The 144,179-nt window shown below is 39.8% G+C and overlaps 1 protein-coding gene across 1 annotated transcript; it reads left to right on the forward strand.

Moving 5' to 3' along the window:
* Positions 1 to 4,664: 4,664 nt before the first annotated feature.
* Positions 4,665 to 101,130, forward strand: LOC311291147 (uncharacterized protein; the record flags this gene model as incomplete). Its single annotated transcript, XM_084410020.1, has 32 exons — positions 4,665 to 4,712; positions 5,601 to 5,662; positions 7,215 to 7,385; positions 7,563 to 7,730; positions 8,235 to 8,405; positions 8,555 to 8,728; positions 13,126 to 13,296; positions 13,506 to 13,679; positions 14,059 to 14,232; positions 25,090 to 25,263; positions 25,410 to 25,580; positions 26,590 to 26,760; positions 27,044 to 27,211; positions 28,449 to 28,619; positions 45,731 to 45,904; positions 46,129 to 46,299; positions 46,632 to 46,805; positions 46,953 to 47,117; positions 49,418 to 49,585; positions 51,981 to 52,172; positions 52,307 to 52,477; positions 52,683 to 52,856; positions 52,933 to 53,103; positions 68,675 to 68,848; positions 69,151 to 69,327; positions 69,475 to 69,645; positions 70,896 to 71,069; positions 75,337 to 75,415; positions 76,075 to 76,270; positions 76,352 to 78,179; positions 82,169 to 82,339; positions 100,953 to 101,130. The coding sequence occupies 32 exons, from the start codon at positions 4,665 to 4,667 to the stop codon at positions 101,128 to 101,130; spliced, it is 6,876 nt and encodes a 2,291-aa protein (XP_084266146.1).
* Between the last annotated feature and the right edge of the window lie 43,049 nt (positions 101,131 to 144,179).

The following is a 144,179-nucleotide window of genomic DNA, read 5'->3' on the forward strand; positions in this document are numbered from 1 at the left end:
AACATTCCCTGTCTCTCGATCCACGTCTCTTCCTCTTTTTAAAAGACGCGCAGTCCCATCTTGACCAACCATGGGGCACGTTACCGACACGTTCAATTAGGGCGGTGCAATCTGCGAGAGTGAGAGAGAAAAAGAGAGGGAGAGAGAGAGAGAGAGACACCATACACATGTCTCATCATAACAAAAGGGATACACACAAAAAACAGTACGTTTTTGGTCACCCCCCAAAAGAGGCAATTTTACATGCTTTTAAAAATTATCTGTTGGGTATTTTGAGCTAAAACTTCACATACACACTCCGGGGACATCAGAGACTTATTTGACATCTTATAAAAAGGGGCAAAATAAGTGACCTTTAAGAGAATAGGGACAACCTTTTTAGACCATGCACCAGACGCGCCAACCATTTTTCCTGCCATTAAACTAGCAAATGTGGATTCAGACATGCCGTAAGTGCACTTGCGCTGTGCGCTTTAGACCATGAGCTTAGATCGTTAAAATAGGGCTCAGAGAATGTTTCCTGTGGTGAACTTATAATGTTAGTTTGGTTTTTACATTGAAAACTGTAATAATTTAGAAATAAATGGCCATATTCTACCCTGATTTTAGCCCTCTGACTTAAATTTAAATTTAATTTTGGCAAAATGCCAAAGTGTCATGTTTTGCTGTGCTTTGCCAGAGTGCTCTTATGCAAATTTTTTATTTTGTGTAAATAGGCACGCATGCAACTACTTTTACTTTTGGCTAATTTGGTTGTTTAAAAGACCAAAACTTCAGCAAAACCTTGCTGTTTGACCCAGAGGAACTAAGTTAATGTGTTTCCTTGATGAATCAATGCTGCAGAACTTGTTGATGCAACCACGCTCACTACCGAGCCCCTGACTGTCCAACGAGACAAATGTGATACCACTGAAGATCTGAGAATCTCCCCTTCACTGGACTTTTTAAATCATATAGATCAGATTAGCGTTTCATAGGTTAGCTCCAGGTAGTTTGTTAAGAGCTAATCAATTTTCAGAGGGATCTCCTGACTATAGGTCTCCTCAAGTCATTCCACAAGTTGTAGATCTGATATAGGTCTGGGCCCTGACTGGACCAAAATGTTGTTCAACTTTTTCTTCTTCTTGAAGCATTCTTTGTTGATTTAAATTTGTGTTTGGTGTTATTAACACATTCAAAATGAAATTCTACTTCATCTTTAGGTTTGTGATTTTGTTCCAAAAATAGAGTTGTATAGAGCAGAATCCTCCATAATGTCACTCGCTGTGCATCAAGCGCTTCTGGCAGGTCTAGAATTTGGGATCGGAATGTTTGTTACTTAATTATTAATTAAAATATTTCAGAATGGAAAAAAAGAACAAGAACACTATACCCGGTTTCTCAGATGAGGCTTAAACCTAGTCTCAGACTTAAATGCATGTTTGAGCTGTTTTAACTGAAAGCAACTTGCGCTGACATATCTTAAAATGTCAGTACCATTGTTTTGTCTCAAGATGCACACCAGTAATGTAGTAGCCGGCGATGCATACAAGATGTGATGTCAGTAGCTACCTCGATTTTTATTATTTTTTACAGCTACTTCAGGAGCTATGGAAAATTTGCCTGAATGAGGCACTTTGGGAAACCGTGCGATGCCCCATGTCAAGTACAGATGCACTGATGAGCTACTGTCCCGTGTGTACAATTTTACAGCAATGCTTTGGCCGTGTTTCTAATTCTTTACCCCACATGCTTGTGGCTTTACACTCCTCTCTAAGCGAAGCTTCGTCTAACCCGTTAGGCAAGGCAAGGCAAGTTTATTTATATAGCACATTTCATACACAATGGCAATTCAAAGTGCTTTACATAGAAGAAATTAAAATAATAAAAAGAAATAAGAATAGTTAAAACAGTTTAGAAGAATACAAAATAAAATACAGTACAAACAGTCGGACGAACATTGGCACAGTGCTCATTCAGTAAATGCATAGTTAAACAGATGTGTTTTGAGTCTGGATTTGAATGTGACTACAGTAGGAGCACATCTGATCTCCTCTGGAAGCTGGTTCCAGCTGCGGCTGGCATAATAGCTAAAAGCGGACTCGCCATGCTTAGAGTGAACCCTTGGTATTTCTAGCTGATATGATCCTAATGATCTGAGTGATCTGTTGGGTTTATATTCAGTGAGCATATCTGCAATATATTGAGGTCCTAGGCCATTGAATGATTTATATCCCAGTAATAATACTTTAAAATCAATCCTAAATTTAACTGGGAGCCAGTGTAAAGACCTGAGGACTGGTGTGATATGTTCATATTTTCTGGTTCTGCTCAGAATCCTGGCGGCAGCGTTCTGTATGAGCTGCAACTGTCTTATGGTCTTTTTGGGAAGGCCAGTGAGGAGTCCATTACAATAATCCACCCTGCTGGTGATGAAAGCATGAACAAGTTTCTCTAAGTCTTGTCTGGAAACAAAGCATCTTATTCTTGCTATATTTGGTGAGCTCTGTGTGCAGGGCTCAGCTGAGATTGTGTCCGTGAGCAGAGGTTGTTGTGGCGGAGTGGTGTTATCATGTCCATTTTGCTGCTGAAGTGAAGTCCCGTGGTCATTCATACTGTGTCCAGGTGTGTGTGTGCCATTCAGATTGAGTGGATTGGCACAAACTGCAGAAGGATGATTGAGGGAGAAGTAGATATTGTCCTTTAACACTCTTGAACCAAGTTTGTTTGGGTGATGGCCATCCCGATGAAACAGTTGTCTCTGACTCCAGAAAAGATTGAAATTGTCAATGAAGTTCACTGCTTTTATATTGCAGGTTTTTTGCAGCCATGTATTAAGCCCAAGCAACCGTGAAAACCTGTTTGTTCCTCTTGCTGGTAGTGGTCCACTGATGAATGTTTGAACTTTCAGTCTTTTAAGTGTTTCAAAAAGTTCATTGAAATCCTTCTTAAGGAGTTCTGACTGCTCTTTATGAATATCATTCTTCCCCACATGTATGATGAGTCGATTTGCAGTCTTATGTTTCATCAGAATGTTCTGAAGTTCCCTGTTTATATCAGAAGTTGTTGCTTGTGGAAGGCAGCACGTAGTTGTATCCCTGCTGCTAATGTTTCTGATTATGGAGTCCCCCACTATCAGAGTCCTGGGCTCGGCTGCGCTCTGAGCTGAGTGCCGCTGTCTGCTCGACCTTGAGCGCCAGTTAGCATCAGTGTTAGCTACTGGCCTATTCAGTCTGTGTTCGATCACATTCATCACATTTGTGGATTCCTCATTTACATTCATTAGTACTTCAAATCTGTTCTCAAGATGTATAGGCGGTGGTAGGAGGCCAGTGTTTGCAATCCTTGTCAGAGCTGTATCTGGGGTAGAGGATGCTACTGCGGTAATATGTGATGCTCGTGACAATCTGATGTCTCGAGTGCCTTTGGGTTTAGCTCCCTGTTTGTGCCATCGATTAGTAAGTCGATCGGCTTGTTTCTCTACCTGTCGAGGAGCACTAGTTTCATGGGACTCACCGGCTGTATGCTGAGGGTGTCCATGACGAAGCTCTGTTGTGTGCTCCGTCTGGTTTGGTGGTCCCGTAAATAACTTTGTTTCTAGAACTGCAATCCTTTGTAAAAGTCTGTGGCAGTTGGTGCAGCAAGTAGATTCCAGAAGAGGCATTTTCTCTTATCCTTGTAGGCAGTTGTGTTTTCCTTTCCCGGTATGTAAGCTGGTCGGGTAAAAGAATTCTCAGTTTTTGTAGTAATCCAAACTTTGTCGTATGAGCACTGTGCTGATTTGCTGAAGTTAAAATTAGGTGATAAAAGGAAATAAAATAAAGGAAATCAAATATAGAAAAAATAGGAGATAAAATGTAAAAGCGATAGAGCAAAGCGCGGAGCAGTAAGCAAGAGCGTCCGAACAGTAGCTGAGCAGGAAGTAGCTGAGTAGTTAGTGATGGAACTAACTGAGCAGGACAAGGCATGTGCATTCTTGACAACCTCTATGGCATAGTTTAGGCTTGTGCAAGCTTGATTGCAGGTTTAGTTGGCTCAGCCTTCTTTGGCAGAGGTATGTCGGGAAAATTTGCGATGGGTACCATTGGTACCTGGTTGAATTATTTTACCAGCTGCACAGGAAGACTACCTTAAACTCATTCTCATCATGTTGGGGACAGGCTCAGGATCCAGGTCACCTCCAAAAGCCTCTAGTGTCTTGACACAATTGAACACACACTGGTGTTTTTAGTAAGCCAAACCATTTAAATATAATAATAATAATAATAATAATAATAATAAACACAGAAGTATGTTACTATTTTAATACATTTGCACTGTAAAATAAAAAATATATATAAATGGTTTACAGTACAGTAGTAAAATTGCTAATCTCTTGATTTCTTCACTTGCAAGAGCTAAACTGTCAAGCTTTTAATTTTAGCGTGTAGATCTTTATATTCTCTTTAAAGTTTACAAACATGTTACAAATACTTCCTTCTGCAAATGTAGTGAAATGCTGTAAACTTTTACAGTTACATTTTTACTCATTGCTGCAAACAATTACTCATATCTAGGTGTTCAGATATAGTGTGATTTTTGTCATATTTTGCGATTTCAGACTATTGTTTCATAATTAAAGCTGCAGTCGGCAAGTCTGGTAGATTGCGTCGACTTAGCCAAAATTTTGAATGTTTACAACTCCCATGCCCCTCCCCCACTACCAGCGAGCACCTCCCATCGAGGTCGTGCTCGTCAGTGTGTGTGTACCTGATTTTCTGTGAACGCGTCTGTCTCTTCAGCATCGATACACCATGGACTCGGAGGTAGGCTGCCCTGGCTAATCTATCCATAGATAGCAATAACCGAGGAATTGGAAGCTTGTTAGTAGATTTTCTCTTCGCCATCACGCTTCGTCCAATCTTCAGGCGAACATCAGGCGTGTCGTGTCAAGTCAAGTCAAGTATATTTGTATAGCGCTTTTCACAATACAAATTGTATCAAAGCAGCTTCACAGTATTAAATTAAAATAATACAACAAGGTTTGTTTCTAGTGGAATTTATTGATTGATAAAAATAAATTAATATTCCCAAAATATCCCCAACTGAGCAAGCCGAACGCAACAGTGGCAAGGAACCGAAAAACTTCAAGTGACCTGACGGTGACCTAAAACTCCATCAGGTGACCTAAGGTCCTCAGGTCGTGTGCATGTGATATTGTAACGTGTGCGAGCCGCGAGGGAGGGGGGATCTGTGGCGTGTGCACGAACTGTGATTGACAGTCAGATCTCACACCCCCCTGCGCTGATTGGACCCGATGATCCGGGAGCGGTGGATTTTTGCAAAACAAATAACACGCTCCAGGTGGAGTTAGAAGCTCAGGTTTTTTTCTAAAACCACCTTATTTATGTTGTTCTGTCGGATTATAGTGTCGATTTCACTGATTATGAGGACAAAATTTTTGCAGACGGCAGCTTTAATAAATCATAACTACTGTACAAAGTAAAATTTAATATGGAATTTTATTTTTCTGTAGACTTTCAGATTGCAGTATCACAGAAGAAGGTTATAAAGCTCTGGCTTCAGCTCTGAGATCTTCACACCTGATAGAGCTGGATCTCAGAGGAAATGATCCTGGACAGTCAGGAGTGAAAGAGCTCAGTGATTTACTACAGGATCAGAAGTGTCAACTCAAGACACTGAGGTGAGTACTATTAAAACAACACTCAATAGTCTTAATATAGTTTTTGCCAAAAGAGAATTCAACTGTCAAAAACACATTTATTAACTAGATTTTGAAAAGACTAAAGGCCCTTTCACAATCTTGAAACCCTAGGGCAGTGGTTCTCAACCTCTCCTGCAGGGACCCCCTGACAGGCCATGTTTCTGTTTTAACCCTGAAATGGCACACCTGATTCAATTAATTAAAGGCTTAATGAGTAGTTGACTAATTGATTAATTGACTAATTCCTACTCTTCCTACTCTAATAAATACTCATTAATTGAATCAGGTGTGCCATTTCAGGGTTAAAACAGAAACATGGCCTGTCAGGGGGTCCCTTCAGGAGAGGTTGAGAACCACTGCCCTAGGGTTAGTGATGGCCAGATCGAGGCCTCGTGAAGCAATGAAACAGTTGAACCAAATGTGCCATATTGTTTCGAGGCTTCGAATCAATCCGACACCCGTCTCAACGGTGACACCTAGTGGTCACTTGCAGGTGTTGATCTGAAACAACCTTGACGAGCCATTAAAAAAATTTGTTGTTTTTTTATTATTATAATTTTCTAATATGTGAAGATTGTAACCTATAGGCTCCTCACTGTGCATAATGTTATTTTGGTCTTGCAAAATGAATATTAATAAAAGAAATCAAGCCACAATGTCTCACTTTTTTAGAGATTTTTATTCAAAAATATTAATTTCTCTGCTGTGGAAGGACTTAGACTACTTCTTTTTTTACAGATAATTTCTCCAGCCTTTGAAAAAATCCTCTCACAAGGGACACTTGTTGCTGGCATGCAAAGAGATATATATATATATATATATATATATATATATATTGTTTTGGTGATTTTCCTGTTATTGTGACAGGACAGTAGAGAGATGACAAAAAAACGAGGCGGGAAAGGTCCACGAGCCGGGATTTGAACTCGGGACGCCCGAGTGCAAAGACGCTACATGTCGGCGCACTGACCACGAGGCCATTGACGCCGACGGCAGAGATATTTTTTTTAGCTAGGACATACAAATGAGGAAAGATTACTGCTATCTCTTTCCAGTTCATTTAAATTCCAGTTAAATTTAAATGCAAGTCTAAATAGCCTATAACTAATCAAATCGCACTATGTCACTATATCACCAAAAATCCGCTATCTCAAAATCAAACTCCTCTCACAAAAACCCACGAGGTCAATATGCGTTGATTTCACTTTTATACAGATGTGCGACTGTGTGGCCTGTTCCCGACCGTGTCAATCAAACGCTGATTCGGCGGACCACACCTGATGAAACACTTCGAGGCTTTGTTTGGCCATAGTCACGTGACATAGGTGTTTTGAATCACGCTTCGGATCAGTGTTTCGAAACATCTGCGCTTCGGGATCTCGCAAAGCTTCGGAACGACTGTTTCGCGTCAGCCATCCTTACCTAGGGTGAACCCTACAGAGCTCACAAGCACTAATCTTCAGTGATCACTAAATGTTGGCATCAAGTATTTTGTGTTTGTAAATTCTCCCTCTTCTGTTCATCATTTTAGGCTGCGTAAGTGTGGTCTAACAGAGGAAAGCTGTTCAGCTCTCGCTACAGTCCTGAGATCAAACTCCAGTCTGAAAGAGCTTGACATCAGCAACAATAATCTGCAGGATTCAGGAGTGAAGAAACTCCAGACCGGATTAGAAAATACAAACTGTACACTGGAGAGACTCAGGTGAGTTCAATGAACCATTATTTTATTTTACTAATCACATTTTTAATTTATTTTTTTATTTATTCTCTGATTTAAAAAAAAATACAATAAATAAAGTGCATTTGACCATTTTTCATGTAAAAAAATTTTCATTTTTTTTTTTTTTTTTTTGAGTGGTTATAAATGTCTTTGTTCTAGACTTTCAGACTGCAGTATCACAGAAGAAGGTTATAAAGCTCTGGCTTCAGCTCTGAGATCTTCACACCTGATAGAGCTGGATCTCACAGGAAATGATCCTGGACAATCAGGAGTGAAGGAGCTCAGTGATTTACTACAGGATCAGAAGTGTCAACTCAAGACACTGAGGTGAGTACTATTAAAACAACACTCAATAGTCTTAATATCGTTTTTGCCAAAAGAGAATTCAACTGTCAAAAACACATTTATAAATTAGATTTTGTAAAGACTAAAGGCCCTTTCACAAGAATATGAAGATACCAAAATGAAATGCCATGTAATGTACTTATTACTCTGTTTCCAGGTTTTTGAGTCCTGCTGCAGATGAAGCCTGTCAGTATGTGAGAGGAATTGTGGGTGAAAACCCGTTACTCCTGAGAGAGCTGAATCTGAGTGAACATGAACTAGGAGAGACACGAGTGAATCAGATCGCTGCTCTACTGCAGGATAAACACTGTAAACTCAACACACTGATGTGAGTTGAACTTTTCTAACATTTTTATTGGACATTTAAATTATCTTAAATCGGGTGAACCCTACAGAGCTCACAAGCACTAATCTTCAGTGATCATTAAAAGTTGGCATCAAGTACTTTGTGTTTGTAAATTCTCCCTCTTCTGTTCATCATTTTAGGCTGCGTAAGTGTGGTCTAACAGAGGAAAGCTGTTCAGCTCTCGCTACAGTCCTGAGATCAAACTCCAGTCTGAAAGAGCTTGACATCAGCAACAATAATCTGCAGGATTCAGGAGTGACGAAACTCCAGAACGGATTAGAAAATACAAACTGCACACTGGAGACACTCAGGTGAGTTCAATGAACCATTATTTTATTTTACTAATCACATTTTTTATTCTCTGATTTAAAGAAAATACAATAAATAAAGTGCATTTGACGGTTTTTCATGTAAATATATATATATTTTTTTTGAGTGGTTATAAATGTCTTTTCTCTAGACTTTCAGACTGCAGTATCACAGAAGAAGGTTATAAAGCTCTGGCTTCAGCTCTGAGATCAAACCCTTCACACCTGATAGAGCTGGATCTCAGAGGAAATGATCCTGGACAATCAGGAGTGAAGGAGCTCGATGATTTACTACAGGATCAGAAGTGTCAACTCAAGACACTGAGGTGAGACATGATGAAAAATAAATGAAAATAACGTACAGACTACTAGGCTGCACCCTAGTAGCCTAGTCAACGAGAAGAGTCTTAGTTGACCAAAATTGTATTAGTTAGTAAATCGCAGAAGAAAAAAAAACTCCACAGGAAGTGGCAAGTCACGCAGTCCACAACAGATAGATGATTATTGGCTGGTCCTTGTGGTAATTACTGTACCAGACCTGCCAACGCATTTTGCGTAGCGGATACGCATTTTGACCTCAAAATACGCTGGTGCGATTTTTCACTCTATGCAAAAACCTGGTGACGCCTCTGTGCATGCGGAGTCCTCAAATAAAGCAACAGCAAAAGAAGAAGAGTTTGACCAATCATAGCGCTGGGTTCATTTCCCAAATAGCAAGCGGTGATGATTGACAGATTCGTAAGGCCTATCATTAAAAAGAGACTGAAAATCGACAGCAGTAAAGAATTCTGCTAGATCCCCCTTCCACTCCCACGGCCCTCCGTCTGACTGATTTAAAAGGACAGTACAGTAGTCAAGGTACTTCTGAGTCCTGAAGGTAAACGGCCTGGGGGTGGATGTGGAAAGTTGAAATATTGTACTGAGTTATCTTAATCTGGATTCAATTATCAATTATCATGATTACTCACATAAGAGGAAGACATCATCAGCCATACAAATTATAAAATGCTCAAGTAACCCTGAACAATAAATCTAAATAAAATTGAAATCGCTATGGCTTAGTGATTATGAAAGTGCTGTAATTTGTTTGTTGATGACTGATAAGTGCAAATCTCGAGAAACAGGTGTTTATTTATTCATTCTCAGTGTTGAGAAACGTAGCCTGCATGTTACGTTATTGTGTTAATAATAACTAAATACCTATTTATGTTACATATTTATTTTGTATGAAAACTAGCGCGTTAGTTAGTTATGGATTTAAAAGTAGGCTACCGTTGTCTCAGTGCTGCGCTCTCTCTCTCTCACAAACACGGACACGCGCACACAGAGAGAGAAGATAATTGTAAAATGAAAATTGACGGGCTAAGTTTAAATTTTGTTCTTGCTTGTGTGTCAAAATGTCAGAAAGCATTTTGTATTATCCATTCGTGTTTTTAAAATTCGTTAAATGACGGACGCTTTACCGTTAACACATCCCTCATATGTCGTATTCATCTTATTCGAACTTATAGGCTACTTGATATTCTTTTTAGAATAAGTGATTCGTTTTGCTATTATTGGGTCATGTGACAGGACTCCTGCCTATTCATTGTCAACTGTTTTCTATAAATACGTTTGTATTGGCTAACGTTTATTCAGCTAATGCGTGTCCTGTTTAAAATGTGCAATGCTCAAATGTAAAGTCAGCACGTCACAAATAGAAAATCCCCTTTTCCCTGTGGGATTTAGTATCATATTTGGATATTGGAATAATAAATTAAGTAGCCAATTTAAAATAAATCACATGTACACACAACGTTCCTGTTTTTTTTTTTTTTTTTACTGTTTTCTAGGGGTTTCTAAATTTTAAACTAGTTGACCAGGATTATATGCAATGCAATATCTTCATGAATAAAAATTGGTGTTGAGCAGTATTGAAACTTTGAATTCAAAACTAGAATTATGAAGATAGGCATGTGTTTGTGTGCGTCTCGCATTCTCAAAATAATGACAAAAATATATGAGGTTTCTCACTAATGGGTGGGCAACGGTGGAGCGTACATTGGCGGTGGGCTGTCGTGTGCGCTGGGGGGGGGGGATTTCTTCAGGGCAAGTCTGCTGTACAGTTGGGCAGGAAATCCAAATGCTCGCCTATCATTTACTGTCCTCATATGTCTCATCACATTTTTATCACATTAAGTATTAGCAGCTTGATAGTACAGCTCGCTCAAATTCTAAATAGAAAAACGTGTGATTATTATTTGGTGCATATTCATATGTTTGTGCAGAGTGTGGAAGTTGAATAGTAGTGTGCTGCATGACAGTTAAAGGGATAGTTCACTTTAAAATTAAAATTCTGTCATCATATACTCACCCTCAAGTTGTGCTGAACACAAAGGAAGATATTTTGAAGAATGTCAGTAACCAAACAGTTAACTGGAACCATTGACTGAAAAAAATATATACTATGGAAGTCAATGGTTCCAGTTACCTGTCTGGTTACTGACATTCTTCAAAATATCTTCCTTTGTGTTCAGCAGAAGAAAGAAATTCATACAGGTTTGAAACAACTTGAGGGTGGGTGAGTAAATGATGACAGAATTTTTATTTTAATGTCGTTATAATTTTTGTTCAAACTGCTACTATTAAAGTGTATAATACTAAAGGCACCCTTCATATTAATACATTTAAATTGCTCGTCAGTGTAGTAATCACAATCATTAATTATATTATTAAACAAATGCTTATCCGGATCTATGTCACAGCCAAACTCATTTGCTCTATAATTTATATCATCGTACAGAAAAATGTCTTCACTACCATGTATAAATTCTACGTCATTGTTATCAATATCCACTTCACTTAATTCATCCTCACTGTCATACATTTGTTTTTAGTTTTGTCATACCTACACCTTCCCACCAAAAGTACATAACGTTGGACAACCCAACCACAAGACCATTCACGCTCATGGAGCACACATTTATGCACACGTACGCAGGACACACACACAGACAGCGTACAGATCCAGTTTTATACCCGGACAACACACTGATAATTACACACACGCACACACACAACACACAATCAGACGCACACATAAAACTACAGTCCATTTGGAAATGTCCCGTACAATTCACAGTCCTCCCAAATCCAAAGCCCAAAGTCCGAGTGTTCGAAATATTGATATCCACTTGTCGACTCCACTGAATACCATAGGAACAACCACTAATAGGAAAGAGACTCACTGTCATTATATCCCTTGAAAAAAATGTCCCAAAACTTAAATCCTCCATCCAACGCCAGACGAACACACTCTGTCCATTTGCAGCATTATAGTATATCCTCAGTCCAACAAAAAAATATCCATTAATCCATTGTCTACTTCGTGTTAAATTATTCATCCAGGAAACATCCGCTGCGTAACTAAAAATAATAATGAGGCAAGATATCACCTGTGAGCATCCATGTCCTCCCATCTGGACAGAATTGTCTTTCCCATAAACACTAGAGCTGGTCTTCTCTCGAGTTGTATCAAGAATAATACTCAGTGGCATTATCAACATTATTTAAATTGGTCAAGGTCTTTCATTTCTCTTACCAATATGACTTTAGCTTGTTCTGGAGTGCGCCCATTTAGCTGGATAAATATCTTACAGTTCCTCGTCCATGTCGCTTTGATCTTCCCATTTTTTTTCAGGATACGCGCTTCTCTGGCAATTCCTGTCGCTTTCTTTGTGAGATGATCATTCAGATACACTGATGTTCCTTTTAACTTCTTCCCTTGACGCATGAGTTCTGTCTTATGTTTGCGATTTGCAAAGCGCAAGATGATAGCTGGATTAGCCTTGTCCTTCCGCGGCAAAGTATGGCATGCCGAGATGGCGTTCGGATCCAGGTAAACATCCTTCTCTGCCAGAAAGTTCACAACTTGCTCTTCCAGCGTTTGCAAATCCTCGACATGTGCATCCTCACTTATATTTCTGCCTTCCATAGCTGCTCTAGCATAAGAGCGCGGCTTGGTGGTAAGACCTGTAATTATTACATCTTCCATTCTGGTGTACTGCTCTAGGTTGTCGATTCTTTTCTCAAGCTCCTCGATGGTTTTGTCTCTTTCTCTTACAATATTTTTAAGTTGTTTCACTTCTTCAAAAAGCTCCGCTAGCTTCATCAGCTGTTGCGTCACTTTCGGTAACTCCCCAGACATATAATTTAGGGACTCGCGGATTTCCTCCAAGTCATTCTCCATCTTTGCCTCCGCTGCTGATTTCTTCGGGCCCATCGTAAACTTTTCCTGTGCTCCTTTTTTTTTGTGTGTGTGTGTTTGCTTCTACTCACACTTTAGGCAAGAAAAAGAAACGTATATTTGATGCTTAAGCCTACCACACTTCACAGAGCGCAGCCATCTTCAAACCTAATCAAACACACCTGTCTTTAATTTTCAAGTGATCCTGAAGACCTTAATTGATTGCTACAGGTGTGTTTGATTAGGGTTGGAAATGAACTGTGCAGGACAGTCAATGGCAGGAGCAGGATTGGGCACCCCTGCCCTAATTGAACTAACTAGATGATTAGAAAATTCTTTAGTCGAGGGCATCCCTAGTGCAGATGAATTATTAATATAAATATTACTTGACTAAATGATCTGTTGCATCAAAGTAAATTCAAGACAATCAGATGCTATTTTCATGAGATCAAGTTTAGTTTTGAACTGAATTGAATTCTGCTTCATCTTCCCTTTCAGGTTTTTGAGTCCTGCTGCAGATAAAGCCTGTCAGTATGTGAGAGGAATTGTGGGTAAAAACCCGTTACTCCTGAGAGAACTGAATCTGAGTGAACATGAACTAAGAGACACAGGAGTGAATCAGATCGCTGCTCTACTGCAGGATAAACACTGTAAACTCAACACACTGATGTGAGTATTGTACATTTTACTGTCATTGCTGTTCTTTAAAGGGTTTGCAGAATAAGAACCATTATTCTTTTTTATTATTGTTGTGGTGGCAGAAAATAATAAATCATATTTTCAGTACCTTGTTTTCGATTAAAATTATCATTGTTTTCCATTAAAAAAGGTTTTGAGTGAAACTGAAGAATGTGTCCTGACTTTTTCTTTCTCTTTAGGCTGAATAATAACAGCATTACAGCAGAAGGTTGTGCTGCTCTGACTTCAGCGTTTAATTCAAACCCTTCAAACCTGATAGAGCTGGATCTGAGTGAGAATAAACTAGGAAACTCTGGAATGAAGAAGATCTGTGTTCTGTTGGAAAATACACAATGCAGTCTGGAAAAGCTGAAGTGTGTATTTATATCATTGCACATTTCTATATACATTTATGTTTGATTAGATAACATGATGAAAATGAAGGCTATAATTTGACTCTTTTCAACTCAGTTTTACTGTGACACCCTAATGTCCTGCCTAACATCTCCTTTTGTGTGTAACTGAAGAAAATCATTTTGATTGAATAAGTCAGTTATTTTGGACAGTTGATTCAATTAATACATTTATTATCAAGGTTTTGGTAATGTATATACAGTATAGATCATTTTGGAGAAAAGCACACAAGTTTAGCATACATTTTTGTTAGTTTGTCAGAATTATTTGTAAAGCTCAGTACTTGTATGATAAATTATCTCTCAACAAAGAATTCATAATATTATTTTGTTTTTTCAGACTTTCAGACTGTAGTATCACAGAAGAAGGTTATAAAGCTCTGGCTTCAGCTCTGAGATCAAACCCTTCACACCTGATAGAGCTGGATCTCACAGGAAATGATCCTGGACAATCAGGAGTGAAGGAGCTTGATGATTTACTACAGGATGTGCACTCTAGATTGAAAACCATCAGGTGAAGAAATATCATTGTACTTTAACTTTCTGCAACCATAATGCAATGCTAAATCAGTTGGGAAGACATGTCTTCTTTTGATTTATTGTTTATTTAATCACATCACAAAATATGGAAGGTTATGATTGTCTGGAACATTGCATTACATTGTCTTAACAGAACACAAAGATGTAATTCTTGTGTTTTTCTGAGAAGTGATTCCCACATGAATTCCAAATTGACTTTAAACTGTTACTGAACAATCTGCAAAATGCTGCATTTTTAAATGGGCTACATTTATTTTGTGTTTAGATTACTTCCGACACCACTTCACAAGCTAATGTTGCCATCTAGCGGCTGCGTGTGGAACAAACTTAGCAAACTCAGCTTTATGGTCCACCAATGACCGATGCAAGCCGTACACAGTTTTAATGTTTCCTTAAAGTGTTTGAACTGGTAGTTGTTGTGTGAACTTTAGTATGGTTTAAGTCAAGTCACCTTCATTTAGTCAAGTCGCCTTTCTTTATCTAGCACTTTTTACAATACAGATTGTTTCAAAGCAGCTTTACAGAGATAACAGGAAAATAATGCAGCAAAGTTTGTTTCCAGAAGAAAATAGCGTCACAGTCCAGCTTAAGTAAGCTCAGTGAAGATTCATTTTTGTTGTAAAAAAACGAAAAGAAAAGAAACAAAAAGTTATTAATTTAGTTCATTTATATATGTGTGTGTGTGTGTGTGTGTGTGTGTATGTGTATATATAAATATAGCCACTCTGGAGAAAACCGTCATGTCATCGTCAAGCTCAGTTCATTCAGTTCTGATATTATGGTGTCAATGCAGGCAGATCAATAATATTTTTGAATAATAAATTAAATGTCCCCAACTAAGCAAGCCAAAAACCAATGGCAACAAAGGCGAAGAAAGGCGAAAAAGGCGACAGTGGCAAGGAACTAAAAACTCCATCAGGTGACAGAATGGAGAAAAAAACCTTGGGAGAAACCAGGCTCAGTCGGGAGGCCAGTTCTCCTCTGGCCAACGAACGAACAGTGTATGATTATGATTCAGGCAGCATTACAGGTCAGAAGTCAGATTCGAACATTCAGAATATTATCCAGTTCCATCTGGTTGAAGATCGGTGTAATCTTGCGCGTATAGAGACGAGTTTGTTGAGGATCAGTGCCGATGGCTGTCGTGTCAATGAGGCCTTCACAGGGGACAGTCTAGTTGACAACCTCTGCTGACACTTCAGGGATGCGTTGTGGTCGTGTCTAGGCGAGGTTCCACCATCTGATCTAGATACGGCCCGGTTCCAGCTGATTACAGTTAACCTCAAAATAGACTAACATTAGCGAAGATGGCATTCTTTTTATAATGTAGCGATAACATCAGGTGTTATAAGAAGTGTTCCAGGTTCTGGCTGACCTAATCTATGCAGCCTAATAATCATTTAACTGATTTTAATAATAGGAATGTATAGTGTTGTTTGTGTATGCCAGGTTGAAGAGATGTGTTTTTAATCTAGATTTAAACTGACAGAGTTTGTCTGCTTCCCGGACAATGTTAGGAAGACTGTTCTAAAGTTTAGGTGCTAAATAGGAAAAGGATCTACAGCCAGCAGTCGATTTTGATTATCAACTGGCCAGAATTTTGAGATCACAATAGACGTGAAGGACTATAATGCATTAAGAGCTCACTTAAGTACTGGGGAGCTAAACCATTTAGTGCTTTGAAAGTAATTAGCAATATTGAAAAATTTATACCATGTTTAATAGGGAGCCAATGCAGTGTTGACAGAACCGATCAGCTATGCATTGTGTTAATTTTTTTAATTGGTGTGTTTCGTCGGGGTGCAAAGATATATATATAGAGCTGAGGATCATCAGCATAACAGTGAAAACTAATCCCATGCTTCCTAATGATATCTCCCAAGGGTAGCATGTACAGAGTGAACAACAATGGTCCTAGTACTGAGCCTTGTGGTACTCCATTCTGAACGTGTGATCAAAATGACATATCTTCGTTTACTACTACAAACTGATAATGGTCAGATAAATATGATTTAAAGCAATTCCACTAATGCTAACATAATTTTCGAGTCTATTCAAAAGAATGTTGTGGTCGACAGTGTCAAATGCAGCACTAATAGCGAGATACAACCACGATCAGATGATAAGAGCAAATCATTTGTCATTTGATAATCATTTGATAAGAGCAAATCATTACACTAATGAGAGCGGTCTCAGCAATATGATACGATCTAAATACTTACTGGAAATTCTCGCAGATATCATTTCTTTCTAAAAAGGAGCATAGTTGAGAGGATACTGCCTTTTCTAGTATTTTTGACAAAAAGGGTAGACTCGAGATTGGTTCAATAAGAGTTTTTTTTGTTTTTTTAATAAGAGGCTTAATAATAGCCAGCTTAAAAGTTTTCGGTACATACCCTAGTGACAAAGATGAATTAATGATATTAAGGAGAGGATCTATGACCTATGGAAGCATCTATTTCAGTAGCTTAATCGGTATAGGGCCTAACATGCATGTTGTCGATTTAGATCAGTGGTTCTCAACCTTTTTTGGGCCAGCGCCCCCTATCCAATATCCAGGTCCCCACCCAAACTAATGAGCGCCCAGGAACGAGTGAGTGTTAACAGATGAAATAAGTGCAAAATTGTCATTTATTAATACAACTGAACTATACTCCACAGCGATTAATCCAGCGGGGGGGTTCGGGGGCATGCCGCCCCATACCATTCCCCCCCCCCAAAAAAAATTTGTGCATTGTAATGTTAAATTCATCAATCTGGAGCACTTTGAGAGTTCAAAATGTAAAGCACCAACCCATATTCAGTGTGAAAATTAAACAAAGAAAAATTCAAACCTCTTTTAGTTGTGTCCGTCTACATTACACTACTACATAATAATAGTTATAATATTAATCCCATGACAGTAATAGCCATATATTGTAAAACAAATGCACTGAAAAATAAAGGACGGTCATTAAAGCGGTAATGTTTGCACTTAGGTTTTATAACGCATTTTAGGAGAGTATTGCAAGAAGCTTGCTTACATTAACCTTACTTTCGAAAAATAAATAAATACAATCCATGATTTTTCATGAAAAATTATGTTAGAATTGTAGGCCTAAAATACCTTGGTATCAGCTTGTTTTCATCAATAGTATAATTAATACAATTACAATTAATTTGGTTTGTCATGATTAATTTGTAAAAAAAGTTAAAAAAAAAAAGTAAAAAGTAAAAAAAAAGAAATCTTCTAACAAGATTAAACACATTGACCAATTAAATTATTATTGTATTATTAATTATTTTTATATCTTGAAACTACCCAAGCAGCGTTTCGCGCTCAGATGTGATGGCGGAATGAATACATTACCAAAATGTGATTGCAGAATATATTTAAATTATCCATCAAATTGTCATTTTCTCCTTACTGTCTTGCGAGTTAACAATAATGCCTGACCAGTAAATTACTTGGTGAACAAAGAAAACATTTTGGCATTAGGGATTGGAACTAGTTAATGCCTACACATGTAAAAGTTTTACATAAATAGATTTTAGTTTAATTAACTTTAAAATTCGTCGCCAGAGTGAATGGGAACATGATTTATTGAAAATATTTGAAAAAATTTAAGTGTTTCTTAAGTCAATACTTTTTAATGGCTTGTCAACTTTCCATTCCTCCGCTGCATGATTCTAGGCACCACTAGATTGTTGTCAGCGCGAAACACATTTTTGAGCACATGAATGCTGATTCTTCTCAGCGCTGGATTGTAGTCGGTGCTTGAGCGCTGGTCTATGACTGGAAAAATAATCGTTGCAAAAGTAACAATAGGCTACATGTTGCATTAAACTGGAAGATTTTAGAATGTTAGGCATTCTAAACTTTTGAATAAGAAATATTATCAAGTCGTCAAAATACAACTCGTCAAAACTCCGAATCACAACAAGCGTATCGGTGAGAACACTCACAGCACACACAACCGAACTTGACTGCACATCATATTTTTGACATTATTGATACTGCTTTCAATCGTACTGCAATAAAAATGAACACAAAAAAACTTGCCTAGTGCCTACCTACAACACTGACGGTGGACTTGCGGTCAGGAGTGGAGCGGGTGCGGACGAATTTTTTATTTTTATGTTTTTTTTTTTTGAGAGCTGCTGAGGTATTCTTTCACGCGCAGCATAGACGCGCGTGCGCACACAATATGATATCACACTCTGTCTGCGCATATGTTTTACAACATAATTTAACAAAAAATTAGCCCACTTAAAGTGTTTATTACAACTAAATTACTAAATGCTTAAAATGAATAAAAGTAAATGAACAAAAATTTGCGTTATACATTTAAACTCGTGAACGCCCCCCAATAACACCTGAATGCCCCCCTTTCAAAAATCTTGCTTCCAACGCCCCCCCGTTGTTCTCTGAACGCCCCCTGGGGGATGGTACCGCCCCCTTTGAGAACCACTAATTTAGATGATTTAACGAGTTTAGACTATTCTTCCTCTCCTATTGCAACGAATGAATTACATTTTTCCTCAGGGACATTATATGATATGTCAGATCTGCCTGATGCGATACTGTAGTAGGCGGTTGCATAGTTATCATTTTCTCTCTAATATTATCAGTCTTGTAAGTAAAGAAGTTCATAAAGTCATTACTGCTATGCTCTTTGGAAACTTCAGAAGTAGAAGCTTTATTTCTTGTTAATTTTGCCACTGTATCAGATAAATACCTAGGGTTGTGTTTTTATTCTAAGAGAGTCGAAAAATAAGCACATCTAGCAGTTTTTTAAGGCCTTTCTGTACGAAATCATTAGCCTGGATGCCAACCAGAGCATGTGAGCGGAGTGGAGCGGGAGCGAGCGGGGAGCGCGAGCGGGCGGATCTTGGACAGAGCGCAGAGCGGCAATTTCAAAAGGACGGAGCGTCGCATTTCCCGCTCCAATTTCGCTCCGCTCCGCTCACACCACGAGTCTGAAGCATGCTCAGTCAAGCCTGACCCTGAATCCATTTGTCTTGCACAGTCATCAACAGTAGACTATTTTCAGGCAAAACTCGGCTCAATAATGGAGTTCAAAAAGTAAAATGAGAATTCATACAGGTGTAGCCTATCAATATAAGTCGCTCCGGAGTAGCCTATAAGGCGCATCAGTCAAAAAATGCGCCATGAAGAAGAAAAAACATAGGCCTAGCCTCGCACTGGACTATAAGTCACATTTATTTAGAAATTTATACAAAAAAAAAAAAAATGTTATGGACGGGACAGTTCTCCATTACGGACGTGAGCGCTCTGAAAGCGGCATAAGACTGCTTTAAACCTTTCACTCAGACCTCAGACAGAAAGCACAAAGCCTGTCTTTAAAATTAATTTCGTTTTGTATTAATTGTATCTTAATTTTAATCAAGGTTTCATCAACCATTGTCTGGATTTAATAAGAAGTAAATATATTAGAAAATAGATAACCACGATACGAAGGCGCCGGCGTGAACCTGGAGTTTGTCTCATGAATGAACCAGCGTATAGCCTACTTGCCTCACACACCTGAGACATATATATAAAGCTTGAAATGTCTACTTTTAAACAGAACAATTCAAAACGAAAGAAAACAGACTGCTCTCCCGTATGAAATGTGCATTTCTCTCAGGCGCGTTCACTACTGCGAAGATCACGAGTCAGCATCTTTCCAGCCGACAGACATAAAAAAAATTAAAATGTCTTCTGCTATATTTTACATATTCATAATCATTTTGCCGGTTCGTTGTGACAGCTTTTAGGTGCCCTTACATGTTACGTGAACGCATCAGCACTGAAAACATAGAGATTTTTTTTCTTTTGGGGGCATTTTGTTTGTTTTCAGACTTTCTCATTTGCCTGCGCGATGTTAGAGGACGCTGTTAATAAAGTTGCGAGTAAGCCTACACATTGGATTCACGTTTATTATTATAGGCTATTTAAAAAAATACCCCAGTTTTTATGCCAGTCGTATCATTTTAATCATTTTTGTTGTATTTATCCGCCACACACCTTGAAGACCGGTCCGTGTCTGATATTGTCTGATTTTAAACCGGTCCGTGGCGCAAAAAAGGTTGGGGACCGCTACAAGTGATATACATGTAGATTTTTTTTCCTTTTTTGGAGCGAGCGGGGGGTGATTTGAGTGGAGCGCGAAGCAAACTGCGTTGAGCGCTGAGCGAAAATGAGCGGAGCGGCCTGATGTAGCTTTGAGCGGGGGAGCGGAGGGGTGAACAGTTCAGTGAGCGATGAGCGGAGATTCTCACCGCTCCACTCCGCTCACATGCTCTGATGCCAACAGTAACAGTAAAGCAAATCTCTATTTGTGTTTGTTTGTCTGACGGCCGGTTGAGGGCGAAGAGAGTGAGTGCTTCACTGGTACAGGCTGCACTATCCCTGTGAGTGTTGCCGTGATTATTCCCCTGTGTGCCCTGGCACTGGTGAGAGCATTTATTTCCTGAAAGAACCACACGGGTGCATTTGCGTCATTTTCAAGATGTCATTCAGCCCGTGGGTTTCTGGATGCGGTTGTTCCCTGTCCCCCTGTGACGGTCACAATTGTTGCATCACGTGTTTGGGCTCACAGCATGCTGAAGCAGCTTTTGTGGATAGTTTGGGTTCTCATTGCGGTAACATGACTGTCTCTGTGTTGAGATCTAGGAGTCCCCATTTCTACACCCCACCCTCGGGTGCCGTGTTATTTGGGTGATCGTAGGATAGTGATGGAGATTCTGCCCGTAACCATTCCCTGTGGACTCCTCCTTGGATGATTGGTTTCTCGGGGCAGGCCGTGCTGGTTCTCAGCCTGGTTGATATGGCGGATGCGGACAAGGTTCGGATCCTGGACTCCCCAATCTGCCAGGTTGGGTTGTTCTGCGATGCGGTGAAGAACTGCGCCCAACAGTTGTATGCTGCTCAGGAGCAGATGGAGGAGGTCCGACACATCGTGCCCCAATGGCCCGCTGCTACCATCAGCCCGCCGCTGGTGGTAGTTCCTCCACCTGCATGTCGCCGAGGTCGCCACCGCTCAAGCTCCCGCTGGGCCACCGCAGCAGCCTTCACTCAGGCCTCATCGGAGAGCTAGCCACAGACAGGCCGCCCAGCCTGTATCAGACGCTGCCAAACCAGGTGGCAAGAGCAAGACTAAGCGTCCCTGATACAGGCCACCCAGGGATGGGGGTAGGGATTTTTCAGATAGTTTCTGTTCCACCGCCAGATTCTCCGGAGTCCAGTGGTTCCTGAATTGTCAGAAGAACAAATTCCTCTATTCCTGGGTTCCAAGAGGGTCAGATTGATGGTGTGCGACCCTGTAAAGCCTTGCAACCATCGATCCTCTCTTGCGTCGCCAGCTGGCAGACGGGTACGGTTCGAGGATCCGATTACACATTCTCCCGTACCCAATGCCGATCAGTGGAAACAGGTCAGTGCTGCATTGCACACTCAGACCCCGCTCTGGACCGCCCCCGGGCCCTCCGAGCCCGGTCCCTGCTCTCCACTTCGCTGCCCTACACTGGTTCATCTGTTGTTTTTCTGGTTCCCCTGGAGCGGTTTTTGGAAGCCTGGAAAGTGCTTTCCAATCCGTCCAGCTGGATTCTCCGCACCTTCAGACTCGGCTACACGATTCAGTTCAGCCGGCGTCCGCCCATGTTCAGAGACATTCGTTTCACTTCGGTGTTGAGCTAAAGAGCCCCTGTCATGCGTGCGGAAATTGCAGTTCTGGCAAAGGATGCAATAGAGCCGGTTCTACTAGCCGAAATGAAGTACGGCTTCTACAGCCCCTACTTCATTGTTCCCAAGAAAGGTGGTTGGTTAAGACCAATCTTGGACCTGCGTGTCTTGAATCGGGCACTTTACAAGATTTCGTTCAAGATGCTAATGCAGAAATGCATTTTCGAAAGCATTTGTCCTGGAGATTGTTTCGCAGCGATCGACCTCAAGGATGCTAACTTTCATGTCTCCATCCTGTCGCGACACAGGCTATTCCTGCGTTTCTCGTTCGAGGGTCGAGTGTATCAGTACAAGGTCCTACCCTTCGAGCTGTCCCTGTCACCCCGCGTCTTTACAAACTTTTTCTGAGGCTCCTGGGGCATATGGCAGCCGCAGTAACGCCACTCGGCTTGATTCATATGAGACCACTTCAGCACTGGCTGAGGGTGACAATCACTCGAGCCTGCCGCCGATCCTTCAGCCCGTGGTCGGACCCTTCGTTTCTCCGGGCCGGAGTACCCCTAGAACAAGTGTCTAGGCACTCTGTGGTCTTCACAGATGCCTCCATCACTGGCTGGGGGGCCACGTACAATGGACATGCAGTAGCTGGGTTCTGGACAGGCCCCCATCTGCATTGGCATATTAATTGCTTTGAGTTGTTGGCAGTACACCTTGCTTTGAGACGTCTCAAAACACGGCTGCTCGGCAAGCATGTACTGGTCTGTACGGACAACACTGCGACGTACACAACCACCTCCTTTTATGGAGTCAGAAGCATCTGAGGACGCTTCGTGCCACTCGCCCCGGCCTACTCAATTGTGCCGCCGACAAGCTCTCACGACAGCATGTGGCCCCCGGAGAGTGGAGACATCACCCTCAGGTGGTTCAGCTGATCTGGGACCACTTCGGAGCTGCACAGATCGATCTGTTTGCCTCTCCGGACTCGTCCCATTGCCAGTTGTTTTATTCCCTGACCGAGAGCACTCTCGGCACGGATGCACTGGCACACAGCTGGCCCCGTGGCTTTCGCGAATGTGTTTACTCCAATGAGCCTTCTTGCACAGACACTGTGCAAGGTCAGGGAGGAAGAGGAGCAGGTCTTGCTAGTTGCCCCTTATTGTCCTAACCGGACCTGGTTCCCCGAACTTGTGCTCCCCTCGTCAGCCCCTCCCTGGCCCATTCCTCCGAGGGAGGACCTTCTCTCTCAGGGATGGGGCACCATATGGCACCCGCACCCAGACCTCTGGAAACTTCATGTCTGGTCCCTGGACGGGACGCAGAGGTTCTAGGTGAGCTACCACAATCAGTCATAGACACCATCACTTCTGCGAGAGCTCCCTCTACCAGGCAGGCTTACGCCTTGAGGTGGAACCTGTTTGTTGATTGGTCGATTGAACCCCGAAGATGTTCGATCGGGACCGTGCTCTCTTTCCTGCAAGAGGGGTTGGAGCGAAGGTTGTCTCCCTCCACCCTTAAAGTGTATGTTGCCTCTATTGCCGCACATCTCGATGCAGTGGATGGGAAATCCGTAGGAAGGCACGATCTGGTCATCAGGTACCTTAGTGGAGCGAGGAGATTGAATCCGCCTCTTCTCACCTCCATACCCTCTTGGGACTTACCTCAGGTGCTGACCGCACTTCAGAGACCTCCCTTTGTGCCTCTGCAGTCAGTTGAGTTAAAAACTCTGTCGTTTCAGACAGTTCTCCTGGTTGCATTGGCCTCCATCAAGAGGGTAGGGGACTGGCATGCTTTTTCGGTCGACGAATCGTGCCTGGAATTTGGGCGTCTAACTTTCACGTTATCCTGAGACCCCGACCAGGATATGTGCCCAAGGTTCCTACCACTCCCTTTCAGGACCAGGTGGTGAACCTGCAAGCGCTGCCCCTGGAGGAGGCAGACCCAGCCCTGGCTTTTCTCTGTCCCGTCCGTTCCTTGCGGATATTTGTGGACAGAACGCTAAGCCTCAGAACCTCAGATCAGCTCTTCATCTGTTAGGGAGGTCATCAGAAGGGAAAGGCTGTCTCCAAGCATAGGTTTGCCCACTGGATAGTCGATGCTATCATCTTGGCGTATGAATCCCAAGATGCACCTTGCCCCCCGGGACTGAGAGCTCACTCCACAAGAAGTGTAGCCGCTTCCTGGGCATTGGCCCAGGGTGCCTCGCTGACAGATGTATGTAGAGCTGCAGGCTGGGCAACACCTAACACGTTCGCTAGATTCTATAGCCTAAGTGTCGAGCCAATTGCTTCCCGTGTGCTTTCTTCGCATAGAAGCCAGTTAGCACAGTAAACACGCTCGATATGTCGGCTTGCTGCGCTATTCCCCTCCTTGAACCGGATGTGTGGGCCATTCTTGCTCCAGTTGAATTCTTATTAAAAACCTGTGAGTTCCTCCACAACCCTTAAAGTTGGCATTGGACGTGACGGAGCGTCTGATGCTAGGCCTACCACTTGTAAGCTAGTGGAACTTGTGCTGTAGTGGGTTCCATAGTGTCCCTCCTTCCTTCGATAGGGCACGCTTTCCCAGTGTTATCCAAGTCTACTGAATGTATTGTTTTTTTGGAACAGCAGTGACTTCATGGTCTAAAGCCCTTTCCTTTCCGTCCCAAAAAGCTGCAGAAGGATTAGGTGTTTTTTTTTCTAGGCACTGGAAGGTGGCAGCATTAGTGGCGACTTAGTAGGATCCCAATCAGTCGACACGTCAACTTCCCCGACTGAAAGGGAAAGTCTTGGTTACGTAAGTAACCCTCGTTCCCTGAAGCAGGGAACAGAGACGTAGTCCCCTAGCCACTTTTGCTGTACCACTTCTGACCGTGTTATTATAAAATGCTTGCAGTTTGTATTTCACACAGCACAGTGTGAAACGTTTTGGGCTGTTCTGAAGCCAAATACACAGTTACAGTGATTTGCTGAAATCTGGACTCGAGTCACTATTGTCTGGGTTTTCTCTGCTTTAGCTCTGTTTTGGACTGACTGTTTGAATGCTTTCACTTAGTTGATTCTTGGACTAAAAAATCTCCAGGAGTTTACTGGTTTAAAATGAACTGATTGCAAACAAAGCAGCAGAAACAAAACAATGTCCTTTGTCCAAAAATTTGTCCAATAAATTCTCTTCTACTTCCTGTAGGTTTTTGAAAAGTGCAGCTGCACAGGAAGCGTGTGACTATCTCACTGAAGTTCTGGGTAAAAGTCCATTATTACTGACAGAACTGGATCTGAGTGAAGATAAATTAGGAGATCTGGATGGAGGGAAGCTCTCTGCTCTTTTGATGGATTTTCATATCAAAGTGGAGATAATCAAGTGAGTCAATGTGATTTTATATTATAACTTCTCTGTTAATTGATTGTAAATGACTGTCAGTCATGTGTCAGCAGATATGAAGAGCTGTTGGTATGGTGTGTGATGAATATGTGCGGAATAATAAATTATGGTGTTTCTGTGTTTAGGCTGAATAATTGTGAGCTGACAGAGAAAATCTGTTCAGTTCTAGCTACTGTTCTCTCCTCTAAAACCATCCTGAAAGAGCTGAACCTGAACAACAGCCGTCTGCTGGACTCAGGAGTCAAAGAGATCTGTGAGGGACTGAAGAATCCTGTGTGTGAGCTGAAGATACTCAAGTGAGTACATTTCACCATCAGTTACACTCAACACCACAGGAATATGGCACCGGGGATTCTGGTCCCCGTCTTTTCTGTTTGGTCAAAAATTTTTTTTACAAAAGCCTGTATTCAACTTTGAGATTTGATTTAATTTACTATTATAAATACAAATATTTGTATTTAAAAATATAAATATAAAATCTGCCAGATGTACAAATGTCAGTGTTATTTGCTGGATTTAATTTACAATGCATTATTGTTGTCCACAGAAAGGTGGTAAACAGAGGTTTATGTAAAAGAGATGCTTGTGTACCTTTTCTAGTAAGGCCTAAAGAAAAAGTTATGGACAACTTGCTCAAGTACTTCCATGTTCTGCTCATTAAAGGCTCAAGCATTTCCTTTCAGTGCACTTATGTTACAGTCACTCATGAGGACAGATTTTTTTACAGCGAATAATGTTTTGACTTTATCAAGAATCATCGCCACCTTTCTTCCCTCTAGCGACAGCCCTGCCCTGAGTTGAAATATTATCGAATGTTTACAAGCCACTGCTTTCTCAAATCAGCTTGGACTAAATTAAAACATGTTCCATTGTGCTGGGACAATTGTGTACTCCATAAATAACTCTCCTATCTCTAAAAAATTCAGATATTTATGTGGCATTTAATGAACTAGGTAACCACAGCACATGAAAAATATCACATCACTGGAAATGACTGAGACACATTATTTGAAAACAAAAATATGTAACAGCTCACTGTAAATAGTTAATTAATTGAATTATGGAAAAGATATACATGTAACAGTTTATAAGGCAGATTTGAGTATCCAGATCACCTTGTGTGGATCTGTATCTTAACTCTGAATTTACTGCATGGTGGCTGTGTGTAAAACAGTGATTCTGTTGATGCTATAAGTGCATAATCATTTCAGGATTTTAGCATCTGATTTATTTGTTTAGGGCTGGAACACCATACATTTTGGTCAACTTCTCATGGTAGTCTCATTGTTCAATTATTATTATCAGGCTCAGCAAGTGTGATCTAACAGAAGAAAGCTGTTCAGCTCTGGCTTCAGTTCTCAGTTCAGACTCCAGCATTCTGAAGGATCTTGACCTGAGTAATAATAATCTGCAGGATTCAGGAGTGAAGCTGCTCTCTGATGGACTGAGAAATAACTGTAAACTGGAGAAACTCAGGTGAGATGATGTGCAACACTGGGCCTTTAGTTTGTTTACATATTTAGTCATCAGTTTTTGACTGAAACTAAGTTTAGTTTGCATATTATTTGTACAAATAACAAAATACAGTGTAAAGTGCTTTTTGAAAAAAGTAACTCTGATAGTTTGCTTTGAATTTAAAAAGTAAAACATTATTTTATTCATTGCATGAAAAAAAGTAATCTGACTTACAAGTAAACTATCTTTTCTTGAAATTCTATAATAATAAATTAATCACGTTACATTTTCATTCCTGTTCTAGACTTTCAAACTGCAGTATCACAGAAGAAGGTTATAAAGCTCTGGCTTCAGCTCTGAGATCTTCACACCTGATAGAGCTGGATCTCACAGGAAATGATCCTGGACAATCAGGAGTGAAGGAGCTCGATGATATATTACAGGACCAGAACTGTCAACTCAAGACACTGAGGTGAGACATGATGAAATAATACAAAATAAATGACATACAGGTGAATTAAGAGAAATGTATGCCTCTTTTCCACCATCTAGCCAATCCATTATCCTAGCCTTAACCGTTCTATTCCGTGCCGATCTGGCCCAGCTTGTACGAATGTGATTTAATTTTCCATTGTGGGGCTGATAGCAGAGCTCTTTCGAATGTAATACAACTGCAGTAGTTATTTCCTTGGTAATGCAAGAGTTTACAAATGACATTAGATGTAAATAGGGATCACTTTATGGAGGATGGAGGATTTTAATTTGATTATTTACTTGTTTACTTAAATCAAATAGCGCGCCTTGCCAACCACAGAGAAACTGGTAGCCATGCGACAGACAAGTGTCCAATTCACCCTTCGCCGGGAGTTTGATTGACAGGCTATCTGACCAATCATAATCATAATCCACTGAATCCGCCATTTTGTCCGCCAAAAAAGCAGTCAGGAGAGTTAATAGATTAACGTCTGTGGATTCGAACTTGAAAAATGGTGTGTACTGACGGCTTTCCGCAGTTGAAACAACATTCCTTCTGATGGTCATTCATGTTTATTTGATGCTATAAAATAACTAGAAGGAAAAGATGATCGGTTCACGAGCAGCTTTAACTGAGGCGCTACTGCTATCTGTCACGAAAGATTAAAGAGCCATAAAATGGTATTTATTGTTTAAATTTCTTTAAAAATTACTAAATTTGAAAGATGAGACTTTGTTTTATATAGAAAGTAACCTGGTCTCACCTGTCTTGTTGGTATGTTTTCAGTGTCCTCTCTGCTCCGTGATGTATTTTTCACTGCTTGAGAACATAATGTGTGGCGTAAGAGTGGCATGGCTTGTCGGATATAGCAACAGTAACTAAAGGGGGCGGGTCTTTGTGAATCGTTAATTCTGAGTGCTGACGTCACTACCCACATTCTACCTGCATGGTTCAGCACAGTTAGCCAATCGTGCTGAGAATTCTGGCCTGAGAACAGTTTCTCTGCTGTGCCACACCAGGATCAATTGGAAATATTACTGGAACGGTTTCTTATTGTTTTTAGAACAGTTTGGCCCAAAAGTAGAAAAGTGGCTGTAAATTCAGAAATGCAGTAAACTGCATAACTTTTTGTTGTTGTCAAAGTTAACAAGGATTAACATTAGAATAACAACAAAAAAAATACGATGGTTTGTTAAAAACTGAATTAATTCCTGCTTCATCTTCCCTTCTACAGGTTACTGAGTCATGACGCAGATGAAGCCTGTCAGTATGTGAGAGGAATTGTGGGTGAAAACCCGTTACTTCTGAGAGAACTGAATCTGACTAAACGTGAACTAGGAGACACACGAGTGAATCAGATCGCTGCTCTACTGCAGGATAAACACTGTAAACTCAACACACTGATGTGAGTATTTTACATTGTTTTATACTTAACAAAGCATCTTTAAAACAATATACTATTTAAAATTACATTTTCAAAATATTGACATTGTAGATTAATCTAAGATTAACTGAGTCATCATAAAGTGATGACTCAGCCGCTTGCATAAAGTGCTTAGACTAGCTTTACAAATTGGTCATCTCATTTTTTTCTTTAAGACTGATCATCTCTTTAAGCCAGTTACATAAAAAGGCAGATTGGTCTAATTCTGAAAATTAAGACTGATTAGCCATAGCTAATTGCTGGATGACCAGACTTGTTTTTAAGACACAGTTTGAACTTAGCAGCTATTTTCATGCAACTGGCCACAGGGCCACAACAAAAGCACTTTCATCGGGCCCTATTTTAATGATCTAAGAGCATGGTCTAAAGCAGGGGTTCTCAACTTTTTGCCGCGTCGCATCACGCAGCACTACGTCTTTAAAATTGAGCACATTATTCTCTATGAGTGTACACACACCGGCAGCACCATCCGCCAACTGTCAGCGGCGCCCAGCTACGGTGAAGGACCTTGTTCAAAATCCTGTTGCACCACAGAGCGCCATTTACGTAGTTTTAGATTACATTATATTTGTCTCAAATCGTCGTTAATGTATACTGACTTCACCCTGTGCTGCAAGATACATTTAGTTTTACATTCATTTACAGAAATCAGCTGCGTGGATGAAAATGATCGGATTTTCAGGTGCGATTCTCAATTAATTCAGTTAATGTACGTCCTGAGGTAAAGTTTTCAGACTGCAGACTCAGCAACGATTGTATTTAGTTTGCACAGTACAATCATAACAGTACAGACATTATCTTAATTTCATAATGTCCTTAAACATAACAATATTGCTGGCCATAAACTGAGAAAGTGCGCGTCTGGTGTGCGATACCTCGAGTTGTCCCAGACATAACACGATGCTGCGCTTCTCGTCCAGTGTGCAACCCCCTATACTCTCAGTACCGCCCTTATAAAAACAAATTTAATGTATTCAGCGTCGTAATTTCTCACCACACACTTCTAAACTTTTGCTTGCATAGGTCTGTCTCCCACATCTGCTTTTCTTTTCACAAAACAATCCATATTATAGTAACGTAATTTGCTACTGCATCTGATCGAACAAATGTTCAGCGTTGTGACATGATTGGTGTTGCGATATTTAAACATAAATTTGCTTTTGAATAATGCATCTTGACTTCAGTTTTTTTGATCATATCATAAGAACAATTAGATAATTAGAAAATAACAAGATTTGTCAATTAGAAAATAAAAAAATTATTATTTTGGGGTAGTCTACCGCTGCCTACACGGCCCACCAGACGGCGCTCCTAGGCTCACTAGGTTGAGAATCACTGGTCTAAAGCGCACGACGCAAGTGCACTTAGGGCATGTCCGAATCCACTTTTGCTAGTTTAACGATGGGAAAAATGGTCGGCGCGCCCAGCGCATGGTCTAAAAGGGTTGTCCCTAGTCTATTAATGAGTAATGGGTGTGTGTTGGGCGTAAAGTGCAAAAAAAACAATCAGAGTGCAATTTCCCATTCCCTTTAAAAGCCAGTTGCGCTCGCATCATGGCGGATGCGCTATTTAAATGGCGGAATTTGCAAGCGGAAAGACTGAATGCGTCTCCAGAGAGCAAACGGATCTGCTCGTGTATGAGGTTAAAGCACGCAAGCAGACCATCTACGGGACAAGTCAGATTCCACCATATCTTTATGTACACAATATTAATATTTTACATTGTAATCCTTTTATTTTTTATATTTGGCATGTTAGTGTGCTGTTGCTGTTTGTGTGCCCTGTGTGTGTAATAAGCAGAGTGTACGCGCGTTGTGGACCCGCCTATAGGCGCACATTACTAACGCGCTCTTTGAATAAGAAAAAAATACTGTGCGCTGTATGTCTGAATGAATCACCAGTTTGAATGAATCGATTGAATTGCAATGTATCACTCATTAACAGTTCACAATTTAAAGTCTTTTTTTTTTCTTTTTTTTTTTTTTTTTACAATTTCAAATATCAGTATTCAGCATTTTATGTTTAAAACATCAAAATATTATTCATGAATTTGTAGCTGCAGGTTAAATGTATTCATGTACCACTGAGTTGCATTAAATAGTCTGTGTAAATGCATCTAAATGACACTTCAGATGCAGCTTCTGTTTCCTCTGCATTGCAAAGATGAATTTTGTTGATACTGATTTAATTTGCTTGATAACAGCCATTTTGTCTTATTTTTCTAATTGACTTCAGTGATTAAATGTAAGAATTTAATGCAAAAAATGATGCACACATTTAATAAGATTAGAAAAAATGCTTCATAAAGCTAAAATGCCCATAAAAGTTGGAAAAGTAATATCTGTCACTGCTATCCATAAAATCCCATAAAATATCGAGATTGACCATTTTTTTGTCAATATCACACACCCTGAGCGACAAACTTCAATCCATAAAGATTTTTATTTATTTTTTATATCACTCTAAGTAAGTGTATCTGCAGAGCGCAGGGTTAATTCAAGTTATTAACATGTCATGAGCTATAAAGAATAGTAAATAAGAAAATAGTAAAACATGATTAATAAGTTATTAAAAGTGCAATAAACTGTAAATGAGAACTACATTCTGTACTCATAAGCTTACAGGTGGCCCCCTGTGTGCACACACATGAAGCATGACAGCATGCAGGCACCCAATTCAGTTCCCCTGCATTGCCCATAGCACTTGACTGCATAGCCCATAGCACTTGACTACAGTTCCCCTGCATTGCCCATAGCACTTGACTGCATAGCCCATAGCACTTGACTACAGTTCCCCTGCATAGCCCATAGCACTTGACACTTGAAAGTTGAGAAAATCATGTTTTTATTTAATCATGCAAATGAAGTGAAAGTAAGTCGTAGACATTCAAAATAATCATATTCATTAAAAGTAAAGAAACTAAATGATCTTACCAGTGCTGTTTCTGCACTCTCTCTTATTACAGTGTTCGATTTTGAAATTAGCTGATGATCAATAAAATGCAGCTCATATTTGTTGTTTTTGGTGACTTAAACTCCATTAAATCTGCATATAGTGCGGGAATAGAAGATCAGATTTATATCCATTTGGCGGACGCTCATTTATGTGACCAATTGTAAATGGAATCGTTTTGATAAATCAGATATCCGATCAGTAAAAACACAAGAACTGACCAGGTGTAAACAGGCCCTAAGATTACATCTGGATCAGATTAAGAATGATGATCAAAACATAGATTCCCAAAATCCATCATTAACATTCAGTACACACTTACAATACAATAGTACTGTATAGTTTTACAATACACACTGTTTGTCTAAATGCATGACTTGGTAATCCAGGTAAACCTAGTCAGTTATGTCTTAAGTGAGCGTAAACAGTTGTAAAATCAGATGTAAATCAATATATTGAATCTGTGCATTAGATGACAACTTAATATGTAATAGTCACCTATTTCTGCCTTTATGTACAGCTTTTTGAGGTGATGATAAACATGCTTTGTTGTATTGTTTTTTTTTCTTCACATGAAAAAAAGCTAACTGTTGTATCAGATGCCTGTGGTGTAATCACGGACTATTATATGGACTTTTATTTGTTTTTGTTTTGTCCTCGCGTCATTGTTATGTCACGCAATATGGTTTTAAGGAGAAGTGGAAGTGACGTCGGGAGGGGACTCCGGAGTTCAAACGGGGAAGCGGTCTGAGTTTAGCGGGCTCTGTGTAATAGTTGCACGAAGAATTCATTAAAGGGATTAATACCCTGGTGTTTTGTGGATTACATGTCAATTGTCTTCTGGATTACCACAGCTTCCCATCGGCTAAACAGACTGTGACGAGATTGCGTAAGTCCACGGGGAATATATTGACTGCGGCTTCTCGCCACGCTTCGCCTTATATTTTTGTTTTGGGTCTTTTCCTTCCCGCGGACGCGGAGGACATTGTAGTTCCGTACGGACAATTTTGAATATTCAGTCTGCTGGCCAGGACATTGGGACATTGGGGTTCTGAGGGTTAAATCTGTGTGGATAATTGTAGAATGTTTGGTTGCTGTGTCGGAGTGCGGCCGTGCCTCCAGCTGTGAAATAAGCACATGTTGCTGCCCGTTGGGGTATTATAATGTATATATCTTTCAATACACTGGGTTGAACTTGTGTTTCATTGTTTTTTCGTTAAAATATAATTAATTCAAGTCTACATATATGTAGATCTTATTTTATATATATTTCTTTAGTGTTTATTTAACGAAAGTAAGCTAGCTGTTACTGGCTTTATTTATATCAGTAGGTATCAGATCCGCCCGTTTCCTTATGTTTTGCGTGCAGTACTTTTCTCTTGCTTTGATAGTGTAAGGGAAATTGTTACAGAGTGGTGGCCCGTACAGGGAACTTGGATGATTTTGTTTTTGGTATTGTTGTGAATGTATACCCGTTTTTTCCTACTGTAAAATATTGCTAAGTTGTTTACTCTGGGTTTTCATTACAAATACTTTAGATACATGCTGCGGGAAAAGGGGAAAATAATAATAGCAAAGAATCACACACGGGTTTTTGAGACTTTTTATTTTCTGTTGAGTTAAATGGTGTAGGCAGTGTAAAAAGGAGAAATAGCCTATATAGTAGCTTACTAAGGTTATCTCAGTCAATATATATATCTATATATATATGTGTATATATATAGGCCTATACGTATTTTTGCACAGTCTTTGCACATTCACTCAAGGCACGTTAATTATTTGGCATTATTGCTACATTGCATTATTTACACACCCTTGTTGACTTAATTGTTCACGCCATTAATGGCTGCCCCAAGCCAGCAGGGGACCAATGTGGTAAATTATGGGCCCCAAGATGATGCTGCCTCTCTTATAGATTGGGATCCTGAACCCATCCCTTCTGAGGAAGCTGACCCATATCGCCACATTACCACTAGACACAACCGAAGTGGTGTCACAGAAATAACCACCTTGTTGGACTCTCTGTATCTAGATCCACCGGCAGAAGAACAACCACCGCTGGATGAGGATGTGGATGCTGAAGGAGTCTCGATGGGGGAACAAATCCAGGAACTTCAGTTAAAGATGGAGACCTTGGAAAACCGTCTCAAAGACTCAAATGACAGCACACTCAACAGGGAGGAGGGCCTCAGAGCATCTATTGAGACAATGCTTAAGGAGGCCAAAGAGTATGTTGACATTAAGTTGCAGAGATTTGATCAGGTGTTGGTGGACTGCTTAAAGCGAAGAGATAAGCAGTGGGGTGAAGAATTGGAAACAAAGTTTCGCAACAGAAAACGTTCCTCTTGGAGGCCAGCGAGTTTCTCCACACCTACGGGCTTTTCATCTGCTGATCAGGGTATGTCTAAAGGGGATGTCACCCTTCCACCATCTGGTGCAGCTACAGCTAAACCCCCTATTAGAATGGAGTTTCCCCAGTTCGGGGAGTCGAGGGAGTCTACTGATGTCACTGATTTCATTGAGCAGTGTGAGAACTTTCTCACCCTCAGGCCACTGAGTGACTTTGAGTTGGTAGGCACACTCAATGCTGTTCTTAAAGGGCCTGCACGGAGTTGGTGGTTGGCTTCCCGCGGCAAGATTACCAACTGGGAAGAATTTAAAAGTGCTTTCCTTGAGGCTTTCCTGCCCACTGATTACCAGACAGAGATTGAGGATCAGCTCCGATCACAGGTGCAGTCACCCTCCCAGTGCATTCGGGATTTTGCCTACGATCATCGGGCACTCTGTCTGAAGTGGAGACCAGATATGGAGGAAGACGAGATTGTGCGGCGCATCCTTAGTGCATGTAACCCAAGTCTGGCCAGTGGTCTGCGGGGTATCGTGTCTACCGTGGAACAGGTGGTCAAGGTGGGATCGCTTATTGAGAAGGATTGGAGTAACTCTAAGGATTATTGGAGTCGTGTACAACAATCCCACCCTTCAGACCGCTCTTCTAAAAAACCTAGCAAAAAACCTGAACACGGACAGGGCCGGGGTCATAGTGCGGATGTGGCCACCGTTTTCGGTATTCCAACCCTCCTGGTGGTGCCAATAGCCATCCGAGGCTCCAGTGGTGATGCTGTCCTTGATTCAGGGTGCACGTACTCTTTAATGAGTAAAACTCTGTGGAACAACATAAAAAAGGCAGGTGAGACACTGAGTGCAAGTGAAATTCCAAGGTTCATTATGGCAAATGGCCAAGAGAGTAAAGCTATAGGGACAACCACCTTACTCCTCTCCCTTCATGATGCCCATATCACCGTCAGTATACATGTACTCAGTGATGATCAACTTTGCATGCCCTTACTGCTGGGTTTAGATTTCATGTGCGCCAGCCAAATTGTTCTGAAGCCCCACCTGAGGAAATATGTGATGCCAGGCGGCAAAGAGTATCGGTTCTTGCCTAAGGGTCGTGAGGCCCTGTGGTGGAGACATGCAGAGCCTACAATTAATTTTTACATGGCAGTGATGGATGAGGTCGGTAACAAACTTCCTCCAGTTCCGCTGTTTGATGCACAGCCTGAGCTGGTTAGACCACTGCTGCAGAAGTGGCCTACAGTTTGGACAGATTCCACCGGTGCCACCGACGTCATAAAACATAAGATCTTGACTACTGACGAGCTGCCAATACGGAGGAGAGCTTATAGAGTGTCACCACAAAAGCAAGCGGTTATTGAGGAACAGATGAAGAAAATGCTCAAAAATGGTGTCATAGAGCCTTCCACTTCTGCTTGGGCCTCCCCAGTGGTTTTGACACCTAAGAAGGATGGAACGCTCCGTTTCTGTGTGGACTTCAGAGGACTTAATGCCAAAACACACCATGATGCTTACCCAATGCCACTGATTCATGAGATCTTAGAGTCCATGCACGGAGCACAATATTTTAGCTCGCTTGACCTTCAGAGTGGGTACTGGCAGGTGGCCATGGATGAGGAAAGCAAACAAAAAACAGCTATGATCACACACCTAGGCCTATTCCAATTTAAGGTCATGCCTTTTGGGCTGAGAAATGCTGGCGCCACCTTTCAACGTTTGATGGAGAATGTTCTGGGGGAGTTGAAGGGCCGAATCTGTTTCGTCTACATAGATGACATTATTGTCTTCTCCAAGACTCATGAGCAGCACCTGGGTGACTTGGAGGCAGTGTTTAAAAAACTTCATCAGGCCCACCTAACTCTGAATGTTGCAAAATGCCACCTCATGCAAACTCAACTTACCTTTCTAGGACATGTGGTCTCAGGTAAAGGCGTGGAGATGGAAACGGCAAAGGTGGAGGCCATTACAGCTTACCCAGCCCCAACAGATCTGAAAAGTCTCCAGAGATTCCTGGGGTTGGTGGGCTGGTACCATAAGTTCATTCCTCGGCTGTCAGACATTGTTGCTCCTCTTAATAACCTCAAGAAAAAAGGAGTCAAGTGGGAGTGGAATGAGCAGTGTCAGGTTGCTTTTGAACGGCTTAAAGGGTTGCTGCAGTCCCCACCAGTGCTGGCTCAGCCAGAGCCACAGTCTGGTTTTCAGGTGCACTGTGATTCCAGTGATGTGGGTTTGGGGGCTGTTTTGATGCAGACAATTGAAGGTGAAGACAGAGCCATTGCATTTGCCTCAAGAGCCCTCCATGGCGCTGAGCTGAGATACCCCACCTCAGAAAAAGAGTGCTTGGCTGTTGTATGGGCGGTGGAAAAGTGGCGTCATTACCTTGAAGGAGAGGCATTTGATGTGTATACAGACCACAGCGCACTGGCCTGGGCATTCAACTGTCCCAAGACGTCATCACGGCTTACAAGATGGACTTTGCGTCTACAGGCATTCACCTTCCGAGTGCACTATAAAAAAGGCTGCTGTAATGTAGTTCCTGATGCTCTGTCCCGAGTTCCTCTTCCACAGGATGGGAGGGTATGTGTGGCAGTTGCAAAATCTTACTGGTCTGACCTACCTAAGTCACTTCAGGATATCGGAAAAGCTCAGCAGGCAGACCCCTTATGCCAAGAGCTTGGTCACACTATTGGTCAGCACTCACCTGATCGCCTCCATTACCAGCAGCAGCAGGGAGTGTTATACCGGGGTGTACCGTCTAAGTATGGCGGCTTTAATTACCAGCTGGTTGTTCCCGCTAACCTAGTTACGGAGTTTCTGTCTTACTTTCACGACAGTCCGTTGGGAGGTCACCTAGGAAGGATGAAGACCCTCCTGAAGATCCTGGAGGTGGCCTGGTGGCCCACAGTTCGCAAGGATGTTTGGACCCATGTCCGAGCTTGCCATATCTGTCAACAGTACAAGGGTTCGAATGAAAAGCCAGCTGGTTTTCTCCAATCAACAGAAGTCAAAGTACCAGGGGAGATGATAGGAGTGGACTTTATGGGGCCATTCCCTCTCAGTAAAGCCCGGAATTCAGTTTTAATGGTGGTGGTCGACTATTTTAGTAAGTGGGTGGAACTGTTTGCATTGAAGGATGCCAAGACACCAAAGGTCTGCCAGATCTTGAAGAATGACATCTTTACACGCTGGGGGGTACCTGCCTTCCTTGTGTCTGACCGGGGGCCTCAATTCACTAGTCACTTATTATCCAGCCTGTGTGAATCATGGGGTGTTACCCAAAAGCTCACGACAGCATACCATCCCCAGACGAACCTTACGGAGAGGGTCAACAGGACCCTTAAGACCATGATGGCCTCTTTTGTAGGCGAACATCATCAGGACTGGGATCGGTGGCTGCCTGAGTTCCGGTTGGCTATCAACACTGCCGTGCATGAGACCACTGGTGTGTCCCCTGCTGTGCTGGCTTTGGGGCGTAGCCTTAAAGGCCCGTTAGAACGCCTTATTCACAAGTCTCCTGCACCCAATACATCTACATACCACACAGTACACTCACATACATTATTACTGAAGGAGGTCGAACGACATGTGGGAATGGCAAAGGCCAGACAAGCCAGATACTATAATGCACGACGCAAAGATGTACACTTTGTTGTTGGGGATCTGGTCTGGGTTAGGTCACATCCTCTGTCTAAAGCCTCAGCTAAATTCTCTGCCAAGTTTGCACCCAAATGGTCAGGGCCTGTTAGGGTAGAGAAAAAACTAGGTCCGGTAAACTACCGTGTTCGTTGGTTAACTGATAAACTGAAGGTGGATAACGTAAATGTGGTCGACTTGAAACCATTCTATGGTCCCAATAAGCCGCTGGCTGGGGGGGGGGGGGGGGATGTAATAGTCACCTATTTCTGCCTTTATGTACAGCTTTTTGAGGTGATGATAAACATGCTTTGTTGTATTGTTTTTTTTTCTTCACATGAAAAAAAGCTAACTGTTGTATCAGATGCCTGTGGTGTAATCACGGACTATTATATGGACTTTTATTTGTTTTTGTTTTGTCCTCGCGTCATTGTTATGTCACGCAATATGGTTTTAAGGAGAAGTGGAAGTGACGTCGGGAGGGGACTCCGGAGTTCAAACGGGGAAGCGGTCTGAGTTTAGCGGGCTCTGTGTAATAGTTGCACGAAGAATTCATTAAAGGGATTAATACCCTGGTGTTTTGTGGATTACATGTCAATTGTCTTCTGGATTACCACAGCTTCCCATCGGCTAAACAGACTGTGACGAGATTGCGTAAGTCCACGGGGAATATATTGACTGCGGCTTCTCGCCACGCTTCGCCTTATATTTTTGTTTTGGGTCTTTTCCTTCCCGCGGACGCGGAGGACATTGTAGTTCCGTACGGACAATTTTGAATATTCAGTCTGCTGGCCAGGACATTGGGACATTGGGGTTCTGAGGGTTAAATCTGTGTGGATAATTGTAGAATGTTTGGTTGCTGTGTCGGAGTGCGGCCGTGCCTCCAGCTGTGAAATAAGCACATGTTGCTGCCCGTTGGGGTATTATAATGTATATATCTTTCAATACACTGGGTTGAACTTGTGTTTCATTGTTTTTTCGTTAAAATATAATTAATTCAAGTCTACATATATGTAGATCTTATTTTATATATATTTCTTTAGTGTTTATTTAACGAAAGTAAGCTAGCTGTTACTGGCTTTATTTATATCAGTAGGTATCAGATCCGCCCGTTTCCTTATGTTTTGCGTGCAGTACTTTTCTCTTGCTTTGATAGTGTAAGGGAAATTGTTACAAATATACCTGTAAATGTACACTTTCCCATATGGCCACGGAGGAGAATCAGAGGGTCACATTCAGCAGACAGACGCCAACACACTGTTTTTTTTTATATTTATTTTTTTGTATTTAGCAAAAAAATGTTAGGTCTGTCTCTTTTTTTTTTTCCTGTGCCACCTCTCCAGATGAATACTACTTTCTACGGAGCCCTTAAAGAGACATGGTGTTAAAAAAAAAAAAAAAGAGATGGGAGAAAAAAATTTACAAGTCAGTGCTTTTGTGTTCTCTCGCAAATGTTGGTTTCCATGGCAAAACCTTTGCGTTTACCAGAGAAACTTGCGTTCAAAGTTAGAATTGCGTGAAATAAATTCACAATTGCATCTTATAAAGTCAGAATTGTGAGATATAAACTCGCAATTGCTGTGCTATAAAGACAGATTTGCGGAATAAGACAGAATTGAGTTTATGGGCCCTGTTTTAACGATCTGAAACGCAAGTATCAAGCGCGAAACGCAAGTAACTTTGTGGGCGGGTCTCACATCTAAAATGTGTTGGTCTGAAGTAGCTTCATTACTTATAGGTGTGGTTTTGACACTGCATTTGACACTGTCGATCATAACATACTTCTTGACAGGCTGGAAAACTGGGTGGGGCTTTCTGGGATAGTCCTAAAATGGTTCAGGTCATACTTAGATGGGAGAGGTTATTATGTGAGTATAGGAGACCATAAGTCTGAGTGGACATCCATGACATGTGGAGTCCCTCAAGGCTCAATTCTTGCGCCACTCCTGTTCAACCTGTATATGCTCCCAATGAGCCAAATAATGAGAAAGAACCACTGATCTATATAGAATGACTGGATAGCTCATGACGTCATAAACAGTGAAGCCTCCGCACCGCCATATTGGTATTCCCTAGTCAGCTCACGCGTTCTATTGAATCAATAGGAAATTTTATGATTTGACTGAAAAAACATTGCCTAACCAGACACAGTTTTTAAATCTAAAGTCTCCCTGTACATTCTCACAACGCAAACATCCTAAGCATTTAAATGGGTATTTGTTTAAAGTCGGAAATTTTTCCTGCTTATTAAAAAACGGCAATTTCTTTGCAAAAGGAATAACAAGCTGTACGAGAACACTAGTCGGCCTTCACTGAAAAGCTATCTTCACAGGTAAGAAAAACAGTTTGATACTATTAATTAAATAGTGAAAGGTAAAGACCTATATTTTTGTGAATTTGTGAATATTGAGGTGAATATTGTTTCGTAGCCACGAATTAATGATAATACCTCAGCACGTTATACTAATTTGTTCCCTCGTTTTATTATATTGTAGCCACGTTGTAATTCGTTAAATCAAAATGAGGGAGGGAATTAGTTCATCGTTCAAGTCGTCGTAACAACGAATTATTTAGATCAGTGTGGACAGGGCGCATAAGAACAAGCAGAGAGCGAGAGCCCCGGTCGTGCGCGCGCACTCTCATCGCCTTCAAACAACATGAGCGCGTATTGCTCTCTCCCTCGCACATATCAACATCAATTGACAATACAGTAAAAGGTCGGTAGACCGATTGTGTTTTATAGATTAGTAGTTTGTTCATATAAAGTGTTTGATTAGCAAGTACATGTTCAGGAAATGCATAATACAAATTGTATGGGTTAGCTAACGGTAAACGGACTCAGCACTCAGCACTGTCAAATGGTGTCGCTGTTGGACACTTGTGATTATTGCTGCTCTGAGGTTTCTTATAGGCTACTGTTGACTGTTTTATCGTTGTTTTTTTGAAGAAGCGGCAGCTCTTGCCTCGGAGAAAACAACACGGGCATAGCGACAATTTTGCATATAAATTACTACTTATAGGGCTTGAATTACAACCTGTGGGCAGTTTTTCCTACATCCTTTTGTGAACGTCGTTTTACACTTGTATGCTGCACAGCGGGTCATCTTAAAAGTGCCGTCGGAGCTACCAATCTCTGTATAACGGGCATTGGAGCCCTCTGCTGGTAGGGAATCGTAAGATGGCCGCTCGAACACTTCCGGTGGCTTCACTGCCTAGTGGCAGTTTAGAACGTCATGAGCTATCCAGTCATTATATAGATCAGTGGAAAGAACCAAATTGCTTACCACAGCTATGCAGACGACACACAGATTTACTGAGCCCTATCGCCTAACGATTACAGCCCCATTGACTCCCTGTGCCAATGCATTGATGAAGTAAACAGTTGGATGTGTCAAAACTTTCTTCAATTAAACAAAGACAAAACTGAAGTCATTGCGTTTGGAAACAAAGATGAAGTTCTCAAGGTGAACGCATACCTTCACTCTAGGGGTCAAACAACTAAACATCAAGTCAGGAATCTTGGTGTGTCACTAGAGTCAGACCTTAGTTTCAGTAGTCATGTCAAAGCAATAACTAAATCAGCATACTATCATCTGAAAAATATTGCAAGAATTAGATGCTTTGTTTCCAGACAAGACTTAGAGAAACTGGTTCATGCTTTCATCACCAGCAGGGTGGATTATCAGTGTTGGGTAAGTTACTTAAAAAAAGTAATTAGTTATAGTTACTAGTTACTTCTCACAAAAAGTAACTGCGTTAGTAACTGAATTACATAATTACAAAAGTAACTAATTACCAGGGAAAGTAACTATTGCGTTACTTAAAATTTTTTTTTTTTTTTTAAGGTTTAAATGTAAGAAATTTAGAAAATTACTTATAAGAAAGATACCCCCAATATGATATGTTAAATGAATGAAATGGACACTAAATAGAACATCTTATTATTATAAAACATTGTACACTAATCTACACTATTTTAATGTTGCTGTGGGACAATGTGAGAGACAACTATTAAATTAAATATTAATCCCCTGGGGTCGGCTATCGCGCCGGCGCGATAGGCTCATTTTTTTCCGTATGAGTTCAAAAAAAAAAAAAAAAAATTACATTTTTATCTTATATGCTTGTGTTATACATCAATCGATCCTGTTTAGTGTGTATTTTTTTGTGTATGCTCATAATAAAAACAAAGTGTTGTGCTTTTCGCCAAATAAAGAAAAATAAACATGATGCGAGTTCTGCCTACTCTCTGTCAGTGAAGTCAATTCTGAAACGCGTCCGAAAATGAACTGTAACTCAGCGAATACTTAGTCAAACAGGCATATAGTCACACAGGCATGAAGCTTGAATTCTCTTCTTTTAAATGAAGTATTTTTTATAAAAAACAAATATTCACAGTTTATATAATATGTATGTAAAGAGAGAGATGTCAGTCGTTCTCATCTCAGCTAATTAAGTTTTAATGTGACTCCGCCTACGGAGACCGTGCTATACAAACGCTATTTTTATTTCGGCTCCCATGTTAACAGTTTAGAGTTTGCACACTGCCTGTGTGAGACGCCGCGTGGAAAACGTGTGCATGCTAGAAATAGAACCGACGCCTATTTTTCACGCGACACGCAAGCGTCTTGGAAGCGTTTCCATGCAAAATTGAATAGGAAAATCTGTTTATTTGTCATTTTGACACGAATACATATTAATAAATGTCCTTTTGATGTTTAAAAGTGTCTAGGTTTTGACATAAATGCAAATATAAATGTAATTTTACAAAATATGATCGATTTTCAAATACTGCTGTATTGAATGAACAGCTTTTAGCAAACTCTATTGCTATACTGAGATGAGGAATATATACTGTATGTGTTTTGTCAAAAATAAAGTCATCAACTAACTAATGAATCCTTTACTTTGAAATACGTATGATAAAATGTATACTTTAGTTTTGAAAGACGTTGACTAGTTTTGAAAAGATTATTATGTATGTGCATGCATATATATATATATATATATATATATATATATATATATATATATATATATATATGTATGTGTATATATATATATATATATATATATATATATATATATATATATATATATATATATATGTGTGTGTATATATGAAGAGTTCAGATGCAAAAGCCTCTAAATGCCATCTGAAATTTTCTCCTAGAATGATCATTTTTATGAAGCTTGTATATTTAAGTTAGCTATAGGTGACACACCTGAATGAATGGCTCATTAAGTATGCAGGGGCATTGTCTCACCAGGTGTGAACTACTAAATATGCATGATGCTGTTGGAGCGTTTACGCCCCATCCGCATATTGGCTTTCCAAACTAAAAGTGTTTCACAAAACTAAAATCAATGTATCGTTTTATGTGAATGATTAGGCAGGATGATTTTCACATCATTTTGAAGAAAAAACTCTAGGCGATTAGTCCATTAGTCAAAAGTCTTATTGCCACATATTTAGTATGTGTTTTGTGGCCTTATTTCAGAAACTTTAGTTTTTAGTTTTTTCGATAACCATGCATAAACATTATTCTCTCAAAAATGAAAACATGTAACATGTGGCTCACATATTATGGTAGTCCTGTTTGTGCTAAATAGAGTGAATTTACACCTTTGCCATTAATATGTTTATAAGCAACTGAAAAAAGCACAAATGTCAGGGCATGTCAGAACATCTCAAGGACCCCAAAAACACCCCAGACCCCAGAGGGTTAATACTGAACAATGTATCAACATAAATAATAATATAATATTTTGGGGGTTTATTTTTATAACCTACAGAGAACGTCATCATCAGAGGTTATTTATTTTAGCCAAATTCTAGTCATGTTTGCCGCACGTGTTCACAACCGTCAAACAAATATGTTTGAACGTTCCCTGCAGGTTATTTTGGAGTTTTATGTTATATAAACTAATTAAAACATTGCTTATGATATGATACCGATATGCTACAGATATTATTCTAATGCTGAAATGTGTAATTTATTTATAAATAAAGTATTTATGCTCGGACACATTCGGTCTCTGTCGCGCACTGTCGAGCGCGTTCTCGGACACACTCGGTCTCTCTTGCGCACTGTCGAGCGCGCTCGCGGCATTCGCCTCGCTTTTGTCCAGTCCGCCGCCTCATAAACACACACACACCAGAGAAAAAACTTTGCAGGTCCTATGGCTGAGAGAGAGCCTACTCGGATGAAAACCGCTTCAGTGAGCTCATTTATAGTAACGCCGCATTTTTATTGACAGTAACGGTAACGGCGTTGTTATGGAGGAAGCAGTAATTAGTTTGATTACTCGTTACTGAAAAAAATAACGCCGTTAGTAACGCCGTTTATTTATAACGCCGTTATTCCCATCACTGATTGTAATGGACTCCTCACTGGCCTTCCCAAAAAGACCATAAGACAGTTGCAGCTCATACAGAACGCTGCCGCCAGGATTCTGAGCAGAACCAGAAAATATGAACATATCACACCAGTCCTCAGGTCTTTACACTGGCTCCCAGTTAGATTTAGGATTGATTTTAAAGTATTATTACTGGTATATAAATCATTCAATGGCCTAGGACCTCAATATATTGCAGATATGCTCACTGAATATAAACCCAACAGATCACTCAGATCATTAGGATCATATCAGCTTGAAATACCAAGGGTTCACTCTAAACATGGCGAGTCTGCTTTTAGCTATTATGCCAGCCGCAGCTGGAACCAGCTTCCAGAGGAGATCAGATGTGCTCCTACTGTAGTCACATTCAAATCCAGACTCAAAACACATCTGTTTAGCTATGCATTTACTGAATGAGCACTGTGCCGCTGTTCGTCCGACTGTTTGTACTGTACTGTATTTTATTTTTTTATTTTTAACTGTTTTAAATTTTTTATTATTTTAATTTCTTCTATGTAAAGCACTTTGAATTGCCTATGTGTATGAAATGTGCTATATAAATAAACTTGCCTTGCCTTGCCTTGGTTTGGGCGTAATGTGAAATAAACCAATCAGAGCGTCATCTCACATTCCCTTTAAGAGCAGACGCTCTTGTTCCATGGCGGGTTGCTATTATAACGGCGGATTTGCCAGGAGCGGTTCACAGCCGAGGAGACCGACGTTCTCGTCAGGGCCGTAAAACACAGAGAAGTGACATTGGGGATGGAGAAACACACCCAAATTAGCTTCGGTTCAACAGGCGTATGATAATTTGGGTAAATGTGTAAGCTAGATGTATGCTTTTATAATAAACTATCTATCTATCTATCTATGAGAGAATCAAAATGTATGCGCGTTGTGCACACGCTACATTGATTATGGCCAAGCATGCGCCCTTAAAATAGCATATAATAACATGCGCAACGCGCCACTGACTTTAAACTACAGTAGTTTTTTTTCGGTCAGTGGTGGAATTGTTTTCTAAACCTGCAAAATAGCATGAGGGAACGTTTGCGCCAGAACACGCCTCCTCTTTGCGCTGAACCGCCCAGGGAGCGCAAGTGTATTTCTTAGTTAACCGACGTGCGTCTGTGGAGGGAAAAGTCCACTGTGCGCGGGTGCAAAATAGGAATGATACATGCGTCGGTGTACAAAGTCAATTGTGCTGGGTGCAAGATAGGGCCCCACATCTCACAATTCTGACTTTATAACACAATTGTGACTTTAAATCATGCAATTCTGACTCTATATCTCACAATTCTCAGTGTCCTTAATGTTAACCAAACTATATTTAAAAAATCACTCACTGAAAAACTTTTGTAGCAATATTTAATTCATGCAGACTGTTTTTTTAATTTTATGATTTGATTAAATTTTTGTAGTATTTATTTACCTTATTTTTTACATGTAGTATTTCCTACCTGAAAAAAATTTCTCTGTTCTGTTGTGTTTGTCTCATTGGTCATGATTTGCTTAGATTTTTCACTGATTGTTTATTTTATTGCTTTACTTTATTGTTTACTATTTTAGTAAAATTTTGCTAGTTTTGCTTTATTGAAATGCATGTTCTTTAAGAAAGTGGTCCCACTCTCTTCAACTTTGAAAACCCTTCCGTTACTCTAGACGTGTGTTTTGGCAGAAAAAAACCCTGAAGAGACCTTCCTGTCTTTTTCTTTATTCTCTCTCTTCAGGCTGGATAATAACTGTATTACAGCAGAAGGTTGTGCTGCTCTGACTTCAGCGTTTAATTCAAACCCTTCAAACCTGATAGAGCTGGATCTGAGTCGAAATAAACTCGGAAACTCTGGAATAAAGAAGATCTGTGTTCTGTTGGAAAATACACAATGCAGATTAGAGAAACTGAAGTGCGTATTAATTTATCCTCATTTCTGCATGATAACAGATTTATAAATGTCTATTTGATTAGATTAACTAAAAAAATATGTTTCAGTTATTAATTTCAATTACAGTTTGAAAACTTTAAAATATTTTATGAAACATTTAGAAATGCAAATGAAGCAGGTGTTGTCAGTAAGGCATTGGTTGCAGTACTTAACATGTATGTTTTTGTATGTATGTATATGTATAGTCTTTCAGGCTGCAGTATCACTGAAGAAGGATATAAAACTTTGATCTCATCTCTGAAATCAAACTCAAACCTGATAGAGCTGGATCTCAGAGGAAATGATCCTGGACGATCAGGAGTGAAGGAGCTCAAAGATTTACTGCGGCTTGAAAGCTGTAAATTAAAGAACATCAGGTGAGAAAAGCATTTGATTTTTCAAAATAAGCCACAGACATAGAGTCAGAGGTGTGCAGCTAAATAGATGTGACAAATGACCAATGCAGAGTTAGAATGGCATGAAAAGGAATTTACAATTTACCAAAACTATGAATTTAACACATTCTACACGTTGCCATATTTTATTGCTTTATTGGATCCATAAGGAGGATGGGAGCTGCAAAAGGCATGACATTCTAACAACATTATTTAAATATATATTTTATACTATCTAAATTAGCTTTTGTCTTTTATCCTTTTTTTAAAAAATTTTTTTTAATTATCAAATCTAAATTTTCTATTTCCTGTAGGTTTTTGAAAAGTGCTGCTGCACAGGAAGCGTGTGACTATCTCACTGAAGTTCTGGGTAAAAGTCCAATAAAACTGACAGAACTGGATCTGAGTGCAGATAAATTAAAAAATCTGGATTGGGAGAAGATCTCTACTTTTTTGATGGACTCTCATAGTAAAGTGGAGAAAATGAAGTGAGGGAACATAATTTATACATTATAACTTCTGTTTATTCATTATTAAAGACTGTCAGTCACTTGTGTGAGCAGATATGAAGAGCTGTTGATCTGATGTGTGGTGAATATGTGCTGAATAATAAATAATGCTGTTTCTGTGTTCAGGCTGAATAATTGTGAGCTGACAAAGAAAAGCTGTTCAGTTCTAGCTACTGTTCTCTCCTCTAAAACCATCCTGAAAGAGCTGAACCTGAACAACAGCCGTCTGCTGGACTCTGGAGTTAAAGAGATCTGTGAGGGACTGAAGAAATCAACACTGAAGATTCTTAAGTGAGTACTTTTCACCATCAGATACACTCAACACCACAGCAATCACAGGGATATTATATATTTACTGAATCAGCTTGCCTCCTGAAGTGCAAAAAATGGAAGAATACAAATTTTTTGGTCACACAGTTTAGAGTCCAATTCTCACTATTAACTATTAGCTACAAGTTTTGCCTCAATAAACTCCTAATTACTTCTTATTAATAGTTATTAAGGTAGTTGTAGTAGCATTTAAATTTAGAAATGGGTAGGATTATGGGATGTAGTTGAGATCATGCAGAATATGTGCTTTATAAGTACTATTAAACAGCCAATATCCTAGTAATATGCAACTAGTAATTAGCTATTAGTTAATAATGAGAATTGGATACTAAACTACCCTGAACTAAGTGTTACCATTTTTTTTTCTTCCCGTAACAGTGGTGTTATCTCTAACAAAAACTAAAATGAAAACTTAAAGGATTTTTGTTACTGGTAAGAAAATATTACACAATTGGGAAAAAACAAAAATAACTGATTTAAACTGAAAAATATTTTATGACTTTAAAAGTAGACACAAAAACAGCACAAATTAAGTTTAAAGTTAAGTCAAATTGTGTATGGTTTAATTTTATAAACAATATATTATATCAAACATGAATACACAAAAGTGTGTTTAAAGGTACAATATGTAAGAATTTTAAGTATCTAAATATCCAAAAACCACTTGCACAGTGTTATATATTTCTTTCAATTGTGTGCTTACATTATCCTAAATGTTTCCAAGAATTTGTAAATTCAGAGATATTCACAATTTTAAATAGTGCCCGTCCCTTGTAGCTCGTCGCCTGACAATGACGTAATACCCGTGTTATCCCTGGTTTCCGCTCGTACTGCCATAGTAAGTAACCATGGCGACAGACGTGCACAACTGCGTTACATCTTGCGGCACTCTCACGCTGTTGTTGTTTAGTTCGAACATTATTGACCATGGCAAGCAGACTTTGGGACAAAAGCAGAAATAAAACGGAAATCAATATCGATGTGGCGTTTTCGAGATGCCGAGAGCTCCACGTCCACGACTAACTTAGACTTGACAGAGCTTCACGAGTCACGACTTGACAGGGACGATAATGGTCTATAATTTTTATGGTAGGTTTATTTTAACGTATAGAGACAAAATATCAACCAAAATATCCAGAAAAAACACATTATATAAAGGTTATAAATTGATTTGCATTTCAGTAAGTGAAATAAGTATTTGATCCCCAAGCAAAACATGCCTTAGTACTTGGTGGAGAAACCTTTGTTGGCAAGCACAGAGGTAAGACATTTCTTGTAGTTGGTCATCAAGATACAGATTCTGTGGACAGGTGTCCACTGTGTTAGTAGTACTTTCTTAAAGTGACAGGACTAATCTGTGTTTCACATTGGCACATAACCAATTTGTGGGAGGCAGAATTCTTGCTGGTTGGTAGGGGATCAAATACTTATTTCACTCGAACAAATGCTAATCAATTTACAACCTTTATTTATTTATGTGTTTTTCTGAATTTTTTGGTTGATATTCTGTCTCTATCCGTTAAAATAAACCTACCATAAAAATTATAGACCCTTCATTTCTTTGTAAGTGGGGGAACTTACAAAATCAGCAGGGGATCAAATAAATATTTCCCCCACTGTAAACGTGTTAACTGTGTTACATGTAACAGCCTTAATAAAATGTCATTATCTGTTAATATATTAACCATAAAGTGCAAAAACAAAATGTACTGGGAAGTGGGAAGTAGATGTGCAAGTGTACGGTAATGAACATGCACATAATTGTTGTTGTAGGCTCTTCAAAATGTTTGCAACTTTTTTAAAGAGAGTTTCTGTATTATCAATTTAGATTTTTTTAATTTCCTGGTTAAAATTTGCTGCATTAAAGAGGCATCACTCTGATGTAAACAACCCCAACATGGAGGAGAAGCATAAATTAATGAAGAAGATGGGCTGAATGAATAAGCAAATTCACTCTCTGACAGGATTGCGCTGGTGGAACAGCATCTCTGTAAACAAAACTCTGGTTTTTTTTTTACATCTTCCTGACACAGAGAAGGAAGGCAAACAGTATTTAAATTTTTTTATTTTGATACTGTCACATGTCTACTGGGAATAAAACTTCAAAACACAAAAAAAAAAAAAAAAAGACAGTTTGTAAATATTGTATTTGATGAACATTTCTACGTGCACTGATCATTGTGATTCAGTTTAAGTTATAATTCATCTGATAATTTAATTTAACACAATGTTACATTTAATTAAAGTTTCATGTTTTGTAGACTTTCAAACTGCAGTATCACAGAAGAAGGTTATAAAGCTCTGGCTTCAGCTCTGAGATCTTCACACCTGATAGAGCTGGATCTCAGAGGAAATGATCCTGGACAATCAGGAGTGAAGGAGCTCTATGATGTACAACAGAGTTTGTGGAATCACCTGGAAAGACTGAGGTGAGTGTTATTAAGACAATAAAATGCAATAGTTTTTAGCTGGAAGAGAATTAAACAGTCAAAAAGAAATTCATAAAAGCTTTGAAATGACTAAAGGACCTTTAAAATACTATGATATTACCTGCCGTATAAAGATTTCTTTCAGTGTACTTCCTCTATCTTCAGCAGTGGTGTAGTCGGGGCCATACGCACATATACGATATATACTTACTTTTTTCCAAGGACTGTTTTCGTATTACAACTTCTAAGGATTAATATTTGCATATACCCACTTGTTTTGTTCCTTCAAAAGTCCATAAGTGGTTGTCATTTTAGCTGCCCCTTTAACTGTGTGTCCAAAACTGTTGCGTGAACTCACGATTGTTTGTTGTAATTGGTACATTGGCACTTCTGCCATTCTGCCTGTTCCCGCCCATCGTCGACTCACAAGAGAACTCTGCCTAATGAAAATTAACCATGGTTTTACTACAAAAACAAACAAAAACATGTTATTGTAGTTAATCCATGGTAACCACAAATTAACCATGGTTTTGCTACAAAAACTATAGTTTAACTATGGTATTGTTGTGGTTATACAAATGGTAATCAATACCCCAAAAAACAGTTAATTTTCATAAGGGAAACTGTCTCAGACTCCCGTCAGTTCCACTCGATGCTTTGAGTGCACCTCTCTCTCTGCATTAAAAACGACATAAGGAAATATGGTGGTGAGTGAAGACACTCTGATGCATTGCCAGGTAAAAATGAATAAAAAAATAAAAATGTATTAGGAAAAGCAGAATAAAAAGCACACCCCAAGTGGTACTGCAGCCATGATGCAAAACGTCTCTGATACGTATGTTACCCTCGCTCCCTGAAGGAGGGAACGGAAGCATCACTTTGGTGACCAACGAATAGGAATCTCACTAGAGAGGCCAATCTACATCGAGTGTAACTAAAACGAGCCTATGCACATTGGCATGCAATAATTGAAATCAGCTGCTCTGCCTCACAGCGGGGGTATATAATGAACAGCGGGGGTATATAATGAGCAACAGGTGCATCGCATCTTCAGCTTTACGCTGAGGAGCCGAGCCGGTGACCCGGCCGTGCAGTGGGGTACAGCAGTTGTGGCGATGTGACGTCTCCGTTCCCTCCTTCAAGGAAAGAGGGTTACATACGTAACCAAGATGTTCCCTTTCAGACGTATAGGAATCCCTACCAAATCGCCACGACTGCTGCCCCCTTCCAGTGACCTGTGTAAGCCTCCTGAGCTCTCTCCCCTAATAGTATGATGGGACAGGGCTTACACAGAGAATGTCATTCACAGTTGTTCCGCATAAACTACTGGATAACACTGGGAAAGCGTGCCCTTTCCACTGGAAAAGGAACGCTGCGGAAGCCACATCCTTTCCCGAAGGAGTTATGTGGAGATATACATATGGACTAACCCTGTAGGGTTGTACTACATATGGAAGTTACTAGGGTGACTACAACCTTGTAAGAGATGGGTTCTCCCAAGGGAAAGACACAGGCTTCCGTTTGGGAGCAACCGTGGAAAAGTACACATATGGGATCCCCTTAGGGTCACACATATGGCACCCAGCCTTGACCCGGTTCTCAAGTTTACAGCGGAATATAGGCCTGGTGCCGGACACTCTGCACGTCCGGCTGCCATGGGTGACGGGACTCAACAGGGTCTGCCCGTAAATACTCTCTGGAGCAATTTTGGTGCAGCAGGACAACATTGAGCCGGGCCTCTTGGTACTTCTACCCGTTTGAGGTGAGAACACAGGAGGATACCGGCTCTGTTGAGTGTCGCCCAGCCCGCAGCACTACAAATATCTGTCAGTGAGGCACCACGTGCCAGCGCCCAGGAGGATTCAACACTTCTTGTAGAGTAAACTCGCATCCTAAGGGAGCAAGGCACGCCTTGTGCTTGGTAAGCCAAGGTGATGGCATCATCTACTATCCAGTGGGCCATCCTCTGCTTGGAGACAGCCTTTCCCTTCTGCTGGCCAGACCAAGAGCTGGTCTGAGGTCCGAAGGCTTTATGTTCTGTCCCCGTACAGGGCTCGGTCTGTCTCCTCCAGGAGTCGTGATTTTCAGAAATAGACGCTACCCACTGGTTGAGAATCACTGATATAGTGTATTTTCACACTTAATGTAAATCTAAAGCAACATTTTAATTATAGTCATATAGAACTCTAATGCAGACAACAAACCTAATGCGAAACTACTTCAGCCATGCAGTAGGCTACTTGAGAAATAATCTGTCGACCAATTTTTAGAATGCACTGTATTTATTTTTTATTTATTTTTATTAAACATATGTTACCAGTGAATAACAACATGAAAACACTTTTTTAATGGTGGTTGAGGCAGGGTACAGAATAGTAAACCACTTTTTTGTCAGGACTACAAGACTGGTCTTCAAGTTTTTGGGTTCTGCTGCAGAGGAAGCCTGTCAGTATGTGAGTGGAATAGTGGGTGAAAACCCGTTACTCCTGAGAGAGCTGAATCTGAGTGAACGTGAACTAGAAGACACACGAGTGAATCAGATCGCAGATCTACTGCAGGATAAACACTGTAAACTCAACACACTGATGTGAGTATTGTACATTTAGTGTTGTAGATTTAAATTATGTTAAAGACATCTTGTGACAAAAACACAATTCTCAGTTATGTTGGAATCAAGTACTTTGTGTTTGTAAATTCTCTCTCTTCTGTTCATCATTTTAGGCTGCGTAAGTGTGGTCTAACAGAGGAAAGCTGTTCAGCTCTCGCTACAGTCCTGAGATCAAACTCCAGTCTGAAAGAGCTTGACATCAGCAACAATAATCTGCAGGATTCAGGAGTGAAGAAACTCCAGAACGGATTAGAAAATACAAACTGTACACTGGAGAGACTCAGGTGAGTTTAATGAACCATTGTTTGTTTTAAATATTAAACTTAAGTTACTGTAGTGAATTAAAGTAACAGGAAAAAACATGCCTCTGTCAAATTATTTTCTTTACTTACAAGAGAAAAGGCATTTGATGATTTTTATGATATAATTTTTTTAAGTGATATTAATTGTATTGCATAACTTTTTATATTTTAAATCTCTTTTCTCTAGACTTTCAGACTGCAGTATCACAGAAGAAGGTTATAAAGCTCTGGCTTCAGCTCTGAGATCAAACCCTTCACACCTGATAGAGCTGGATCTCACAGGAAATGATCCTGGACAATCAGGAGTGAAGGAGCTCGATGACTTACTGCAGGATCAGAAGTGTCAACTCAAGACACTGAGGTGAGACGTGATGAAATAATACCAAAAATGTATATGAATAATTAACAGAAATGCTATTTCATTAATGGCTTTATAGGTTTTTGAGTCCTGCTGCAGAAGAAGCCTGTCATTATGTAAGAAGAATTGTGGGTAAAAACCTGTTACTCCTGAGAGAACTGAATCTGAGTGAACGTGAACTAGGAGACACACGAGTGAATCAGATCGTTGCTCTACTGAAGGACAAACACTGTAAACTCAACACACTGATGTGAGTATTTCCCTTGGTTTAATACTTAACATGTTAAATATATTTAACTGGTATGGATTAAAACTATCTGTCACGGTTGCTGCTAGTAGGAAGTGCACGTGGATGAAGATTCAAACAAAATAGCCTTTAATCCAAATATAAACCACAGGAGAACGTCTCTGTTACATATGATAATCCTCGTTCCCTGAAGGAGGGAACAGAATCGTACGTCATGACAGACGAACAGGAATCTCACTAGAGAGGCCAATCTACTTTGAGTTTAACTAAACGAGCCAATGAACATTGGCATGCAATGATTTGAAGCAGCTGCTCTGCCTCACAGAGGGTGACCATATGTAACTGAGACGTTCCCTATCAGTCGGTCACTCTCGGCGTACGTCGTGACCGATGAATAGGAATCCCTTCCAAAGCGCCACAGCTGCTGCCCCCTTCTAGTGCCTTGTGCAAGCCTCCTGTCCCTTCTTGCCTGGAAGGACGATAGGAGAGGTCTTACACAGAGAGTGTCTGTAACTGTTGTTCCATGGTAACCCATACAGTGAGATTATTGGATAACACTGGGAAAGCGTGCTCTTTCCATTAGGAAGGAGAATGCTGCGGAAGCCACATTCTTCCCCGAAGGAGTTTTGTGGAGATATACATATGGATTTTTTTTGTGATATTAATTTCTTCATGTCTTAAAATAGCTTGAATGTAATTATACACCCTTGCCTCATTTACTATACATGGATTCATGAATATGCTAATCAGTCCCGCTTCCACTGTGTGACACAAGCTCAGACCTTCCTGATTCACTTGGTCAACTTTACAGTAGTAAATGTGACACAATGGCAAGTGGAAATACTGGTTTAAATAATCCATATACATTTTATCCAGAAACTGATTCAGAAGAAAAGGAAGACCAAATTACATAGGGTCATCTACTAGTTGAGTAGTATTAGTATCAGTGGTAGTTTCAGAATGGTAATGTGTTTTATGTATCGCTCTCTGCAATGTCGGTCACATAACAGAAATTGCTATGCTTAGGCTTTGGCTTGAATACGTTATCAAACAGCTAATAATGTGTTGTTAATGTTACAAAAAACATGTTCCTGTTCACCATCTCAGAGTCAGACAGCTTCCTTCTTAAAATCAGCATCATAACAAACGCTTTGAATACCATTAAAAGTCAGTGGAGAAAGGCATGAAGTTCATCATAACATCTTAATATACATAATTCATCCGATATATGTTACCGATGTTTCTTATCAACAGAAAAATACAGTGGGATAAACTGGATTCTCTTGAAACCTCCTGCCCCGCAGCATAGTTAATGATATGCTAAAGCTCCCCGTACACTGACAGGATTGGTTACAGCATGTTTCTGACATAGAGAACAAGGGCGGTTTCAAACCTCGTTTTTGTTTTTGGTAAACTGTAGTTTTAAAGGGAAAACACTCAGTGGTGTCAAAGCATATTAAAAACACCACACTGAAATATAAATATTAAAAACTTGATTTTCACCACAAGGGGTCTTTAGGTTACTTTTTGAAGTTCCCACAAACTTACTTAACCTGGAGGGAAACAGCTTTCACTATAAATTGCTGTAGGCCATTTATGTTTAAATGATTTAACTGTGTGTGGACATTGCTTATTTTAAATGCATATGTGTACATAGGCCTGTAGCACAGAGCCAGTTTCTAAATCTATACAGGTTAACTTTGAGGATAGTTCAAGCAAACTCTGTCTGTTTTTTTTTCTCAAGAAGGTGGAATGTTTTATAGTGGTTTTCTGCTGTGTTCAGACCAATGTTTCCTCTTAGCCGCGCACAGAAGAAAAAATAAAACGCGCGCAGAGAACAGACGCACAAGGTGTGGGGAAATTATTGCAGTGCTCTGGTTAACCGCCATAGAGTTTGTGTCGCTATAGAGTTAGAACCGATGAATGCGGTTTACAGGTTCAGTAGAAAAAGAATGATGTGGTTGTGTGTGAGCGGCAGAGATCCGATCATCCGAATCAGTCTCTTTAGGCATACCTTCATATTTTCAGACCAAGTAGCTCAATATGAGAGGCAACGTAAAATCCAAAGACATGTGAAATAAAACGTCATCATGTTTTAAAGAAGAGTGGCTTGATTGTTGGAAATAACGTATGATGAGCACAGCAAAGTAACAAAACTTAGAGAATTTACAATTACACATGCACCACAGTTGTAGTAGTGTGCAAACTCAAAATACATCAGGTACATACCTCAGAATTTTTAGTGGGTTTCAAAGAAGTGCTGTCAATCGATTAAAAAAATTAACTAGATTAATCACAATTTTTTTCTTCTGTGATTAATCGCGATTAATCACAATTAAAAACACGTTTTTATATGTTTTTAATATATTTTATAATGTAATAATTTCACAGTTAATCTCCAAATTAATGTAGAAGCAACATAAAGACACTATATTTTAAATTAAGTTTAATGGCATATTTTTATGAATGAAGGCCAGTATTACTGATTCTAATACTGCTACTGATGTCTTGATGATGTCTCCCCCAATTTAAAACATTAATTATATCCATTCTGTTACATTCGGGAGCGTGACAACGAAGTTGTGGACCCCACTTGCAGGCTTTATTAACAAGAAGAGCGTGGTCGAACAGGCAGTAGGCCAATCACCAGGAAACAGGTGTGAGTGTGTGATTAGCACCTAGATGGGGAATAGTGGGAAATTGTGGGAGTCTATAAGACGACATTGATGAACACAGGATGGGACGGTATGGAAATTTTATTTCACGATAATAGTGACCAAAATGATCGTGATTATCAATATTATCACGGTTTTGTTAAAACGAGATGAAAGTGTTCAAAAATAACTGATGCTCACACTGAACATTTCAACAAGTTTTATATTTGAAAATCAACAAACAACAAATAAAACAACCAGCTCTATGCACTTTTTTAAGCAAGATTATATTCTGTGGCATTTCCTTCCTTGTAATGACCGTCGTCAATAACAACGCATTATAACACAGCGCACATCCATGTGTGACAACGGACGCCCGCTCTCTCGTTTCATCCAAATACAACTTACCGTCTTGCGTCTCCATTTTTGATTGTATTGAAAATGAAATCAGAGCTGATTTATTGTTTACAGAGTTTGATAATATTGTTGTGATCATCTTGTCTGGACGATTGTTTTGTAAATTAATTTACAAACAGGTAAGATTTAAACATTAATCTCAATTCATGTCCCTGTAATTATGTGGTAAAAAAAAAAATCGGTGTAATAAAACAATCGGCCTTTTTCCACCTTAGAAACATTGCTAAGCTACGTAATATGCTATCAGTTTCTGATGCAGAAAAGTTAGTTCATGCGTTCATGACCTCGAGACTAGATTACTGTAATGCTTTATTAGCCGGTTGTCCTGCATCCTCAATAAACAAGCTACAGTTAGTCCAAAATGCAGCTGCTAGAGTTCTTACTAGATCAAGAAAATATGATCATATAACACCAATTTTATCATCACTAAATTGGTTACCTATAAAGTTCCGTATTAATTACAAGGTATTGCTACTGACTTATAAAGCCCTAAACGGCTTAGCTCCAGTCTATTTAACGGATCTTCTATCGCCCTATAATCCATCGCGCTCTTTAAGATCACTAAATTCGAGGCTTTTGGTCATACCTAGGATATCCAGATCCACCAAAGGAGGGAGAACATTTTCACATTTAGCTCCTGTTGTGGCAAAAATATTCATTAAACAATCAATCACTGCGTAAGAGACACTCTGAAATTCAAATGATCATTAAAAAGTAGTTTATTCTTGCAAGAAGGCCCAGTTGCCACACAGAAGTCAAAAGTACAGTCTGTGAAACAAGTGCGACGAGGAAGGGAGGGCAGAGGAGTCTTTATACTGCTTTCAAGGTCTTCTGCTTACAGGCCCTTATCTAAACAAGGGAAGGTTTCTCTGCTAGTGATCTAATCCTGCTGAGTTTATTCTTACAAACTCACAAGTTCTAAATTGGACGGCCTCTGACCCTAGGGGACATAGGCACCTTTTCAATCTGCCTCCTCCTGACGTCTCACCCGTTTCCCAGTGTTTAAACGAAAAAACACACACACACATTAGTCATATGTTGGCAGACCATGTACAGTCCAACAAAGAGTCATTTCAATGTCTTACTGAAAGTAAATGAAAATCAATACTGTAAATCAATGAAAACTTAAAAATTGCCATAACATTTCCCCCTTTTTATCATTTATTGATAACTGATCAATCAATAATAAAAATAATAATACTAATACTGCAACTCTCTGATTTTCATATGACTGATCACTCTTCTTTAAACTTGTAGGAAAAGAAAGGATTAAAAATGAAATAAGCTTAGGCTGTTCTGTAAGGATAGGCCCTTAATTTTATAGCAAGCAAGTAAAGGTTTATATAAAGCCGGGCTAGGTGGATAAGCACTGTTATCGCACCCCCAACACAAGGTCGGACCCTCAGTCACCTCAATATAAACAAGAAATAGTATAGATTATATTTAGAAAGAAAAACATCATTAGGAAAAGATAAAAGTAAAATAAAAGTCCCTCATTTCAAACTCTGTCCTTGTACGCCACCTCGTGACACGGATGGCTACTGTTTTTAACCCTCTTTACACATTATCATCGTCCTTAGAAAGAAAGAATTTAGAAAGTCAGAAAATAAGAAATTGAAAAACACCCCCCAATTTACCACATGTTACTGTAGCTTCTGTTACTTGTATCATCTGCCTAATTTTTGTTCATCCTTTGGATAGGCTGTCATTTTCGCCAATTGAACAGACTCATATTCACCCATGAATAACAAAATTATCAGAATAACACATACAATCATTAGATTTATCTCAATACTAAGCCCTAGTTTGATTCAACCAAATAAAATCATCAACAACCGTCACAAAACAAATTATTCTGCTAAACCTAAACCATTAGTTGATCCACATCCTCCTCCAGGTGTGTTGACCATCTCGTTGCCCCATGGACGTTCCGTCTTCACAAGATCTTTCCTTAGATCCCGACCACACCTCCACTGGAATGAACCATTTCCTGCCCGCTGTCACCTGTGAATGCAGACCCTAGCTATTTTGTTATTGACCGCTTGTCTAGCCTGTCGTCCCTTTTGGTGTGACCTGTGGAATCAACTTTGCTCATGTCAACAAAACAAAACAAATTATTTATACATTTGGAACAGAATCAGTTCTGTTCGACACAATCCATCCTGACATTCTGCAAAGGGAAAATTTTAAGTTATGTGCTGCACAAGGTGTGGCACTGTTACTTTCTGCCACACTAATAACCCAGGCCAGAATAGTTAGCCAAATTCATCCATAGCCATTATGGGCACATTCTGCCCTGTATCAAAAGTCTGCATGCTCTGTAAAGAAAAACAAATGTCAAGGTTATTGTCAGATAGTAAAGTACGTAGTTTCTTTTGTCTGCTGTGCTGCCGCGGCCTTCGCTGCCGCATCTGCCCTGGCGTTCCCTGTTGAAACAGTCCTTGTTTTTTGCACACTTACAGACAGCAATTTTGTTAGGGAGAAGAACGACTTCTTGCAGGGCTTTTACCCAGTTAAACCCAGTGTCCTCCCAACATTTATCGTCCCACCTGTTTGATTGCATTCAGCAAATTTGAACCCCTTGGTATGGCAATTGTTACCATCCCCCTTTTTGATGCATGATGCACAACTCGTGCATCAATTTAACAATGGTGTTTGGGTAAACTAACCCAAACGTTGTCCTTCAGCCAAATTTCCCCCCAGACATCTTTCCTCTGAAACAAAACATTACGTAAGCCACAATCAGTTCTTCTTATCTAATTATTTGAAGGGCACTGGCCCTGAGTCTCACTGCTTTTCAGGCCTGTTTTTTGGTCTCTTAAGTCAGTCATCAACAAACATTTTCCAATGTCAAAGTCATCAATTGTTTGTATCAGGTCAGGTCGTGGTGTACAGACTTGGTCAGTATCAGTCAAACAACATTCTCCTCCTTTGTTCACAATAATCATAAATGTTAGGAGCTATCTGGAAAATTTGATATTGACTTAGCCAATGTGTCACTTTGTTGTTGCCATCAAATCTATAACATTTTCGTTTATATCAACCCACGATGGACGACGATCTACAACGATTCCAATTTACATAAATACTTAAACTGATCCAGAAAGTAATTCAAATCAACACCACAAATGACAAAATTAATTACTGCCAGACAGAGCTTGATGGCTAATCAACTTAAAACTTGCCCCGTGTTCTGTATTATCTTTTCATCAGATTTTCTTTAAATTTTGTAATTTGCCTTAACCCATCTGTAATGATAGAACACTCATTCCAGAGGTTAATGACACCATATACACACTATTCAGATGGAATAGCTGCTCTAAACTAACACATACCAAACATCAATTAACTCTCACAAAACATACAATGCTGTCACCATCAAACACACACATACCTGTACATGCATACCTGACTATGAACCGCTCATATTCTCATATTCATATATTTGGTGTTTTCTCTAAACATATTTAAATTTTAAGTAAGATTTTAAACTTCTCATTTTCCTGTAGCTTTTATCTAATTTTACATGGTCTCTTTACCAGTTTCAAAGCACGTTTGTTCATTATTCATTTTCTCTTAGAAAAGTCAGCTGGGTTGTTTTGGTTCATTATCATTATTTTGCTTCAGCTTGCTTTAGCAGGCCGATAACAGAAAGACAGACAGAGTACCCTTCCTCCACGTTCAGTCTCTCTCACTATTCACAAATAATCTTTTCAACAGCCTCCTAAGACTGTAATTTAGACAAAACATAATAATAAATTCATTACAATAACCTTTGACCATTAACTTTTATCCAGACTTTTTCTTGAATCTACAAAAGCTGTCTTCATCTTTAACCACCAACATGTCTAATGACCTTCAGGAGTTAAAACCATCTTACAACTCTAGCCCAGCGTAAGGCATCTTTGCCAGAAATTACATGCGTTTTCAAATAAACATAATTTTTATATTTGTCTTTTGCCCACATCATGGAATTTAGACATTACAAATTTCCACTCAGATCGTGTCTCTGTCGCACTGGCCGTTTCAGCCAATCACAAGCTTATCTTTTGAAAGCAAAACATCAGCTCCTAGTTCTTTCATGGTCAACTATTCCTCCACGTTCAAAACATTAACAAGCTGTTTGTTTAATCAGATGCCTTTCTACACATTTTACATTTAGCAACTATTAATCCAGTAATACTGCTTTTACTTATTTGATCACATTTCATCTCAATTTTAGTTGTCAAGTTCCCGTTGTAGGATTCACACTAACTTTGAGGAGGCTAGCACTCTCCGCTTGTGATGCATCTTTTGCAGTTATCATTGTAAATCATTTATGAGACTAGTCTCTCAATATAATCTAAACCCTTTTAAAGTGTTCCATTAAAACACAATCATCCCTTTAGTTACCGGTACTTTTAAAATATTTTGCAACTCATTTGTTGGAGTCATCTGTAATTTTACATCAACCTGTATTCATCAATTCACTAGCTCTTTCCTTCAAAAGGATTCCCTTACAACTATCTACCCACATTAATACCAGAAATTTCACGTTATCACTTTCTTTTCTGAGTGTCCATTTACAATTACGGGCTAAATGGCCCTGCTGACCATAATTAAAACACTCTCTTTGCCTATAGTTTGATCATTGAGCTTTCAAACGGCTCCAACTTACTGCACACCCTTGCAGCAGTGTGTCCCAATCAGGAATGTAAACAGAGCCACTGATAAGCAGTTCTCTGTATTCTTTTACAGTCCACCAGTGGCAGATTCAATCACAATAGCCAAATCATAATCTTCATCATTATCATTGGCAGCACATTCATTTTCATAAGCTGCACAGAAAATCACTCAACATATTCTAAGGGGTTTTCACAATGTTTCTGTTTAACTTGAATCACATTTGTCAAAGGAAATGATCCCTGACCCATAATTACATTTACTTGATAATTTCTGCACATTTCTTTGAAGTCAAAGCTTCAGAGCACAGCTGCTTACAGCGTTTGCTCTCTTCTGTTTCACTGTTTGTTTCAGGACTCCTCATAAAGTATAAAATTTGTACTAAATGCCATCAATTTCATTAGCACTGGTTGGAAACAGTATTCCACTATCAAATGGTTCAACTTAATGTTATCATTATTTTCTCAGTCCCACTTATCTCTGCTGTTTCACAAAAAACAAAATATCATTACTTATATCTCAATTTCTAAATCGCACAGACAGCCATTATAGCTGCTTGCTCCTTCAACTCTTGTTATGAAAATTCTCTAGACATCACTATTTTACCAGTAAAATATAATTGTTCCCCATTCTGCTTAATAAAAACTTCATTCCTTATTTTACATCACTTAATTTGACTTAACAGGCGTTCATAAATAGTTCCATAAATTCTATCAGAAATTTTATTTTATACCATACATTTTGCATACATTTCTTCTCAACTTTCCCTACATGCCAGTTCCTTCTGCATCATTTTCCCTTCTTTTCGCTCTACCTCATCTAACCAGTACACGATTGTTTGCTTACAATCCACACGTCTCTCACACAACAACCTTTTGTTTTTCACTTCCCTCTTCCATCGAGTCTCTCACCGCTGTCAGCCTAGTGACACTTAACATTCCCTCCCTGGGAAAATCATGGTACTTAATCAACTTTCGCATAATTTTTCTTCATTTGACTGTAAACCGGTGTACAAAACCGGTCGCATTTACTGTTAGATGACCCCATTTTTGGCTGAATTTCCCTTCTGGATTTTACTCTTTCGACACGTGTCTTAGTATCTGTCAAACGTCTTCAACAGACCCGATTTTATCTCACCCAAAACCGGTCGGGTTTCGGCAAATATGCCGTGCTTTTGTAATTATGTTTTACTCAAAATCTTCTCATGAGCACCTTCCAGCGCTCGATTGATTCTGATTCACCTAATTAATCTGGCGTGGCTCTTCCGTCCACCTTTGCAAGATTTCTTTGGGTTACAGAGACTTTGAGCAAAACTAATTAACCAGCACCTGTGATTCTCCTGAATCTGTGATTCCCCTGTATCACCTGTGGCCCTTCCGTCCACCAACGAGCTAAGTGAGGTAGAAACTGATCCGAATTCCTCAGCCCTTACCCCAAAAAAATTGTGATTCCCCTGAATCACCTCTCGCTCGTACCCAAAGCAAATTCAGCCAGACATGGTTCACGTTCACTCATCATTTTTGAACCCCCAAAAAGAAAATAATTTAGCTGTCTCTTACCAGAGATGTTTTGTTGCCACGGTTCGTTTTCTTAATTCCAGTGGTTGCTTCCTCCGGACCCCGGCGGAACGGCCCCTCATCCCTCAAAACTGTTCGGGGTAGGGCTGTGACTCTGAGTCCAGGAGGCCAATTCACCGTCCGCTCTCGGGTCCGAAGGGCACATCCAAGGAATCCCACTGTTCTGACACCAATTGTTGTGGCAAAAATATTCATTAAACAATCAATCACTGCGTAAGAGACACTCTGAAATTCAAATGATCATTAAAAAGTAGTTTATTCTTGCAAGAAGGCCCAGTTGCCACACAGAAGTCAAAAGTACAGTCTGTGAAACAAGTGCGACGAGGAAGGGAGGGCAGAGGAGTCTTTATACTGCTTTCAAGGTCTTCTGCTTACAGGCCCTTATCTAAACAAGGGAAGGTTTCTCTGCTAGTGATCTAATCCTGCTGAGTTTATTCTTACAAACTCACAAGTTCTAAATTGGACGGCCTCTGACCCTAGGGGACATAGGCACCTTTTCAATCTGCCTCCTCCTGACGTCTCACCCGTTTCCCAGTGTTTAAACGAAAAAACACACACACACATTAGTCATATGTTGGCAGACCATGTACAGTCCAACAAAGAGTCATTTCAATGTCTTACTGAAAGTAAATGAAAATCAATACTGTAAATCAATGAAAACTTAAAAATTGCCATAACACTCCAAAACTCTGGAATAGTCTTCCTGATACTGTTCGTTGCTCAGACTCGCTCTCCCAGTTTAAAACTAGATTAAAGACGCATCTCTTCAGCCAGGCATTCGTATAATACTTTCAATCTTACAGTTAAATCCGGCCTCTAGTTCATAAACGCCAGAGGAGAACTGGGCCCTGACTGAGCCTGGGTTCTCCCAAGGTTTTTTTTTCTCCATTGGGTCACCTGATGGAGTTTTAGGTCACCATTAGGTCACTTGATGGAGTTTTTCGGTTCCTTGCCACTGTTGCCTTTGGCTTGCTCAGTTGGGGATATTTTGGGGATATTTAATTTAATTTTATCAATCAATAAATTCCACTTGAAACAAACCTTGTTGTATTATTTTAATTTAATACTGTGAAGCTGCTTTGATACAATCTGTATTGTGAAAAGCGCTATACAAATATACTTGACTTGACTTGTAATAAGTGTACAATATACATAATTATCCCTTAAATGTCACTCTTAATAGTCTTGTTTGAACTTGATAGTATGTTTTTGGCTCAAAGCCACTTGCTGCGAACTTTTATTCGCGGAAGCTTCACGTTTATTTCAAGTGAGTGAGATTAAATATTTCAACTCAAAACAACATTTTGTGCCCAATTATTTCCCAGACGTAGTTTTGGTAAGTTATTGAGGTCAAAGTTAACTTGACGTTCGCTATACAACAGTGGGTGATGGTCACACAAGAGGACTCGGCAGATTTGAAGTGTTTCCCCCCTATATTGCAGTGACGTTTTTTGTGCAAGTTCTGCTGACAGGGTGACCATCATCGATTAAGTTTCCCTCAGGACTTTTGTAAAAGCCAAAATATGACCACACCTCAGATTTGGTCCTCATAAAAGGCTGAAAAATCTCCCGAGCACGGCCACTGCCTTCCGCCATTCCTTCTCGAATAAAACAACAACAACATTGCGTGCTGCGCCTGCATCAGCCTGTTACTGGCTGGACAGGATTTACAGTGAGTTATTAAAATCACGATAATCAAACACGGTTTAAATGATAATTCAATTTTAAACGATATTACTAACCGTCAGTACATTTTATCGTGGTTTATAGTGAAACTGGTAATCGTCCCATCCCTAACACAGACCCAGGACACATGTTACACATTCAACATTAAAGTGTATTGAAAGCTCTCTATTTTTTTAAACATTTATTAGGCTTCAAAATATATAACAACTTTTAATTTAAGTGAACTTAAAACAATCATTACATAAACCCATAATAAATATCATATTTACCTGTGCCCTGTGAAATATACAGAAATTGAATAAAGTTATCTAGTCTGCACTGCATAAATAATAAATTAAAAAGATTAATCCTTATTAAAGCTACAAAAGTGTTTTTAATCAAGAGCAGTGAGTAATTTTCACTGTTACCTTTGTTCTTTGATTAACTTTAATAACACACAGCATTAGTGGCTGCTGTCACTTTAAGATCTGCAGATGCGCCTCATTCTCTTACAACCTTTATGTTCATTGAAGACTTTATTTAACTAATTTAAGACTGCTTTTATATAAATTAATTAGAATTAAAATAAATTAAAGGGAACATTGGTTCAGACTTAAGTTTTGTTTGATGATTGCTACATTCAGAAAGTGTATTTTCTTGGAGTAGATAAACCAAAAAGGGAGTTAATATATCTGACTGCTTGTATTCATTGCCAAAAATGTAGCCATGTGCAGTAATATTGAAAATTGAGGACGCAGCGCATCGTGATATTGAATCGAATCGAATGGTTGACATGATAATCATAATCGATTCGAATCATGAGACCAGTGAAGATTCACACCTCTATTTATAATACACTTGTGTTTATATTGTGTAATAACTGTATTCAAGTTTATGTCTTTTCTGTAGACTCTCAGACTGCAGTATCACAGAAGAAGGCTATAAAGCTCTGGCTTCAGCTCTGAGATCAAACCCTTCACACCTGATAGTCTAGAGCTGGATCTCAGAGGAAATGATCCTGGACAATCAGGAGTGAAGGAAAATTATTAATAAAACATATAAATATCAGTTGAGTCTATATTTACTTTCTTCACTGACACAGATGAAAATGAAAAGACTATCAGTCAAAGTTCAGCTTTAGGAGAGGAAGAAATAGGGCAGGGTAAGAAGACTGAGAGAAAAAGAAAGATGAAGATGAGGAGAGAGCAGGTATTGACAAATAATCTAATGCCCAATGACATGGTTTTAAAGCTATTTCTTATCCATTTTGTGGCCTTCAAAAGTCTTAAATTGCACATATGTAGGTCAGAGAAATCCACATTTTCTGAGGGGAGCATGCTCCCGAGCCCCCCTAACTTTTTACGTTTGAATTTACATTGTGAAAAACATGCTTGTGTTCCATATTGTGGTGTTCAGCAATTTTAATATAGTATCGTTATCATATCAGTGTAGATGTAGATGGACCAAAATAAAACCATTCAAATATCATGTAAATAAGTTTGGCTCTATCCCTTCCTGTCTTTGTCATCGTTGTGCAGCTATATGCATATCTGCCAATGCAGGGCTTCTTTTATTACTCATCAGCACATGAATAGAACTTATATTGTCTGTTTCTCCATTACCCTGTGCAACTGTGTAGGGTAAAACATTGCTTTATAATGTATAGCAACAGTCTTCTTTTCAGCTGTTGCACAACAGCTTTATTGGCATTGGGTGCACAACCTGTAAATGATCAGTTTGTGTTGAAGAGTGCTCTGCTATTTTCTCTTGTCTCCTGCTTTGTTGGGGGATTAATTCATGTATGTTACAGTGCAGCATGTCTTACATGCTCACAGCAGTGTCTGTGAAGGTATTTGCAGTAGCAAGTCTCGATACTTGCTCTGCAGCAGCAGCAGCGTAGCAGATCTGTTCCGCCAAGACCAAATACATTAACATTGCCATATCCATTACCATGTCAATCTCTATTACCATTAGGGATGCAACGATTATAGATTTTGTTGGTACGATTATAGTCTGAGGAATAATCACGGTTTCACGATTATCACGATTATTATGCATTCATTCATTTCACAGCAATGTACAAAATCACATGAACACATTAGATTTTAAAGTGTTATTTATTGCTGCCTTTTGAAATAGTACAGCACAAAATAATAATAAGTCCATCTCTCTCTTTGGAATTATAGAAAGTTGACCTCTGCTCTGTAAACTTCCATGTCAATATTAGGGGAATAAACTGAACTGTTATTGTCATCAACTATCATTAACTATTATTACGTATTCATTTTAATACAATTTTTAATAATTAATCTAATTTTTCATGTGGGATGTGGCCTGAGAAAATCATGTCTATTATATTTTGGTTTGTTTGTTTGTTTGTTTGAAGTTTTAGTAAAAATTATAGAAAGAGATTGAGAACATCTCTCATGCAGGGCTGGCGCCACAAAGGCATTGCCCCTCTCACTTTGCCCCCTCCTGTCACAGAACACACACGGGAAAATAGATCCAATAGCAGTATTTATTATTTAAGGGTAATCCAAATCGTAAGTCATCCAGGCAGGGGTCCAAGTAAGCAATCCAATAAACGAGAAACAAAACAAGAACAAGCTAGGAAACAGACCTCAGAAGTGGTGTGACGAATAACAAGGACTCCGTGACAAACACTAACCAGACAGGGTATATATACACAGAAACTAACAATGTGATAGGGAACAGCTGAGTGCAATGATCAGTGATCAGTCCAGACAGGGATTGTGGGAAATGCAGTTCAAGAAGTAAATGACACCGTGAGGGAAAGAGGACCTCTAGTGGTTACCAGGAAAACACAAACCAGACACTGTGACACCTCCACCCCCGAAACGCGATTGATTTGAACCCATTGATGCATACAATATCACAAAATTTTCAACGAGTCACTGATAAATTCAAACATGCTTTCGTGCGTTGGTTGGCACTGAGCCAGAGACGGACGCTCTCATGCTTTTCATATATCGCAACTATTCAGTGTTTTCAAAAACATAATGTTTATTTGAGGTTTCAGAGATTTACATAGACATTTAAATTAAGTACTATAGGCCTATATAAAAAAGACATTTCTAGTTTTCACACTGATGTCTAGTTATGACACTGAAATTCGAGCATGTCTTTGCGTCATTTTGTCACATTTGTCCACATAAAGAAGAGTCTCGGCTAGTAGGCTATGAGTGTCAAGATGTTGGAGGTGGAGATTTATAGCCTTTTCTCACAGCACTTGATATAATTAAACTTGTCAATTTGATGGCGGATCCAGAAAGGTTCAAACGACAATCACCAGTGACAACTGGAGATTTACCCATTGTAAAACACGAAAGACTTCAGAGAAAAAAAGAGACTGCAACCGGCCCATGCGAAAACAAGGATAAATATCGGAAGGGCATTAAATGTAGTCATGCAATGCTGATGTTGTTAACATTAACAATTTGAGAACAAAGTATAATTTGCACGGTTTGACGTGATATGATAATCCTTAGATTTAATCGGCGCAATATACTGCAATGCTTTTTTTCCCTTAGTTGGTCAGAACAAAAGTGGATGTTACTTGTTCAGACGACATTTCACAATTCTTATGTTGGTCATACTTCCAAAAAGTAGAATCTGTGATTTCGAATGCCAGGATCTACACCGGCGACGACTGACAGCCACACATTCTCCTCAAAACATTGGATTCATCCGTGCTGTGCCGTGCCGAGGCACAACCCACGTAAAGCTGTTAATTCCGCAAATAATGGGACTGACAAAGGACATTATGTTCTATACAGTGCACACAAAATACAAACCTTAACAAGATTTTTAGACAAACATTTTCTAAATTTGCCAAAAATGTTCTTTCTTTTGTTGACCTTATACAGTAAGTTATTTTTAAGAATGTGGGAAACCAAACTGTTGCTGGTCCCTGGTGAGTTCAGTAGTAGGGAGGAAAATACTATGGAAGCCAGTGGGTTCCAACAAAAAACAAACTACTTGATTGCTTTTGCATCCTGAAGTTCGACACCCAATCATTCTCTTACCATTGCTGATGTTGCTCTCTCTCTTTCTTATTGAGGTTTTGGTTTTAAAGGTAGCTGATGATAAATAAAATGCAGCACATTTCTGTTGCTTTTAGGAATGTGAACTCCACAGAATATCCATGAGGCACAAGAATTAACTTCCAGGGCACATTTTGTGAATGGAACATGAAAGCTATTAAGATAACAGTCTTGATTGCTTGAGACGCATGAATAGATTGAGTGTAAATTTCATCCATCTATAGAATAATTAGTTTTTCTACATGCAGAAAATGCATATTATCGGTTTCTCTAGATAACTAATAAAAACCAAATTTATATTTATATATATTTTTTCCTACATTTATGATTACATTTTGGAGTCTTTCTGACCAATAATTAATTCTAATTCATTAATCAATCCACACATTAATAAAGTCAGAAGTGGCTTAGCTGTGCATCTAATAAAGTATTCAGCTCTAATGTGATCTCTCATATTTTGTATTCAGAGTATTGTGCAGTAATGAAGTAACCTAAACCATAATGTGAAATTAATTTATAGTTTTATTTTCTGTAGACTTTCAGACTGCAGTATCACAGAAGAAGGTTATAAAGCTCTGGCTTCAGCTCTGAGATCAAACCCTTCACACCTGATAGAGCTGGATCTCAGAGGAAATGATCCTGGACAATCAGGAGTGAAGGAGCTCGATGATTTACTACAGGATCAGAACTGTCAACTCAAGACACTGAGGTGAGTGTTATTAAAATAATAAAGTGTAATTTTAGCTGGAAAATAATTAATCTGTTATAGTGCCGTTGCACTTCGAGCGTTCTTAGTTGGAGTCATGACTGGTGGACCTTTCCCGATCCCGTCCTCCCATCTCTCCCACTTTACTTCTTGTCCATTCTATACTGTGCTATCTTTACAAAAAAAAAATTGAACCGTCAAAAAGACATTTATGAAAGCTCTGAAGTGTCTAAAGCCCTTTCACAACATTGTGAGCATAAATCACTATATAGCAGGTAATGTCAGCGTACTTCTCCTTTGTCCAGGTTGTTACAGAGTCCTGATGCAGATGAAGCCTGTAAATATCTGACTGAAGATTTTTACATTAAAAACCCGTTACTCCAGAGAGAGCTGAATCTGAGTGGACGTGAACTAGGAGACACACGAGTGAATCAGATCGCTGCTCTACTGCAGGATAAACACTGTCAACTCAACACACTGATGTGAGTATTGTGTTCATATGTTATTGTAGATGTTAAGTATGTTATCGAAATCAGGTGACCAAAACACTGTAACTCTCAGTGATCATTTAATGTGGGAATCAAGTACTTTGTGTTTGTAAATTCTCTCTCTTCTGTTCATCATTTTAGCCTGCGTAAGTGTGGTCTAACAGAGGAAAGCTGTTCAGCTCTCGCTACAGTCCTGAGATCAAACTCCAGTCTGAAAGAGCTTGACATCAGCAACAATAATCTGCAGGATTCAGGAGTGAAGAAACTCCAGAACGGATTAGAAAATACAAACTGCACACTGGAGAAACTCAGGTGAGTTCAATGAACTATTGTTTGATTCCACTTAACTTGAATGTTTTTCATAGTAGTTTATGTTTTAACAGTGTTGGGGAAGCTACTCTGAATCTGTAGTTTGACAAGCTACAAGCTGCTCAAAAGTTAAAGTAAAGTTAAAGTAAAGTTACATTCAAGCTTGTAGCTACTCTACAAGTTTCTATTAAAAAGTAGCTAGCTACATTGAACCTTCTTTTTTACAATGACATTGTTACAAATAACTGAATATTTGTTAATGAAGAATATTATAAGTAAAATATTTGGGGGGTTTAAAACAAAATGTTGTAATGCAATTATGGTTTCAATGAGTAGGGTGAATTCAGGTTGACTGGGACAATTTTTCCAGTCATTTCAATGGCAAAAAGTGTCCCAATTTTTTGATTTTGTAAACTATCCAAAACACACAAAAAATATAGCCCTAACTTACTGTCAAAGTGCAACATTTTTACAAATGTAACATCAATACAAGAACAAAATGTATGCTAACTCAAACTGGATACACAGGAGTAATCAGAAATGCAGGTTAAACTCACAGCACATGCGATAGGCTATTTACTGAAAAGAGCCGCTCTGAGACGCAAATCATGAGCTGTTCGCTTTGCTTGAAATCCCACCACAACCATCCTTTGCCAAGTAATAAGCGCTCTACTATATTGCAATTTTATTTCAGTTCGATTAGTGATCTTTTACATTACAATTACAAAACTAACGGGACAGATTAATCTATGGTGGTTCATTATTGTGATTTAGAGTTCAATAAAGCAGGATAAGTAGTACATTTAAAAAGCTATTATTCACCTTCCATATGCGCTTTAAGTCTTTAAAGTAGACTGCATTTTAATCTTTGGTTTGCATAAATTACAGCCGATTCACGTGAAATAGATGGTGGTAATGAACCAATGTAGTTTGTTATCTAGTAAGAAGAAGACGCTGCGTTGCTTCAATGCATTACAGGCTCATGATTCATCAGAATGCAAAATGGAGTGTAGCTTTCAGTCGCGCTACACGGCTACTTGGAAAAAGTAGCTAGCTACTGGAAAAGCTACAGTGTTTTAAAGTAGCTGAGCTACTGTCCAGATACAAAAAAATGTAGTTATGTTAGTGGTATCGTGACTTGTACTGTAGCTAGCTACTCCCCAACACTGTTGAACAGTATGAAATATGTTTAAATATATTAACCGTAAAATAACAATAACTTGATGAATTTTATAAATTCTCTTTTTTTCTAGACTTTCAGACTGCAGTATCACAGAAGAAGGTTATAAAGCTCTGGCTTCAGCTCTGAGATCAAACCCTTCACACCTGATAGAGCTGGATCTCAGAGGAAATGATCCTGGACAATCAGGAGTGAAGGAGCTCAGTGATTTACTACAGGATCAGAAGTGTTCACTGAAAACACTGAGGTGAGACGTGATGAAATAACACAAAATAAATATGCATGCTAAATATTCATACAAAATATTCTTTCAGTAATACAATAAGCTCCACAAGTTTTGTAGTGGGGGTTACTGAGTTTTGTTTAGATACAATTGCAACCCTCTACGCACACGTTGGCAATAGAATCGCAATTGACTAGTCAATTTTTTTGTTTACTCACCAGACTGAGATATATATATATATATATATATACAGTGGTTATGGAAAGTATTCAGACCCCCTTAAATTTTTCACTCTTTGTTATATTGCAGCCATTTGCTAAAATCATTTAAGTTCTTTTTTTCTCTCATTATTGTACACACAGCACCCCATATTGACAGAAAAACACAGAATTGTTGACATTTTTGCACATTTATTAAAAAAGAAAAACTGAAATATCACATGGTCCTAAGTATTCAGACCCTTTGCTCAGTATTTAGTAGAAGCACCCTTTTGATCTAATACAGCCATGAGTCTTTTTGGGAAAGATGCAACAAGTTTTTCACACCTGGATTTGGGTATCCTCTGCCATTCCTCCTTGCAGATCCTCTCCAGTTCTGTCAGGTTGGATGGTAAACGTTGGTGGACAGCCATTTTCAGGTCTCTCCAGAGATGCTCAATTGGGTTTAAGTCAGGGCTCTGGCTGGGCCATTCAAGAACAGTCACGGAGTTGTTGTGAAGCCACTCCTTCGTTATTTTAGCTGTGTGCTTAGGGTCATTGTCTTGTTGGAAGGTGAACCTTCGGCCCAGTCTGAGGTCCAGAGCACTCTGGAGAAGGTTTTCGTCCAGGATATCCCTGTACTTGGCCGCATTCATCTTTCCCTCGATTGCAACCAGTCGTCCTGTCCCTGCAGCTGAAAAACACCCCCACATAAAAGTAAAAGCAAATAAAAGCAGCCTTTAAAGGGGACCTATTATGCCCCTTTTCACAAGATGTAAAATAAGTCTCTGATGTCCCCAGAGTGTGTATGTGAAGTTTTAGCTCAAAATACCCAACAGATCATTTTTTTACAGCATGTTTAAATTGTCACTTTTTGGTGCTCAGAAAAACGCGCTGTTTTAGTGTGTGCCCTTTAATGCAAATAAGCTGCTGCTGCACGCACAGGGGGCGGAGCTTCATGAGCTCGCACTCAGTCTCAGGACAATTTCATCTCACGGAATGATGATAATATCAGAAACTCTCAGTAATGGTGTTCATTTCGACCCGGAGTCGGACAATAATGCCTACAGAGTCAGAGTGCTGTATGGAGATGGAACAGGTATAGTTTAGTTTAATTACGGTTATAACGTATTTGTCATCTGCTTGTATGTATCCACTATTAATAGCATACAAGTCTGCTGTTTCGGACCAGGTCCGAATGATGATCAAAAATATACTGATGAGTTTAATAAAGTTTATTGTACATCACACAAAAGATGGAGCGTCAGTTTTACTTCAGAAAATCACCGTAAGAGCTGAGTAAACACTGTATAAGAAGCAAGTACATAAACAAATTTCGTTTTTTCGAGTTGAGGGAGCATTTTCTTTGAAAACAAAATAATTCCACCTCGTCTTCAGCGGCTGCCTCAGATTTTGGGAGTAAATAGAGAGAGAGCTATGTGGATTAATACATCCAGCCACACAACACCTACAACGCTTGGGAGACATTCTCGTCAGTGCAGCAATAGCGGATGAGTACAACTCGCTGTGAACTCGATCAGGGCGGGTCTATGTTAAAACGGCAGTGTCTGTCAACACTCGTGGGCGGGGCCTGTGGCTTTAGTGACGTCACTAAAACAGCATTCTGAAAACAGGTCGTTGGAAGACACTGCTTATGATTTATGGGGATTAATAAAAAAGGAGTGAGTGGATTTTTATCACTATTGGGTGGTTGTGTATACACACTGCCAACACACATTTATGTCCAAACAGCATGCAAAAGTGAATTTTGCATAATAGGTCCCCTTTAAGTGCCTCTTTCAGAGCGGTCATGTCCGTAACAGAGAACTGTCACGTCCGTAACATTGTATTTTCCTCATAAATGCGACCACGAAAAATAAAATAAATGGAATATTTCATGTTCTGTGGAGAGCCAACCCTTCTTCATCCGGTGGGTAGTATTATTTTTGGTTTGCGCAGTGTAGGCTAATTCACAGAATTGCTAAAAATTATTTTTGCCACCTAAAAGTTAAAGATGTTTTGTGTCACGTCCGTTACAAGCATGTGTTCCCTCATATTAAATATAAAAGCATGTGTAGACTGATATTTTTGTCTGGACTCCTTTGGATATATAAACAAACATTTCAATATATTGGTATTAAATGCGGTTTCTGAGAATTTATATTTCCAGTTTTGACTGCAAATGTCACGTCCATAACGCTGGAATTGACCAATAGTAATTTAAAGATGTGGTAGCATTGGATCTGGACGGGAAGGATAACTCTGGGAGTTGGAAGAGGTGTGTGGCGATTCTGCTTTCTCACACCGCGATTTCGCGTATCGTTACAGCCCTAATGTACAGTATGTATGTACCAAGAGCCTCTGTTAAACCACAACAAATTCCTTGTGTGTTTGCGCACTCTCTGCAAATAAAAGCTCATTCTGATTCTGATTCATATACTGAAAATGAGTTTATTAGCAATTTTGTGGATTTATTTTTGTTTATAAAAACTTAACTTAAAAAAGCAGTAAGCTAACAGAACTGTATAGCAGATGTAGAAATCAGTTACAGTGGGACCTCCTGCAATAAATCAATTCTCTTTGCTCTTTGTGTATTAGGGAAAGATAACCCAAAGGATAGTTCACCCAAAAATGAAAATTCTATCATCATTTACTCACCCTCAAGTTACTGAACAAAAAAGTTTCTATACTGAACAAAAAAAAAAGATATATTTTGAATAATGATGAAAACCAAACAGTTGTTTAGCCCCACTGACTTCCATAGGAGGTCTTCAATGTTTGGATGATTGATAAGGATAAGGTCCACCCATGCAATGGATAAATTAACAGCTTAAGCATGTAAAGGCAACTTCACTACTTTAATATTAATGAAAAATAAATTGACTCTTACAATAAATCTCCTTGTTTGTTTCTATATGAGTGTAAACAATTCAGCAGCAAGTCAAAATCAATTCAAACAAAGCCCAGCCAGGATGCGAATTTCCAAAAACGTTTACTCCAATTTCAATTTAATAAGAAACAACTGAAATCACATAACTCACTATTTACGCTACTTGCTCTGGCCAGCGTAGCGCAAATCGCTCTGAATCTGAAGGGCTACATTTTATTTCTCCATTTAATAAACAAACTATTCCGTCAGATAAATATTTGTTGTGAAATAAATATAGTTAAATTTTCAAGCATTTTATCCAAAATTTAAGCACTTTTCAAACCAAGTTAAACACATCAAAATTAAAACACTTTCAAGGATTTCAAGCACCCGTACCAACCAGCACATTACTCACTATTTACACTACTCACTATTATTACACTGCTTACATCACATTACTCGCTTAATACACTGCTTACTTATACTGAAATTTTGCTCTTCTCTCTTTCAAAGTAGCAAAGTGATCAAAAATGTAATGACACGATAGAACACTCTGGGCGATTCTCAGCCATAGTGAAATCGCCCAAAAAGAGGCGGTACTCCACAGAATGTGACATGACGCTGATTGGACTATATCCAGAGGCAGAACATACAGTGACGGCTAGCGTAACTCTGTGGTTGAATGAGATTGTGAATGTGATTGAAAAAGTCCCTTTCACACTTTGGTGGTGCGTCGCCCAATCGCCCTAATGAAGAAACCGCCCCTGGTTATGAACATTCTTCAAAATATCTTATCTTGTGTTGAGGACAACAAAGAAATGTATACATGTTTAGAACAACTTAAGGATGAGTAAACGTTGACAAAATTTTCATTTCTGGGTGAATTATCACTTTAAAAAGACAATGTTTATGTTGTGTGATAATATTCTCTTTGGCTATTGGACTGTGAAATTTATGTCTTCAGTCAGTTTTTACGGAGATTAATCACTAAGGATGCTTGCATATACCTTCATGTAATAAATAAAAAATACCCAATAAGAAATAAAAACGGAAAACACTGGTCATACTGATTTTGAGAATGAAAAAGTTTTTTTTATCAACATACTGTAAATTTGTTTGCAAAAAAAAAAAAATGCTGTTTCCAGTTCTAGTTTTGTCTAAAATTGCACATGCTGTATTTTATTAGATATACTATAAACAATGACCACATTTATTTTGCTAACAGGATTCAGTACGAGAAAAAAACTGACTTTCAGAGTTACCGCTTCAAGAAGTTCAGAGAAAATCTCATCTGGGTCTTTCAGGTATGGAAAAATATTGTTTTGTATTTATTGTTTACATTTTATATTATAATAAACAAATGGACTTTTCGACAAATGTAAAACAGTGTATTTTTATTTAAAAAAAGACAACTTAATTAATGTATTTAGCATCTCCCCTAGCATTTTAGTTGTGTACACATCCACATGTCAACAATGCTAGACTCCTATATTTTCATGTTGGTAGACAAGCAGCTTCATTAAACTTGCAATTATATGTAAACAATATTAAGCAACTCTACAATTCTGTATGATTTGTAATTTATGTATGATTTGGGGCACAGTCATATTGACATTCTGTAATGGTAATATTTGCCTACCTTAATTCTGGTATGTGTGTTACATTTACTGCCTTTGTCTAAGAAGTTAACAGCATAATCCAGCAGTTAACACTTGTTTGTCATTTGACTAGGTACTTTCACTAATTTTACCTAAAATGTTTGCATAAATAGTTTGCTCAAGCTAACTGGTGTTCTGGAGTTTTCATTTTTATTTTATATGCTATTTGTAGTTTCACATTATCACAGCTTCATTAATGCTTTTACTTCTGATGTCTGTAATTTGTTTAACCATATGTTTCATATATGGATGTGGAATTTGGTTACATTTTGTTGTTGTACCCATCTTTGTTTTTATGCTTTTAGGACCTTGAGCACAAAATAAATGTATTCCTAAAGAATGAGCTGGAAAAGTTTCAGAAAATACTAAAAAAGGAGAACACCCAATACTTTGTGCAGGACTATTTAGATGACATGAGTAGCATCAAAGAAGCAGCTCTTGATATCACACTGCACTTCCTAAAAAGTATGAAGCAAGATGAACTTGCAGATATTCTTAAAGGTAAGAGGCTCATAACCATCTGTCATGTTGTCACTTAAAGTCAGGAGAGAAAAGTATTTTTATTTCTGTTTGTGTGTTTAGATGAGCTTGTCTTTATTCATCAACGACAACTTAAATTGGACCTGAAGAAGAAGTATCAATGTGTGTTTGAAGGAATTGCAAAGCAAGGTGACTCCACACTTCTGAATGACATCTACACAGATCTCTATATCACTCAGAGTGGCAGTAAACAGGTCAATACTGAACATGAGGTGAGACAGATTGAGATTTCCAGCCGTGCTGAATCACAAGAGATACAGATTGAATGCACAAATTTGTTTGAATCACCTGAACAAGGCAAGAAGATCAGAACTGTACTGACAAAAGGAGTTGCTGGCATCGGTAAATCCATCTCGGTGCAAAAGTTTATTCTGGATTGGGCCGAAGGAAAAGAAAATCAAGATATCAGCTTCATATTTCCTCTTCCATTCAGAGAGATGAACTTAAAGGAGAAAGAAAAACAAAGCTTGATGAACCTTGTTAGTCAGTTTTTCCCAGAGATAAAAGGACTGAACCTTACAAGAGATGATAAATACAAAGTCCTGTTCATTCTTGATGGATTGAATGAATGTCGCCTTCCTTTAAACTTTAAGGACAATGAGACGTGGCGTGATGTATCGTCACCAGCCTCTCTGGATGTTCTCCTAACGAACCTCATCAAGGGAAATCTTCTTCCTTCTGCTCTCATCTGGATCACCACCAGACCAGCGGCTGCCACTAAGATTCCTCCTGTCTGCATCGACCGCATGACAGAGGTCAGAGGGTTCAATGATGCACAAAAGGAAGAGTACTTCAGAAAAAGATTCACTGATGAGAAAATGGCCAACAGAATCATTGATCACGTTAAACAATCAAAGAGTCTCTTCATCATGTGCCGTATCCCAGTCTTCTGCTGGATTTCAGCCACTGTTCTCCAGAACATTCTGGAGGAGAAAATAAATAATACAAAAAGTCAGACTGATGACGCCTCTATAACGCTGCAGAAATCAAATACTGAAGACATTCCCAAGACTCTGACACAAATGTACACACACTTTCTCCGCTTTCAGATCCAGCAGAGCAGACAAAAGTATGATGGAGAATACAGACCAGATGTTTCCTGGGATAAAGATGCCATCCTTTCACTGGGGAAACTGGCATTTCATCAGCTGGAAAAAAACAACCTGATCTTCTATGACACAGACCTGATGGACTGTGGTATTGATGCCTCTAAAGCATCAGTGTATTCAGGCATGTGTACACAGATCTTTAAGGAGGAAACGGGAATCATCATTGGTACCATGTACTGCTTTGTTCACATGAGCATTCAAGAGTTTATTGCAGCCCTTTATGCACATCTTTTTCTAGACATCAGCAAGAAAAGTGTGTTTGTTCAAGAGTCTACAGAGCAGGAAAACAAAAATGAAGCCATGATTGATATGCTGAAAACTGCAGTGGACAAGGCGCTCGCAAGTGACACTGGACATCTGGATCTTTTCCTTCGATTCCTTCTTGGTCTATCACTTCAGTCTAATTATCCACTCTTACGAGGTCTGTTGACACAGCAAGACAGCAATGACCAGAGCAACAAGGTCATAGTTCAGTACATCCAGCAAAAGTTTGAAGAAAATTTATCTCCAGAAAGGTCCATCAATCTGTTCTACTGTCTGAATGAACTGAATGACCAAACTCTGGTTAAAGACATTCAAACACAACTCAGAGAAGGAAGTCTCTCATCTGCTGACCTTTCACCTGCCCAGTGGTCTGCTGTGGCCTTTGTGTTGTTGACATCAGAGGAGGAGCTGGAAGTCTTTGAGCTTGAGAAATTTAAGAAATCAGACGAGTGTGTAATTAGACTATCAGCGGTCATCAAAACCTCCAAAAGAGCTCTGTAAGTCTTTTACTTTTTGTTTTTATCTGCATTAATTATTAATTGTATACCATCTATAAATGTATACCATCTATATAGTTAATTTATATCAGTAGGTTTTTTTATTGATATTTTTTCTCTAATGAATACAGTGGAAATAAAGTCTAATTTTACTATTTTATTAGAATTTTAGTATATAAGTATTTTGTAGAAAAATGTAATCTGTAATTCTTTGGTAGGCTATCAGGGTTTCTCAAACTCGGTCCTGGAGGGCCACTGTCCTGCACAGTTTAGCTCCAACCCTGATCAAACACACCTAGCTGAGTTTCGTGTGATCCTGAAGACATTGATTAGCTTGCTCAGGTGTGTTTGATCAGGGTTGGAGCTAAACTGTGCAGGACAGTGGCCCTCCAGGACCGAGTTTGAGAAACCCTGGGCTAAATGACTGTAACTTGACACAAAAGCTCGGCTCTGTTCGGCTCTGGCTGCAGTTCTTGGATCAGATTCCAATCTGAGAGAGTTGAACATGAACAATAATAATCTGCAGGATATAGGAGTGAATCTGCTCTTCACTGGACGGGAGAGTTTAAAGTGTAAATTGGAGACACTTTAAGTTATTTGATGTAACAATTAGAACAAAGGGAAATACTGTTAATTAATTGTGGTACATTTTTTAAATATTTTAAATACTATTAAAAATGAACTGATATATAGCGAAGGTAATATCTGAGTTGACTAATCTGTTCATCCAATGAACATTCAGTATAATCAAGGTCAAGGTGTCTTTTATTAGTACTCAAGGGTAAATTTGTTGTGCAGACAGGAGATTGAGCAATCCATTTTTTTTTTTTTTTTAAATCCATAAAACATTAAAACATACAGTAAAACATAAATCATTTGTAATAATGTCCAAAAGTATAAAAACTCTTAAGAAAAAGGTCATGACAATGTGCCTCTACACACACACTCACCCACCCCCTAAATAGCATAAAGTGAGGCAAAACAGACGCTGATGTTGCTTTTAACATACAGTTTTACAGTTCTTTTCGAAATTCAATTTAGAATCTATGACTGTCCCAAGATATTTGTAGCCAATGGTCATAGTGTCATAACATGAAGCATGAGTTCTAAAATCTATAATCGTGTCCTTTCATCACACCAGGTGACAAACTCCTCAATAATAGGGCCATGTCCAGACTCATTTTCATGTAGCAGAATCTTTTTCTCAGACAATTACTGTATCATCTGCAAATTTCAATATAGTCCTACAGTATTTGTGTACATTGGCACATATAAGTGTATAGAATATAAAGTAAGGGTGAGAGAAAACAGCACTGCGGTGAGCCAGAGGATGAATATAATAAATCTGATAAAATGCCATTTACTTTCACCGTTTGTGTTTTGTTTGTCAAAAAATCCAATATCCAACCCACCAATTGTGGCTCAACTTAAAATGCTCTATCAGTCTCATGGCTAAAATGTGAGGTTGGATAGTATTAAAATCTGAAGAAGTGTCAATTAACAACAGACTAGCATGAGTCCCTTCTAAGTGCATAAAAGATTGAGTATGTTTTTTGTTTTTTTTATCAGCCTATTTTTATTTTACAATAACGGTTTACAAATAGGCCCCCCCGTGTATCATTCGTTACTTATTATTTATTCGGGTATAACACACTGATAAATAATATGTATTAGCCTACCTGATAAAAAATATTTGCACTAAATGCTGCACAAAACTCTTCCACTACTTGAGAAAAGCCGTAGCCGCGCGGCGATTTCACCGCCGCATACTGTGTGAAACGCGCATAAGGAATCATGCGGCGCGGGATTCAGTTTTAAAATATAAAGACGGTAGCGGTCGGAACTCTGGTGTACTTTGGACGGAGCGGGCGGTCTGACTGACAATAGTCCACTCCCAAAATCTTTTGACAGCGTATCCGCACTTCATTCTGACCACCTGTAGGCTACACCTCTGAGGGGCTGTTTGGTACTGAAACCATTGTCAGTCAACAACATTCTTTTTTTGCAAGGATGTTTGAAATAGTTCGACAGAAAATAGCCTACTTCATTTGTCAGTAGGGCAATATGGTTTTCGTTTATGTTGCTTAGAAATTTGAGTGATAGGCTTTGTCCTATTTAATTTGTTATTTATATTTCATTAATTTTTTCTGTGACATTTTTTTCTCTGCTGACAGTAGCCTAAGCCTACAATGTAAAAATAATATTTTATATTGACATGAACACAATTTTTGTATAGCATTTATAATTGTTATAGGCTACTTAATCTCTCTCTTTCTGTTAGAGACATTTGAATGTGAGATTCTGGAAACGAGATCAAAATTTTGCGAACCCGTCAGGTCGGGAAATAAAGCAGGTGAACACAGAGTGTATTTTAAGTGGTTGCTGAATAGAACCTTGTGGGAGCAAAAAAAAAAAAAAAAAAAAAAACAGTCCCGCGCAGACCTCCTTAAACCATAGTATGTGTGTGTCCCGAATAAATAATAATAATAAAAAAGGAATAAAGTTCAAAAGTTGGACTGTAAGCAAATGAGGCATGATTGCTGTGGATGCTGCACATTGGTGGTGGTTGAGGAGATTCCCCCCTTCCATGTAAAGCGCTTTGAGTGCCGAGAAAAGCGCTATATAAATGTAATGAATTATTATTATTATTATTATTATTATTATTATTATTTCAGTGATATATGCAATGTAGACGTTAAGAGTATTCATTAAGAGTATTTAATTTGTATCCATAGGGCTACTCCGTGTAGCTGGCCCGCCATCTACTGGCTAAAAAAAATATTGGCCCCCGGCCAAAGTTACTTGCCGACCCCTGGGAGCAACATACTCTCTAGAACGATAGGAGTAACGTTAGCTCGACCTGAACATGCCAGTGTCAGCAAGCATGTCGTTCATCTCTGTGAGCACTCTCTCAAGAATGAATCTGACCACAGTCTCCAAAACAGAGACCTATAGCGCCTCCACAGGGCTAGGGGGAGCGGAGGCCACAGCAGAATGACTCTCGGAGAAGAGGCCGCCTGCCACACACACACTCAATGTGGTCCTTGTTGACCTTGTAATCATTTATAAATTCTAAGAAATGTGCATTACTCACATGCTTGCAGCAGTGTGTGTTGTGTATGCGTACGTAGCAAGTATGTGTTTGTCGCACAGTGATTAACTAGGAAAATTAAAAATGACATTTCGTGACAAAAAGGTTGTCACCCCTGACCTAGAAAATGGAACTTTTAACAGTCAAACTCTAAATTGTCTCAAATAAGGTTTGAAGGAATACTTCTCACTGATTAGACAACTCATTTTAATACAAATGGCTCATTCAGGTTGTAGTGGCAAACAATTTTACATCACTGAATAAGAGACAAACAGGTATCAATTGTCTTTAACAATTATTTATTCCCTTGCAAGGAAAGGTCAACAGTCATACAAAGTGCCTGGCCTGCAGAGTGTGACAACGAGTGGGGGGTATCCTTCATTCTTTATAGTTGTTCCTCCACCAAGGTTGTTTTCCCGAGGCTACATCAAGATACACCTTAGCCATAACTAACATATTGTTTAGATTTGTCTATTATACTTAATCATATTACACCCTTGAATGGAGACTCTCTGTCTCAGTCATACATTCAGTCACATTAACTTTTGTCCGGTCATATACAAGGACATACACATACATATATTAATAAGAACATGTATCAACACTACATTCATCTGATTATCAACATATTTCTAAGATTCTATGAATATAAGAAAATGCAAACATACAGTATAGAACATATTAAATTTCTTGCACAAGGTCAAACTTAAACAGCAACTATATGAGATCAAACTAAATTATAGACTTTTAAACTGCAGTATTACTAATAGCTGGAAAGTAAAATTCATAACGATCAAATAATCTTTTCAGGTTGTAGTCTGCTGATCTCTTCTCTACTTCCCACAGTTAATATGGTACAGTTGTGTGTCTTCATCATGTTTTGTAATATTTTATTTAGGCTCAGTAAGTGTGATCTAACAGAGGAAAGCTGTTCAGCTCTGGCTTCAGTTCTCAGTTCAGACTCCAGCATTCTGAAGGATCTTGACCTGAGCAATAATAATCTGCAGGATTCAGGAGTGAAGCAGCTCTCTGAAGGACTGAAAAATAACTGCAAACTGGAGAAACTCAGGTTAGATGATTTCTAACATATTAAAGGTTTCTGGGCCTTTAGTTTGCCTCTATATCCAATTTTTTCTATTCTCTAATTTGTACAAGAAAGTAATGATAATTCACAAACGTAATTTTAATAATAACTGATTAATAAGCTGAATGTTATATTTTCATTTCTGTTGTAGACTTTCAGACTGCAGTATCACAGAAGAAGGTTATAAAGCTCTGGCTTCAGCTCTGAGATCAAACCCTTCACACCTGATAGAGCTGGATCTCAGAGGAAATGATCCTGGACAATCAGGAGTGAAGGAGCTCAGTGATTTACTACAAGATCAGAAGTGTCAACTCAAAACACTGAGGTGAGTTTAAAAAATATAAAATTAATGTGAAGTAGTTTTAAATAAAAATGTTTTAAAGGAGTCATAACCTGCAATTTTCACTTTTCCACGAGAATCAATGTATGTTATGATCGACTAACGATTATACACTGGCCGGGAAGCCGATATTTAAAAGTGAAGCGTTTGTTTACCTCAGGATAAATAAACCAGCGCGCGTGCACGCGCACTCAAATACGAGATTTTGATTTCAGCTCCCTCTTGATGTCATGAGGTAGTAGGATATACCATATATGGACACCGCAGCAGGAAGCCCCCCTTCCCCTCTCCCCCTCATATTCAGTTCAGTCGAGAAAGATGGAGAAACCGAGTGCACACCGGACTTGCTCTGTGGTTGATTGCCATAAAAAACATGTAAATGTGTTTTATCTCCCAAAATCGGACGAAACTATCAGGGACCAGTGGATGAAATTCATTTTTAATGACGCTGTCCCAACAACCCTTTCAACTGGCGTGCAGAGCCATATAGAGCGTCCACGACAGCCAAAACATCGCATTGATCTCGCGAGACAATAATGCCTTCAGAAATAAGGGTAAAAGTAGGTCTGTGTTTATTTTTTTTTCCACTTTTCTTTTTTAGAAGGGCCTAAAAGACTATAATACAGCAGTAGGTATCCAATGTAATACTAGGTTATGACTCCTTTAAGTTACTTATAAAATATTATTAATCCGTCACTTTTTAAAAATAATCTGAATCTGAAGGGACTGTGCAGGCAGCCCAGAGGCATGGCAATGAGACACAGTGTCTCGTTCCCTTTTCTCAGGGAACAAGGGATTTCAGTCATAACCCGAGACGTTTGCCAATCATGGCTGTGACAAGCACAAACACATTTACTACTGGTACGCACCAGGCTGTCAGAAGCACTACCTCCTAAGGCCACTAACCAAGCTTCATGCTTTAATGAGGGAGCACCTTTGTGATTTCACACGAAGAACTTGACCCAGAGCCAGCTCAAAGGCCTGGACACCACAATCCCGCTTAGAGGGGGGTTCCTTTAAGGGGGTATGGCCCAGACCCAAAGGGCTCTAGTCTGCTACTTCTCAGGAGGACCAACGTCAACCCCCATACCAGTGAGGCTATCACGCTTAATCAGCTGAAGTCAACAACCTGCTTTCTTTGAAGAATGAACCTGACCACAATCTCTAAATAGAGACAGATTCTGCCTCCACAGGGCTATGGGGAGCGGAGGCCTTAGCAGGATGACTCTCGAAGAAGAGGAGGCCTGCCACACTCACACCAATGTTGTCTCTAGTGTTTTCTCTTACAATGTGGAAAACAGCTCAGATATACACCACACAGAGCTCAGGGAGCAAAGGGCCTACAAAACAATTGTCTGTTATGAGAGAGAGGCCTCTTCTCTAACTCAACCTGCAAAGACACAGCTGTTTGCATGGAGCTCTGAGGGATGGAGGCCTCAGCAGGATGACTCAAGAAGAAGAGGATGCCTGCCACATGGAAAGCAGCTAAGCTTAGATACCTAACACTGAACTCAGGGAGCGAAGGGTCAAAAGGAAAACTCTCTGTTATGAGAGAGAGGCCTCTTCTCTAACTCTACCTGTAAAGAGTATCTGTTTGCATGGAGCTCTGGGGAATGGAGGCCTCAGCATGACGACTCTCTGATTAGAGGAAGCCTACAACTCCCATATAGCTTAGTAATGAGGTCACAGGTGACATATTCAGCATGACGAACCTTAAAATAAAGGGGAGTACTAAAGTCTATATCTGGGACAGCCTTGTCGTTTGAGGGAGGCTTTAACTGGAAGCCGGTCACCTTGACACGTCCTGCTTGCTCGAAATGTAGAGGCTATAAACCCTGTGAAGGCCTGCTATGATTCATCCAGGGGTGAAGTACTCTGCATAATGACCCTCTTAAACGAGGGAAGTACTACCTAGGCTTACCTGGCGACTATCAGTGAAACAAGGCACTCTGTAGAAATACCCTCTTCACAGAGGGGAGTACTATCTACGCTTCTTTGGAGACAACATAATGGAGGTCCCTGTAGGGCTTTGCCACACAATGATGACTTCAGAGCCCTTGGAAGCTGCTAACACAACGTTATTAGAAGGTTTTACACCCGCTCAACCAGAGGCACTTACTGTACGGGAGGCCCAGAGAAGGCCAACGACTCACAAAAGCGCATACAGCTCTGAAAGGAGGTTCATGAACCAGACTGCTTACATAAACCATTGGTGACATTGCTAGCTTAGCCCGGGACACACTCAATGGTCAGCCACCTTCTTCAGGGGAGGTGCTGGCGTCTGCGTTTAGAGCAGCCTGATTCTCAGGAGGCTCTTCTCTTCAGAGCTAACATCCAAGGATATTTAGGGCATATCCTCGGGCTTGTGCATAGAGGCTCTAGGGAGCAATATATTCTTCAAAACGACTCTCTAGAATGAGAGGAGTAACGTTAGCTCGACCTGAAACTCAAAATATTAACTCTCAGCGTCTGACAGTGCATCCTCTCCCAGCAGCTCACCCTCGTCAGCCGCTGAGATGTTCTCTAGACGCCCTTTTATACTTCCTGGTCGCATTAGTAGTGACGTCATGGCTGTCGCCCACCAATACGATTACCATGATAACACAGTACTTCAGTCATCAGTCACACTGAGGCGTTCCTCAAAGCGTCTCAGGACACAGTGCGAGTTCCCTTTCGAAGGGGACTAAAGGCTCTTAAAAAAACTTTATTCATTATATGGCACGTAATGTCAATATTCTTCCTCTATCTCCAGGTTTTTGAGTCCTACTGCAGATGAAGCCTGTCAGTATGTGAGAGGAATTGTGGGTGAAAACCCGTTACTCCAGAGAGAGCTGAATCTGAGTGGACGTGAACTAGGAGACACAGGAGTGAATCAGATCGCTGCTCTACTGCAGGATAAACACTGTAAACTCAACACACTGATGTGAGTATTTTACTTAGTCTAATACTTTACATGTAAAATATATATTAAAATAACATTGTCATTTTCCATAAATAAAGTTTTAAGATTAACTGAAGAGTGTTTCCTTTTTCTTTCTCTTCAGGCTGAATAATAACAGTATTACAGCAGAAGGTTGTGCTGCTCTGACTTCAGCGTTTAATTCAAACCCTTCAAACCTGATAGAGCTGGATCTGAGTGAGAATAATCTAGGAAACTCTGGAATAAAGAACATCTGTGTTCTGTTGGAAAATCCTGAATGCATATTGGGGAAAATTAAGTGTGTATTTTTATTTATCCACATTTCAATATGATAATATATATTATAGTCATATATATTAAAGATTATTTAGGCTGAAATATTAGTTGCAGTATTATTAAATATTGTACTAAGTACTGTAAGTATGAATTAATATGTAAATCTGTATTAATGAGAAATTCAGTTTAATAAGTAATTAATTATTGGTTCAATTTCATGATTTTAATATGAAAATGAGAAATTTAGTTTGCTTGTTTTTTTAGTGTAGAACATGCACAATTTTTGTTCTGTTCTGATAAATTGTAGAATAACTGAATAATCGTCTGAATGTTATATTTTCCTTTCTGTTCTAGACTCTCAGACTGCAGTATCACAGAAGAAGGTTATAAAGCTCTGGCTTCAGCTCTGAGATCAAACCCTTCACACCTGATAGAGCTGGATCTCAGAGGAAATGATCCTGGACAATCAGGAGTGAAGGAGCTCGATGATTTACTACAGGATCAGAACTGTCAACTCAAGACACTGAGGTGAGACGTGATGAAAAAAATTAAATAGTAATGTACAGATTAGGGCTGCACCCTAGTAGTCAATGAGAAGAGGCTTAGTTGACCAAACTTTTATTAGTTGGTAAGTCGCAGAAGAAAAAAAATTCCACAGGAAGTGGCAAGTCACGCAGTCCACGACAGATGGATCATTATTGGCTGGTCCTTGTGGTAATTACAGTTGGGCAGGAAATCCAAATGCTCGCCTATCATTCACCGACCGCAAATATGTCTCATCACATTTTTAGTAGTAGTAGTAGACAAATCTTTTTATTGAATTTTCCAAACATTTAAACAACAGTCACATCAAATTAAAATGTTAATACAACATCTCAAACATAATAAAAAATAAATAAAAAAAAAGACAAAAGCAAACAAAAAACTACTAGGTGGGGGTAAAGGGGGAGGGGGATTAAGGGGGAGGGGGATTAAGGGGGAGGGGGATTAAGGGGGGAGCTTACAATTAGTGTTTGGGTTGAATCTATCTTCAAAATATGAAAGGAAAGGCCTCCAGACTTTAAAAAATCTGTTGACAGAGCCTTGCATGGAATGTCTCAGTTTCTCTAACTTTAAATAAGCCATAACACTTTATACCCACTTAACATGCGTTGATGGTTTATTTGACTTCCATTTCAGAAGTATAGACCTTATGCACCAGAGAAACAAGGGTGCCACCATCTTTGGAAAATTGTCTTTTAACTTCCGTTTTGCGGTCGCTCTGTATATTTATATGGCATTTCTGTCCAGGAGTAATTAGCTTTTTAAGTGGATTTACTTAATGTAAAGTTAACGAAAGTTATCATGAGGACTGTAATGTTTAAAGCAGATGACTTAAATGTAAATCGACCGGGAAGATTTTAAAACGAGCCGTTCATTAATAAACACGCAAAACGCTGTGAAAATACAGACAATACAGACAACAAAAGACAATGAGTGCAGCGCTGAAAAGGGGCGGAGCTACATAAGGTCTATAAGCTGTCGAGCCAACAAAGAAGAGAAAGCCAGTGCATCCGATTGACCTGGTGGTAGTGAGAGGTTCTCAAATGCCACACCAAATATTGCTATTATGGGGTCTTGTTTTATCTCCTTTCCACACATATATGAAAACGTCTCAAACACAGCAGACCAGAATGGTTCTAGAACTGGGCATGTCCAAAACATATGACTCAAAGTGGCCTCGTATCTGTGACATCTAGAACATGTTGGGTCTATTTCTGGGAATATTCTTGCCAGTTTACTTCTAGAAAAGTGTAGCCTATGGATTATCTTAAATTGTAGTAGTCCATGTCTGACACAAATAGATGTCGAATGAATTCTCCTAATGGCTGATTGCCTGCCTGTTTCTGCGACTACACTTCCCAAATCCTCTTCCCACTGTTTCTTTAAAAAATCTAAAGATGGAGAGGCCGCTCTTTGAATCAGACTGTACACTGTTGATATCAGACCTCGCTCAGATATACTCAAGTCAAAGAGCTCCTCAATCCAACAATGAGGAGGAGGGGCCGAAAGGGTATTGAAATATTTTTTCACTAGACTTCGCACCTGCAGATATCTATAAAAATCTGATTTAGGAATATCAAATGCTTTAATCATATGTTCGAACGAGATAAAACTACCGCCTTGAAAAAAATCCCTTACACACCTGAGTCCCTTTCTAAACCATGCCTGAAATGCATGATCAATTAAAGGTATAGTGGAGGATTTTCTTTTTCCGGGTGGATCATGAAGACTATTGGTCCTCCTAATTGTCAGTCATTCTGGTGATATGTTTACGTAAGGCCGTCGTACGTGCTCGTCCCTTGGTAGTTTTCGCTTTCTGCGCATGCACACTTTCAGGTGTATATGTGTGGTGTGGTGAGCTACGGTTTTTCAGCCATTCCTTTGAAAATGGCTGAGGGTCACAAGAGAAAAAAAGTCTACGAGGTGTTTGAGAAGAAGAGAAAGGCTCTGATGATCTTCTTTCATTTGCTGTCGTTTTTATCACGCTAATGTAATTTCAAGTGTCTGTTTCAAAAATAAGTTGGTTTTTAGTTAGTTACGTGATGCGTTGGTGTAACGTCATGATTGACAGCTGTGATTGACAGGTTCTCTGAGCGAAGTAGTTACTGAAGCACCAACGGACATTTTTTTCGGGATCTTCGGAGGACTGAGGAGATTGTATTTACATTATTTTAACAAAACCTCTTGTCGTACTGCAATCAATTTTTTAAAAAGTGTGCAGAACTGCGAGAGTGAGGGTGGAGCGTTGATTTCGCGGCTTTACTTCCTGCTCACTACTGCGCAGGTCTGGTCCCGAGATCGCTACTGCGCAGACTCAAGTTCCAATATGTCAGCGCCGTATCGGGACCATAGACTGTAAAAAAATATGGACGTAGTGTCCGTGACGTCACCCGTAGGTTTCTGAAGAGCATTTTTGAAGCCTAAAGTGGGCGGAGCCGGCCGTCGCCATCTTGGCCTTGCGTCACTCCCGGATGGGCAGAGGCGGGGCGTGAGCTGGAGCCTGGCTGTATCTGAAACTGATCTGAAATCACCTAGCTCGACGTGATCGAGTTTTTAGTTCAGGCTGGGCATAGATATATGTTTATATAGGTATATAGGGAGGTAATTCTATAACGTTATATGCAACTGACAGTACCAAGTCTGCGACTGCACAGGGCCTTGCGCTAAAGTGACAGTTGATGACAGTAAAGCCAATTAAAAGTTCCTATTTTTGCCCTTTGAAATATTATAATAGTTAAAAGACATGGCTACAAGTGAGACTGTATCGTGATTCTGTACTATTTTACTAGTTGAAAATATATAATGCAGAAACTCTTAATATTACTCTGAGAGTGTGTGTGACTGATTTATGTGCACAACGTTACATGTCAGTCACTCCTTTTTTATAGTCTATGGTCCGTCAGCGCGGCATCGCTCGTCAAGTTTGTAGAGATTTATTCAGTCCATTTTAAATTCTGATTTTGTCCGCCTCTCAAATGGGTTAAAGTATTGCCTTTGAAGTGCAAGTAACGTTAAATGCGCTAGAAAATCTGCGCTCATTCGTGGATGTGCATTTATTGCATGAACGGAGAAAGCGCCGACACCTGCAGGATTTCATCTGACGGTACATAAGCATATTATAATCTATCTGTTCTGTGAGAGCAGAACGAACGAGCCTTTATTGACGTTTTTAAATCTGAAAACTCCAAAAAGCAACGAAATGGTCAGACATCCATTAGTGCATGTCCACAGAGGAAAACTGCGCTGGTTGTTCTCTCAAACGATACTCGACGACAACGACGGAATCCTAACACCGTGGGCGAAGTAACTTAATGGGTGTATTACATTGTATGAAATAATCCCCCAAAAAAGCACAAAACACGGCAGAGAAGGCAAGTTCAGCAGCTAACACTTGCTGAGGTGAAGTGACGGCTAGTAACAACAGACGAAACGGCTAGCATTGACATCAGCGACAACCCACCTGTCACTCAAGTGACCGCACCCTTAATTATGCAGAACTTTAAATATGAATCAACTAAACGGATGAGTTATAAAAAAATTCACCCCCCTCACAGTTGTCATGAAGGGCAAAATTAGCTGTATAGACAAAAGCCACATACAGACACCAGGCTGTTTTTTCTGCTGTAAAATTTGGCATTTTAACATGGGGGAGATACAGATTTGACTCACTTCTGACATCAGCCTCAAGCGGCCAGTCAACGAATTGCAGTTTAACTCACTTCCGTGTTGGTTTCAAGAGAGAGACGGGGAGGTTGCCGCTTGATCGGGACACTGGCGGCTTCAGTTCTCATCAATGGGAGAGAGCGAAGGGGCGTCGTCCATCTTTTTTTACAGTCTATGGGGCAGAACATTAGAAGAAGATGAAGCTGAAACGAGTTAATTTCCTGAAAAAAAAGTGAAAATGGTCATCTCCTGCTGGGTTAATGGATGTTCAAATCGTGCCGGAGGTTCAGTTAAATTTAAATCAGCTCTTTTTATTGATGATGTTACCCGCGGTGGAGAATGCTAACAGACGTGCCTGGCGTGCGTACACACACACCTTATCTTTAACGGTTACTTTACCATCTTCGGTGTAGAACCCACAGTCTTTGTAAAGTGATTATTTATGTCGGTCGTTTAAAATTTCTATCGTAAAACAGCCGTTTAGTTTAGCCACTTGCACCTTATCTCGTGAAGCGTCGCAGGCCGCGGCTCGCGCTTCTGTGAACTTAAATCCCGCTTGCTTTGATCGGTCATCTCAAACATTTTGCCATTGTCGACGAGCGGTGTTTGAGTGCTGAAGCAGCTCAGACGATGAGGTCGGTTATCGTCGCGATATGCGAATCATTGCAGCAGGTAATATTAGGCAATTATTTCACAACGTTCATTATACACTCAGGAAAAATTACCGAGGTCCGGATCTCGGAGACCTCAATGGTCGGTACGGCCCTGACTCGTAGGCTATTTGGCCGCTTGAGTTTCTAGAGATATTTTATTATTCTGGCCTTTTCAGCGCCGCCTTTGCGCCTATAGGCTATTATCCATGTTTTGTATCTCTTATTTTTTGTTCGCACATCTCTAACAAAGTGACTTTATTTGTATTTTTTGTGGGGCTGTGATAAAATAATAATTAAAAAAAATAGTGGGGCTGCGCTATGACTGGAGCCATAAGGAAAGCATTCAACCCAGTGCCATGACAACACCGGCCCTCCTGGCCAATAAAACAGACCGGCCCACCGGGAATTTTCCCGGTGCTCCCGATTAGCCAATCCGGGCCTGACCCAAAATATTTCTCAACACAACATTTTAGATGAGTTCGGGTCATAATTGCATGTCCGCTCAGGCTGGCCGTTCTGTTGGATTGGTTTCACACGCCACACCCCCAATTTCTCACGCTGAAGTGTCAACCTGGGGCATGTTCAAGTTCAAAACGGTGCGCAACGTTTTGCTACGGTTTCCGGGTTGAACATCATGTTTCTTGGAAACGGCATGCACTGGTGTGCAACGGGGTTTGAGATACGTTTTCTCTTGTTTGGTGGGTGTGTCAGGACTGCAGTCCAATCAGCAGCAACATGTATATAAAGCACGTGGTATTAAAGTGAACTCACACAATGGGTTCAAGGAAAGTAATTGACATGTTTGTTAAAGACATGTTTGTCGAAAGTTTTATTGTATAAAATATAGGATATCAACATAATGATGTAGTTGTTTATATTTTTAGCTTCATTGCAAGTGTATTATAGAAATAAACAATGGTAATTAAGTGCTTTTCCTACAAATGAGAAAGAAAATACAGGGTATTAAAACAGTATGACCTACAAATAAAGTCAGTATGTGAGGCTAAATAGATGTGTTTTAGTCTGAATTAGGTAAGAAAGATGTGTGCTTCCATTTCAGTTTCCACAGATCCCTTCACTCGATTGGGATGTTCTCTTTTGTTCTGGGCGGCAAGTGCAGTAACTGTAACATCGGGCATATTTTGTAGTATTACAAATATACACATATTTATACCGACTTCATCAGGCTCCAAAAATTCTTCACAAAGAACACAAAAAATGGCCTTCTTAGCTGCCATAGTTGCAACTCTTGCGTCATCAGAACAGTGTGTTCAACGCATCACCGTTTCTGTTTAAAAAACGTTGTGCAACGTTTTGTCGGGGCTGAATGCAGCCCTGGTCGGGTTAATGCCTGAAAGATGAGTTTATCTATAGATCTACCAGTTCCGGGAATCTCCCGCATATTGATTGCGGCTTCCTGATGCACGCAAATTAGTTCAAATCTCCCAGAATCTACTGTGCTCCAAACTGCGCAGCGCGCGCGCGCGGCAGAGGGGGAGAATGTCATTGATTCAACTATGGTAATCATAGACTGTAAAAATGCGCTATTCACGCCACTTTAAAACCCGGATAGTTTATTTATAGTTCGAATACGGATATTTCACCTCATGTTCGAATGTATATTCGAATATCGAATAAAAAGTGACAGCCCTACCCGTCATTAGACTTAATAAATGTGACTAAGCTTTTGTCATAACAACGACGGCTGGCGAGGATAAACAGGAAAGAAACTCCCTCAAAACACGCAAGAATTTGCTCAGAGCACTTTATGTCAGGTGCGTATCTTATAATGTGTTGTTGACAGACGTAATTTACTCAGTACTATCTTGTGTATGCTGGTAACGTTAGCTGGTAACTTGTGAGTTTCATTATTTAGATTAGGCTACTTTATTATGAGGGGGATCGGTGTCGTCACTTCCGAGGCTCTCGTGGGCAACGCAAATGTATTAAATTTAAATAGATAATAATAGTTCTATGGTGGGCCAAAACAATGTTCCCAAACAGAGCATTGCTTTTTTGTAAAAAGATCTGCACTGTAAAAGATCTGTGACTTAAATAAAGTCTCTTTATAATCTCTGTCACTTTGTCTCTTTATGATTTTCGTAACATTATAAACAGAAAGAAATATTCGAAAATTGCTTGTAAAACTTTGTAAACACAGCAGCTTATGCCCTCAAAGATGGCGTCTCCGGGGAGGTCACGTGACATTAATTGGTCTGTGGGAACTGTATAAACAAGACCAGAGTGTTTTTGGGAGATTCATTCACACGATGATGTGCGCTGAAAGCACAGGTTGGGCTTCCTACTGATGCCTCAGTCGCGAAGTTTCTACTCGACAGGTAAAGTTTGGCATGCTATTTGGAGAAATCCATTTCAAATCACTGCTAGTAAAAGTTATCTACGTCTATATTGTAACTTTCCAGGGAAGATTAGTTTATTTATTTTGTAATTTGCATCGTTAGTAGTTATTACGGTGGCCAGATTTTTAAATGTACCAGTAGTCTTATTTGTGGTCAGGGAAACTTTTTGTACATAAATATGGGTGAGATGAGATCAATCCGAGCGATCGTTTTATCAGTGCGTCCCCGCCCCTCCTCCCTCATGCCATAGTGGAAAAAGTGCAAATCTTCTTTTGGAATGTAAGCATGTATGAGAGGGTGGTTCTTTTCTAAAATTCGGAAACATCCTCCACAATACCTTTTAAGGCATTGGAAGTAATGGGTAACAAGGAAAGTGCTTGTTTTTGCTTAAAGTGTGACCTAAACTGAGCCCATATTTTTAGAGAGTTAGTCACCAATGGGTTGTTTGTTAATTTTTTTATTTTATTATTATTATTATTATTATTTTATATACCTTTATTTAACCCAGGGAAGAAAATCACATTGAGAGAGATATCTCATTTACAATTGAGCCCTGGCCAAAAATACTTCCTGTTGAGTGGTAGTGGGGCACAGAGCATTGAGAATAGAGAGACTGGACCACAAGATGCCTGTTCCATCTCCACCCAAACAGGTTTGTTCTCCTGATTCGAATGTTCTGCCCAATAGATAAATGAAAACAAATAGGATGCGCTGTCTGCCGACTCAGTCCCTGTGAACTTGAGCGTGTCAAAAAATAGAATGAAACTCAGTGTATACTTGTATCACAGACATGAGAAATATATTTATAGAAAGCTTGAAATGTCTATTTTGAAATGAACCAATTAAACTGGAAAAAAATATTCTCAGATTATGTAATCCATTCGCATATAGGTTAGTCCACTACTGTGGAGGTGACGAGTCAGGTGAAAACACAGTAAACACTAGTTTATCAATGAATGATTAGGCTGTCTCCTTGCTGTTTTTCACAACACATTCATAATCATTACTTTTGCCAGTGCGTTTTGGCAAGTTTTATGTTTTTGTGTGGCTATATATTATTGTCATGGATCTCTGAGAGAAGACTCAAATGCAGAATGAGTGTTCAGTGATTTATTGACAAACCAGCAGACTAGACAAAGTGAGGAAGAGGAGGGGATAACAGTCCAAACACTAGGCAGGGAACGGGGCACGATGACAGGTAAGCAGGAAGAGCAACCACTGTGACTATCTCAAGATGACGGTAGGCTGGAGAGCAGTTCTGGCAGGGCAGAATAAGACCAAAGGATACCAGCGACGGCCAGGCAGGAACCCCAAGCACAACAGCCAATGCACTCCAGTATCTCAGGCTCTACACCAGGCTTGCTGTTATGCAAGGAGAGTAAACTGCTATGGAAGCTCTGCTTGCAGGATAGTACAGGATCTAAAGACACAGGGAAAAGACAGGGCTGATGGCAGAACAAAAGCACTGCAAAATTAATTAACTTGTACAAATAACACTAGATTTAGCAACAAGAAAAGTACTAGGAAAGTACACAGAGGCACAATGTTTAACGAATCTGCAAAACATGAGAGAAAGAGCACACATTATAAAGAAAGCAGAGAACACCAGGAACAGGTGGCAATATTCAGACAAGGAACAGGTGAACACACTCACACAAATGTGGAGCTGAGAACATGAGGAAAGGGTGAGCACGCTCCTAGGACTAATCAATGACTAAACAAGATGGTGTGGTAATTGGAAACAAGGAGGCAGGAACACAGGAGCACATGGCCAACACAAACAAGGACAGAGCACAACACAACACAACACAACACAAACAAAGACACATTAAACAAAGACAAGACTGACAGAACTGCCAGAGGAGAACCCTGACAATTATAGGCTATAATTATTAAGGCCCATAATTATGTGTCATATGGTTTATTAATTATTAGTCAATTATTTGCTTAAATTAAAGACTACCCCCACCCCCACCCCCAGTTTCACAGACAATGCTTAAGTTAGTCCTAGACTAAATGCATGTTTGAGCTGTTTTAACTGAAAGCAACCTGCGCTGACATATCTTAAAATATGTCAGTGCCATTATTTTGTCTCAAGCTGCACACCAGTAATGTTTTCTTTTTATGATAACTTTTTAAAAGCTACTTAAATGCCCTAATTGAACTAAGGCCTAATCTTGGCTTAGTCAAAGCCCTGTCTGTGAAACCAGGCCTACTAGACGCTGGCACGAGGCATGAGTGTCTTTGTCGTAGATTCGTAAATCTTTACTTTATTTGATATTTAAGTGCTCAGATTGTTTAAAAGTTACATCTGCGACTTACTGAAACTTGCTCTTTTATACTTTGGAAAATCCGGCTGTTCTAAGTTCCATTATGGCTGATAACACGCGTCTGCGTAGTAACAAGAACGCCGACAGCGACCAGGTCCTGTTGAATGAACTGCGAGCACTGGGTGCGAAAATGGATCAAATGCAGGCGAAAATGGACAATATGCAAATTACGATGCAAACACAAATGGATGTGAAAATAAGTGATCTCCGGGGAAGTCTTGAGAGACTGATTTCCGACGGACAGGTTGCATTTAAAAACGAGCTGGAGAGGGTGTCACAAGAAATGCACCAAAACTTGGATATGGAAGTTAGTATTATGAGCTCCAGGATGGAGAGGATTGAAACGAAAATGGAGAAAAGTCAAGTGGGTGGCAAGCCTTTTGACCCAGATGTCTCGTTGGTTATAATCGGGCTTCCTTACTCGGAGGATGAGGACGTTTTGGTCAAGGTGAACCACCTGTTGTGTGAGGGATTGCATTGTGACCCGGTGCCAAAGCTGGTGGCCGCAGAGCGCGTGGGGGCGAGAGGAGGACGGCAGCCTACACTTGTGAAAGTGGAGCTAGAGACGGTTCGGGATAAAGTTGCGGTGCTTCGGAGGAAGTTTAAACTTAAAGATAGTGATACATATGGAAGAGTATTTATATCGTCTGCAAAATCACACGCGGAGCGGCTGATGGAGATTAACCTAAGGACCCTTCTTCGAGAGATCCCTGTTGCAAAGGATTACTTCGTGGCCGGTAATGGGCGACTGGTTAAGCGCGTTGGTCCAGAGGATACTGCAGGAAGAGGCCCTCGGGTGTGACGAGACCATGCCCAGTCTGTAAGTGCTGACGGTGTTGTCTTGGTTCATTGGAATGTTAATGGATGGACGCTAAATAACTGTAAACTTAGAGCGCATCTGCTGTTGTCTCTTGAGCCAGACATTATTTCTCTAAATGAAACTCATTTATCTATACTTACCCCCGAACTCAGTGGATTTACTTGGATTGGACATAACAGGGTGGCACACAGAAAAGCAGTAAAAGCTTCTGGAGGTGTGGGTATTTTTGTTAAAACCGCCTTTCTGAACTATTACATTATAAAATCCATTGATAAGACATTTGATGGAATTTTGTGTGTGCGCTTTACAAATATAGTTTCTCAGTATTCCTTTATGGTAATTTCATGTTATTTATCTCCAGAAACCTCACCATGGGGTCGTAATGCGGATCTTTTTTTTTGCTCATTTGCTGTCATTAATATATGCTGTTGATTTCGATGCTATTTATATATGTGGGGATTTAAATAGTCGCATTGCGCACCTTAGAGATTATGTTGATGAAGACGATATCCCCCCCAGAGTAGTTTTGGATGCAGGCCAAAATAAACACGGAGAAAGTTTTATTGATTTTCTCAGAGATTCTAAATGTTGTGTTCTGAACGGAAGGGTTAATCCTGAAAATGATGGCTTCACCTCTGTATCAGTCAAGGGGAGGGCTGTGGTGGACTATTTAGTGATCCCACATGTGGACTTAAAAACATGCTCTGAATTTAGTGTTTTTACCCCTCATGACCTGGTGGACAAAAATGGGCTACAGGGGATAGATATGATAGATGATAGATGTAGGCTTCCTGATCATTCTGTGCTTTATTTGCGTTTTCAAACAAAGCAGATTCTGTGTATGGGGAATGATATCGAGCTTGGTCTACAAACTAAAAAGTTGATAAGAAAGTTGCATGATAATTTTCTTGATTCTGAGGTTTGTGATAATGCTCTAAGTGTCATAAGAGAGGAGTTACAACTTGGAGAAAAAACACAGGATAATATGAATTATTGTTATGAACGTTTCTGTATGGTATTAAATAAGGAAATTAGCAAATACGGACCCAAAAGTGAAATGCACAGTAGAACTAAACACAGGCAGTTTAAAATCAAACAGCCATACTGGAATAATGAACTGCAGAGTGTGTGGCAAAGTCTTCGTATGGCTGAGAAAAAATATTTGAAATGTAAAGATCCCTCCTCAAGGCAGGAGTTGTACAGAGCTTTTAGAAGTGGTCAATCTGAATTTGATAAAAAGCTCAGAGCTAATAAAAGGAGCTATAGGAGGGGGAAAGTTCTTCAGTTGGAACAGTTTCATAATAGTAATTCTAAATACTTTTGGCAAGAAATAAATAAGCTTGGGCCTAAGAAGAAAAAAACTATCCCACTTGAAATTATCACAGAGAGTGGAGAATCTGTCTTTCAAACTGATCAGGTGTTGGAAAGATGGGAGGCAGATTACAGCAACTTGTTTGCTAGTAGCTGTTCCGATCAGTTTGATGACCAGTTTTTTATAAATACCTGTAAGGCCAAGGGAGTTCTCGAAGGGAATAATGTTAGTCCACCACTGCTTTCAACAAATGATTTGTTAAACAGTGAGATTACAATGGTGGAGGTACAGAAGGTAATCGAAAAAATTAAATTCCAAAAAGCTGTGGGAGAAGATGAATTGACAAATGAAGTTCTTAAATGTCCTAAGCTCTTGAATACTCTGCACTGTTTGTTTACAAATGGTTTTTGTAGTGGTGTCATTCCAACAGGGTGGTATAAATCAATCATTAAGCCAATCCCTAAGTCTTCTCAGGCCGACCCTAGAATACCTCTAAATTACAGAGGCATAAGTTTATTGAGTACAGTTTATAAAGTTTATTCTGCCATTTTGAACAATCGGCTTTGCGAGTATATTGAAGAGAATCAAATAATGGTTGATGAGCAGAATGGATTCAGGAAAAATAGGGCATGTATTGACCACATTTATATCCTATCTTCCGTGGTGAGAGCACGGCTACAGGTGGGAAAAAGTACATTTGTTTGTTTTGTTGATTTAAAAAAAGCGTTTGATTGGATAAACAGAGACCTCCTGGAGTATAAATTAATTAATTATGGGATTAATGGTAAATTTTATAAATCAATTAAAGCCCTGTATAAGGCACCAGTAGCTTGTGTTCAGGTGAATGATTTAAGGACTGGTTGGTTTTCTACTCCGTTTGGGGTAAAACAAGGAGATGTTCTCTCTCCAACGTTATTTGCTCTTTATGTTAATGATTTAGCACAAGAAATTAAAATGGCAAATCTGGGAATAACTATTGAAGACCTTAATCTTAGTATTCTTTTATACGCTGACGATATTGTGTTGATTGCAGAAAAAGAAATTGAGTTGCAAAAAATGTTGAATATTATGAATGATTGGTGTACCAAATGGAGACTTATTATTAATTTAGAGAAAACACAAATTGTGCATTTCAGAAAACCATCTACTTGCCAAAGTGATTATGCATTTCATTTTGGTCAATCATTGTTGAGTTACTCTGCAACATATAAGTACCTTGGTTTTGTTTTTCAAGAAAATATGAGGTTTTCTGTGGGTAGGAGAGTTTTGGGGGAATCTGCTGGAAGGGCATTGGGGTCTGTAGTTAATAAGATGAAGGTATGTCCTGATTTGAGTTTCCCTATATTCACGCGGCTGTATGATTATATGGTTGCACCTGTGCTGTTTTATGCTGCTGGGGTGTGGGGATTTATGGAGAGTCCTGAGTGTAACTCTGTTCAGCACAGAGCTCTACGTTGTTTTCTCGGTATTCATAGGTTCGCCCCTAAGGTAGCTGTAGAGGGAGACATGGGTTGGGAGCCTTGTGTGGTGAGGCAAAGGATCGAAGTGATTAGATTGTGGAATCGTTTGTTGAGCCTACCTGACTATAGACTTACCAGGAAAGTCTTTAATTGGGATAAAGTCAATGGGCACCCCTGGACTAAAGATGTTCATGAGATCTCATTTAAAGTAAACTCTCAAATTTTGTTTCAGAATAATTTACAATTTACAATATCTTCTGTAAAAGAAACATTATTTGATATTTATAAAAAGCAGTGGGAGTTAGAAGTGTTAAATAAACCTAAACTGAGAATTTATAGGCAGTTCAAGGTCTGCTTTTCCACAGAGCCCTATGTGAATTGTAATATGAAAAGGAGACAGAGATCCCTGTGTGCACAGCTCAGAGCAGGAGTGTTGCCTTTGGAGGTGGAAGTGGGTCGGTATAAAGGGGTTTCTGAGGAAGACCGGCTTTGTGCTGTCTGTGATTTGAGTTTGGTTGAGGATGAATTTCATTTTATGTTTTACTGTCCTTTGTATAATGATTTGAGAAATGTTTTGTTTGAAAAGATTCAATGTAAGAATCCTGATTTATTTTGGTTATCTGAAGGGGATATGTTGGGCTGGTTGTTTAGTAATGACTGGTTTAGTGTGGCAACATTTGTGGAGAAAGCTTGGACTTTAAGGCAAAGAACGCTCTATCCTAAGATGTAATGATATTATGTAATGATATTATTTATAATGGTAAAAGGTCCGCTATTAATTTGAAATGTCAGTGTCTTATAAGCCCATGTGGGCTGGGCACAAACTTTGTGCATGACACTTAAATAAAATAAAATGAATGAATGAATGAATGAACTAGTTGACTAGAAAAATCTTTAGTCAAGGGCATCCCTAGTGCAGATGAATTATTAATATAAATATTACTACTCTGTTGCATCAAAGTAAATTCAAGACAATCAGATGGTATTTTCATGAGATCAAGTTTAGTTTTTAACTGAATTGAATCCTGCTTCATATTCCATTTTTCAGGTTATTGAGTCCTACTGCAGATGAAGCCTGTCAGTATGTGAGAGGAATTGTGGGTGAAAACCCGTTACTCCTGAGAGAACTGAATCTGAGTGGACGTGAACTAGGAGACACACGAGTGAATCAGATCGCTGCTCTACTGCAGGATAAACACTGTAAACTCAACACACTGATGTGAGTATTTTACATTTTACTGTCATTGCTGTTCTTTAAAGGGTTTGCAGAATAAGAACCATTATTCTTTTTATTATTGTTATTGTGGCAGAAATAAACTGAAGAATGTTTCCTGTCTTTGTTTTGTTTCTCTTCAGGCTGAATAATAACAATATTACAGCAGAAGGTTGTGCTGCTCTGACTTCAGCGTTTAATTCAAACCCTTCAAACCTGATAGAGCTGGATCTGAGTGAGAATAAACTAGGAAACTCTGGAATTGAGAAGATCTGTGTTCTGATGGCAAATACACAATGCAGTCTGGAAAAGCTGAAGTGTGTATTTATATCATTGCACATTTCTATATACATTTATAATGTTTGATTAGAGAAAATTATGAAAATTAAGGCTCTAATTTGACTCTTTTCACCTCGGTTTTACTGTGACAGCCTAATATTCTGCCTAAAATCTCCTTTTGTGTGTAACTGAAGAAAATCATTTTGAAACAATATGTGGTTGAATAAATCAATAATTTTGGACAGTTGATTCAATAAATACGTTTATATATTTATATATTAATATAATTAATACATTACATTAATACATAGCACAAGATTACCATACATTTTGTTAGTTTGTTAGAATTACTGTATTTGTAAAGCTCAGTACTTGTATGATAAACTATCTCTCAACAAAGAATATATAATATTGTTTTGTTTTTTTCAGACTTTCAGACTGCAGTATCACAGAAGAAGGTTATAAAGCTCTGGCTTCAGCTCTGAGATCAAACCCTTCACACCTGATAGAGCTGGATCTCAGTGGAAATTATCCTGGACAATCAGGAGTGAAGGAGCTCGATGATCTACTACAGGGTGTGCACTATAGATTGAAAACCATCAGGTGAAGAAATTAAATTGTACTTTAACTTTCTGCAACCATAATGCAATGCTACATCAGTAATCAGTTGAGAAGATATGTCTTCTTTTGATTCATTGTTTATTTAATCACATCACAAAATATGGATTGTCTGGAACTTTGTATTACATTGTCTTAACAGAACACAAAGATGTAATTCTTATGTGTTTTTCTGAAAAGTACTTCCCATATGAATTCCGAATTGACTTTAAACTGTTACTGAACAATCTGCATAATGCTGCATTTTTAAATGGGCTACATTTATTTTGTGTATAGATTATTTCCGACAGCACTTCACAAGCTAATGTTGCCATCTAGCGGCTGCGTGTAGAACATACTTAGCAAACTCAGCTTTATGGTCCACCAATAGAGCATTACTGTCCCGCCCACAGCCCGAGAGAGCTTAGGTGCCGGAAGTAAATTTCCCGTTCATTTCTCCCATTGACGTTTGGAAAAATCCGTATCTAAAGAGTTTTAGAGCATGTCTGAGGATAACCAGCTACGGCTGAACTCATAAGCATATATCATATCATTTTGAGTGAAAAAACGAAGAGAAAATCCAAAAAAAGTCAAAGGTACAAGACTGTGTACATATTTTCATTTCCGAGCGAAGGAACTACTCATCCCATAAACCACCGCGCCTCACTGAAGTCGACTGAAGCCACAACCGCGTCCGCGAAAGAGCCTATTGAGCGACTTCCAGATCTGACGACGGCCGCGCGAACTTTTTCCTCCAGTGAATTTTATATAGTGAATGTACAGTTAATAGCTGTTCTTTCAGTAGTAATCGTGTAAATAATAGTGTTTTATATAGGTGTTGTGTATTTAATTTTATATTTATCATCGTGTATTTTATATTGTGTGCGTGTGTGAATTAAAGCGGTTAACGATAACGTTAGCAACATGGTGCAGTGCTTTGTACGGGGGTGGGAGGAAAATGAAAAGACTGGCTGGGAGTCGGATAGTAGGGCTGGTGGACCACGGCTCACGGGTGCAGAATCAGATCTGGCGGTCCGCGGCGTTCTGCTCATCAGTTTCAGCTGCCCACGGGTTGCTGACAAATGCCTCAACAATTTCCCACTTGTGGTCCTTCTCATTTTATTCATGAAGTTATAGTTCATCCTTAATTTTAATAACATTTAATGTATTTTCTTAATATCCACGACAAGTGAAAATTAAAAAGTGATGGTCAGCAAACCAGAAAGTGCACCACGCCACCGGTCTTGTTGAAGCTGCCATCGTAACATAAAGGGTAGAAAGCCGGCTAAAACATGACGGAGGAATAAACTCACATAGCCATCGGGTTTCGTTTGACTGGCGTGCACACACACACGGGCATGCAGTCATTTATTAAGTTGCAACACCTGAACAGCAGCAATGAATGAACCACACCCCTTAGGTTCACACCCCCTTAGACAACAGTCATAATAAGAGCACACTCAAGATAACCAATGTTCAACACCCCCACTTGCTCTTTGGCAGAATAACATACAGCTATCATGTACATTTACATCACACCAAAAATAAAACACGCAAACTTATCAAGCATGACTTTGGTTACAGGTTTGGTCAAAATATCTGCAACCATGGATGCTGTAGGACAATACTCAATAGTTATCTTTCCATCTTCAAGTACAGATCGAACAAAATGATACTTAATATCAACATGTTTACACCTTTGTCGGCATATAGGGTTTTTAGACAAAGCAATTGCCCCTTGATTGTCCTCATAAATTGTCACTGGTGTGTACATACATTCATTGTCCATTCTATTTAATAACTGGACAAGATATAGGCTTTCCTGTACAGTAGCTGCCAAAGCCATATACTCAGCCTCACATGTGGAAAGAGCAACTGTGGATTGTTTCTTAGACCTCCAAGAAATAACAGGACCAGTGGTAGACAAACTAAAACAGTAACCAGTGGTACTTCTTCTGTCATTTTGGTCTGCTGCCCAATCAGCATCACTAAATGCAAAGAGATTAAGATTTACATCATTTCTCCTATAACAAAATTCCTTATTCACAGTTCCCTTTAAATATCGCAATACATGCTTAGCAGCTACCCAGTGTTGGTTCTTTGGTTCAGAAAAGTGTTGTGACAGCTTACTGACAATGAAACCTAGATCCGGTCTAGTACAGGTCATTAAATAGATCAAGCTACCAACCACTTCTCGATGCAATTTTGGATCAACACATTCACCTTCATTATCAAATTGCATTTTGTTTTCACATGGAGTTGACCTTGGTTTACAATTAATCATATCAAACTTCTCCAAGATCTTAATAATGAACCTTTTCTGGTTCATTTTTATTTCACCATCTCCTTGTGCAAAATCAATACCCAGAAAATGTGTAAGTTTACCAAGATCTTTCATTTTAAATCTTTCCTCCAACATTCTTTTCACATTTTTGAGTATCTGACTATCACTTGCTGCAATAAGAAGATCATCAACCCAAACTATCAATATGATTTTCTCACTTCCAGTTTGTTTACTGTAAACACAATGGTCAGCAGGATTTTGAACAAAATCATTTTGAATCAGAAAATCATCTTGCATTTTATTCCAATTCCGCCCTGATTGTTTCAAACCGTATAATGATTTGTTAAGTCTACAGACAAGCCTCTCACTTGTTTCTGACTTAACCTCAAATCCTTCCGGCTGTTCCATATATAATTCAGTATCAATGGGGGCATGCAAATATGCGGTCTTTACATCCATTTGATGCAGTTCTAAACCATATTGAGCTGCAATTTGCATTAAACTACGTATTGATGTCATGTCAGCAGTTGGAGAAAAAGTTTCTTGATAATCAATGCCTGCAACTTGACTATACCCTTTCGCCACATACCGAGCTTTGTATGTTGTTCCAACTGGGTTTTCCTTCACTGTGTAGACCCACCTGACTCCGACTATATTTTTACCTTCAGGTAGTGTTGTAAGGGTAAACGTATCATTCTCTTTAAGAGAGTTCATCTCCTCCTGCATAGCCTTACTCCACAATTCTGACTCTGGTGAACTTATAGCCTCCTTTAGAGTATGGGGTACACCACATGCAACTCTATAACAATAATCAATACTGGTTAGTGCATGGTCATCATCACATTTCACTCTACACTCATAATCTCTCAAATATTGTGGAGGTCTCTTCTCTCTCTGTGGATAACGTCTGCTCTCAACACTTTCTCTTTCACCTGTATTGGGGCTTGGGTCACACGTTCCAGACTTTATGTCCTGGGAATTTATTATTTCTATTATCTCAGGTTTTGATAGGTGAGTTTCAGCGCTCTCCCTACGCACTTCATCTTCACACATTGACTGATCTGTCTGAGTGTGGCATTCTGTCCCACTCTTTGTGATAAACTCCACCAACCTGCTTTTATTCACTTTTCCTGAGTCTGGATAGAAAACTAGATATGCAGGGCTATTCTTGCATACGTCCATAACATTTTTGGTAAGTTACTCTCGATTAACATACACCTTGCCATATCAAGTAAAGCTCCTCTCAGCTGTCCCATTCTGATGGGGTGAATATGGAGCTGAGGTTTCGTGTTTAATTGCATTTTTACTGAGCAGGGACTGAAATTCCCTGGATGTAAACTCGGTGCCATTATCAGATCTCATACATTTAATTTTACCATAAGGTGAAACATCAGCAATGAACTTCTCTGTTCCTTTGACTGTATCACTCTTTGCTCTCAAAAAATATGTAAATATTGCACCTGAATAGTCATCAGTAAATGCCAAGATATATCTGAAACCATCTTTTGCTATTGGCTCCATAGGTCCAGCTAAATCTGTGTGCACAAGTCCAAGAGGAACTTTTGCTTTTTCATCCGCCTCCCTGTTCTTACTCTGAACAAATTTACCCTGTGTACACACTTCACATTTCAAATTAGACAGTTCAGTTCTACCTTTGATTTTCATCCCCTTTGTTCAACAGGTCTGATGCATGGACCGGTGCATGGTCTGCTCTTGGGCCATCATCATATTCAGTTTATTAACTTGCCATGGATTATTACACAAATGTTCAGTAAATGCATGAAGATGTATGCCTAGGCTAAATATTGTTTTGACAGTGGCATCATAAAATGCTTGATATGACTCATACCATATGAAGGCTACAGTAGCCTAGCTAAAGTGAACGATAATGCTAACTAACGTTACCAACCTCCCTGCAAAACTCACAACTTTCCTGTCCCTCATGCTGGCCACGCTACACTCAACTACATGACCCGATTTCAAGTGGTTTTCACCCCTTTGAACACTTTTGTTTTCCTCCTTGAAAAAGCCATCATGGCAGCCAAGGAGATCATGATTGCACTGATAAGTCTACCGTGCAAAAGGTTTTTTTTTTTTTTCATTTTTTTTTTCATTAATGATATTCAGTCTTCATGGACCTTCGCGGGGTTTAACCAGACAGTTACACGAGTTCCACCAATCAGATGCATCACTGTGGGATTGTGGGATTGGTCAGGATTGTGGGTAATGAAGTACTTATCAAAGACATCGCGAATAAAAGGCATTTATTTCAAAACAAGGTTAGTGCCCCATGAACTTTTGGCGTTTATATGAGCATATACAATCGCTTAGTACAGCCGTAGCTGGTTTTAAGTCTACCATGTATGGTTACGTTTTTATGGCTTAAACTGTCAATGGAGAAATTGTATTGAATTCTTACTTCCGGCACCGGCTGTGGGCGGGACTGTGATGCTCAATTACCGATACAAGCCATACACAGGTTTCATGGTTCCTAAGTGTTTGAACTGGAAGTTGTTGTGTGAACTTTAGTATGGTTTAAATCAAGTCACCTTCATTTAGTCTAGTCAAGTCAAGTCACCTTTATTTACAGTATATAGCGCTTTTTACAATACAGATTGTTTCAACGCAGCTTTACAGAGATAACAGGAAAATAATGCAACAAAGTTTGTTTCCTGAAGAAAATAGTGTCACTGTCCAGCTTAAGTAAGATCAGTGATGATTCATTTTTGTTGTAAAAAAAAAGTTATTCATTTAATTCGTTTATATATATACATGTATATAGCCACTCTGGAGAAAACTGTGATGTCATCGTCCAGCTCAGTTCAGTTCTGATATAATAGTGTCAATGCAGGCAGATCAATAATATTTTTGAATAATAAATGAAATGTCCCCAACTAAGCAAGCCTAAAACCAATGGCGACAAAGGCGAAGAAAGGCAAAAAAGGTGACACTGGCAAGGAACCAAAACTCCATCAGGTGACAGAATGGAGAAAAAAAACAGTTCTCCTCTGGCCAACGAACAAACAGTGTATGATTACGATTCAGGTAGCATTACAGGTCAGAAGTCAGATTGGAACATTAAAAATATTATTCAGTTCCATCTGGTTGAAGATCGGAGTAATCTTGCGCGTATGGAGACGAGTTTGTTGAGGATCAGTGCCGATGGCTGTCATGTCGATGAGGCCTTCACAGGGGACAGTCTAGTTGACAACCTCTGCTGACACTTCAGGGATGCGTTGTGGTCGTGTCTAGGCGCAGGTCCACCACCTGATCTGGATACGGCCCGGTTCCGGCTGACTACATCATGTGTTGTGGTCGTGTCTGATTACAGTTAACCTCGGAATAGACTAACATTAGCGTAGATGCCATTCTTTTTTTTAATGTAGCGAGTACATCAGATGTTATAGGAAGTGTTCCCGGTTGTATAGGAATGTATAGTGTTCTATGTGTATGCCAGTTTGAAGAGATGTGTTTTTAATTTAGATTCCCGGACAATGTTAGGAGGACTGTTCCAAAGTTTAGATGCTAAATAGGAAAAGGATCTACCGCTAGCAGTCAATTTTGATATTCTAAGTATTATCAACTGGACAGAATTTTGAGATCACAATAGACATGGACTATAATGCGTTAAGAGCTCGCTCAAGTACTGGGGAGCTAAACCATTTAGTGCTTTGTAAGTAATTAGCAATATTTTTAAATTTATACAATGTTTAATAGGGAGCCAATGCAGTGTTGACAGAACCGATCACCTATGCATTCCGTTAATATCAAAAACTAATCTTCCTAATGATATCTCATAAACTCGTAGACTCTAAACTCATGCTTCCTAATGATTTCTCCCAATTTACAGACTATAGTCTGTTGATCGCGTGAATAAAGATCTTATCATTGCAACGACGCAATTTTTGCACTCTCACAAATGCTTACACCAAATCACAATGCAAACACGATGTGAATACACAGTAAGAGCTTCGTTGTGTAGTGTAACAGTGTCATTATTATGACCGCCGCTAGCGTAGCTAGCGAAAGCGGTCATATAGGGATTCACGAGTTCACACTTACATATAATTTGAAGGGGTAAGTTTAATGCGTATTTGGCGTGCTGTCCGGAGGGAGGGCTCCGAGCTCGGAGTTCGGCCCGAACCCAGAGTGCTCCCCCCGTATGTAAGTGTTTTAGGACTAGAAGCGTGGAGAAGGGGTGGTGGAGGGATGCTGCAAAAACTGTCAATGGAATGAGGTGAGACTGCTGAGTATATATGCACCTCTTACCATTGATTGCTGAGTGCTCTCCACTTGTGTTAATTATCTGAACGTGCTCCTCCCGAACCTTGTTAATAAAACATCATTTCACGAGTTCACACTTACATATAATTTGAAGGGGTAAGTTTAATGCGTATTTGGCGTGCTGTCCGGAGGGAGGGCTCCGAGCTCGGAGTTCGGCCCGAACCCAGAGTGCTCCCCCCAAAGATTAAGCAGAGGACAGCCGCCGGACTAAAGACCCCCCAAATGAGTGCCGAGTTTGGCGGGCTGGCATCTCGAGAAGGGGCCTGGATGCTTGACCGGGGAGGCCCGTAATGGTGGCTCACTGTCTGGACTGACGGCCCCTGTTGGTCTGCGGACGAGGAGCGGTTGTAGTTTACAGAGACCGATCGGGAAGATTTGCGCTTTCCGCTAAGCCCCAATGCTTGCTGGACAGAGAGGAAACAGAAAGGAGGAAAATGAGTGCTTGCCCAGGAGATTTCTACGTGCTAAGTGCTCTACTGGGGAAGTTCTCACTCCGTCCACTGAGAGACCGATGCTCGCTGGACGGAAAGAGGAAACAGGAAAGTGAGTGCTTGCCCAGGAGATTTTCTCACACTGCATCGCTGGATGAAAGAGAAAACGTAAGTACTCTACTGGGAAAGTTCTCACTCCGTCCGCTGTGAGACCAATGCTCGCTGGACGGAAAGGAAACAGGAAAAGGAAACAGGAAAATGAGTGCTTGCCCAGGAGATTTTCTCACACTGCATCGCTGGATGAAAGAGAAAACGTAAGTGCTCTACCGGGAAGGTTCTCACTCCGTCCGCTGTGAGACCAATGCTCGCTGGACAGAAAGAGGAAACAGGAAAGTGAGTGCTTGCCCAGGAGGTTTCCTCACACTGCATCGCTGGATGAAAGAGAAAACGTAAGTGCTCTACTGGGAAAGTTCTCACTCCGTCCGCTGTGAGACCAATGCTCGCTGGACGGAAAGGAAACAGGAAAAGGAAACAGGAAAATGAGTGCTTGCCCAGGAGATTTTCTCACACTGCATCGCTGGATGAAAGAGAAAACGTAAGTGCTCTACTGGGAAAGTTCTCACTCCGTCCACTGAGAGATCAATGCTCACTAGACAGAAAGAGGAAACAGGAAAATGAGTGCTTGCCCAGGAGATTTTCTCACACTGCATCGCTGGATGAAAGAGAAAACGTAAGTGCTCTACTGGGAAAGTTCTCACTCCGTCCGCTGTGAGACCAATGTTCGCTGGACGGAAAGAGGAGAAGGAGGGGATAGTGTTTTTTTTTTTTTTTTTTTTTTTTTTTTTTTTTTATATATATAAACTCACTCGATGAGGGTTTGGTGAGCTTTTTTAATGTGGAACCGGTTCGTCCTGATATAGCTTCGGAAAGCATCGGAGGACCATCTCCCAAGGGTTTGAATTTGCTGTTGGGAGAGGCCTTTTTGGGCTGCTGAAGTTGCTGCCCCGATGCGGAATGAGTGACTTGAAAAATTCTTTGCTGAAATGCCTGACTGTTGGAGAACAGATTTGAGATGTTTCTGGAACCAAAAACGTGTCACAGGTTTTTTGGATTCGTCTAAAAACAGGGGTTCCAGGGCAGATTTAGCCTGGGAACTTCTCCATTGCAGATATGCCAGAATTGACTGGTATGGTTGGATTTGCGAAGCGAGGTTAAAAATGTAGATGAAATGACCTTTTTTGGTTTGGTCAGTTTTACTTTGTTTAATCAAATATGAAATGGTTTCGCCGTCTAGTACTGATAAGTCTGAGATGGTGGGGTGGATTTTTGGGTCGAATTTAGAAGTAATGGCGAGTTCCGAGCATCTAAGAAAACCGAAAAAGGCTAGGATAAACATAGCATCGAGTGTACGAGCGGAACCGAGGGGCTGGTAGCCTGTGCGGAGGGCCTGAATACATTTGGTGAGAATGTCTAGCGTTATAGGTTGTCTGGCGTCGGGGCGGGTGGGCTGGGATCTTTGAATCCCTTTAATCAGGAGGGAGGTTTGTGAATTGTTTATCTCCGTGGAAGGAGCGCCGTACATCAATTTATGGAAAAACTGGATGCCGCTCAAATAACCTTTAATGGACCCGACTTGTAGACCCTTAATGATGTTAAGGTAGGAGATAAAAGAGGTGATTGAAAGAAGAGAAAAATCAGGGAAAGGCAAGTTATAAGAGACATGGAATGTTTTAAAACATCTCCAAGCAGTAACGTAGGATTGAAGGGTCCTGGGAGATACTGCTTGGAGGATAGAGTCGAGTGATGCGTCAAGCAGGGGTTTTAACGGGTGGGTTACGGGAATATTAGTTCTGAATAACGAGGAACTGGAGTTGGGAATTGATCCGCCTCTGGAGCCAGCATCCTGAATTTCTGAAACAGAAAACGAGACAGAGAGTCAGCGATTTGGTTTTTTGACCCAGGGATGTGTTTAGCAATGATAATGAATTGGTCGCAAGCTGAAATCCAGAGGAGACGCCTTAAGAGTGGCATCAGAGCGGGTGAATGGGAACGGCCTTTGTTAATGCAATGCACTGTTGCGTCATTGTCGCAATGCACTAAAACGCTACTAGCGGCCCATTCTTTCCCCCACAGGAAGGCTGCTACGACGAGAGGGTAAAGCTCGAATAGAGCTGAGGATTGAGATATGTCCTGGAGCTGAGGTGGCCACGGAGCTGCAAACCAACGACCTTGATAAAATCCCCCGAACCCTATTGAGGGGGCGGCGTCTGTAAACAATTGGATGTCGGTGGGGGATGAAACGAGGTTGTTGTAGAAAAAAGATAGGCCGTTCCACTGTTTTAGAAATGTTAACCATAGCCTAAGCTCGTCGCGACAAGCTTGAGTTACGGAAATGCGATCTTCTAGTGAGTGGACGGAGGACGCGAGTGAGAGGAGATGCGAGATGAAGGGGCGGCCCTGTGGGATGATGCGCATTGCGAAGTTTAGATGTCCAAGCAGGGACAGAAGTTCGCGTTTTGAAAAATTAGATTTTTCAAGGAAAGTAGAAGAGACGAGGATTATTCTGTCGATTTTTTCTTTGGGGAGGGATGCTTGGAATTTGTCTGAATCCAAATTAATTCCTAGGAACTCGATAGATGTTGCAGGGCCCATGGTTTTTTCCTGTGCGATAGGAATTCCTAGCTCAGAAAAAACGTTTTGTACCGTGAGGATGTACGCGGCTGGGATAGCATCGGGAGGCGAGATTATTAGAAAATCATCTAACAGGTGAATGAGGTATGGAATGGCGTAGTTGTTCGACAAGATCCAGCAAACAGCTTCTGATAGCATGTCAAATATTTTCGGGCTGCTTTTGCATCCGAATGTTAAACGTACTGCAAAATAATATTTCCCGAGCCAGCGCACTCCAAATAGGTGCCATGAACCTGGATGGATAGGCATTACTTTGAAAGCAGATGTAACGTCGAGTTTTGCAAGCCAAGCCCCCCGACCTGCGATTTTGATCATGTCGATAGCCTGATCTATGTCGTGGTATTTGAGCGAAAATTCATCGAGAGGGATCAAGCTATTTATGCTTGGAAACGGGGAATTATGCGGGGCTGACAGGTCGATTATTAGACGTTTTTTACCCGAGAATTTCCTTGTAGCCACTCCAATGGGGCTGATGCGAAACAGATTAAATGGAGGATTGTCGAACGGACCGATCATGAAGCCTGACTCGACTTCTTTTTTGATCAGTTTGTCTACAACCTCAGGTTCTATAAGGGCGGATTGGAGATTATTACATATGATGTTTTGGGAAAGCGGGCATTCTAAGCCGGGTTTAAAGCCGTTTTTTAAACCTGACAGCAGATAATCAGTAAATTCGGCGTCCGGGTGATGAGCTAGTTCGAAGTGCATGCGCGAAATATTCACAGGAGTCTCCCAATAATTTTTAGATTTTTTATTCACAGACTTGAAGACTGGACATACAATGCGAGCATGGGCGCCGCCACAAAAGCTGCAGATATGCATAAACCGGCAGCGCGATCTTTGACATTTGCCCGCGTTGAAATGATTGCAAGGCTGCCTGCTTTCATCGAAAGCAGAGTCCTGTATGGCGCTAGTGGTTGCAGCACGCGGCACATAGCTGGTGGATTTAGCATTGCTTATTCCCACGTAGGGAAGAGAAGAAGGGTTAACCTGTGGGCATGATGCGGTTGGGTGCGCCACTGACCTGCAAACTGCACAGGTGATGTTTTTGCAGCCTAAAAATACCCTGCTGTGGAGATCCGAGTCAAGTGCACCCCAGTATGTGCACTGATTCCATTGCGCGACTCGCACGGCACTTTTGGCAGAAAAAAGTTTATGGTACGTGTAGAAATGCCCGCCCCCATAGGACAGCGCGAGTTCGGCAATGATTGCTTGGTAATCGTTCAGTTCGCGCCGCCTATGGGGGAAGGCTGAACAGATGATTTCAGTGAAACGTGAAAAAGCGATCGTGAATTCGGGAAATGAAAGGACGCGAGATGAGTGTGTGTTCGTGTTTTTTAAAGTAACTGAAAAATCACCGCAGTCCACTTGACGGTCTGATTCAGCTGCGGGGAGGAGAGACAACAGAGAAGATAAGTCTACGTCCGCACCTGAGAGGATCTGAGCGCGGATGGATTGGGAAACTGGTGGGGGTTCCATAGCAACTGCGTTGGACGGCACGGGCATCGGAGTGGCTGTGAAGAGAGAATAGGGTGATTTATTTTGAATGGTAGAGCTGGGAAAGGTATAATCCGGGGCTGCGAATGACAGCGGTGCCCTTGCAATTGGAAGACCTGTTGAAGATTGAAAAGGAAAGTTAGTAGGAGGATGTGAGGGATGATAGAAAGCACTGTGAGCTTGAGCTGCAAGCGGAGGCGGGCCTGCGCTCGTTTGCGTTACTGCAGCTGCAGGCCACTGGAAATGGGCGGGGTTGTAACCTGATGGGTAGAACTGTTGACATTGGTGGACCTGTGGTGCTAGCGGCGATAGCTTCGCGCTAGTGTCTGCCACTGGAGCTGGAGGCCACTGAAACGGAAAAGGGTTATGAACCGCGGGAGAATAAAACTGAGCGGCTGTGGGGAGCGAGGCCTCTGGGCCCGGCTGCATGCGGCGCTGCGGCAGCGGAAGCAGAGGTGGAGGGCTGGGCCTCATCGAAAGGTGGTAGTGGACCTGCCATGGCGAAATCTGGAGCTTGGCCCAGGCTCGCTGAGGGCCTGTTGCTGCGGCGACTCAAAGGCCGAAGCGAGCCGCGTCCTGTGCGGGAAGACGACGGTGGAGACTGGGCAGGCGAATTTTGAGCCCGGCGGGCTTTGCTCTGCCTGGGAGTCGTCTTGGGAGTTGACTGAAGGGAGACATACAGAGCATACAGCTCCGCTTTATTCATTTTCCTTGAAGCTTGTAAGTCTGAGTTACCCAGCGCTTGCCTCAGTCCAGCTACGGTCCATTTCCCGATGGGTGGGATCGTCGGGACGGCCGAGCGGTAGGAGGAAGCTGGGGAAGAAAATGGGAGTCTTGCCGGGGGCGGCGAAGACTGGTCTCGGCGTCTTGTAGAGCGCCGGGCTGATCGGGCCGGTGTGCGGCCGCGAGGAGAAGCCGGGGGCTCAAGTGCGACGACCGGCGTAGGAGGGATGACCATCGGATCGGCGGAGTGCGAAGGTGCATCCCTGGAGATGTTTGCGTCTTCGTTGGAAGAGGAGCTTGATTGAGACATTGCTGCAAAAACTGTCAATGGAATGAGGTGAGACTGCTGAGTATATATGCACCTCTTACCATTGATTGCTGAGTGCTCTCCACTTGTGTTAATTATCTGAACGTGCTCCTCCCGAACCTTGTTAATAAAACATCATTTGTCAAAGTTTTTTTTTTTTTTTTTTCAACGATACCAGGGACACCGAAGCACCGGGGAACATGAAATTTGGTGGGCATGTAGCCCCACTAGACTTCTAAGGAAAAATTTCGTTTGGTCCCCGGGGGCCACTCCCCCCCCCCGCGCTGGGCCCCCCCAAACCCAAAAAAATGCAGTTTTTCCTAAATAACTACCTGAAACGTGGCACCGAGGATGAAGAAATTTTTATGGTATGTTGGTCTACTAGACTTTTACGGAAAAATTTCGTTTGGTCCCCGGGGGCCACTTCCCCCCCGCGCTGGGGCCCCCTTAAATTTTTCGTCAACGATACCAGGGACACCGAAACACCGGGGAACATGAAATTTGGTGGGCATGTAGCCCCACTAGACTTCTAAGGAAAAATTTCGTTTGGTCCCCGGGGGCCACTCCCCCCAAGCGCTGGGCCCCCCCAAACCCAAAAAAATGCAGTTTTTCCTAAATAACTACCTGAACCGTGGCACCGAGGATGAAGACATTTTTATGGTATGTTGGTCTACTAGACTTTTACGGAAAAATTTCGTTTGGTCCCCGGAGGCCACTTCCCCCCCCGCGCTGGGGACCCCGTAAATTTTTCGTCAACGATACCAGGGACACCGAAACACCGGGGAACATGAAATTTGGTGGGCATGTAGCCCCACTAGACTTCTAAGGAAAAATTTCGTTTGGTCCCCGGGGGCCACTCCCCCCAAGCGCTGGGCCCCCCCAAACCCAAAAAAATGCAGTTTTTCCTAAATAACTACCTGAAACGTGGCACCGAGGATGAAGAAATTTTTATGGTATGTTGGTCTACTAGACTTTTACGGAAACATTTCGTTTGGTCCCCGGGGGCCACTTCCCCCCCCCACGCTGGGGCCCCCTTAAATTTTTCGTCAACGATACCAGGGACACCGAAACACCGGGGAACATGAAATTTGGTGGGCATGTAGCCCCACTAGACTTCTACGGAAAAATTTCGTTTGGTCCCCGGGGGCCACTCCCCCCCCGCGCTGGGCCCCCCCAAACCCCAAAAAATGCAGTTTTTCCTAAATAACTACCTGAACCGTGGCACCGAGGATGAAGACATTTTTATGGTATGTTGGTCTACTAGACTTTTACGGAAAAATTTCATTTGGTCCCCGGAGGCCACTTCCCCCCCCGCGCCGGGGCCCCCGTAAATTTTTCGTCAACGATACCAGGGACACCGAAACACCGGGGAACATGAAATTTGGTGGGCATGTAGCCCCACTAGACTTCTAAGGAAAAATTTCGTTTGGTCCCCGGGGGCCACTCCCCCCCCCCCCGCGCTGGGCCCCCCTTAACCCAAAAAAATGCAGTTTTTCCTAAATAACTACCTGAACCGTGGCACCGAGGATGAAGAAATTTTTATGGTATGTTCGTCTACTAGACTTTTACGGAAAAATTTTGTTTGGTCCCCGGGGGCCACTCCCTCCCCCCCCGCGCTGGGGCCCCCGTAAATTTTTCGTCAACGATACCAGGGACACCGAAGCACCGGGGAACATGAAATTTGGTGGGCATGTAGCCCCACTAGACTTTCGTTTGGTCCCCGGGGGCCACTCCCCCCCCCGCGCTGGGCCCCCCCAAAACCAAAAAAATGCAGTTTTTCCTAAATAACTACCTGAACCGTGGCACCGAGGATGAAGAAATTTTTATGGTATGTTGGTCTACTAGACATTTTTACGGAAAAATTTCGTTTGGTCCCCGGGGGCCACTTCCCCCCCCGCGCTGGGGCCCCCGTAAATTTTTCGTCAACGATACCAGGGACACCGAAGCACCGGGGAACATGAAATTTGGTGGGCATGTAGCCCCACTACACTTCTACGGAAAAATTTCGTTTGGTCCCCGGGGGCCACTCCCCCCCCCCCGCGCTGGGCCCCCCCAAAACCAAAAAAATTCAGTTTTTCCTAAATAACTACCTGAACCGTGGCACCGAGGATGAAGACATTTTTATGGTATGTTGGTCTACTAGACTTTTACGGAAAAATTTCGTTTGGTCCCCGGGGGCCACTTCCCCCCCCGCGCTGGGGCCCCCTTACATTTTTCGTCAACGATACCAGGGACACCGAAACACCGGGGAACATGAAATTTGGTGGGCATGTAGCCCCACTAGACTTCTACGGAAAAATTTCGTTTGGTCCCCGGGGGCCACTCCCCCCCCGCGCTGGCCCCCCCAAACCCAAAAAAATGCAGTTTTTCCTAAATAACTACCTGAACCGTGGCACCGAGGATGAAGACATTTTTATGGTATGTTGGTCTACTAGACTTTTACGGAAAAATTTCGTTTGGTCCCCGGAGGCCACTTCCCCCCCCGCGCTGGGGCCCCCGTAAATTTTTCGTCAACGATACCAGGGACACCGAAACACCGGGGAACATGAAATTTGGTGGGCATGTAGCCCCACTAGACTTCTAAGGAAAAATTTTGTTTGGTCCCCGGGGGCCACCCCCCCCCCCCCCCCCGCGCTGGGCCCCCCTTAACCCAAAAAAATGCAGTTTTTCCTAAATAACTACCTGAACCGTGGCACCGAGGATGAAGACATTTTTATGGTATGTTCGTCTACTAGACTTTTACGGAAAAATTTCGTTTGGTCCCCGGGGGCCACTCCCCCCCCCCGCGCTGGGGCCCCCGTAAATTTTTCGTCAACGATACCAGGGACACCGAAGCACCGGGGAACATGAAATTTGGTGGGCATGTAGCCCCACTAGACTTCTATGGAAAAATTTCGTTTGGTCCCCGGGGGCCACTCCCCCCCCCCGCGCTGGGCCCCCCCAAAACCAAAAAAATGCAGTTTTTCCTAAATAACTACCTGAACCGTGGCACCGAGGATGAAGACATTTTTATGGTATGTTGGTCTACTAGACTTTTACGGAAAAATTTCGTTTGGTCCCCGGGGGCCACTTCCCCCCCCGCGCTGGGGCCCCCGTAAATTTTTCGTCAACGATACCAGGGACACCGAAGCACCGGGGAACATGAAATTTGGTGGGCATGTAGCCCCACTACACTTCTACGGAAAAATTTCGTTTGGTCCCCGGGGGCCACTCCCCCCCCCCCCCACCCGCGCTGGGCCCCCTCAAACCCAAAAAAATTCAGTTTTTCCTAAATAACTACCTGAACCGTGGCACCGAGGATGAAGAAATTTTTATGGTATGTTGCTCTTAAGGGCCCACATCAACCTAGCCCATAATCACTCATTTGTGATTTGCGCCCCTCCCATAAAAAATGAAAATGCAATATTATTCTGCTTTAATCGCCCCTATCTTCAGTGGAGATGTTCAGAACTGCACCATATTTCATGTGTATGATTAACTTGACATCCTCTGGGGGTATCCTCTGCTAAGTTTTGTAGAATTTCATCCATGGGGGGGTATAAAATAAATTCATTTATGTGCACATTTAGTGACTGTACACTCATCGGCCTGTAGATGGTGCTGTTGAGCGAAGGGTTGCTGGTTTAGGATGATACTGTCACACACACACATGCAGGAATACAAACAAACGCAAGCATGCACACACACTGACATCCACACGCACAGACACACACCCATACACACACATACAAATCCACATGCACAGACACACACACACAAACACACACGCGCACACATGTACGCACACATACATACACGCACAGACACACACACACACACACACACAGACACACACATACACACACACACACACACACAGACAGACATGCACATACTATTACTTTTTTTAGGTATATACATAAACACGCAATACAGCCAAATTACTCCACGTCATTTATTTTTGTGGAAAGCCAGTGCAGGCCTGAGCGGCGGTCATATTTTGTACCACGATGCGGTACATCTAGTTTCATCACGAGTTTGATAAGTGTCCAGATAAGCTCTCGCGGCTCGCGCTGTGCTGTTTGATTGACAGCTTGGGCGATTGGAAAGGGATAGTTCTTTGATCGCTTTCTGTATATAATTTAATAACAGTTTAAAAAAGATTATTTTTATAATACTATGAGAAATTATGTGAAGTTGATCGTTTAGTCACTGAAGCATAAACAGTATTGAACGATTTTAAGAGAAATATCTGAACTTGAATAATTACACAGAAATCACTGATCGCAGATCAGGCATTAGAATACACATGGTTACTTACATGTTGCTGGCAGATCCGTGTCGGGAAATTGTGATTGACTGATTTTATAAAGTTTAACCATGCTGGAACCAAGAGGGTATTACTGATGTTATTTATATTGTAGAATAAAACATGAAAATATCTTAAAATAATGTCTGTGGTAAACACAACCTCAAGCATTCAAAAACCAAAAACCCATTCAAAATCCATCGACTTCAGGACAATGGAACTGGGAGTGCTAAAATGCTAACTCGTTTCTAGGTTCTACAATATATGTATATAGTACAACAACAGAAACTGAAACCTCTAAAACATGCTTCTTCAGGCAGAATCCATTATAAAATGCTTACAGTCTGTGTTTCACACAGCACAATGTGAAACGTCTTGGGCTGCTCTGTTGAAATCTGGACGTGAGTCACTATTGGCTGGGTTTTCTCTGCTTTAGCGCTGTTTTGGACTGACTGTTTGAATACTTTTACTTAGTTGATTCTTGGACTAAAACATCTCCAGGAGTTTACTGGTTTAAAATGTTTTGTTTCTGCTGCTTTGTTTACGATCAGATCAATGTCTAATGTCCAAAAATTTGTCCAAAAAATTCTCTTCTATTTCCTGTAGGTTTTTGAAAAGTGCTGCTGCACAGGAAGCGTGTGAGTGTCTTACTAAAGTTCTGGGTAAAAGTCCATTATTGCTGACAGAACTGGATCTGAGTGAAGATATATTAGGAGATCTGGATGGAGAGAAGCTCTCTGCTCTTTTGATGGACTCTCATAGCAAAGTGGAGAAAATCAAGTGAGTCAGTGTGATTTATACATTATAACTTCTCTGTTAATTGATTGTAAATGACTGTCAGTCATGTGTCAGCAGATATGAAGAGCTGTTGGTATGGTGTGTGGTGAATATGTGCTGAATAATAAATTATGCTGTTTCTGTGTTCAGGCTGAATAATTGTGAGCAGACAGAGAAAAGCTGTTCAGTTCTAGCTACTGTTCTCTCTAAAACCATCCTGAAAGAGCTGGACCTGAACAACAGCCGTCTGCTGGACTCTGGAGTCAAAGAGATCTGCGAGGGACTGAAGAATCCTGTGTGTAAACTAGAGATACTCAAGTGAGTACATTTCACCATCAGCTACATTCAACACCACAGCAATCACGGGAATATGACACACTGGATATTCTGTTCCCCATGTCTTTTCTCTTTAGTCTTTTGTCAATTATTTTTAATTATTATTATTTATTTTTTGCAAAACTTTGAGATTTGATTTAATTTACTATTATAAATATAAATATTTGTATTTAAAAATATAAATATAAAATCTGCCAGATGTACAAATTTCAGTGTTATTTGCTGGATTTAATTTACAATGCATTATTATTGTCCACAGAAAGGTGGTAAACAGAGGTTTATGTAAAAGAGATGCTTGTGTACCTTTTCTAGTAAAGCCTGAAGAAAAAGTTATGGACAACTTGCACTAGTACTTCCATGTTCTGCTCATTAAAGGCTCAAGCATTTCCTTTCAGTGCACTTATGTTACAGTCACTCATGAGGACAGATTTTTTTACAACCATATCATACAACCAACTCCATAAACAACTCTCCTATCTCTGAAAAATCCAGATTTTCATGTGGCATTTTAGAAACTAGGTGACCACAACACATGAACAATATCACATCACTTGAAATTACTGAGAGACATTATTTGAAAACAAAAAATATGTAACAGCTCACTGTAAGTGGTCAATTCATTGAATTATGGAAAACATATTCTATACATGTACATGTGAGTATTCAGATCACCATGTGTGGATCAGTATCTTAACTCTGAATTTACTGCATGGTGGCTGTGTGTAAAACAGTGATTCTGTTAATGCTATAAGGCATAGAATCATTGCAGGATTTTAGCGTCTGATTTATTTGTTTAGGGCTGGAACACCATACATTTTGGTCAACTTCTCATGGTAGTCTTTTTCCTACAATTAATGGTATTATATATCTTCATTATTGATGTTCTTCAATTATTATTATCAGGCTCAGCAAGTGTGATCTAACAGAAGAAAGCTGTTCAGCTCTGGCTTCAGTTCTCAGTTCAGACTCCAGCATTCTGAAGGATCTTGACCTGAGTAATAATAATCTGCAGGATTCAGGAGTGAAGCTGCTCTCTGATGGACTGAGAAATAACTGTAAACTGGAGAAACTCAGGTGAGAGGATGTGCAACACTGGGCCTTTAGTTTGTTTACATATTTAGTCACCAGTTTCTGACTGAAACTAAGTTTAGTTTGCATATTATTTGTACAAAATGCAGAGTAACATGCTTATTTGAAAAAAGTAACTCTGATAGTTTGCCTTGAATCTTAAAAGTAATACATTATTTTATTCATTGCATGAAAAAAGTAATCTGACTTACAAGTAAACTTTCATTTCTGGAATTTCTATAATAATGAATTAATCACATTACATTTTCATTCCTGTTCTAGAGTTTCAGACTGCAGTATCACAGAAGAAGGTTATAAAGCTCTGGCTTCAGCTCTGAGATCAAACCCTTCACACCTGATAGAGCTGGATCTCACAGGAAATGATCCTGGACAATCAGGAGTGAAGGAGCTCGATGATTTACTACAGGATCAGAAGTGTCAACTCAAGACACTGAGGTGAGACGTGATAAAAAAAATGAAAAAAAAATGTACAGATTAGGGCTGCACCCTAGTAGTCAACGAGAAGAGGCTTAGTTGACCAAACTTTTATTAGTTGGTAAGTTGCAGAAGAAAAAAAACTCCACAGGAAGTGGCAAGTCACGCAGTCCATGACAGATGGATCTTTATTGGCTGGTCCTTGAGGTAATTACAGTTGGGCAGGAAATCCAAATGCTCGCCTATCATTCACCGACCTCAAATATGTTTCATCACATTTTTATCACATTAACAATTAGCAGCTTTATATTACAGCTCGCTCAAATGCTAAAAAATGTGTGATATTATTTGGTGCATATTCATATGTTTGTGCGGAGTGTGGAAGTTGAATAGTAGTGTGCTGCATGACAGTTAAAATGGAGGTGCCGGAGCAATCACTTGCATTTAACTTAACCCTCTGGGGTCTGAGGTGTTTTCTGGCCCTGGAGGTGTTCTGACATGCTCTGACATTTGTTCTTATTTCTGTTACTTGTAACATTTTCATGGCTAAAGTCTGATTACACTGTATTTAGCACAAACTCTGCTACAATAATATGTCAGCAGCATGTATGTAAAAGTTTGTAGTTTTGAGATAATGACATTTATGCGTGGTTTGTGAAAATACAAAAAAAATTGTCACTGAAATAAGCTCATGAAACCCATACTGATTATTAGATACACTGATTATTAGATAAAGATACACAACAAATGACAAAAAAGCACACTATTGAAAACAGTGATCCAAAGACAGAGACCTTTGTGCCATTCCTAAAAACATTGTACATACCTTTCATTTCCAAGGTGTTTGATTTTCACTTTACCATGTTCATGTACAGAGACTCGTGTGAATGTTGAAGTCAGCAGGACTCAGTTGCATCTGGGCCCTGTATAAAAAATAAAAAATAAAAACTGAACATACTGATATCAAGAGAAACTATAGGGCTGCACGATTTTGGGAATAGATTTTAGATTTTTCTGGTTAAAATTTCTTTTTAAAATTCACAGAATACACACATTCATACGTTTGTTGTGCCTTGTATGCATAGGCTACGCACAGTGCTGCATAAAATAATAATAACAATAAATTAAATCTTCCAAAAGATATCAGTAACAACTACGCTAGAGAAAAATATTACAATATAAAAACATGAAGCCTATTGTTTGGTGCGTTTTGCTTTTCAAACGCAGAGCGCGCTCCAAAATATGATACATTCAAACGCACGACATATGATACATTCAAACGCACGGCGCTCCAAAATATGAAACATTATGGTTACCATATTATACATATCTACGTTTGAGCAGTTATCCACAAACACAGTATTTAACAGTAAACACAAGTCTAAATATTATAATATTCACCATATATCTAGCAACAGTTCAACTGCAATGTGAAGTTTATGCAACAATAACATTAACTAATAATTAAGAATTTCTTACCTTACATCTTTCTTGTCTTCAAATCGCGTTCTTCTTCTTCTGAGGTAAATCCAATGTAAGCTCACAGCTTGTCTTCCAAACTCGACGAAAAGCAGAGACTTTGGTGAAGTTTGGTGCTTTGTTTTTGAGGTAACGATCGCGTTCGTGTGAGGCGTGGACGATTTGCATGTGAATCTCTTTTGCGCGTGTGGGCATGGTCAAATTAAAAATAATGAGCAAGCGTTTGAGAAACTGGACATCTTGTTGGTTTTATACAAATTACTTAAGCAGAGAATATTTGTTTTCAGTTTGAATCCGATCATTTAAAAGTACACACTTAAATGATTATAAAGATATATGGCTCATCAATGTGTGACAAGTATTCGCTGAGTTTTGTTTCAGTTTATAGATGTGCTCAAGAAAAAAAAAGTTCACCGTGATGGAGAGGCAGAAAGCACACCCTGTTATATTTTTAAAAAGCATGTTTTGATTTGATTGTAAGTGGACACATACAAAAGTAGACATCTCACAGATTCTTTTTTTATATTTCTTTTTTCTGTATGACCATAAATGACAGAGTAATTTAAGTTTATTGTGCTACAATGTGAATAAAATCCAGCAAAACGCACCGGCGCGTTTGTCGACCCTAGAGGGTTAAGATACTCTTGTCACTTTTGGTCATACAGGTAAGATTAATACATCATTCAAAACTGTATAGGGGCTTATTTTATTTGTGCACGCTCAAAATAAAAACAAAACGTTGTGCTTTTATAAAATAATGAAAACAAATAGGATGCGCTGTCTGCCGACTCAGTCCCTGTGAACTTGAGCGTGTCAAAAAATTCAGTGTATACTTGCATCACAGACATGAGAAATATATTTATAGAAAGCTTGAAATGTCTATTTTGAAATGAACCAATTAAACTGGAAAAAAATATTCTCAGATTATGTAATCCATACACCTATAGGTTTGTCCACTACTGCAGAGGTGACGAGTCAGGTGAAAACACAGTAAACAGTAGTTTATCAATGAATGATTATGCTGTCTCCTTGCTGTTTTTCACAACACATTCATAATCATTACTTTTGCCAGTGCGTTTTGGCAAGATTTATGTTTTTGTGTGGCTATATATTATTGTCATGGATCTCTGAGAGAAGACTCAAATGCAGAATGAGTGTTCAGTGATTTATTGACAAACCAGCAGACTAGACAAGATAGTGAGGAAGAGGAGGGGATAACAGTCCAAACACTAGGCAGGGAACGTGGCACGATGACAGGTAAGCAGGAAGAGCAACCACTGTGTCTAGCTCAAGATGACAGTAGGCTGGAGAGCAGTTCTGGCAGGGCAGGATAAGACCAGAGGATACCAGCGACGGCCAGGCAGGAACCCCAAGTACAACAGCCAATGCACTCCAGTATCTCATGCTCTACACCAGGCTTGCTGCTATGCAAGAAGAGTAAACGGCTAGGGAAGCTCTGCTTGCTGGACAGTACAGGATCTAAAGACACAGGGAAAAGACAAGACAGACAGGACCGATGGCAGAACAGAACTGTAAACTCAAGACACTGAGGTGAGACGTGATGAAATAATACAACAAAAATGATAAGCAGCCAAATTATTTACAGAATTATTCATTAACCCTCGACAATCGCGCCAGGCGCGTTTTGCTGGATTTTCTTCACATAGCAGCAAAATAGACTTAAAATACTCATTTATGGTCATACAGATAAAAGATAAACTGTAAAAGGTCTACTTTTGTATTTGTCCATTTACAATCAAAACAAAACATTGTTCTTTTGTAAAATAAAGAAAATAAACGGTGTGCTTTCTGCCTCTCCGTCTCCGTGACCTTTTTTTCTGGAGCATGTCTCTAAACTTAAACAAAACTCAGCGAGAACTTGTCGGACTACATGAGCAAAAAATCTTTATAAACATTTAAGTGTCTACTTTTAAATGATCTAATTCAAAACGAAAACAAATATTCTCAGTTTATGTAATCGTTATGAAAAGAGAGAGATGTTAGTCGTTCTCATGACAGTTCATTATCTGCTAATGTGAACACGCCTACTGAGAGCGCACACTATTGAAATGCAAATGCAAAATCCATGCAAACCTGTCAACGCCCACATCAAAAATTATCTCCGAATAAGAGCTGGTTTCAGTTTCCTTTCGAGGATCCAGCAGAGGATTGTTAATAGTAAGTTCTTTATTCCTAAGTTCTTTATTCTAATCGCGATATGGAATAATGTCTGTAAACCACAAAAAGACTTAAATATGAATCCTTTGTGTTATGCGTGTCTCTGTGTGAATGAATGGCACAGATGCGCACTTTTGTTTACTACAAGCACTTACATTAGTAAACATGCTATTTTTACATGAACACATCGACTAGTTTGGCTTTTCCAAACTATTTTGCTATACTGAGATGTAAATAAAATGAAATAAAATGTCTTTGTTTAAGCAATGTATTAAATAGCAAATTAACATTTATATGCCCTATATTAATACATCGTAAAAACTATAGTAATATGAGTGTTTGACAAGATTTAGTTGACTAGTTTTGGATAGATTATAAAGTTTTTACTGTAAAATAGACTACTGCCACATCAATGAAGCTGTTGTTAGCCAATTTCTGCTTGTATGTTAAATATATAATATGAGATGTTTTGTCAAAAATAAAGTAGGTATATTCAATTATCAACTAAGATGTTATAGTGTTTGTTCCAGTGTATATTCAAACTAATCCTTAACTTTGAAATCAGTAAGATAAACTTAATGCCTTTTACAAAGAATGATTACAACTGAAATATTATATTTACAAGATAGATGTAAACAAAATCTTAATATGTCAATATAAGTCTTCTCATTAAATTATTTGTTGTTGTGTTTCATTAGTGACAAATTGGGGAGAGGAAAAATATTTCAAAACTTTCTGAAAATACAGTATGAGAATTAACTGCACAATTACATGAAATGTGGACCTTGGATATTATACAATTTGCATGCATACAAAATTTGTGGAAAAAGACACATTTCTTTCGAGATGTTTCCAACTCTAACTTTGAACTAATTCTGTAGAATGGCCCATTATAGCCTATATCAGGGCTATTCAACTAGCTTCATTTGAGGGCCGGATTATCAAATCGAAAAGTTGAGGTGGGCCGGTGAGTTGGTTTGGGGGTTTAGCTTATTTATAACCACCGACAGGGGTGGGTGTTGTGAAGTTTTCGCGTGCAGCCGTCATAGGCAGCCGTGCACAAGCGCAAAACCTCACAACACCCACCCCTGTCGGTGAACACTATTTATTTTGGTTGAGTGGTTGGTGAAACCAATTGTTTTTGTGTGCAGATCTCAGAGCCTAGGCTGCCTACAGAGACCCGTTTTTTTGACGGCATGCTTATGGGGCGGGCAGCTAGCGGATCGTTAGGAAAGATTAGATGAATGTGATCATTTGTGTTTGGGCCTTTTTTGGGCCTGAAATCGCTGATACAACCTTTAACTAACCACTTATAAATGACGTTATTATACAACTGAACGTTATTATAAAGTGTTACCCGATTTTTTGCTCAAATGTGACACAGATCGGATGTGTTCTATGACAGTGTAAACAGGAAAAAAAAACGCATACATTCGGATATTTCGAGATCGGTTTCAGGCCTCGTTCATATGTGGAAATAAATCAGATATGTGCCAATGCGACTGTCATGTAAACAGGCAGATCGGATTTTCTGAGGCATTAGGCAACGTCTCCACGTTTTAATGCAAAGAGACGGATGGCCCGACAAAATGTCGTGTAGTCTTAGGAGAGGAATGTGGACACACGTTGACACAACATATCAAAGGTTGGCTTGTTCATCATACAATTTCAGACCCGCTGCTCCTTGTTAAAGCCCGCCACGATCTCATGAAAGTGCGTATCTATAGCACGAATTTTATTTCTTGAGCCATTTACGCCAAAAATTGTTTTTGATTGCATATGATACCCAGTTTTCGCATGCATGCACTTTATGGCGTGTAATACACACGCACTCCACACCCCTAATCCTACCCAAGGGGTTTACAGTGCATATCTGCATTAATTAGTGGTATAGATACGCACTTTCATGAGTTCTTGTTGTATGTTCCCACCAGTCCTGAGATCTCTCTTGCAATCGCACACAATAACTGAAGCATATGCGCAGGCTGCAATGATGGCCCTTTTCGTCGTCCTCCGCCTCAAAATCATGGTGATGTTTGGCGAGCTTCGCATAGGCTATATCGCAAAGCTAGCAAGCATATTTCACGTTTGTCCATCTATGCAAGAATCCCCTTTAAGCATGCGCGACGTTTCAGATAGTATGTCAAGTGTAAACACATGAATCGGATATGGGTCACAATTGAAATAACATGTAAACGGATCGTCAAAAAAATCGGATATAGGCAACAAATCAGAATTGGGCATCAAGCCCTGCAGTGTAAACGAGACCTTAGTGTCTGGGACCAGGAGTAAACTCAACTCTGTGCTGGGCCGTGTTGAAACAACTAGTGAAACAACTGAAAACAGCGCTATTTGTTGTTACTGTATTGACCGAGAAACCGCTTCAGATGATTCAGTTGACGAGCGGTCCGAATGAATCCGAATAGTTTTAGACCGTTATGCAAGCGCGTTTAGAAAGAATCGAACCAAAAGAATGATTCATTCACGAATGATTGGTATTGCTGGTTCAGTCGACATAAATTCGGGACACATGTAATAACTGCTGAAATATTCGCACGGTTTCTCTAGTCAGTCGGAGCGAGTATCAAACTAAATTAGGTGCACCCCCAGGAAAAGAGGAGGAGGGAGGTTGGTGCTGTCGGGCCAGGTAGAGATGATTGGCGGGCCGCCAATTGAATAACCCAGGCCTATATTGAACAGGATTTGTTTCCAGGTATGACTGTGTACTCAAAATGTGCTTTTGACTTTTATTTATATTTGGATTATATTGTTAACTATATTCTAAATAAACTACTTTATATATATATATATATATATATATATATATATATATTAGGGCTGTCAATCGCTAAAAAATTTTAATCGATTAATCGCATGATTGTCATGAGTTAACTCGCGATTAATCGCACATTTTTTATCTGTTCTAAATGTACCTTAAATTAATACTTTTCAAGTTTGTAATACTCTAATCAACATGGGCATGGATAAATATGGATGCTTTATTAAGAACTTGTTCATGTCTATTAGACACATGTAGAAAGAACAAAGAAATACCAGGTTCCCATTACTTCTCTTTCTTTGCACTGAGCTATTGTTTACATGTTTAGATTTTTCCATGACAGGGCAGCTCTTCTGAAAATGCTAAATGTACATTTATTATTTATTATACATTAGTTTGTCTCTCTCTGTGCCCATTTTGATGAAGTTAAATTCTCAATAAAACTGTTTTCATTGGTATATCTTACTGTTTCTGTTGTCAGTCAAACAACGGAATGAATATGAAATGGTGACTGAAACGCGACCCATTAAGACATAACCAGCTCTCCGTTCCCAGATGTTAATCTGCACAAAAATCCTGATAATCGAGCCGTCGTCTGATGAAATCAAATACACATAAGATAAAGACAATATCTGTGCTATGACTTCGGCTATGCTTGCATGTAAAATTAGAGAAGCAACATATTATCTGTGTTTAACTGAATTAAAGCGCTGCGAGACGCAGAGAGAGAGAGAGAGAGGTGCGCGCGCGCGCATGCTGGGAGAGCACCGGCGGTACCGGTAGATTCTCAGAAACTAAATAAGATTTGGGCGCTTTTTTGAAGGGAAACAATCGCTAAAGGGGTCTGCAATGTCGCCAAGTTGGCAACACTGTGAATCTCCATTTCTCCAACTAGGGGTTGGGCCACGGGTCAAACAGAAAATACGCGCTGCGTTAATCGTGCGTTAAAAAAATTAGTGCCGTTAATATGATTTTGTGTTAACGCGTTAATAACGCGCTAACTTTGACAGCACTAATATATATATTGTATATATTTTGTCCTCACATTCTTTAGTTCCCATACATACCAGACTGAACGGCTCATTATGCTGGTCATTGTCTTCTCAGGTGTGAATCAAAGCATTATTTATGATCATTCATGCCCCCACACATCTTGCCTTTCTAGACAAAAGTGTCTTACAAAATTTTAATCAATGTATTGTTGTATGTGAATGATTAGGTAGGATGATTTTGTCACGATACACACGGGAAAGGTAAGATCCAAATGCAGTATTTAATAGGGTAATCCATACTCACAATCCAGTCCAGGCAAGGGTCAAAATCCAAACAAGTCAATCCGAAAAACAAGAAACAAACAAGAAACGGGCAAAAACAGACTTCCAGATGTGTAGTGACATTAAACAAGGACTCCATGACAATGACTGAACAGACAGGGTATATATACACACAGATACTAACAAGGTGACAGGAAACAGCTATATGCAATGATCAATGAGTGACAGAACAGGATGATGGGAAATGTAGTTATGAGTGAATGACACCGTGGGGGAAGAGGACCTCTAGTGGTTACCCAGGGAACACAAATCAGACACTGTGACAGATTTTCACATCATTTTGAAGCAAAAACTGTAGGTGACAACATCCATTAGTCAAGTCTTTTGGACACATATTTAGTATGTGTTTTGTGGCCTTTTTTTCAGAGACTTAATTTTTTTGTTTTTCCAATAACCTTGTATAAATGTTATTCTCTCAAAAATACAAACATGTATATACATGTTGCTTACATATTATGGTAGCCCAGTTTTTGCTGAATACAGTGTAATGACAATTTTGCCATTAATATGTTTATAAGCAACTAAAAAAAAACACAAATGTCAGGGCATGTCAAAACATCTCAAGGGCCCCAAAAACACGTTGGGCCCCTAAGGGTTAATACAGTCCATTGCAAAGTAAATTGAACATAAAACATTTGACACTGTTTTCAATTGCAATCAGATGCTATTTTTAATACAGGTTTAGTTAATCATTTAATTGAATCCTGCTTTATCTTCCCTTCTCCAGGTTTTTAAATTCTGCTGCAGATGAAGCCTGTCAGTCTGTGAACAGAGTTCTGGGTGAAAATCTGTTACTCCTGAGAGAACTGAATCTGAGTGAATATGAACTAGGACCCTCAGGATTGAAGAAACTTGCTGCTGTACTGCAGGATAAACACTGTAAAATCAACACATTGATGTAAGTTTTATTATCATTGCAATAAATTTGTTTTATTATAATTGTGAACTTGCTCATTGTGTTATGTATATTTTGCAATGTCATCACCATCATGTGTAGATAAAACTCCTAACTATGTTTTCTCTTTATTTAGTCTGAATAACAGAAAAATCACAGATGAAGATTGTCGTGTTCTGATTGAAGCTTTAAATTCAAACCCGTCAAATCTGACAGAGCTGAATCTGAGTGGGACTGAACTGAGAGACTCAGGAATGAAGATCTTCTCGACTCTGTTTGAGAATGAACAGTGTCAACTGAAAAAGCTGAAGTAAGTTATTTTAAACAATCTGTTATAATGCAAATTTCATGATCGTGGATAAAAGTAGCGATTACTAAAGCTTACTAAACTAGCCTGTATAATTTTATGCATATATACACCATTTAAATTTTTTGTTTTGTTCTTTCTTCTACAGGTTTAACTGCAGCAGTATTACAGCAGAAGGTTGTTCTGTTCTGGCGTCAGCGTTTAATTCAAACCCTTCAAACCTGAAAGAGCTGGAACTGAGTGAGAATAAACTAGGAAACTCTGGAGTAACAGAAATCTCCACTCTACTGGGAAATTCACAGTGTACACTGGAGATACTCAGGTTTGAATTTAAACATGGGCAGAAATCTTATGTCAGTGATGTCACTTACAGAAATGAAAAATAAATACATAAAAAAATATATTGTCACATATGTGGCTTTTTAAGTACTGAGAATTATGAATATGATAATCCTGAAAAAGAAATCTTGTTGTTATTTAATTAGTTAATTGTTTGACTTATAAGACTTAATCAATTGCTTTTAGACTTTCAGACTGCAGTATCACAGAAGAAGGTTATAAAGCTCTGGCTTCAGCTCTGAGATCAAACCCTTCACACCTGATAGAGCTGGATCTCAGAGGAAATGATCCTGGACAATCAGGAGTGAAGGAGCTCGATGATTTACTACAGGATCAGAAGTGTCAACTCAAGACACTGAGGTGAGACGTGATGAAAAAAAATAAATAATGTACAGATTAGGGCTGCACCCTAGTAGTCAACGAGAAGAGGCTTAGTAGACCAAAATGTTATTAGTTGGTAAGTTGCAGAAGAAAAAATACTCCACAGGAAGTGGCAAGTCACGCAGTCCATGACAGATGGATCATTATTGGCTGGTCCTTATGGTAATTACAGTTGGGCAGGAAATCCAAATGCTCGCCTATCATTCACCGACCTCAAATATGTCTCATCACATTTTTATCACATTAACTATTAGCAGCTTTATATTACAGCTCGCTCAAATGCTAACATAGAAAAATGTGTGATATTATTTGGTGCATATTCATATGTTTGTGCGGAGTGTGAAAGTTGAATAGTAGTGTGCTGCATGACAGTTAACATGGGTACAAGATACAAGTTAACAAGATACTCTGTCACTTTTGGTCATACAGGTAAGATTAATACATCATTCGAAACTTTATAGGGGCTTATTTTATTTGTGCACGCTCAAAATAAAAACAAAACGTTTTTTTATAAAATAATGAAAACAAACAAGATGTGCTGTCTGCCGACTCAGTCCCTGTGAACTTGAGCGTGTCAAAAAATAGAATGAAACTCAGTGTATACTTGCATCACAGACATGAGAAATATATTTATAGAAAGCTTGAAATGTCTATTTTGAAATGAACCAATTAAACTGGAAAAAATATTCTCAGATTATGTAATCCATACACATATAGGTTAGTCCACTACTGCGGAGGTGACGAGTCAGGTGAAAACACAGTAAACACTAGTTTATCAATGAATGATTAGGCTGTCTCCTTGCTGTTTTTCACAACACATTCATAATCATTACTTTTGCCAGTGCGTTTTTATGGAATGCCAAAGCTGACTTTATTATAAATAAATAAATACATAAATAAATATACAAAGAAATGTAAAAAAGTACAAATAAATGAGTGTTTATACTTTTATTTCCTTGTTTATGTATAATTGTATTTTTTCACACATTTTTATTTATTTTTATTTATACATTTATGTATTTCCACTTTTATTTATTTCCACTTTCATTTATGTATATGTTTTTATGTCTACATTTATTTATTTTCACATTTATTTATTTCTACATTTATTTATTTATTTATTTATTTATTTATTTATTTATTTATTTATTTATTTATACATTTATTTATTTCCACATTTATTTATTTATACATTTATTTATTTATACATTTCTTTGTCCGTATGCTAATGAGGGGGGGCGTGTTTTACCTCAGACATTAGCAATTGAGCTCAGAGTGGCAGTGCTGAAGCTTTGAGGCCACAGTGACAGCTTGTGGTGTGACCAAACGTAACGCAAGTCACAAATCACATTTTAAGTCATGTAATATCACCCTAACTGTATGTAGGGTAGGCTATATAAGGTTAACACACATAGCACACATGAACAGAAACTGCACTTCAACGGGTCTGATAGCAGACACTTGGACATGGAAGCGCATGAAAGTATCCACTATTAATAACAATGTACTGTAAATGTGGTGGATAGGGCTGATAAGAGCTTGCGTTTGGCTTGCGTTTATTGTCGATGAGACTCGCACACCAGCGCAGAACGCGGAGAGAAACCAGCGCACATTTCACTGACTCCTACGCAAGCATATTGATCAATGAGTTTGAAACGCGACTCAATACACAGTTTACATTCGCGTTTCCAAATTTCATATACATAACAGGTGACAATTCAAATGCTTAAAACACAACCCATATTTCATAGATGCTGCTCTTAGATACTGATTAATCACAAGTCATCAATTTGGAATTATTTCATCATGTAAGCGCAGCTAGTGAGCCACGCATCTCACGTCATGCATTGGAGCACAGAAGCATCATCATGCCCATTCAAACAGCACCTGTCGTGCCCATGGTCGTGGTGATATTTCCCCCTATAAATTGATTTCCAGGGGCGTTTTTCCCCCCAAACCTTATTAAATAGGTATACATCATCATATATGTCAAGTTCTTAATATTAATCGATAAACTACTCAGTTATTATAATAATAAGGCACTATGGCTGTTATCAGTAAAATAAAATGTGTCACTGTGGCCTCAAAGCTTAAGCACTGCCACTCTGAGCTCGATTGCTGATGTCTGAGGTAAAACACGCCCCCCTCATTAGCATACGGACAAAGAAATGTAGAAATAAATAAATGTAGAAATGAATAAATGTGGAAATAAATAAATGTATAAATAAATAAATGTGAAAATAAATAAATGTAGACATAAAAACATATATACATAAATAAATGTGGAAATAAATAAATGTAGAAATAAACAAATGTGTGAAAAAATACAATTATACATAAATAAGGAAATTTCTCATTTATTTGTACTTTTTTTTTTTTTTAATGATTATTTATTTATTGATTAATTGCAAGATTGAACAAGGTCCACATGAGACCACCATTAACTATATACAAGACCAGGGTTTGCTAAGAGAGAAAAAATTTATAAATAAAAATTATAACAGTGAAAATAGATGAATAAGTTAGGGGGGTTAATTAACGTTAGCACAGCTCTAGGATTTTCACTGCTCCTTATCAACACTCCGAAACATTCAATACATATGAGCTAACGAGTTATTATATGAGATATTTTTGTAACAAATTCAGTCCAGGCCTTAAGTGTCTTTGGTTTAGCTTTGTTGATTCTCGCTGTAGTGAGCTCTAGTAGTGCAATATATTTAATTTCTATAAGCCATAGTTTGGCTGCTGGAACCGTAGGCTCATGCCAGATCTTAAAAATTATCTTTTTGGCTGCAGTTAGAGCAGTGTGTAGAATCCTGCGCTGGCTAACCGTCAGATCAAGATCCTCATCAATATTCAGCAAACATAGACCGGGGTGCTTGATGATAACCTTATCACATAGTTCTGATACACTTAAAAACACGTCATCCCAGAAGTTACTGATAAGCTGACACTCATAAAACATATGCATATAGGTACCCACAGAATTGGAATTACAAAGTGAACAGAAGGGGGTAGGTAACCGTTTCATTTTGTGCAAAACATATGGAGTAGCATATGCCTTATGAAGCAATTTAAAGTGTATCAGTTGGTGGGCAAGATTTTTAGACATTGTTGGAATAGTGTCCCATATCAAGTCCCAATTTAGTTTGCGGGGAGCGAATTCCTTTTCCCATATCGTGGTAATAGAGAGCCTACCACAGCCATGCTTGAGCAGACTGTTGTAAATGAATGACACTGCTCCTCGTACCTGTGAATAATTCACACAGTCCATCAGAGGGTGAGAGTCCAATTTACAGTTCCACGGCACTCCGTAAGCACGCATAGCACTTCTCAACCTTAAATATAAAAAATAGGAATGTCCAGGAAGATTGTAACACTCTTTCAGATCTTGAAAGGACCTCAAGCCCTGATTATTGAATATATCACCCAGGGTATGTACACCTTGATCCGACCATGACTTAAAAACAAAAGGTCTGTTATCTGATTGTAAATTATTATTATGCCAGATCGGAGATTCAGACGTGAACTTAAATGAACACCCCATGAATTTGCATACCTCATGCCAGATTTTCAGAGAATTACACACAATTGTGTTCCCAACCTTCACATCTTTCTTTAATACACCTGTGAATAAAATATCCTGGAGCCGAAGCGGGAGCACAGCGGACGCTTCCACATCCCTCCAGGCGATCTGGGAATCATCCTTAAACCAAACCCTAAGAGATCGCAGCTGACATGCCCAAAAGTACAAATGGAAGTTTGGAAGTGACAAACCACCTTTATTGGATCTTCTCTGTAGTGTTGAAAGTTTAATTCTTGGTCGCTTCTTGTTCCATATGAATTTGATAATCAAGGAATCTAATTCTTTGAAGAAGGTTCTATGGGGAGATAAAGGGATCATGGAGAACAAAAATAAAAGTCGAGGGAGGATATTCATTTTGATGATAGAAATTCTGCCTTGCAGTGAGGTTAAAATAACATCCCATCTCTGTAAATCTTGCCTGATAGAAGTAAATAAAGAACTATAATTTTCTTTAGAGATAGTCTGCAGTGAAGGAAAAATCTGAATTCCCAGATATTTGAATGTCTTGCTGATTGGGATCGAGCTAATTGGGATCGAGGAGGACGCTAATGCAGCATTAGTCGACGCTGACAAGGGCATTAATACGGATTTTCCCCAATTAATTTTGTAACCACTTATAATGCTAAAATCATTAAATATGTTAAGACATTGAGGAAGAGAAGAGGAAACATTAGACATATAGAGCAGGATGTCGTCTGCAAAAAGAGAGATAAAATGCTTAGAGTCACCTACAGTAATCGGGGAAATAATGTGGTCTTGTCGAATTGCCTGCGCTAAGGGTTCTAATGAGATTGCGAATAGTAAAGGGGATAACGGACAACCCTGTCTAGTTCCCCGGTTCAATGGGATTGCCTCCGAACAGCACAAACCCGTTGAGACCCGCGCAGACGAGTTAACATAAAGGGTCTGAATCATATGTATAAAACGCGGGCCAAAACCAAAACGGGTTAAGACAGACCATAAATATGTCCACTCGACCCGGTCAAAGGCTTTCTCAGCATCTAACGAGAGGATAGCACGTTGTTCGTTAACCGGGTCGGGTGAGTCAATAATGTTCAAAAGACGTCGCAAGTTATCCGCAGCAAAACGTTCCTTAAGGAAACCTGTCTGATCGTGGGCAATTAAAAAACTGGCAACCATTCCCAAACGGTGGGCTAGAACTTTGGCATATAACTTGACATCCGTACCAATTAGTGAAATCGGCCTGTAACTAGAGCAGCATAGGGGTTCCTTTCCCTTTTTCAGCAGCAGGGAGATAAGAGCAGTATTCTGGTCCCTATGGAAACAACCAGTATCTATAGCGAAATTTATGGAGTCGAGGAGGAGTGGTCCAATCATATCCCATATTGCCAGATACAGCTCCGGAGGTAACCCATCCAAACCCGGGGTCTTACCTTTATTCATAGCCACTAAAGCCTCCTTCAACTCTTTTAAATCTAATGGAGAATCGAGAAAAGCACATTGCTCCTCAGTTAATTGAGGGAGATCTAAGTTTATCAGAAATTCACTAACAGCTTGTTCATTCGCTCCCACCTCAGATCTGTAAAGCAGCTCATAGAAGTCCTTAAATATTCTGTTTACATCCCCTGGAGCCGTGTGAAGAACATCTGTATTATCCTTAATGGCTGTTATTGAGGCCAGGGCCTCATTACGTTTCAACCTTAAAGCCATAAGTTTTCCTGGCCGCTCACCATTAAGATAGTAATTTTGTTTGGTACGGTGTATCAAAAATTCTGCCCTTTTTAATAGAATAGCCTTGTGGTCAGTTTTTAAATTGCCCAAGAGTCTGCTTTTATTTTCCGTAAAGGTTTTTTTAAGATCCTTCTCTACATGTTTAATCTGGGCCTCCAGTTGGGTTAATTTTTTCCCTCTGGATTTATTTACATGGGAGGCAAAAGAAATGCAGTTTCCTCTCAAGAAGCATTTGGTTGTCTCCCATAGGATTTGAGGATTAATAGATGAACTTAAGTTTTCTTGAAGAAAGAGAGATAATTTAGAACGTAACTGGGACAAAAAATCTTCATTCTGCAATAAAGTTGTATTCATACGCCACCTTTTGGAGCTTAAGGGAATTATCGGAGGAGATAGATTACAAATCACAGCGGAGTGATCTGAAATCAGGATAGGTAGGATATCAATGTGATTTACTCCTTGGATAAGAGATTTAGAAATCAAGATGTAATCTAATCTCGAAAAAGATTTGTGGCGCGCCGAGTAAAAAGTATAATCTCTAGAGTTCCCATTTTTCACTCTCCAAATATCACATAAGTTGTTATCAACAATGAGCTCGTTTAATGACTGCGAAGCCGGATCACCATGGACAGCGACAAGGGATCTATCAATTAAGGGGTTACAAACTGCATTCGCATCCATACCTACAACCAGTTTGTAGTCTACAAAGTTAAGAAATAGTTTAGTAAGAGATGGGAAAAAGTCTACATCGTAAATATTAGGGGAATATACTGAGAAGAGAACTATTTTTAAATTGTTCCATGAGCCAGAAGCATAAGTAAACCGCCCGTTTTCGTCCTCTCCTATTTTCTCTATTAGAAACGGGAATTTCCTGTTCTGGAGTATAATAACTCCTCTTGAGGCACTATTATGCGAAGAGAAAGCTATCATTTTAAAATGTCTATTCTGAAAGCGAGTAACATCAGAAGCCTTGAGATGAGATTCTTGTATTAATGCAATGTCAGCTCGTTTACGGTGCAAATAATCTAGGCATTTAGATCTTTTTATGGGAGAATTTAGACCATTTACATTCCACGATATCACATTACAATCCCTCATTCTGTCACAATATAATTACCCATAAGACAACGGTAGGTTAGCCATATAACGTAACGCATCATTAATAATTTCACCCCCATGAACCAGTAAAATAACAAAAACAGCAAACCCTGGTAGTTCTAACATAATATTAGTTAACAACAATAACACAAAAAACAATTTACTATCGGCAGCTTGCAGAGGGGAAAACCGCACCGTCTTATCTGCCTGGAAAATAAATCTACTCGAGGCCATGCACTCGGACTATAAGGGTAACAGTTACTCAAACATCAGCATCTCTCACCTGAGTGTCCATCACAGCGCAATCAAAACTATATCCCTACTTAGGATGTTAAAACACAAAAGCAAAAAGGCCGAATTTAATCCTCAGAGGCAGCGGCATATCTAATAGCGCGGTGGTATCCATCTCCGTGGTGGCAGCGCTCAGAGACGAGATGTACCGCTCCAGGTCCGCAGGGGTCTTGAAAAACAGTTGCTCCTGGCCGTGACGTACTTTAACCGACGCGGGGTAGAGCAGGAATGACTCGATCCCTAGTAGTTGGAGACGTTTCCGACCTTCAGCCATAGCTTTCCTTTTTTGGGACGTTCCCTTGCTGAAGTCAGGAAAGAACCGTAAGATACCCCCTTCGAAACTCAGAGGTGAAGCACTCCTGGCTCCCTGTAGGATCGCCTGCCGCTCATTGTAACGAAGAAGCTTGAAAATTAAAGTGCGCGCTCTATTCCTAGAGGAATCCTCATTCGCGTACAGACGGTGCGCGCGTTCGATCTCTACCGTCTTCCCTTTAAGAGCCGGAATCCACTTGGTAATATGGGTTTGCAAAAACTGAATTGCATTCCCGCCTTCAGCTCCTTCCCTTAGGCCCACCAACCTTAGGTTATTTTGTCTGGATTTATCCTCGTAAAGAAGTAATTTCTCCTGGAGCTCCTCCAGACAGGCCTTGTTAGCAATCGAGTCTCTCTTAACATCCCGGACCGATGCCTGCATCTTGTCACATCTACTGCCGAACGATTTGACATCTTTTTCCAGCGAGTCGAGTCGTGCTGTAATCGACGATATTTCCTCGCGAACAATCATCGTCATGCTTTGCTTTATGGCGCTCAGTTGATTATCGAGCATTTCGGCAATGGCGTCATGAAGGCGATCGTCATCTTTCTGCTTTTTCTTCGCCGGGGACTGGATTATTTCTCTTTTAGATGCCATCTAGAATAGCACTAGATCCAGATAATTACATGAAATGCGGCCAAAAACTTAGTAGGGATTGAAAAAGGGCGAAAAATAGGCACTGAGGTGGAGCGTCGATATTAAGCAGCCATCACCGTCCGCTGCGCATGCGCATCTTTATTTGTATTTTTTTACATTTATTTTTTATATTTATTTATGTATTTATGTATTTTAGTTTTTTTTACATTTCTTCGTATATTAATTTATGTATTTATTTATTTATAATAAAGTCAGCTTTGGCATTCCATACATTTTGGCAAGATTTATGTTTTTGTGTGGCTATATATTGTTGTCATGGATCTCTGAGAGAAGACTCAAATGCAGAATGAGTGTTCAGGGATTTATTGACAAAACAGCAGACTAGACAAGATAGTGAGGAAGAGGAGGGGATAACAGTCCAAACACTAGGCAGGGAACGTGGCACGATGACAGGTAAGCAGGAAGAGCAACCACTGTGACTATCTCAAGATGACGGTAGGCTGGAGAGCAGTTCTGGCAGGGCAGAATAAGACCAGAGGATACCAGCGACGGCCAGGCAGGAACCCCAAGTACAACGGCCAATGCACTCCAGTATCTCAGGCTCTACACCAGGCTTGCTGTTATGCAAGGAGAGTAAACTGCTATGGAAGCTCTGCTTGCAGGACAGGATAGGATCTGAAGACACAGGGAAAAGACAAGACAGACAGGACAGATGGCAGAACAAAAGCACTGCAAAATTAATGAACTTGTACAAATAACACTAGATTTAGCAACAAGAAAAGTACTAGGAAAGTACACAGAGGCACAATGTTTAACGAATCTGCAAAACATGAGGGAAAGAGCACACATTATAAAGGAAGCAGAGAACACCAGGAACAGGTGGCAATATTCAGACAAGGAACAGGTGAACACACTCATACAAACGAGGAGCTGAGAACACGAGGAAAGTGTGAGCACACTCAGACAAACTAGGACTAATCAATGACTAAACGAGAGGGTGTGGTAATTGGAAACAAGGAGGCAGGAACACAGGAGCACATGGCCAACACAAACAAAGACAGAGCACATCACAACACAAACAAAGACACATTAAACAAAGACAAGACTGACAGAACTGCCAGAGGAGAACCCTGACAATTATAGGCTATAATTATTAAGGCCCATAATTATGTGTCATGTGGTTTATTAATTATTAGTCAATTATTTGCTTAAATTCAAGTCAATCAGATGCTATTTTCATGAGATCAAGTTTAGTTTTTAACTGAATTGAATCCTGCTTCATATTCCATTTTTCAGGTTATTGAGTCCTGCTGCAGACGAAGCCTGTCAGTATGTGAGAGGAATTGTGGGTGAAAACCCGTTACTCCAGAGAGAGCTGAATCTGAGTGGACGTGAACTAAGAGACACACGAGTGAATCAGATCGCTGCTCTACTGCAGGATAAACACTGTAAACTCAACACACTGATGTGAGTATTTTACATTTTACTGTCATTGCTGTTCTTTAAAGGGTTTGCAGAATAAGAACCATTATTCTTTTTATTATTGTTATTGTGGCAGAAATAAACTGAAGAATGTTTCCTGTCTTTGTTTTGTTTCTCTTCAGGCTGAATAATAACAATATTACAGCAGAAGGTTGTGCTGCTCTGACTTCAGCGTTTAATTCAAACCCTTCAAACCTGATAGAGCTGGATCTGAGTGAGAATAAACTAGGAAACTCTGGAATTGAGAAGATCTGTGTTCTGATGGCAAATACACAATGCAGTCTGGAAAAGCTGAAGTGTGTATTTATATCATTGCACATTTCTATATACATTTATAATGTTTGATTAGAGAAAATTATGAAAATTAAGGCTCTAATTTGACTCTTTTCACCTCGGTTTTACTGTGACAGCCTAATATTCTGCCTAAAATCTCCTTTTGTGTGTAACTGAAGAAAATCATTTTGAAACAATATGTGGTTGAACAAATCAATAATTTTGGACAGTTGATTAAATTAATACATTTATATTTATATATTAATAAAATTAATACATTACATTAATACATAGCACAAGATAAGCATACATTTTTGTTAGTTTGTCAGAATTATTTGTAAAGCTCAGTATTTGTATGATAAACTATCTATCAACAAAGAATGCATAATATTGTTTTGTTTTTTCAGACTTTCAGACTGCAGTATCACAGAAGAAGGTTATAAAGCTCTGGTTTCAACTCTGAGATCAAACCCTTCACACCTGATAGAGCTGGATCTCAGAGGAAATGATCCTGGACAATCAGGAGTGAAGGAGCTCGATGATCTACTACAGGGTGTGCACTATAGATTGAAAACCATCAGGTGAAGAAATTTAATTGTACTTTAACTTTCTGCAACCATAATGCAATGCTACATCAGGACGAATGCGCATGTGTCGCGTCTGAACGCGTTGTTGTCTTTGGAGCTCCATCGATTTGATTTATAATTCTTTATTTTCTCTTTAAACTCACTTACAACGAACATTTTCTTCTTTTCCTCACTGAGAAGCACGTACTGCTGCTCAAACCTCATAGTTACAACACGGACTGTTGAGCAGACGCGTCTCAAGCCTATTAGTGATCAAACAACGGATACTCTTATAGGTTACTCCTGTGGATCACGGCTGAACGCGTCTTCTCCACACTCACTTGCAAAAAAAATTTCGCCTATCATGCGTCTACTCTACACCCGTACCACTAAAAAATAGTGGCCTCATAAATTAGTATTAATATTGATAGACAAGCCGAGCTGCTAGACCGGCGTTTAGCTCTTGAAACATCACGCGCCGATGCACACAAATCAGTGATTAACGTTACTAACCCGCTGACTCCGACCTCGTCTACTCCGTGCGTTTCTCAGCATCGGTCGCGAAACTCGCGATCAGCCATGGTCTCGTTCACTCCGGCTCCAACACGCCACCACGAAGCCTGGATGGTTCCGCAGCGGAAGACGCGAGTCAGGTCTAGACCAAGACTCTCTCCGCCCTTCCTGGTTTTCGAAATATCCACCCAAAACCGCTTCTCCCCTCTTCGCGAAACAGAACGCGATGCTGTGATCATCGGTGATTCCATCGTTCGGCACGTACACGCTACGTTAGGTAAAATAAGGTGCACAGTCACTGCTTTCCTGGTGCTCGTGTTTCTGAAATCGCTGCTCGCGTTCCCGAGATTCTGAACGGTGACGAGCGCGTCGGAACTGTGGTCCTGCACGCGGGAGTGAACGACATCAGGCTGCGCCAGACGGAGGTTCTGAAAAAAGACTTCAGGAATCTGATCGATACGGTACGCAGCACATCGCCTGAAACAACGATCATTGTGTCAGGACCGCTTCCCACGTACCGACTAGGACTTGAAAAGTTTAGTAGATTATTCGCGCTAAATGAATGGTTAATGTCATGGTGCAATGAGCAGAAACTGCTCTTTGTAAATAATTGGAATCTGTTTTGGGAGCGTCCTAGGCTTTTCCGTGCTGATGGCTTACACCCAAGCAGATTCGGAGCAGATCTTCTGTCGGATAACATCTCCAAAATGTTAAATAACTTTTGACTAGTAACCAGAAGTCCAAATCATAGTCTCTACTGCACCAACTTAATTGATATAAATACTAGTGTAGAACATTGCATAGAAACTGTGTCTATTCCTCGTTTAGTGAGATCAAATAATAAATCTACTGCAGGATCTAGGAAAAATCTAATTGTTATTAAAACAGAAACTGTTGCTATTAGTAAACAAAAACTATTTCTAAAGCTAGGTCCTAAGGCAGTTATTGTAAATGAAATAGTCACAGATAATAGCTTCGATGTACTTTGCCTTACTGAAACCTGGCTTAAACCAAATGATTATTTCGGTCTAAATGAGTCTGCTCCTCCTGGATACTCCTATAAGCATGAGCCCCGTCTGATTGGTCGTGGCGGCGGTGTAGCAACGATCTATAAAGATATTCTTAATGTTACTCAGAAAACGGGTTATACGTTTATTTCGTTTGAAGTATTTGTACTAAATGTTACGCTCTTAGATGTTAGAAATACATCCCTATTATGTCTAGCCTTGGCTACCGTATATAGACCGCCTGGGCCTTACGCTGAATTCCTAAAAGAGTTTGCAGATTTTCTCTCAGACCTATTAGTCAATGTCGTTAAAGCATTAATTGTTGGAGATTTTAATATACACGTAGATAATCAAAATGATGCGTTAGGGGCTGCGTTTACAGATTTATTAAACTCCTTTGGGGTTAAGCAAAACGTTACCGGACCAACTCATCGTTTTAATCAAACACTCGATTTAATTATATCACATGGAACCGATCCAACCGATATAGATATCATTCCACAAAGTGATGATGTCACTGACCATTACATGGTAACTTGCATATTACGTACTCTTGTAATATATCATGCTGCGCCGCGTTATCGACCAGGCAGAACAATCCTTCCATCCACCATAGATAATTTCTCAAATAGCTTATCTGATCTGTCTCAGCTGCTGCCTGAACCCAAACAAACAGATGAACTAGAGGAATTAACTAGCACTATGAGCACCATTCTCTCTGGAAAATTGGATATTGTTGCACCAATTAGATTAAAAAAGGTCAGAGAGAAAAGTAAAGCACCATGGTACAACAATACTACGCATGTTTTAAAGAGAGAAACCCGTAATTTAGAGCGTAAATGGAAACAAACTAATTTAGAGGTCTTTAGAATCGCGTGGAAAGACAGTATGTCACGTTATAAAAAGGTCCTAAAAGCGGCCAGGGCTGAGCACCTCCGCAAACTAATAGAAAACAACCAAAACAATCCTAGGTTTTTATTTAACACCGTGGCTAGACTAGGGCTGTCGCGATAACCGCAATATCGCAGTACCGCGCTACTGACAAGCCAACCGCAGAGGAATTCAAGTTACCGCAGCAACCGCGATATTCGCGTGTTTTCTTTTTCATAAGGCTATTCCCTCCTTGTTTTGAACTTCGTGCATGTGTATTGAATGTTAAATAAGTTAATAATGATAATAAGACGCGGCGATCATGGTTTTATCATGGTGATTTGTACAGAGAGGCTTCGTGGATTTGCACTTAAGCCTAAACAGACAGTGAATGAGAGAGATCGACTGAGCGCGTGCGATTACCTGCGTCTGTCTTTGAGGTCAAGTTATATTCGTGAAAAGGTTGCCGTGTGGCCAAGGAAAGTTAAATATATGTCCTGTCATCCTTTTAACGTTTAAAATAAAGGGTATTTACCATGGATTTACCGAGGAACTCGCGGTCGCGGCCGCGGGAAACAAAACTCAGTGAGTCACGCATTGAATCAATGCCATTTGTCTCTATTAAGTGAAGCTTCAGCGTTACCCATGCGACGCATTGCTGGTCAGCTGAGCCTTGAAAAGTGGAGCTCAAAGTTAAAAATAATGAACCTTGTTTCATTACTATCTTTTAATGAATCAGTCAGCGTTTTTGAACGTGTTGTTGAATGAATGGTTTATGACTCACTCAAAGACAGTCCGTTGCCATAACAACTGCGCGCTGAGTGACAGGCTTTCAATGTGGAGAGACGCGGTTTTGTTTCGGTTTATTGGTTACTTAAAATGTACTCGTTTTTGTGCATGCTGACCACATCGTGACACTTATTTATATAGCAACAAATAAATATAAATAATTCAAAATAAATTAATAAATGCGGTAAAACCGCATATCGCGCTATTGAGCCACTCAAAATTACCGCAAGGGAAAATCCTTCACCGCGACAGCCCTAGGCTAGACTAACAAATAAACAGATGTCTCCTGAACAAAATATCCCGTTACAGTTCAGTAGTAATGATTTCATGAAGTTTTTCACTGAGAAAATAGAAAACATCAGAACCACAATTGTAAACGTTCAATCTTCGATCGCGCCTTATAATTCAGCCTCAATTATCACCCCGCAAGAACAATTACAATGCTTTACAACTATAGAACGAATAGAGTTAAATAAACTTATCACTTCATCTAAAACAACAACATGTTCATTAGATCCTATACCGACTAAACTACTGAAAGAAGTGCTACCGATAGTGGAAGAGCCTATTCTCAATATTATTAACTCATCTTTATCTTTAGGTCATGTTCCAAGAACATTTAAACTGGCAGTTATAAAACCTCTCATTAATAAACCACAATTAGACCCACATAATCTAGCAAATTATAGACCCATTTCAAATCTTCCTTTTATGTCTAAAATACTAGAAAAAGTTGTGTCCGCTCAACTGGGCACTTTCCTGCAAGAAAATTATATCTATGAAAAGTTTCAGTCAGGATTCAGGCCGCATCATAGCACTGAAACTGTGCTTGTTAAAATCACAAATGATTTACTTTTAGCTTCTGACCAAGCCTGTATCTCAATACTAGTTTTTCTTGATCTTAGCGCTGCGTTCGATACTATAGATCACACAATACTCTTAGATCGACTACAAAATTATACTGGTGTTCAAGGACAAGCATTAAGCTGGTTCAGATCATACCTATCTGACCGCTACCATTTTGTCTATTTAAATGGAGAAAAATCGATCATAACGTCAGTAAACTATGGAGTGCCGCAGGGATCTGTGTTAGGCCCTCTGTTATTCTCAATATATATGCTGCCACTTGGAAATATTATAAGGAAACATGGAATTAGTTTCCGTTGTTA

Source organism: Rutilus rutilus (assembly GCF_951802725.1).
Source record: "Rutilus rutilus genome assembly, chromosome: 5".
NCBI classification, from domain to species: domain Eukaryota; kingdom Metazoa; phylum Chordata; class Actinopteri; order Cypriniformes; family Leuciscidae; genus Rutilus; species Rutilus rutilus.